Source organism: Engystomops pustulosus, chromosome 9 (genome assembly GCF_040894005.1).
Source record: "Engystomops pustulosus chromosome 9, aEngPut4.maternal, whole genome shotgun sequence".
Lineage (NCBI taxonomy): Eukaryota > Metazoa > Chordata > Amphibia > Anura > Leptodactylidae > Engystomops > Engystomops pustulosus.
This window is the reverse complement of record NC_092419.1, coordinates 82,372,955-82,517,133: the sequence shown is the minus strand read 5'-3', so window position 1 is coordinate 82,517,133 and position 144,179 is coordinate 82,372,955. Positions and strand designations below refer to the sequence as shown.

The window sequence follows — 144,179 nt, the reverse complement described above, 5'->3', positions numbered from 1 at the left end:
ACCACACGAAACATGTATTGGAGTGAGCAATGAAGAGTTCGAAACGCGTTTTGGTTTTTATGTTTTTATTATATTTTGATTTTTTATATAATAAAAAATACTAACGGAACGGACCGCGCCAAACTTTCTTTGATCGAATTGGGGATATACAATAGAAACCCATATCGGAGAAACTCACTGTTCCCACACTGGACGGGTAAACCCACCGGAACCCCAAGAGGCTGCAGACCGCTCCAATTTTAACAATACCTGCTATATGTGTTGTGCCATTTTGCGCAACTCAACAAGGTGAGTGTACACCTATACAAATTATTGATATCCAGCTATCCTGAGTTAACCTACACATCCAGCGCCCTTTTTTCTTGTCACCTGTCCCCACTTTATCTTCTATATCTGTTTTGAAGTGAGCAATAATGGGGACAAAGAGGAGGCAACTGTCAGTACTTAATCCATCATATCAGGTCAGAATGAGTGATTCAGTTCCACAGGATGTTGAAATACTTATATAAACATCCTCTAAGGTGCTACTCTTGTCTGTAACTTTTCTTTAAGCACGATCCAATTTTTCATCTTGCTTTCAATATTGTTTAGGTCAGAAATACTAGATTTGTAAATGTAACATGCTGGGAACAGAGTCATAGGAGAATGGCAGGAGCTTACAGTGATATTTTCGGACTTATCCTCATTGTGCTAGATGATAACTGTTATCTGTTCTAATACTTCTGTCAGCAAGACTTAGCCAGGTTTAGCCTTGAGTTTCAAAGCTCTTGCTACTGTAGCTGCTCTACTTCCAAGCCACCCGTTTCTTTTTCTCTGGGGGAATACTGTTGCAGTCCTAAAATTTCCATAAGCTGCCTAAGTCCCTACCATAGTCAGAACTTTGTTTGTACGTGTAAAAAATCAATCAGAATAGAACACACACCTTGGGGGTTGGGGATTTATTATGGCTTAGACGCCTTAATAACAGCATACAATCCATGATATAGCTACAATTTCCAGAGCAGAGCCTAACCAAGTGGATAGGATGGCGGTGCATGCTACCAAACTACAATACAGTTCTATGCCAGGTCCAGCCCAGCGCAGCCATCCTCTGGATATATCAGGAGTAGAACAGAACAGACCCAAAGTTCCCAATCGGCTGTGTCTGAACATATTGCCGAATTGGCAGGTGAACATGGCAAATTGACACCCCATGCAAATTATCTTTAGCTGTGAGTGGCCAGGGGGGTAGCTCTGTCATGACGCTAATCCAGAAATATGTCAGGGTTGCATTGGACACACCATTCCAATCATATCTAATCAGGAGGCCTCTTCATAAATTTGGCAGGGTTTACATAGATCACATAAGACTATTGTATGATAACAGCAAACGAGAAAAAAGGGTTTTGTCCAGCTTCCAACGAAAGGCACGAGGAATAAAGTCCACTTTTATTTGGATTTTATTTTAACTTTATTCCTCGTGCCTTTCGTTGCAAGCTGGACAAAAAACTTTTTTCTCGTTTGCTGTTTTCACTTACTGGTTCCCCAACCCAGGTGTCTGTGCAGCCACGCATCGCCACCCCTATTATCTAGGTGAGCTGAACAAAAAAATATTTTTTCTTTAGTTTATGATAAATCTCCCCTTAGACCTGCAACTACTGCCCACATCCATCCACAATGCCTAATGATAGGTCTTTTATAAATATGTTTCTAAACTTTGATGGTAAGTTTGACCTACTGTATTACCTTGTGCTTGCTAAAATGTGTAAGAAAATTAATTGATATTTACTGGAAAATGGAAAATTACCCAAAGAATGCAGAACATTCGGGAATCATTAAAGTGATAAAATACAATTAAATACTAATTTTAAATAAATTGTGGAAAAATATTTTTGTATCAAATTAAAAATGTTTAATAAAACAAAATACGAAATGGAAAGTGTCATAAAATAAGTCATTAAACGAGGCTTTATTGGGCTCAGAATTAACAATTTTTCTCTACCAGAAACCCATATTGTACAGAGATCAGTATTAACCTAAGAGCGGTCACCTCTACCTATAGTAATATACAGTACATATAGTAATATAAGACAATCATCAAAAACTCCATTCCGGGATCACTGCATGGACAGATATTTTGTCTTGTGTAGCCTTTAGAATACATTGGTTTGCAGAATTATTCCTGTTTTTTAAACTTTTATTCATTTTGAAATGTTACAGCCAAAAACCTAAATGTATTTTATATGAAAGAGCAGCAACGTATTATTGCAAAACAGAGAAATTAATTTTTTGGAAAATAAAAAACGGTGGCATGCACATGAATTCTGCCCCTCATAGTCAATACTTTGAAAATATTGTAGATCACAACTGCCATATTGTCAAAAATTATCTTATTTTAGGTCCACATGTGGGATGTGCTCTTGCAATTAAATATATGCAAGATGTACAGGTGGTCCCCTACTTAAGAATACCCAACTTACAGACGACCCCTAGTTACAAACAGACCTCTGGTTGTTGGTAATTTACGATATGTTAGTTCCAGGCTACAATAAACATCTATCTATAGCTCTTATTTAATGTGTCTGTAGTTAAGACTTATTGTTAATCCTGGTTCTTATGACAAACCAACATTTTTAAAATCGAATTGTCACAGAGACCAAAAAAAATTTGGTTGGGGTTACAATTATAAAATACACAGTTCCGACTTACATACAAATTCAACTCAAGAACAAACCTACAGAACCTATCTTGTACGTAACCCAGGGACCGCCTGTACTAGAGAGGAATTAAATGAAATCTACCACTATGCAGGATTATAAACCAAGCACACTTACATGCTGGAGTGTGCCACCTATGGGAGGATCAGAGCTTCTTTTAGCTTTTAATGACCCCGTTTTGACCAAAAAAGCCTTTAAAAATTAAGCAAATGGATGTGAATAGAGTCTATAGTCCTGTGTAAAGCTGATAGCCTCTCCACTAGTATGTAATATAAGTGGAAGAAACACTGAAATTGCACAACATGCTGAACAAACTACTAGGTCAGTGTCATGTACCAAAAACCAATCACTAATAAAGATAAAACATAGAAATATTTATTGGTATACTCTAAAAACACCTAAAAGGCACTCCCAAAATGTGCCATCCTATCTCTGTAAAAATAAGACAGAGTAATCCTCCTCTCTAATGCCTAAATGTCTGGCAAACACATGGACAAAGTGCAGATAGTACAGGTCAATAATACAACAATGGAAGATAAACATACTAGCTGAATGGAAATGTGAATATTATAAATAAATATCACCCAAGTCCATGTGTGTAAGGAGGAGAAAACGTCGCCACGTGTATCGCCGCGCTCCTGCGGCTTCCGCAGGGGTAGCTGGATACCAAATGATCCTTTCTCATATATATGATTCATGTGATCTCGGCGTCTGACGTCACTTCCGGTTTGCTGTCGGCGTCTGACGTCACTTCCGGTTTGCTGTCGGCGTCTGACGTCACTTCCGGTTTGCTGTCGGCGTCTGACGTCACTTCCGGTTTGCTGTCGGCGTCTGACGTCACTTCCGGTCTGCTATGAGACTGGGCCTGTGCGCATGCGCGCCAGCCGCGCGCGCCACGCGCGCGCACGGCATCCCCACTCCTCCACCTCCATGTGGGGACACCGCGCGCGTCACGGGCCACGCCCAGCCGCAAGACTCCACCCCCTTACGGGGGCCGGCCCACACCTCCAGGTAAGTGCGACAGTGTGGTAATGATGCAATCTTGCGGTATTAGTCTCTGGATCCGGTCGATTAGATGTATTATGATGGACATAGTTCTTGGGTAAGTATTTCTGGTTTTCATAATTCTCCCGGGCCCTTCAGGGGGTTCCAAAGAAGGAGGAAAAGTGGAGATCCAGCATCACGGGTAATGTCTGTAATAAGATGATTAAATAACAAAAATATAAATACAAAAATATACATCGGTATCAGATGTAAATGGGATGAAGTGAAAAATAAATGAGCTAAACCTGACTAATATGTCAACATGGTGTGCACCGTGATGGTGAATGTGTGTGAAGTGACAGTGTCATGTGAAATTGTGTCCTATGTCCAATGTGCTATAACTAAGGTGACATAGCGAATGATATGTGTCAATGTTACTGCTAGTGAAGTATGAAGTGCAGATATGTGATGGTATGGGAAAATGTGGATGTAGGGTGGCCATATGTGCCACATGATATATGAGTCTATAGTCCCTCAGGTGTAAGAATCTAAAAGAAAAGTGTAAGAGTAATTGGGGCGCTAATAAAAAATATAAATAAAAAATTACATATACATAGTTTGTCCTCATATTTTTAAACACATCACAACCAAGTCCGAAAGGGTTAAAGTTTTATGAGATAGAAATTGCTATAGTAGATTGGATAAGGAATGATCTAATTAAAAGACTGAACTAGAGGGAAGCCTTCTGGATATATCAGCTGGTAAGCAGCAGCAGGTATAAATATTGACTTTGAAATGAAATATTTTGTGCACAGAGCACAAAACATATAGTTAGTGATTCAGAGTGGTACTGGTTATTTTTGGGGTTTTTTTCACATTATTTCTAATGAAATCAACATTTGGAGAGATTAAGACCTGGACTGCACATCCACATGTTATACAATGATCTTCTGACACTAGGACTACTAGGACTACATTAACAAATCTAACTTAAGGTTATTAGTTACATTTTGATCAATTTGCATAAGCCACTAACCACTTCACACATAAGCCACATAAGCCACTAACCACTTCACAACCACTACGTTATTGGGTGCAGCATCACATGATGTCCACTGTTGCTGCATCGCAGTACTAGCAATGATTAAGACCCAGCAGCCCCCCTAGCACACAGACTGGCAGACTAAGCCCCCATGGCTCCGGGCCCCAGGTTCCTACTAGGACCACACCACAGAAACCCCATATGCCATGCAGCACTACACTGTGTGAATGTACCTTAAATGATCACCATTATGGGAGGTGGCTTATATATACGGAGTCTCCTGACAATCAAAAACACCTGGGCCCAATGGGACCAAGTGTTGGTACCAGGAAAAAACTAAATAAGGGGACAGAATTCAAACTATTCTCTCTCCAACATTTGGAAAGAGAAAGATCTGGACTGCACATCCACACATTATACAATGATCTTTTTTTGACAGGCTACATCAACATAACAAACTCAAGGTTCTTAGTCACATACAGGCAGATAAAAGGTGCATCGTGAAAGCCCTTGTCTGATTTGTCTGCAGTCACCCAAGGGTTAATGCAGACATGTGGTAAGCAGGAGTAGTCAGTTTGTAATGTCCGTACTGGGCCTGCTTATTGTAGGGTGGTAGAGGGCCGCCTCCTCCATCCGGGATTCGGTCCTGGGTTTTCGTATGAGCCTCCCAGGTCACAGGTCTCGTTAGAGCCTGATTTAGACTGCAGGCCAGAAGCAGCAGGTGAGGCTCTACCTGGAGAGCTGAAGGTTGGTCTGAGTGCACACAGCAAAGGTAACTGAGTGCCTCCTGATATTCTGCTGGCCAAAGCATGTGCATGCTTAGGTACATGTATAGTTAGGTGCTGTTGTTGTATTAGGCAGTGCCCAGCCTGGCAGGGTTTATTTTGTATGTGCTTAACCCAAGAATGAATTTGTGTTTTGACATTAAAGTGTGAATAAAACACTTGACTTGGACTTTAAACCTGTGTGTGTCCCTGCTTCCTGCACTACTACCTAATATCTGCCAAAGTGATCCCCCGAGAGCGATCAGAGATAAGTATAAATTACTACTTACCTTGAGCACTCCCTGCAGCTCCTCTTCTCTCTCAGGTCCCGGTGTAGCAGCGTGGGCAGAGATAGGTCCATGCTCTCAGTTCACACATGCTTTGATGTGGTGGTGCAGTCTGTGTACATTACAGTCTATGCGTGGGTGGAGCACATGGATCTGTCTTTACCCTGCTGCTCTTGTCTGAGAGAGAAGAGGAGTTTGGGGGGAGCACAGAAGATAAGTACTGAGTTTATTTTTTTTAAATATGAGGGGCCATCTGTGAGAGGCTGCTGTGTTGCTGCTGACTAGCTATTATTGGGGAGAGGCTGTTGTGGGGCATTGAATGAGTAGAGGAAGACTACTTGGCATTTCATTACTGGAGGAAGCTGTAACCAATGTATTTTCCACCTAAGGCTTATGCTTGAGTCAATAAGTTTTCCAAGTTGTTTGTAGTAAAATTAGGTGCCTCAGCTTATATTCGGGTAGTCTTATACTCAAGTATATTTAGTAATAAACAGCAATGAACAATTCTTTCTGAGGATCAGATTTTGTTTTTAGCTTCAAAATATGAAAAATATTGTTCAGAATACTGATGTTTGAAACTGGTCACAGTACAGTGCTGCCACAGTAGACCAAAGCAACATTGCTGTGAAATTATTCAATGTTTAGCATAATGTTTTTACTGTACGGGATAAAATATTTGCAACACATTATTTATATGTTTCCTGCTGTCCTCATATACACTGGACATCAACATTTACAGAACAATCTATGATCACTTGATTTTTTTCAGAAATAATGTAATCTACATTGGTCAACATGTAATAGATAATTTTGTAAAGGGTACACCATGCCATCTTCTCCAATACAAAGAAAATGTAAACAACAATTGTGCCATTGGATGTGACTTATAATCCACATTTGTAAATGCTAAAACAACCTCAAGAAAACTCCACCACATACTCCAAAACGGTGACCGCCTAAATACAATGTTCCCAGACCATCCATTACTGTGCTACAGACAACCACCAAATGAGGAATCTTGTGATCAGGATTTTGCTACCATCAAACATACTTTCCCCTGTAATGTCAAAAGCTGCAAAACCTGTCCTCTGATTTTGACCACAAACAGGATACAGATTTCCAACACACAACAGGAGTATGACATCTAGTCTACCTGATTGTGGTGTGCACAAAATGTCCTGTGGGCAGCCTTTATGTTGGAAAGACTGGACAAACACCGCCACACAATAAAACATGAGCAGAAACATCTACCTGTGGCCAAACTTCTGTACCATGGATATAAAGGTTCTCATATTAAAGGGCTATCTCCGGTCACAAAAAGAGAGATAAAGTTGGGAATATAAATTTATAACCGTCTTTGACACACTCCACACAAGACTCAACTTATCAAAGGGATTCATGACTCACTATAAAATGTTATCCTGAGATAGTGGGGTCATCAGAGACGCCAGAGTCATTAACTTTGAGGAAATAAAACATTCACACTGCCCAAGTAATCTGACTAACTCCTCCTCCACTGAAAAAATATATCTGCAGTGAGTGACCTCTTTTGACATTGCTGCAGTTTTCTTCTGCTTCTGCGCGCATTGTAAAATCATGCCTAAAGAAGGGATCATAGCAATCCTGAAAGCTTGCTTGTAACATCTTGTATTTCAGAGAGCGATTAAAAGGTATCACAATCTCAAAAAGGTTACTTAATTTGACCTATCAAAATCAACTCGAATTTCCAGCAACGGTGGTGGGCTTCTTGGCCATAACTTTGTCACTAAAGATTCTCTAGAGACTTTCAATTGGTTTAGATCAGGACTCTCGGCCAGCATTCTTTAATTTCATTCTTTAAATTTTTTCTGTTTCAAGGAACTGTTTTGCCCATTTACGAGGTGTTTGACAGGGGGCATTGTCTTGCAGGAAAATTGCTGGCTCAGTGAGTGATGAATGCAAGGAAAGAATTATGTGTTTTTGGAGAAGGTTGAATTCACTACATGTAACTGTATAAGAGGTCCAACTCTTGGTGCAGAAACATTCCCCAAATCAAGACACTTCATCCACCACCTTGGGCTTTCAGTGCAAATGCTCTTAAACATCCTGACACTATTCCAGCTGAAGTGTTGAAATGACTACCCATGGAGATTTTGTGCATTATCCTGTCCTATTTATTTTTTTAAATATGAGGGGCCATCTTGTTGGGCATTGAATGAGTGGAGGAAGACTACTTGGCATTTCATTACTGGAGGGGGCTGTAACCATTGTATTTTCCACCTAAGGCTTATACCTGAGTCATTAAGTTTCCAAGTTAGGTGCCTCAGCTTATATTCGAGTTGGCTTATACTCAAGTTTATTTAGTAATAAACAGCAATGAACAATTCTTTCTGAGGATCATATTTTGTTTTTAGCTTCCAAATCTGCAAAATATTGTAATGTGAAACTGTCCTAAAGGAGCTAAACTAAGTAGTGCCACGTTAGACCAAAGCAACATTGCTGTGCAATTATTCAATGTTTGGTAACTTTGTCACCAAAAATTCTCTAGAGACTTTCAATTGGGTTTAGATCATCCTGACACTATTCCAGCTGAAGTGTTGATTTGACTGCCCATGGAGATTTTCTGCATTATCCTGTCTTCTCTTGACTTTTTATTATGAGGGTAATCAGCATTCTAGTGGGACGTGAATGAGTTTGTGATGTTTTAAAGATGCAGTATTCTAGAAATCACAGACTTGGAACGTCTATCTTCTTTGCTATGGCTGATAGGGTCACCTCTTTGGCTTTCATCTGGACAACTTGTTGACGGAGGGTTTCAGTCACTTAAGAACAGCACACTTTTGCAAAGTCAGTGGAAACTGGAATGTTAGGCTACCAGTTAAATAAGGTTTGTCAAGGTTTGCCTGGCCAAGTGCCAGATTAACATCAATAACTTGCAGGTATCTGAAAGTGTTCTCTAATTTTGAAGTGTTCTTTTTAATTTATCTCATTTACATTTTTTACTTTGTGATTCAGAATATTTATTAAGCTTATTCAGTTATTAATCAGGCTTAAAATACTGCTATGTTTTAATAATAATTAATCTTTATTTATATAGCACCATCATATTCCATAGCCCTTCACAAATCATTGGCGACATGTACAAATAAAATACTACATTACAGTACAAACAGTCATATGGAACAAGATGAATATGGGGTCTTCTCACTACAAGAACTTACAAGATGAAGGTGATGGCACAAGAGGTATAAGAGCTTGTAAAATGGTCCAGCCATTTTTTATAATTTATACTGCAATTAATGTTGCAGCTTGAACCAGCCATCAGCTGCCATTTTATATACAAAGTTCTTGGTGAATGTGACTGCAGAGAAGCCTGTAGCTTGGTATTTGGTGTTTGCTAGATAACAGACAGGAGGAGTTCACAGGGTGTGATAGTAAAGAGAGAGTTGAAAAATCATGCAGTTAGCGAGTGTGATAGGTCTGCCTAGAGATATGGCTTTATAAAGCATGTTTGACACTTTGTAGATTGGGTATTAGTCGATAGACTGGGGAAGGGCATTCCAGAGAATTGGTGCACCCCGGGAGAAGTTCTGGGGATGTGCAAGAGAGATTAAGGTAGTGATTAACCCCTTAACGACTTGGCCTTTTTTAGTTTTTTCACTTCCATTTTTCACTCACCACCTTCAAAAATCTATAACTTTTTTATTTTTCCACATGAAGAGCTGTGTGATGGCTTATTTTCTGCGTAACAAATTGCACTTCATAGTGACGGTATTTAATATTCTTCATATGTTAATAATGTTAGAGACAGTAGAGAGACAATCACTGGTGTTGTGAAGTAAGGCAGACGTGACATTACATGCAGAAGTATGTAGTTGGGTATCATCAGCATAGAGATGTTATCAGAAACCAACTCTAATGGTTTATTCGATGAGGACAGTATAGAGGGAAAAGAAAAAGGACCTATGACTGAGTCCTGATTAACCACCACAGTCAGATGAAGATGAGAAGAGAGAGATCCAGAAAAGGAGACACTGAAAGTGCGTTCAGAGAGATAGGAACAAAACCAAGGGAGTACAATGTCCTTCAGGCCAATAAAGCTTAGCATCCTGAGGAGGAGATGGTTGACCACAGTATGAAACACAGCCGAGAGGTACAAAAGAATGAGGAGAGAATAGTTACTTTTGGATTTGTGTTTGGATTTGAAGTAATTGTGTTGTTAACTAATTTTGATCTCCAGTGTACAGACCACTGGTAAGAGAGTTTTGGTGATAACAGCTCTTAAAGAGGACCTGTCATGTTGATTTGGGTCCCTAAACCAACTACGGATCCTGTGGCTTAGGGTCCCTAGTCAACCTGCAAAAACATTTGCGGGTGGTTTAGTGTCCCAAATCTCCATGACAGAATTACCTAAGTTGCAAATTGAGAAATGTAATTTCTGCATTGATCTGTCCCAGTCAAAAAATATATTTTGGACAGACCACAATAGGAACTTAGAAAGTGGGTCCAACAACATTTATCTACTGTAAATAATGAACAAATACACTTTGGACAGTGCAAGACCCTATCTACTGTAGCTTCCCATTCTCTTTCAGTAACATGTCCACATATAACCTAAAACACACAAAAATGTAGGTGGTAACTACCCCCTATGTATAAAAAAATTAATAATCAATTACCACAAAGTATCACCAGTAGTACATGAGTCAATCAGATACTGTACATCATCAGAGTCCAAAAACAAGAACAAGACCACATGTACCACCAAAAGTCAAACAATACACCACTCGAGCGGGGGAGAACCTGTGTAAGAGGTAGAGGGGTCAATGCCATCATATGTACCTAATCTTAATATATCCTAGAGGGGCTGCTTTCCCTCAATCCCTCACCGTTGTGGTACATGTGTAAGGACTGCCAATAGAGATGAGTGAGAACTAAAATGCTCGGGTGCTTGTTGCTTGTTATTGGATACAAACTTTTCCCGATGCTCGAGTGCTCGTATCGTATAACAAAGCCCAAAGACCCGAGCATTTTTTCACTAAAAGAACACATTAAAAGAACAGTGTTTACAGATGTTTTCCTTGTAAGAACACATTGAAAGAACACTATTCTTCACTTTGCAGGTGTTCGAGCGTGTCTCCCGCTAAGTTAGGAGATGTGCACGAACATCTGGAATGTGAAGAATAGTGTTCTTTCAATGTGTTCTGCACTTAAAGGGTCCTGTGTTCACTGTTTTTAATGTTTTTATTCTATTCTTCACATTGCAGGAGATGTGCGCACATCTGCAAAGTGAAGAATAAAATGAAAACAGTGAAAACAGTGAACACAGGATCATTTAAGTGCAGAACACATTGAAAGAACACTATTCTTCACATTCCAGATGTTCGTGCACATCTCCTAACTTAGCGGAAGACACGCGCGAACACCTGCAAAGTGAAGAATAGAGTCCTTTCAATGTGTTCTTACAAGGAAAACATCTGTAGACATGTGTAATGTGTTATTCTTCACTGTAAACACTGTTCTTCACTGTCTTTAATTTAACCCCTTAATGACCGCCCTATCGAGAATCTACGTCGGTCATTAAAGGGGTATTCTCGTCTGGGCATTCACATTCAGTTTGATTAATCTGCCATTAATAAACATTTCTTCAATTAGATGTTATTAAAAAAAAATGTTCCTGTGTGAAGATAATTTTCCATAAATGTAGTGATATGGTCCCTTAGAAACGAGATGGCTTCCTCAGATACGGCCACCTCTGCTGAAGGGATTGCACAAATAAACAAAAAGTTTTTGTATATGAAATATCTGAGAATTACTACATGTCCCACAGCCGTCCTGTAGTGATGATCGCTGCATCCAGGTGGTCAGGCAGGGCTCAATAGCGCATGTCTGGCCACTGCTGCCTAAATGTGACGTGGTCGTAACCGAGGAAGCCATGTCGTTTCTAAGGGACAATATGGCTATGTTTATGGGAAATTATCTTCACACAGAAACATTTTTTTTAATAACATCCAATTGAAGAAATGTTTATATATGGAAGATTAATGAAACTGAATGTGAATGCCGAGACGAGAATACCCCTTTAAGGGTACTTCTTCTGACGCGACGCCTTTCTACAGCGCCGTGTCAGAGAAGATTTCGGGACATCGGGTCATATAGTGCCGGTGTCGGGCTATGATATCACAGCCCAGACCCGACACTAACACCCGGGATCGGAAAAACTCTGATCCCGGGTGTTTAACCCCTTACACGCCGCGGTCAAGTATGACCGCGGCGTGCAAGTGTGTCCCACGTGGATCGGTCCCCCCCGGTGTGCTTACCGGGGGATCCGATCCCTCCTGCCGCTGCCCCGGGTCCGGCGAGTGACCCGGGGCTTCCTGCTCCTCTTCTCGCCGGGTTCTGCCTTCCTGGCAGGACCCGGCTGTATGTAACTGAGCATGCACAGCATGCTCAGTTACTTACACTATACACTGCAATACAAGTGTATTGCAGTGTAGAGGCTTGAATAAGTGATCGGATGATCGCTTGTTCAAGCCAAAAGGTGGAAAATATGTGAAAGTAAAAAAAAAAAGATTAAATCATTTTATAATAATAATTAAATAAATAAAATAAAGTCCCATAATCTCCCCAGTTACACATATAATGCAAATACAGTATATAAAACACAAAAACACACGAAAAATGTACATATTTGGTATCACCGCATCCGTATTAATCTGTACAATAAATCTAAATCAATATTGAACCCGCTCGGTGAACAATGAAAAAAAAAACTACGAAAAACTTTCCGTAATATACAATTTTTCATCAAACACCATCACAAAAAATGTTCTAAAAAGTGATCAAAAAAAGCTACATTCCCTAATATAATACAACTGAAAAGAACAACTCTTTTCGCAAAAACTAAGTGCTCAACCAGGTCTGACAACAGAAAAATACAGAAGTTATGGCCCTAAAACTTTGTCAGTAGTAAAAACAATGCGATATTCTCCAATATTGGTTTTGCTCAGGAAAATTGAGCAAAGATAAGAAAAACTATATAAATGAGGTATCACCGCAATCGTAGTGACCCAGAGAATAAAGATAAAATATTATTTTTATGTTATGGTGAGCGGGGGGGAAAAAATGCTAAAAATCCAAAATAAAAATTGATGTTTTTGTTTGTGTTCCCCTTGAAATAGTTAATAAAATCTCATGAATCATGTCAGCGGGCATCAAGGAGAGCAGGGAGAGTGCTCACAAGGCTAATGTGGGTGTTAAGTTGTTAAATCGGGAGGGAGGAGCATGTGAGCTGACGTGTTTCCGGCCGCCCCCGCCCGTCGGAGCCCCGTCCACATGGGAAGCGCAAACCTGTGAACGCTACCCTATGCCGATGCTTGGACCGGGGTATGTCGAGAATATGTTCCAGCAGAGAGGCTGAAGTGTGGAGTCAAAACCGGAGGTTCGGTCGTGCCCCGCTGTGGAGGATCAGTCTGCGGTCGCGTAGAGGAGGTGTGTTCGTCTTTGGTTCTGGCGTGGCGACTCGGGAATCCGTGCTACCGTGAGGATGGCGTGGAGATCGGAGTGAGACCAGTGTGAGGACCGGACGTCGCGCTGCTGGATCTGCGAGGCAAGGCGACGACTCTCCCAGAGGGATGCAACTGTGCCGGACATTAAGGTGACCTTGTTCAAATCTCTGCTCTGCTCTCAGCTGGAAGTGGCGCTTGAATTGGGCAAGATTCCCGTATCTCTAATAAGGAGGTGGATTTTGCTCCCGTGTCACCCCCGTTTTTAGCTGTGCTTTTTTGTCTGCCCCTACCTCTAACAACTCGGCACTAACACCAGTGGCTACTCAGCTCCACTCTTTTTGTCCGTACGTCTAACATTGATCCTCTATTAACAAAATTATTCTGCAATATCATTGGACACTGTTAAAGCCTTCATTAATCGACCAAGGAACTATGATAATAATCAATAATGTCAATCTTCCCACACTAACTGGTATTTGTTTAGGATTTCAATATTGAATGTGACTGTCACGGTTTTTTTTTCTTTGATCAATTCTAGAGCATCATAGTCCATGGCAATTATCTGTTATTCCCAACAATTGCAGTGGGTCTGGTAGTACCCCCTTGTTGATGTGCGGGTTCTGTGATTCGGGCAAAGTCTAAACGAGGGGGGAGGGCGGAGAATTACAGACGGTAGAAGAAGTAAAAGGGAAAAAGATAAAACTATGCCCAGTAATAGTAACAAGAAACTGACAAGGGGGGCGGGGACTGGGAACATTTCCACCACCCCAAAAGAACCAAAGAAAGCAGAAAAAAGTAGGGAAAATGCAAAAGCTAAACTACACAAGTTTGCTCTTACCCCTAAAAAGGGGGAAGAAGTTACAGGTCTGGGCCCGGGTAGGGCTGAGCAGTCACAAACTCAGGCAGAGGATTCTGCAGGGGATATATCTCCCGATGCCTCACTATCTAATGTCTCTGCCTCAAGTAGGATCGAGACTTTTGGAGGGTCCGAGGGGAATGAGCAAAATATAATGGGAGACAGTCGAGAGATTACTGATGAAAATAAGTCCCCAACACTAAGTCAAATTCTGGAAGCCGTGCTGCAATGTAGGGGTGACATTAAGGACCTGTCCATGGAAGTCAGTCAGGTCAAGGAAGAACTGTTTCAGTTTCGGACAGACATGGCTGGCTTCGGGGACCGGTTAGACACTGCGGAAGGCCGTATTTCAGATATAGAAGACAAGATGTCTATAATGTCTGCTGAGTTAAATACTCTCAAAGCAGAATCTGTGGAACAAAAACTAAAAATCACTGATCTAGAGAACCGATCACGTCGTGCCAATTTATGTTGTATAGGCTTCCCTGAGAAATCAGAGGGACAGGACGCAGTGGTCTTTATGCAGGAGTGGCTGCGAACAACACTGGGTCCAGACATAGCTGCCTTTCAGCATTTTATCGAACGTGCTCATCGAGTCCCCAGCCGCGCCCCGGTTCCAGGTGGACTATCTCGTCCCATTTTGATTAAATTATTTTCATCTAGAGACAGAGACTTAATTCTGAAAAAAGCAAGGGAAAAAGGCAAAATTGAATTTAATGGTCAAATGATCAAATTATTTCCTGACTTTGCAATCGAAACTAGAAAAAAGCGTAAAGGCTTCTATGAGGTAAAGCAAAAAATGCGCCAAGCCGGAATACAATATTCAATGTTATTTCCGGCCAAACTGCGTGTTATTTGGCAAGAAAAAACCCTCTTCTTTGACAACCCAGAGGATGCACTGGAATGGTTTAGAAGGAAATAGAAGGGGCAAATGGTACAGGGGTCAAGTATGTGAATTAAAAGTTAAAATCCAAGGTAACCATTTTTTCAAACAAAGAGTTAAAACTTAGAATATAAGCAGGCTGCGTTTCCATGGGTGCGGGCAACGGAGGGTGGGGGGGTGATGCAGAGTTTAGAGGTTAGAGGTAGTCACCGACCTGCACGGTCGATGTTCTTCTCTCTACCAGCAGGTTTTCGGGGTAGTAGGGTATGGGGTGGGTCGATTGGGGTATCCCCCTTCTCTCCCTTTTTTTTTTTTTTTTTTTTTTTTTTCTCTCTCTTCCTCTTCTCCCTCTGCCCCCTGGCTCGTTCTCCTCTCCTGCCTCTCCTCTTGGATCTTAGTACGTGAGGATTCTTCATGAGGGTATTGTCCTGGAACGTTAGGGGTCTGAGCACCCCAAACAAGAGGGTCGCGGTTTTCGACTTAATAAACAAACATAGCCCAGATATTATTGCCTTGCAAGAAACCCACCTGACGTCTGAAACTTACGTTAAAATTCAGAAAAAGTGGTGTGGATGGAGTTATCACTCCGGCCACTCGCAATACTCACGTGGGGTAACCATTATGGTTAATAGGAACTTGGATTACCAAGAAAAACTGGTGAAACTAGACTTAGAGGGGAGATATGTCTTTGTACACTGTGTGATTGAAGGGAAACCCTGGGTCGTGGGTAATATTTATATTCCTCCACCGTTTCATGCGCACATTTTAATAGAATTTTTTGCTTTTTTCACTAAAGTGGGAGGTGCTCACATGTTACTAGTGGGAGATTTTAATAATATTTTGAATTCACAGTTGGACGTCCTCCAATTGGGTAAGGTTAAAGGAACACATCATAGGTCAAAGGTATTACTAAACATAATTGACACATTTGGGTGGTTCGAGATATGGCGAGAAATAAACAAAGATAAGAGGATTTTTTCATATTTTTCAAAGACGCACAAAACATTTTCACGTTTGGACATGGCATTTACCAATGCTAATACACTTAATTTGTGCTATAACTGTGTGTATGGGGTAAGGGGGGTCTCAGACCACGCACCATTAATTTGCAGTATTAAAAGTGGTAATAACGGTCATCTTGGGTGGTTTAGGATTGGGCCCTCATGGGTCGAAACATTGGGGAAAAGTGAGTGGGTATTAAGTCAAATCAAAGAATTCTTTGAGTTAAATAAGGGATGTGCTCCCCCTCACATAGTCTGGGATACCGCTAAGTCATATATAAGAGGTTTATATAAGGCCCAAATCTGCAGGCACCGGCTAGAATCTAATAAGGACCCTACGGATCAAAATAGGTTGGGTTGGGAGGAAGAGCAAGCCAGATACTCTGATTTAAATTATATACAAGCTAATAGAAAAATCGCTGCACAAGCAAGACGAGGCTATCTTGAATCCAATATGCCAGGGAAAGTGCTAGCGAGCCTCATTAAAGAAGGAAAAAAACGTACCATAATTAGAACCATAGAGGTATCTGGAAGGGGCACTATACATCGTCAGGAGGAAATACAGGAAGCCTTTGTTCAATATTATGAAGACCTATTTAATTCTCAACAGACACTCCCCCCAAAAGATATCGCTGCATACATTTTAGAATCTCAACTTCCCCGTTTGTCAGATCAGGAGAGATTAGCATTAGATTCTCCGATAAGAGCCGAGGAAGTTTATAAGACGTTATCTCTCACTGCCAGGGGTCGTTCTCCGGGGTTAGATGGGATTCCTTTTGAAATATATGAGTTATATAAAGAAGAATTAGTGGGGCAACTCCTTGAGGTTTGGAACCACTCTCTGGAGAAAGGGGAACTTCCCCCATCCATGCGTGAGTCCCTCATCACATTGATTTTAAAAAATGGGAAGGATAGTCTGAAAATGGATTCATTCCGCCCCATTTCTTTGATCAATACGGATAACAAGCTCCTGGCCAAACTACTTGCAGATCGCCTCAAAAGATGTATCAGGAGTGTTGTACATAGGGACCAGTGCGGCTTTATGCCCGGCTGTTCCACGATGGATAACCTCAGGAGATTGTTTCTCAATTTACAGCTTGTGCCCGATAACCCCGGGGAGCGCACTATAATGATGTTAGACGCCTCAAAAGCATTCGATACAATCGAATGGGACTTCCTGTGGCCCACTTTGGAAACTATGGGGTTTGGCAATAGATTTATATCCTGGATCAAACTCCTATATACATCCCCTTCCGCTAGACTTTCAATTAACGGCAAAATCTCCCGGCCCTTTACTTTGAGTAGAGGAACAAAACAGGGGTGCCCCCTCTCCCCTTTATTGTTTGCCATAGCACTCGAACCTCTGGCATGTAGGATTCGCCGGTCGCCTGACATTGTTGGCTTTAAACAGGGAAACGTACACGAAAAGATTTCGTTATATGCTGACGATATCCTTTTGTTTATGGGCTCCCACGAATCTATATCGAAGGTATTCTCAACTTTTAGTGAATACGGGGATAGGTCTGGGTTATGGATCAATTGGCAAAAGTCTGCTTGCCTTCCAGTTGACCCATTAAAATCTTTCACCCCAAAGGACATCAAGATCATTGAACCTGATAGTTACGTAGATTACCTGGGGATTAAGGTATCGGCCAATATTTTGGGCTACATCAAGAATAATATTACCCCCGTGGTAGGTTACATCAGAAGTAAAATAAAAACCTGGAAAAAACTACCCCTTAACACGATAGGTCGAATTGCGCTGATCAAAATGCAATTACTCCCCAAGATATTATACGTGTTGTCTGCCTCCCCGACCTGGATACCGGGGAAGATTTTCAAGATCCTTGAGTCTCTTTTTCGTGACCTGGTCTGGAGGGGAAGACAGCCCCGTATGAAGCTGGAGGTATTGAGGCTCCCTTACGACAAGGGGGGTCTCGACCTTCCAGACTTGTATGTCTATTTTCTTATTGAACAGATAAAGCATATACTGATATGGGACTGCTCCCCCTTGGCGGATTCTCCCATAAGGATATTAGGAGGGGGGGATATAGTGAAACTCAATATTTTGGAAGTTTTAGAAACTGGCCTTTGGAGTGGGCAAATATTTAAACGACAGTATCCTACTCTTTCAATGTTGCATCAAGTATGGAGGGAGACTAAAAACCTATGGCATCTTACAGATATACTCCCATTTACTCCTTTATGGAGAAATCAGACTATATCTACACCAAAAATAAACACGGAACCATGGATTGGGAAAGGGATAAATTATGTATATCAGTTGATGGAGAATGGTAGTATGAAGTCATTCTCTAAATTACAGGAGGAATTTCAGATCTCGCAATCATGTTTTTTTTCTTATTTACAACTCGCCCACTGGTGGAGTTGTCTCGATAAAGCTATACTGGGATGGGACAAAACTCCCCTGATCTTCAACCTTATGTGGGCCTCTCTTAAAAAAAAAGTGAAAAGTAAAAAATTCTATCACTTACTGGTTATCCAAAGAAATAGTAGCTATTTAAATAGAGTACCTGAGAAATGGGTGAAGGAGGTGGGGATACTAGATGCACAAGGGTGGATATCCGCATATAAAGACATCTATAAGATATTAAAGATCCCTGCTCACCGGTGGGCACAAGTTTCCATCCTACACAGAATATATTACACTCCCAAGAGGATAATGAAATTCTCAAGGGAGGTGGTTCGATGTAAGAAATGTGGTCGAGAGAATGTCGATGATATGCATCTTCTTTGGTTTTGTCCGGATATTGTAAAATATTGGGCAGATATTATCAAGGAACTTGGGAAGTGCTGTGACATGCAGATCCCACCGAATTTTTTGACCTGTGTTTTGGGTATCTGGGAGGGGTATGAGGGAGAGGGGAGGGGGAGTTATGTGGTCAGGAAATTATTATTTTTAGCAAGGTTCTGCATTATTAAAAAATGGACCTCCCCAGACCCTCCCTCGGTTTCGTTATGGAAACGTATTACCAACAAAACAATTATTTCTGAAGGTTTAGTGAAAAAGAGGCACAGCTTAACGGGGAGACAGAAATATAAACAACAGTGGCATGGGTGGATAGAGCTGTTCTTCTCCCCGGAGGAGAAAATGATCTTGGGTTAGACTGCCGCATCAACTCCCATGGTCTTTGTATCCTAGATATGCTATTTCCAAATCGATTTCACCTAGGTTCATCAAGGTGGTTGGGCGGGGGGGGGGGGGGGGGAGAGGGGAGCCAAGAGAGAGAAAAATTTTTTTTTTTTCTTTTTTTTTTTTTTTCTTTCTTCTTTTTTTTCTTCTTCTATTTTTATTTCTTCTTATGAAGAGACGGATTAAGTACATGTACACAATCATCAGGGGGGGGGAGGGCTCTACAAGCAGGGGTGGGATGAGGGAGGGGGGAGGGAAGGTGAGCTAAAGGAAATTGTTTTAGATTTAAGATATAAGATGTACACTAAAACCTGTTTAAAAATTATAAAAAAAAAAAATAATAAAATCTCATGAATAAGCTATAGACCCCCTAAATGAATTATCTATACATTGCATCTCATCCCGTAAAAAATAAGCCCTCATATGTTTGCATTACCAAAAAAAATAAAAATGTATAGGTAGTACAATGTGACAATACAAATCTGCTGTGAATGGCGCCTCCATTCATTCTATACTTGGCCGTGCGCCCGTACAGCAGTTACCACCACATATGGGGTATCAGTACACTCGGGAGGAATTGGGCATCAAACGTTGCAGTGCGTTTCATCATTTAATTTATTCTGAAACTGTCAGTTTGGCCTAAATTAATGTATTTTCCAAAAAAATTCCAGTGGCGTAATTTATGGGGTTTTACTATTATTTAGGCCTTACAAAGTCACTTGGAAGCTGAGTTTTCCCTCAAAATGTGAGTTTTGACAATTTTCATGAAAATGAGAAAAATCGCACCTAAAGTTCTGCACCTCATAACATACTAGAAAAGTGAGAGGATGCATAAAATATCATCCCAACATAAAGCAGACATTCCGTAAATGTAATTTATCAAGCTTTTTGGGTAGTTTTACTTCCTGTCTGGAAAGCAAAACATTTCAAACTTGGAAAATGAAGAATTTTTACAAACTTTTGCCAAATTTTCACTTTTTTTCAGAACGAATCGCAAAACGTATCACTTAAATTTTCTAACTAACATGAAGTACAATGTATCACGAGAAAACATTCTCAAAATCACCCGGATATGTTAAAGCGTTCCGAAGTTATAACCAATTATTGTGGGACATGTCAGATTTGAAAAATCGAGTCTGGTCATTGAGCTGAAAACTAGTGTCGGTGATAAGGGGTTAATGCTCGATCTTGAGCCCTCGAAATACTCGTCCGAGCAACGAGCCGGTCCGAGTATGCTAATAGTATACTTGGACGAGTATACTCGCTCATCTCTAACTGCCAATCAATCAGGCAAGATGCCGGAAGAAGAACATGACGCAGGAAGTAGTTGCACCCCACTCAGTTACTGTGATACATCGTTATTACATATAATGTGCATGTGGGATCAATGGAGTACAATGTGCACACGTGGTTCATAAAGTATAGTGTGCATGCGCAAACATCACTGGCAACATGGAACTTGTGATCAACAAGCCCCCAAAAGAGTAACAAGGTAAGTCTTTTAAGACTATACTTACCCGATAACAATTCACACTTACTGTCGATTCCGTTTTTCTTTAGAAAGATGGTAATGACAAATATATATTCAATGCAGTATTATGTTTTGCATTGTGCATATATAAAATCAGTTGTCAGAAACAGAGTTACCAATATTAAGTTATGACACCCATATTAACCCTTACAGCCTTTTTTGTGTTTGTTTTTTACTTCCCTCATTCCAAGTACGATAACTTTTTAATTTTTATGTTTACAGAGATGTGAGAGGGCTTGTTATCCGCAGGACAAACTGTACTTTTTTGTGGTGTTATTTAATAATCCATGTGATGTACCGAAAAGCTGGAAAAAAATTCCAAGTACAGTAAAATTGACAAAAAAAACCCACATTTGCAGCATTCTCTTGTGGTATCTGTTTACGGCTTTCATTATGGGCTCCAATTGACACTCCCTATATATAATTTGTGTCGATACGATCGCAGGGATACCAAATTTATGTCAGGATTCAGGGGTAGTGGACCCACTGAACCACCGTGGATGATAAAGTTAGCCAACACCTGGGAGTGGAGTCTAAGTAGTTACCGGTTTTCACCAGAGCCCTCTGCAAAGTGGGTTGGACTTGCTGCAGTGTGGTGCCACCAGGTCACTCCACAGACACGACTTTGTCTGCGGTGGTGGTCAAGGCGAAGTGCAGAATCGTGAGGCAGAGACGGAGTCAGGGCAGGCAGGAGGTCTGGACAGGCAGCACATGATCAGCATCAGGGACATAGAGGATGGTCAGGACAGCCGGCACGGAAGCGAAGTTAAGAATGGAATCAAAGTCACAACTTAAATCTCTATAAACAGGGCATAGAAAGAAGCTTTTTCAAAGGCACGAGTCTCAAAGATCCGTCAGGGGATCAGGGAAGGTGGCCTGCCAGCTGCAATTATCAGCGTGCTGGGCACACAGGGACCTAGTAGACCGCCGCTGGAGCCAGGGATGGTGAGTGAGGCTGCAGACTGGCTCCAGGGAGGTACATGGGTGCGCCTGTGACCCGGGATATGGGTCACAGGAGCACCCGTGACAATTTCTATTTATTTTTATTAGGTTTTTATGTGGCATAAAAAGGTAAGCCAGATGGAGGGGGTGGGGGGTAAGCAACCTACAAAGAGGGGAAATTATTAAAATTACAAAGTACCAACAGTAGACTAGTGTCAGTCAGATAATTTACTTGATAGTACGCTCAAAATGAATCCTTATGTTCAGGCCAGCTCATTAAATTAAATGTTAGTCCAGCAAAAATGTCCAATATCAGGATGAAAACAGGTGTAAATGGCGTGTTCTTCTTCATTCTGCATGTCACAGTATCATCAAGGATCCATTCCAATAGAGACAACATAAGGTCAGGATAAAGTTAATCAACATATTCCTGGTTATGTGCAAACTTGTAATTCCATTCACAAAACTTCAGTCGATGTCGATGTGTCTTATGTATTGCTCGTTCATGGTGGTGATTCAGAATAACATATTAGAAATGAGGAATTTAAAGACGAATTACAAGATAAATGTGAAGTATAAAATGAATGTGACCCCCCAAAACATAAATAAAATCCTATGTGAATAGTGATAAAAATAATAATAAAACAGTTTATTGTAAAACAAAAAAATTTGTCCTTATAGAACCAAAGTTCCCATAGACAATAAGAAAATAGACAATATAAAACCAAAATAAGAGAAAACTTTAAGGGGACTGTAAGACCCATAAAAATGATTGGTAAATAATAAGATGTTCAAGATGTTGCCTTATATCATGGTGGATATCAGTCTATTAATCAATGTAGAAACCTGAAACTAGAGGTCCTCATTAATTCCTATAGGCAGGGCTGGCCTTACGTGGGCAAGTGCCAGAGCCCAGAGCTGCTTGGGGGCCCACATAAGGTTGTACATAAGGAATACATGGGGTTGAGAGCTGCTTTATCGAATGAATCCCTAGGGCAGTGGTGGTGAACCTTGGGCACGGGTGCCACAGGTGGCACTCAGAGCCATTTCTGTGGGCACTCAGGTTATCACCCCAGGACAGAGTTCACCAGGCAACTTTAGAGATGCAGCTCTAAGCGCTATTTTTAAGCGACACTTCATTGGCTGTTTGGAACTGTGAGAAGGTGGGACAGGGCTGCGGTTTCTTTTTGGGGTCCCCCTGCTGGACCCTTCATTCTTCCTCTACAGAGAGCGACCCTGGAGAGAAGCTACAGAGAGAGTCTGAATTTGCACTCTTTCTTTCAACTGAATTGGTGTCTTCAGGGGGCCGATACGATTGAAAGATGTTGAAGAACAGGTAGCAAACAGGTAGCTTGGGCACTCGGTCTCTAAAAGGTTCGCCATCACTGCCTTAGGGTATGAAAGGGGTTTTATATAAAATATCCATGAGGGGGCTGTATATAAAATAACCATGATGGGTGTCACGGGTGACCCAGCGATCCATGTCTCGGATCGTGGGTGCACCCATGTTCCACTGTGCCGCGCAGCTCCCGTGGCCCGGACCTATATCATGGGTGCCCCGGCAATCCATGTCATGGGTTTCTTGTGTTTCCTATATTCCTGTGGCGATCCTATATTCCTGTGGTGGTCCAGTGTTCCTGTGGCAGTCCTGTATTCCTGTTGTTTTCCTGCATTCCTGTGGTGGTCCTGCATCTCAGTGGTTGTTCCAAGGTCCTGCCATCCTGAGGTCCTGCCTTCCTGAGGTCCTGCCTTCCCGAGGTCCTGCCTTTCTGGGGTCCTGCCTTCCTGGTGGCCATTACTGTGTCGGGCTCCTGTGGTCCGTCCGTGTGGTTCCTACTCCAGTGATCCATCCCAGCCTTCCTGTGCCATCCTGTGTACCAACGTTGCACTCCTTCTGCCTTCCTGAGGTCCTGCCTTCCCGAGATCCTGCCTTCCTGGGGTCCTGCCTTCCCGAGGTCCTGCCTTCCCGAGGTCCTTCCGCCTTCCCGAGGTTCTGCCTTCCCGAGGTCATGCCTTCCCGGGGTCCTGGCTTACCGGGGTCCTGATTGCCCGTGGCCATTCCTGTGTCCAGCTCCTGTGGTTCCTACTCCGGTGATCCGTCCCAGTGTTCCTGTGCAATCCTGTGTACCAACGTTGCACTCCTGCTGTCATCCCAGGCTCAGACGGTTCCTGCTTGCTACCTTGGCTGCCACCGTGAGCATACTACCAACCTGTGCGGTAGAACTGTTAAAGAGACTCTTTAACAGTTCGCCCCTACAAAATGTGACAATGGGGCTATTTGGGATGTCGGCCCGCCCCCCAATTTTTGTCGCGTGAAAGATCGATCCCTGAAAGCGTCTCAAAACATGATAGAAATGCAGCCGCGGGACCTTAGTAAATAAGCCCCATTGTATTCTGAATGCTGAAAAATAAGGCTTTTTAAAGGTGCCAGTTTGTAATGAACTATGAAGTCCTACAGAGGCTTTTAGGTTCCCATTCAACTTTCAGCCATTTATAATAACTGGTTTATTCTGTTGAATGCTTGTTAAATTTAGCTCTAAAACGTTTCACAAATCTGTGTAGACCTAATAGTGATGCCATTTGGTTTGTTCTACATCATGTCATGCAATACAAAACAATACAATACAACTTTATTGATCTCCTGGAGGGGAAATTATTTTGTACATTATGTGGATACTACACTAGGGGTGCTGTTGCGCTGCTGACCGTGTTGTGTTGAACAACTGGTGCACTGCTGATGGTATTGGTTTGGCAGAAGACACACTGTCCGTAGCTCCACTGTTGCCAGGTACCGGAGCTTAAGCTGCCTGGTTGTGGCTGCTGCTGGAGCCATGGTGCAGCATCCTCCTGACTTGCTGTAAGGCTGCTACTGATGCTCTTGACTGCCAGGATCCATTACTGGCGCTCTGATGCAACCAGTTGTGCGAAATGGAGTCCCTCCTGCTGATGATCCGCTTGTTGGGGAGTGATAAAGAGGCCAAGTTAATGCCGCAAGGCTGGGTCAGAGGGGGGGGATCAATAGCTGGAGCACAGGCAGTCACCTAAAGCGGCACCATCTTCACAGTGGATCTTTTCTAAGTGTCACCACAAGTAAACAAAATTTGGAGTGGGAAGGCGATGGAGGAAAGATTATTTTGTTTTCCGGATAACATTTGAAAGAAAGAATTAAGCATTTCTTACAGATAATGTCTCTTTGTTCTCTTCTGATTCAATTCTGGAATAATTCTGAACACTTTAAATAGTTACACTTAGAAAAGTTGCACTGTCAGGTGTGACCTGTAGTCTCCAATTTATACACCAGGACAAATTAGTAACAACTATCAGATGTTAATGAAGAGGGTGGGGAGACACAGAAAGGAGTCAGGAAGTCTCCAGGTAGAACAGGGAAACCAATTTGCACAAACCAATAACATGAAAGGTGCAGAGAAAGACAAGAGGTGCTAGGACTCCTGGTGCCAAATTAAGCAGACATACCTGTGGATGAGAGAAATGAGTGATGGTGAGACCAGGTGAAAGTGATATTGAAGATGATGATGATGGAATGTAAGGCCATATTCTATAATGCTACATTCTGGAATACACGTAGTCCCCGGGTTACATACAAGATAGGTTCTGTAGCTTTGTTCTTAAGTTGATTTTGTATGTAAGTCGGAATTGTATATTTTATAATTGTAACCACAGACAAAAATTTTTTGGTCTCTGTGACAATTGGATTTTAAAAATGTTGGATTATCATGAGAACCAGGATTAACAATAAAGCTTCATTGCAGACACCATTGATAACTGTTATAGCTGTTTATTTTAGCCTAAGGCTAAAATACAGTAATTTACCAACATCCAGAGGTCTGTTTGTAACTAGGGGTGGTCTGTAAGTCGGGTGTTCTTAAGTAGGGGATAGTCTGTAATTCTGAACACTTAAATAGTTACACTTATAAAAGTTGCACTGGGTAAGCACCATCCATCCATCCATGTAGCTAATAAACAAACTATTGCTACCTGCAGACACTGTATGCTCTACTTGGAAATTTTAGGACATGGAATTTCTCCAGTTTGGTAGATGTCATACTTTAATGCTAATATATGTTTTAGGAAAAGTGAGCAACCATCAATCTACATAAATACATTATACCCCGATACAAACCTTTTATACATATTTTGTAAAACTTCTTCTTATGCAACATACAGTCAATGCATAACTTCATCATCTCATATCCACAAGTTGGATCACACTCTTTGAAGCCACCCTGGGTTCCTGACCTCAATGTTACAAGTGTTGACAGAAATGTATGCATCCCAATGGTCTAAAGAAAGAAGATACAGTGAGTAGCAAACATAATCTAGACCATGTGGGAATCCAATACTGCACAACACAGGGCTCTCAGCATTCCCCCTTCCTTACAGCGTATGCTTGTGGTATTAAGTCAACTTATTTGGCACACTTTTAGGACACTGGATCTTGATTGAAGTTGTTCCTTTGGAAAACAAAAATACAGTAGCTCCAAAATGAAATTGATCTTTGCTGTGAAATATAAGTGCATGGCCTGATATTTTGACCTTTTTTTGTACAGGTATAATATCATTGTAATTTCAATTTGGGATTCAACCTAAAGACAGAACTAAATAGTCCTTTACCAGTTATACATTCGAGTACCATTACTTACAGGGCATGGTATGTGTGTCACAGTACAAGCATATCTAGTTTTTATTTCTAACAGTGGAAGGCAAGTCTCTAAACAGATGCTTGACTTTCTTAAATGACCAAATTAATTTTCAGATGGGTCTCGCTTTCCTGGGCACAAAGAGCAGCGGATGTTGTACTATACAACATTAAGGGTTAACAGAGAAGAGGGTCCAAGGTAAGTTATGCACCAACCTACTTGGTGGATCCAGGCTACGCATATAACCATATACAATGGCTTCCTCATGGGTCCTACAGGTATATAGGGATGTATCACCAGCCTGGACCACCAATGTAGGTTTGTGTACTTCTTATCTTAGGCCCTTTGCTCTGTAAACCCTTGCAGTTGTTTAGTATGTATTTTGATAAAAAACATTCACATATTTCTTCAGCAGGGTTAACTTTGGATCATTTGTATGCATTTCATTGTTCTGTGTATGTGATCATAAGATACACCTTGCTATTATTAACCCCTGCTGATTTATAGTATGGACTTTGATATAGTTATATGCAGTTTCCTTTAGGAAACATTTATATGCATTGATCCTTTTTGCACTGGTTATTTGATTATAACAAATAGCGTGTAGTTGTATAAACTTCCGCATGCATCTCGGAAACGTCTCTAGAATCTGCTTACCGTATATACTCGAGTATAAGCCGACCCGAGTATAAGCCGAGACCCCTAAAGTTTCAAACGTGCTCTTAAAAACCACCTCTTTAGGAGAGCTTATAACACTCGATAACTGCATGAGATTTTAACTCTCTGTTAACTAACCCATCCTGTGTCTTCCTCTCTTCTGTTATCCAGCAAACACCAGATGCCAAGCTTCAGGTTTCTCTGCAGTCCCACTGACTTTGAACTTTATATATAAGATGGAGGCTGATGGCTGGTTGGAGCAGCAGCATTTTTATTTATTAAATTATTGTATTCAGTTTACAAGCTCTTATACCTCTTACCTCACCCCCTCATTCTCATAGACTATAAGCTCTTATGTCACCCCCTCATCCTCATAGACTGTAAGCTCTTGTGTCACCCCCTCATTCTCATAGACTGTAAGCTCTTATGTCACCCCCTCATCCTCATAGACTGTAAGCTCTTGTGTCACCCCCTCATTCTCATAGACCGTAAGCTCCTATGTCACCTCCTCATTTTCATAGACTGTAAGCTCTTGTGAGCAGGACCCTCACTCCTATTGTTCCATAGGCCTGTTTGTACTCTGTAATGTTTTATTTTATTTGTATATGTCCCCTATGATTTTAGCGCTGTGGAATATGATAGTGCTATGTAAATAAAGATTATTATGCAAACTTTTATGATGCTTCTTGGTCCAAGTGAGATACACACACCATCTTTTTTCAGTGGGTGGGCTGAAGCCATATAGGTTCGCTCCATTGCGTCATTTGCTTGTCTTAAAGAGAAAAGCTTGTCTCTTCAAACCCCTGCTCTGCCTCCTTGTACTTAGGGACCATCTGCTAATATTTAACTACAGACATATAAAGCTCTATGTACAGATGGTAAATATTGTGTCAATTTTTTACACAATGCCTTGTGTTACATTCATGATATGTGACCAGTGACACGACGGCAGGTCCTTTAGCATTCAATGAATAGCATTTTGTACACCATGTATGTGATTACATGAAATAACAGCAGCCTCTATGTAGGAGGGAGAGGAGTAGAAGTCCATGTAGGCAGTTGTGACATCATGGGGTCAGATACATGCATGGGGTACAGTTTGCTATTATTAAGAGGCTGAAGTATCTGAGATCATGTCACTCTGGTCACATGACATAAACTGTGACCATTAAGGAGTCATAGCGCATGGGGAGGATTAGATGGGAGGGGCCACCTTCATCCTGGTGGTAGATGCCCTTTAAGATATTTAATTGTTTGCTATTGTTTCCCTTGTTCAATAAATTTCTACTCCACCCCATATTGTCTCTATTCCCAGAGTACATCTTTTAGATTATAATTTTCTTTCACCTCTTCTCTGTAAGCCAATAACAGCATTCCAGTTGGATTAATTGTAACAGTGCCTGCCATCTAGTGACTCTCTATAAGTAAGTAGACATGAGTAGCAACTGGTAGGTCTTCTTATCCCACATCCAGGGTTAGCACCAGCACTGGGCATACCTGGGCAAGTGCTCTATGACATCACGGGGAGCGACAATCATCATCAAGAGGAACATCTTTTTGAGGCAATGTCACCACACGCGATCAGTGCTAGCAATATGCAGCAAACACCTTCATGGGCTCAGCCCGTGCCAGTCCAGGTGTAATGTAGTGTAACGTCACACGTCATTAAGGGGTTACGTTTTGTTTTCTTTATCTTTATTCTTTTTATTTTACCAATCTGTTATTTATTTGCATTGTATGTTTATGTCTGTTTAATTTGTCAACCTTTTTGTATGATAACCCATTTTAATTGTAACCACTATCCTTTATATAATAAATTTCCATTTAATAAGAGCCTTCTTGTGTTCTAACTATTCCATAACTCTGTGGAGACGTTACTCTCAGGCTCCCTTCCTGAACCTAAGTCAGCTCCAATCAACATGCAGCAAGGTTCCTGACAGTGGTCATTAAGGACATATCCTTCTGCTGCTAGGGATGGGATGTTCAGCACTAACATGGAATAGTAAAAGCTCTGGGTGTATAACCTCTTAGACACAGCAGGTAAACATAGACAATAGGGCAGATTTACTTACCCAGTCCGTTCGCGATCCAGCAGCGCGTTCTCTACGGTGGATTCGGGTCCGGCCGGGATTCATCAAGGTAGTTCCTCCGACGTCCACCAGGTGGCGCTGCTGCGCTGAAAGGCATCTGAACGCACTCAAGTTCACCGGGCCGGACCAAGTGAAGGTAAGCACTTCCCAAATCGGCGCAAATCGGAAATATTCGGGTAACACGTCGGGAAAACGCGAATCGGACCCCCAATATTGTTTAAGCGGGTGCAGAGAGCCTCCCTCTCTGCTGCAATGTTCCATTGATGTCACAGGCAGCCCAGGGGTCCCCCGAGGGACCCTCTGGGCTGTCAGAAACTGACAGTATAATGCACGGCACAATGAAATTGGAGATCAAGTAAACTCCTTTCAGGGTCCCTATGTGGGACAAAAGTAATTAAAAAATGTAAAAAGAATTTAAAAGCCACCAACACATACAAATTGCCCACCCTTTAAAACAAAAAAGTAAAATAACACACATTTAATAGAGCAGGCTAATGCAGGCTTAATGCAGACAACAGCCATAGCAAGAAGGTAATAACTAGAGATGAGCGAGCACTAAAATGCTCGGGTACTCGTTATTCGAGACGAACTTTTCCCGATGCTCGAGTGCTCGTTTCGAGTAACGAGCCCCATTGAAGTCAATGGGAGACTCGAGCATTTTTCAAGGGGACCAAGGCTCTGCACAGGGAAGCTTGGCCAAACACCTGGGAACCTCAGAAAAGGATGGAAACACCACGGAAATGGACAGGAAACAGCAGGGGCAGCATGCATGGATGCCTCTGAGGCTGCTTAATCGCACCATTATGCCAAAATTATGGGCAACAGCATGGCCATGACAGAGTGACAGAATGAAGCTAGATAGCATCTAAAACATCCAATAATTGACCCTGACACTATAGGGGACAGCATGCAGAGGCAGCGGCAGCAGCGGAAGGCTAGAGAGTGGCATGGCGACATACCCTAAATGGACTCAGGCTTCAAACCAATGGGTAGCAGAGAGGAACCAAAGAAGGTGAGCAAGAAGCGCTCAAATAATATTGGTACATGATAAAAGTTTGCCAGTATATTTTGTGGATTACACAGCAGGGTGGCGACAAAGTTAACATGGAAGCCATGAAAACAATCCAAAATTCTGCCTGACACAGCTCGTTTGATAAGGGGACGATGTATGGAGGCAGTGAACTAGTAGTAGATTAAAGGTACTGCAGTTAAAACTATGTTAGTTGGTTCTTGGCATGGAGCTGGCGCTCCGCTGCCAGGCGAGCTTTCGCCAATCCAAGCCCCTGTCTCTAGGCTACTCCCCAAACAGCACTTCTAAGAACCTTTCGGATAAGATCAAGTGTAGTAGCGTTCTTATAAGTTTGGGATATGGCGGGTGAGGGGAATGTAAACATCTGCGCAAGAAGCGCTGAAATAATATCCGTAAATGAAAAAAGTTTTCCAGTATATTTTGTGGCTTACACAGCAGGGTGGCGACAAAGTTAACAAGTTTGATGTGGAATGCCCTGCAATAGCTCTTGGGCGGTGTGCCTTTTATCACCTAGGCTCAGCAGTTTAAGCACCGCCTGCTGTCGCTTAGCAACGGCACTGCTGCTGTGCCTAGAGCTACCGACTGATGGCGCCATGCCCACGGATGGTAATTCGGAGGAGGAGGAGGTGGAGGAGGGGTGGGAGGATTTGGAGGTATAGTAGGCCTTTGAGACCTGGACCGAGGTAGGCCCCGCAATCCTCTGCGTCGGCAGTATATGACCAGCCCCAGGGTCAGACTCGGTCCCAGCCTGCACCAAGTTAAGTGTAGTAGCGTTCTTATAAGTTTGGGATATGGCGGGTGAGGGGAATGTAAACAGATGCGCAAGAAGCGCATGATGCGCATGGAGCTGGCGCTCCGCTGCTAGGCGAGCTTTCGCCAATCCAAGCCCCTGTCTCTAGGCTACTCCCCAAACAGCACTTCTAAGAACCTTTTGTATAAGATCAAGTGTAGTAGCGTTCTTATAAGTTTAGGATATGGCGGGTGAGGGGAATGTAAACAGATGCGCAAGAAGCGCATGATGCGCATGGAGCTGGCGCTCCGCTGCTAGGCGAGCTTTCGCCAATCCAAGCCCCTGTCTCTAGGCTACTCCCCAAACAGCACTTCTAAGAACCTTTTGTATAAGATCAAGTGTAGTAGCGTTCTTATAAGTTTAGGATATGGCGGGTGAGGGGAATGTAAACAGATGCGCAAGAAGCGCTGAAATAATATCCGTAAATGGTAAAAGTTTGCCAGTGTATTTTGTGGATAACACAGCAGGGTGGCGACAAAGTTAACAACTTTGATGTGGAATCCATGAAAACAACCCAAATTTCGGCCTGACAAACCTCGTTTGATAAAGGGACGATGTATGGAGGCAGCTATATGGACGACTTTTGGAGGTAGCAATGGAGACAACGTGTGGAGGCTGCTATGGAGACAATTCAATTTGGATAGTGCCTGTATGTGGCAGTCCAAAAAATTTTTCAAACCAGAGGAGCAGGTAGGTGGCCCTCCAGAAAAATGGAATAGATTGAGTGCCTGTATGTGGCAGTCCAAAAAATTTTTCAAACCAGAGGAGCAGGTAGGTGGCCCTCCAGAAAAATGGAATAGATTGAGTGCCTGTATGTGGCAGTCCAAAAAAGTTTTTAAACCAGAGGAGCAGGTAGGTGGCCCTCCAGAAAAATGGAATAGATTGAGTGCCTGTATGTGGCAGTCCCAAAAAATTGTTTAAAACAGAGGACCGGAAAGGTGGCCCTCCAGAAAAATTGAATAGATTGAGTGCCTGTATGTGGCACTCCCAAAAATTGTTTAAAACAGAGGACCGTGTCGGTGGCCCTCCAGAAAAATTAAATGCATAAAGTACTATACCTAGAGCCAGTGGGCCCTGTCAAAAAACAGCCAGTTTCCTCTGCTTTACTGTAGAAAGAGGAGGAGAAGGAGGAAAATGAGGAGGAGGAGGAGTGGATAAATTATTCAGGTTGAGCTTCCTTCACCTGCTGGAGATTTGAAATTAGGAGAAATCCATGCTTTATTCATCTTGATAAGCGTCAGCCTGTCAGCGCTGTCAGTCGACAGGCGTGTACGCTTATCGGTGATGATGCCACCAGCTGCACTGAAAACCCGCTCTGACAAGACGCTAGCGGCAGGGCAGGCAAGAACCTCCAAGGCGTAGAGCGCCAGTTCGTGCCACATGTCCAGCTTTGAAACCCAGTAGTTGTAGGGAGCTGTGTGATCATTTAGGACGATGGTATGGTCAGCTACGTACTCCCTCACCATCTTTCTGTAAAGATCAGCCCTACTCTGCCGAGACTGGGGACAGGTGACAGTGTCTTGCTGGGGTGACATAAAGCTGGCAAAAGCCTTGTAAAGCGTACCCTTGCCAGTGCTGGACAAGCTGCCTGCTCGCCTACTCTCCCTCGCTACTTGTCCCGCAGAACTACGCACTCTGCCGCTAGCGCTGTCAGAAGGGAAATACTGTTTCAGCTTGTGCACCAGGGCCTGCTGGTATTCATGCATTCTCACACTCCTTTCCTCTCCAGGGATGAGAGTGGAAAGATTTTGCTTGTACCGTGGGTCCAGGAGAGTGAACACCCAGTAATCGGTGCTGGAATAAATTCTTTGAACGCGAGGGTCACGGGATAGGCAGCCTAGCATGAAATCTGCCATATGCGCCAGAGTACCAACGCGTAAGAATTCACTCCCCTCACTGGCCTGACTGTCCATTTCCTCCTCCTCCAACTCCTCCAACTCCTCTTCTTCTGCCCATACACGCTCAACAGTGTAGGACTCAACAATGGTCCCCTCTTGTGTCTCGCCAACATTCTCCTCCTCTTCCTCCTCATCCTCCTCCACCTCCACCTCCTCCGATATGCGCTGAGAAACAGACCTAAGGGTGCTTTGGCTATCAACAAGGGAATCTTCTTCCCCTGTCTCTTGTGAGGAGCGCAAAGCTTCCGACTTCATGCTGACCAGAGAGTTTTTCAACAGGCCAAGCAGCGGGATGGTGAGGCTGATGATGGCGGCATCGCCACTGACCATCTGTGTTGACTCCTCAAAGTTACTCAGCACCTGACAGATATCAGACATCCACGTCCACTCCTCATTGTAGACTTGAGGAAGCTGACTGACCTGACTACCAGTTCTGGTGGAAGTTGACATCTGGCAGTCTACAATCGCTCGGCGCTGCTGGTAAACTCTGGATAACATGGTTAATGTTGAATTCCACCTCGTGGGCACGTCGCACAACAGTCGGTGAGCGGGCAGTTGGAGGCGGCGCTGCGCTGCCCTGAGAGTGGCAGCATCTGTGCTGGACTTCCTGAAATGCGCACAGATGCGGCGCACCTTCGTGAGCAAATCAGACAGATTGGGGTATGTCTTGAGGAAACGCTGAACTATCAGATTTAACACATGGGCCAGGCATGGCACATGTGTCAGTCTGCCGAGTTGCAGAGCCGCCACCAGGTTACGGCCGTTGTCACACACAACCATGCCTGGCTTCAGGTTCAGCGGTGCCAGCCACAGATCAGTCTGCGCCGTGATGCCCTGTAATAGTTCTTGGGCGGTGTGCCTTTTATCGCCTAGGCTCAGCAGTTTGAGCACCGCCTGCTGTCGCTTAGCGACGGCACTGCTGCTGTGCCTAGAGCTACCGACTGATGGCGCCATGCCCACGGATGGTCGTTCGGAGGAGGAGGTGGAGGAGGGGTGGGAGGAGGAGGAGGCATAGTAGGCCTCAAACACCTGGACCGAGGTAGGCCCCGCAATCCTCGGCGTCGGCAGTATATGACCAGCCGCAGGGTCACACTCGGTCCCAGCCTCCACCAAGTTAACCCAATGTGCCGTCAGAGATATATAGTGGCCCTGCCCGGCAGCACTCGTCCACGTGTCCGTGGTCAGGTGGACCTTGTCAGAAACGGCGTTGGTCAGGGCACGGATTATGTTGTCTGACACGTGCTGGTGCAGGGCTGGGACGGCACATCGGGAAAAGTAGTGGCGGCTGGGGACCGAATACCGAGGGGCGGCCGCCGCCATGAGGCTGCGAAAGGCCTCGGTCTCTACTAGCCTATAGGGCAGCATCTCCAGGCTTAGCAATCTGGAGATGTGCACATTAAGGGCTTGGGCGTGCGGGTGGGTTGCACTATATTTGCGTTTCCGCTCCAGCGTCTGGGGTATGGAGAGCTGAACGCTGGTGGATGCTGTGGAGGATCGTGGAGGTGACGATGGGGTTTTTGTGGCAGGGTCCTGGGCAGGGGGCTGACTATCAGCTGACACAGGGGAAGGAGCAGTGGTGTGCACGGCCGGAGGTGAACGCGCTTGTTGCCACTGAGTGGGGTGTTTAGCATTCATATGCCTGCGCATACTGGTGGTAGTTAAGCTAGTAGTGGTGGAACCCCTGCTGATCCTGGTTTGGCAAATGTGGCACACCACAGTCCGTCGGTCATCCGGTGTTTCCTTAAAGAACCTCCAGACTTCTGAAAATCTAGCCCTCGCCGCAGGAGCCCTCGCCACGGGAGCTTCACTAGTTGACACATTTGGCGCTGATGCACCAGCTCTGGCCCTGCCTCTCCGTCTGGCCCCACCACTGCCTCTTCCAACCTGTTCTGGTCGAGGACTCTCCTCCGTCTCAGAAGCACTGTGTTCACCCGGCCTCTCAACCCAGCTTGGGTCTGTCACCTCATCATCCTCCGATCCCTCAGTCTGCTCCCCCCTCGGACTTCCTGCCCTGACAACAACTTCCCCACTGTCTGACAACCGTGTCTCCTCATCGTCGGACACCTCTTTACACACTTCTTCCACTACGTCAACAAGGTCATCATCACCCACAGACTGCGACTGGTGGAAAACCTGGGCATCGGAAAATTGCTCATCAGCAACCGGACAAGTGGTTTGTGACTGTGGGAAGGGTCCAGAAAACAGTTCCTCAGAGTATGCCGGTTCAAATGGCAAATTTTGCTGGGAGGGGGCAGACTGGGGGGGAGGAGGCTGAGGTGCAGGAGCTGGAGGAGTGCCGATTTCGGTGACATGGGTGGACTGCGTGGAAGACTGACTGGTGGACAAATTGCTCGAAGCATTGTCGGCAATCTACGACATCACCTGTTCGCACTGTTCTGGCCTCAACAGTGCTCTACCACGATTCCCAGTAACTTCAGACATGAACCTAGGGAGTGTAGCTCTGCGGCGTTCCCCTGCTCCCTCATAAGCAGGTGGTGTCTCACCCCGCCCAGGACCACGGCCTCTGACCCCTGCAGTAGTTGGACGCCCACGTCCCCGCCCTCGTCCTCTACCCCTAGCCCTCGGGTTAAACATTTTGAAAATGAGAGTTATAACTTGTATTTTTTTTTTAACTTTTTTTTTTTGTTTTGTTTTTTTTTTGTGTTTTTTAGTTTTTAAAACCAAACGATGCTATCCTATTGCTATGGCTATTTTCTAGCCAAGTATTACAGCACACTACTATGCCAGATGAGATGACGCTGAGTTATGAAAAAAATAAACGTAAAATAAAAAAGGAAATGGCAGACTGTGCCTAATTGAAATACAACCCCGGGCCCTAATAAATTTTCCCACTTCGGTCTTTGCGATGGATATGTGCGTCACTAAAACACAGTGGTCGCAAGTCTGACTCCAAATTGCTCCCAATTTGATAGTAGATGCACTGCAGCAAGTACAGCCACCAGCAGATCAACCAGAAATCAAATATATATAACGCTACTGTAGGCGTAATTAAGACGTTTGTATTCTCCTATGGCTATTTTCTAGCCAATTATTACAGCACACTACTATGCCAGATGAGATGACGCTGAGTTATGAAAAAAATAAACGTAAAATAAAAAGAAACTGGCAGACTGTGCCTAATTGAAATACAACCCCGGGCCCTAATAAATTTTCCCACTTCGGTCTTTGCGATGGATATGTGCGTCACTAAAACACAGTGGTCGCAAGTCTGACTCCAAATTGCTCCCAATTTGATAGTAGATGCACTGCAGCAAGTACAGCCACCAGCAGATCAACCAGAAATCAAATATATATAACGCTACTGTAGGCGTAATTAAGACGTTTGTATTCTCCTATGGCTATTTTCTAGCCAAGTATTACAGCACACTACTATGCCAGATGAGATGACGCTGAGTTATGAAAAAAATAAACGTAAAATAAAAAGAAACTGGCAGACTGTGCCTAATTGAAATACAACCCCGGGCCCTAATAAATTTTCCCACTTCGGTCTTTGCGATGGATATGTGCGTCACTAAAACACAGTGGTCGCAAGTCTGACTCCAAATTGCTCCCAATTTGATAGTAGATGCACTGCAGCAAGTACAGCCACCAGCAGATCAACCAGAAATCAAATATATATAACGCTACTGTAGGCGTAATTAAGACGTTTGTATTCTCCTATGGCTATTTTCTAGCCAAGTATTACAGCACACTACTATGCCAGATGAGATGACGCTGAGTTATGAAAAAAATAAACGTAAAATAAAAAGAAACTGGCAGACTGTGCCTAATTGAAATACAACCCCGGGCCCTAATAAATTTTCCCACTTCGGTCTTTGCGATGGATATGTGCGTCACTAAAACACAGTGGTCGCAAGTCTGACTCCAAATTGCTCCCAATTTGATAGTAGATGCACTGCAGCAAGTACAGCCACCAGCAGATCAACCAGAAATCAAATATATATAACGCTACTGTAGGCGTAATTAAGACGTTTGTATTCTCCTATGGCTATTTTCTAGCCAAGTATTACAGCACACTACTATGCCAGATGAGATGACGCTGAGTTATGAAAAAAATAAACGTAAAATAAAAAGAAACTGGCAGACTGTGCCTAATTGAAATACAACCCCGGGCCCTAATAAATTTTCCCACTTCGGTCTTTGCGATGGATATGTGCGTCACTAAAACACAGTGGTCGCAAGTCTGACTCCAAATTGCTCCCAATTTGATAGTAGATGCACTGCAGCAAGTACAGCCACCAGCAGATCAACCAGAAATCAAATATATATAACGCTACTGTAGGCGTAATTAAGACGTTTGTATTCTCCTATGGCTATTTTCTAGCCAAGTATTAAAGCACACTACTATGCCAGATGAGATGACGCTGAGTTATGAAAAAAATAAACGTAAAATAAAAAGAAACTGGCAGACTGTGCCTAATTGAAATACAACCCCGGGCCCTAATAAATTTTCCCACTTCGGTCTTTGCGATGGATATGTGCGTCACTAAAACACAGTGGTCGCAAGTCTGACTCCAAATTGCTCCCAATTTGATAGTAGATGCACTGCAGCAAGTACAGCCACCAGCAGATCAACCAGAAATCAAATATATATAACGCTACTGTAGGCGTAATTAAGACGTTTGTATTCTCCTATGGCTATTTTCTAGCCAAGTATTACAGCACACTACTATGCCAGATGAGATGACGCTGAGTTATGAAAAAAATAAACGTAAAATAAAAAGAAACTGGCAGACTGTGCCTAATTGAAATACAACCCCGGGCCCTAATAAATTTTCCCACTTCGGTCTTTGCGATGGATATGTGCGTCACTAAAACACAGTGGTCGCAAGTCTGACTCCAAATTGCTCCCAATTTGATAGTAGATGCACTGCAGCAAGTACAGCCACCAGCAGATCAACCAGAAATCAAATATATATAACGCTACTGTAGGCGTAATTAAGACGTTTGTATTCTCCTATGGCTATTTTCTAGCCAAGTATTACAGCACACTACTATGCCAGATGAGATGACGCTGAGTTATGAAAAAAATAAACGTAAAATAAAAAGAAACTGGCAGACTGTGCCTAATTGAAATACAACCCCGGGCCCTAATAAATTTTCCCACTTCGGTCTTTGCGATGGATTCGTGCGTCACTAAAACACAGTGGTCGCAAGTCTGACTCCAAATTGCTCCCAATTTGATAGTAGATGCACTGCAGCAAGTACAGCCACCAGCAGATCAACCAGAAATCAAATATATATAACGCTACTGTAGGCGTAATTAAGACGTTTGTATTCTCCTATGGCTATTTTCTAGCCAAGTATTAAAGCACACTACTATGCCAGATGAGATGACGCTGAGTTATGAAAAAAATAAACGTAAAATAAAAAGAAACTGGCAGACTGTGCCTAATTGAAATACAACCCCGGGCCCTAATAAATTTTCCCACTTCGGTCTTTGCGATGGATATGTGCGTCACTAAAACACAGTGGTCGCAAGTCTGACTCCAAATTGCTCCCAATTTGATAGTAGATGCACTGCAGCAAGTACAGCCACCAGCAGATCAACCAGAAATCAAATATATATAACGCTACTGTAGGCGTAATTAAGACGTTTGTATTCTCCTATGGCTATTTTCTAGCCAAGTATTACAGCACACTACTATGCCAGATGAGATGACGCTGAGTTATGAAAAAAATAAACGTAAAATAAAAAGAAACTGGCAGACTGTGCCTAATTGAAATACAACCCCGGGCCCTAATAAATTTTCCCACTTCGGTCTTTGCGATGGATATGTGCGTCACTAAAACACAGTGGTCGCAAGTCTGACTCCAAATTGCTCCCAATTTGATAGTAGATGCACTGCAGCAAGTACAGCCACCAGCAGATCAACCAGAAATCAAATATATATAACGCTACTGTAGGCGTAATTAAGACGTTTGTATTCTCCTATGGCTATTTTCTAGCCAAGTATTACAGCACACTACTATGCCAGATGAGATGACGCTGAGTTATGAAAAAAATAAACGTAAAATAAAAAGAAACTGGCAGACTGTGCCTAATTGAAATACAACCCCGGGCCCTAATAAATTTTCCCACTTCGGTCTTTGCGATGGATTCGTGCGTCACTAAAACACAGTGGTCGCAAGTCTGACTCCAAATTGCTCCCAATTTGATAGTAGATGCACTGCAGCAAGTACAGCCACCAGCAGATCAACCAGAAATCAAATATATATAACGCTACTGTAGGCGTAATTAAGACGTTTGTATTCTCCTATGGCTATTTTCTAGCCAAGTATTACAGCACACTACTATGCCAGATGAGATGACGCTGAGTTATGAAAAAAATAAACGTAAAATAAAAAGAAACTGGCAGACTGTGCCTAATTGAAATACAACCCCGGGCCCTAATAAATTTTCCCACTTCGGTCTTTGCGATGGATATGTGCGTCACTAAAACACAGTGGTCGCAAGTCTGACTCCAAATTGCTCCCAATTTGATAGTAGATGCACTGCAGCAAGTACAGCCACCAGCAGATCAACCAGAAATCAAATATATATAACGCTACTGTAGGCGTAAGTAAGCCGTTTGTATTCTCCTATGGCTATTTTCTAGCCAAGTATTACAGCACACTACTATGCCAGATGAGATGACGCTGAGTTATGAAAAAAATAAACGTAAAATAAAAAGAAACTGGCAGACTGTGCCTAATTCTACTCAAACCCCTAATAAATTTTCCCACTTTGGTGTTTGAGGTGGATATGTGTGTCACTAAGAGCTAAACACAACGGTAGCAAGTCCCCCTGCTAATTCCTCACAATATGGTACTAGCTGCAAATAAAAAAAAAAAAAATATATAACGTTATTGTAGCCCTAAGAAGGGCTGTTGGGTTCTTTTAGAATCACTCCTGCCTAACAGTAAGCTAATAGAACACCCTAACGCTTTCCCTGAGCAGCAGCAGCTCTCTCCCTAGCGGCATCCAGACAGAGAATGATCCGAGCAGCGCGGGCAGCGGCTAGTCTATCCCAGGGTCACCTGATCTGGCCAGCCAACCACTGCTATCTACGTGTAAGGGTACCACGTCATGCTGGGTGGAGTGCAGAGTCTCCTGGCTTGTGATTGGCTCCGTTTCTGGCCGCCAAAAAGCAAAACGGCGGGAGCTGCCATTTTCTCGAGCGGGCGAAATACTCGTCCGAGCAACGAGCAGTTACGAGTACGCTAATGCTCGATCGAGCATCAAGCTCGGACGAGTATGTTCGCTCATCTCTAGTAATAACCTTTATACTATTCACTATAGAAAGAGATGTTCTTTATCTGATGCATTGTTCAAAAATGTAATACTAGCTTGCTACAGATGAGCTGCTAAAGTCTCCCCTATTATCTTGGGATCATTTTTAGTTTTTGTATAAATTAATGTCTGTATTAGTTTTAATATATATGAAATAAAAATTTTGAATGTTTTTAAACATATTATTCTCTAATTCCCCTTATTGTAGGGTATTTGATTAGAGTTTAGGGGGGAATTCATCCTAACTAAACTGAAGGGTTTTAAAAGTATAATAGTATTCATTCTGTATGACAAAATACTTTAAAAAATAAAAGAATAACACTGGCCAAATTATATCAAAAATCTTTAAGAACCACAGCAGTGAACAAATAAATACTATAAGGTTTTACCCATAATCGCCTGTTTTGGGAGGAAAAGGTTGATGGAAAGGGTTTTTTATTTCTATGCAAAAAAAAGTTATAGCTAGGTGCAGAGATAAGGGGTTAAATGGTGCCACTAGGTACAGTTTGTTCCACAGAAAACAAGTCCTGCAAAACCTTGTAAATGTAAAAATAAAAAAGTTCTGGCTTTTGGAATGTAAGGAGTAAAAACTGCCAAATTCAATTTCAAAGAGAAAATACATCAGAAATTATCATAGAGCAACAATTGTTTCTGACCATTAATCTGTGAAGGGTTATAAGGCCATATCCAAACAAGATTATCCATCACTCTAGAGTGGGAAAAAGTATCTACAAGTGAAAAAACATTCAAGAACGTTGGCAGTCTTCCTAAGAGTGGGGTTTCCTTAGAACAGATGATAATAGGTATATATTAAAATATACATATACACTCACCGGCCACTTTATTAGGTACACCTGTCCAACTGCTCGTTAACGCTTAATTTCTAATCAGCCAATCACATGGCGGCAACTCAGTGCATTTAGGCATGTAGACATGGTCAAGACAATCTCCTGCATTTCAAACCGAGCATCAGTATGGTGAAGAAAGGTGATTTGAGTGCCTTTCAACGTGGCATGGTTGTTGGTGCCAGAAGGGCTGGTCTGAGTATTTCAGAAACTGCTGATCTACTGGGATTCTCACGCACAAACATCTCTAGGGTTTACAGAGAATGGTCCGAAAAAGAAAAAACATCCAGTGAGCGGCAGTTCTGTGGGCGGGAATGCCTTGTTGATGCCAGAGGTCAGAGGAGAATGGGCAGACTGGTTCGAGCTGATAGAAAGGCAACAGTGACTCAAATCACCACCCGTTACAACCAAGGTAGGAAGAAGAGCATCTCTGAACGCACAGTACATCGAACTTTGAGGCAGATGGGCTACAGCAGCAGAAGACCACACCGGGTGCCACTCCTTTCAGCTAAGAACAGGAAACTGAGGCTACAATTTGCACAAGCTCATCGAAATTGGACAGTAGAAGATTGGAAAAACGTTGCCTGGTCTGATGAGTCTCGATTTCTGCTGCGGCATTTGGATGGTAGGGTCAGAATTTGGCGTCAACAACATGAAAGCATGGATCCATCCTGCCTTGTATCAACGGTTCAGGCTGGTGGTGGTGGTGGTGTCATGGTGTGGGGAATATTTTCTTAGCACTCTTTGGGCCCCCTGGTACCAATTAAGCATCGTTGCAACGCCACAGCCTACCTGAGTATTGTTGTTGACCATGTCCATGCCTTTATGAGCACAATGTACCCTGTAACATCTGATGGCTACTTTCAGCAGGATAATGCGCCATGTCATAAAGCTGGAGTCATCTCAGACTGGTTTCTTGAACATGACAATGAGTTCACTGTACTCAAATGGCCTCCACAGTCACCAGATCTCAATCCAATAGAGCATCTTTGGGATGTGGTGGAACGGGAGATTCGTATCATGGATGTGCAGCCAACAAATCTGCGGCAACTGTGTGATGCCATCATGTCAATATGGACCAAAATCTCTGAGGAATGCTTCCAGCACCTTGTTGAATCTATGCCACGAAGAATTGAGGCAGTTCTGAAGGCAAAAGGGGGTCCAACCCGTTACTAGCATGGTGTACCTAATAAAGTGGCCGGTAAGTGTACACTAAAAGTGAAAGTAACCTCTTAAAGAAATTAAACCATCAAAATCCATCATGTTACTCCAGGGACACTTACTCATAGATCAAGACACTGTGACTGTGGTAATCTTCTTATATTTGTTATACATGGCTTCCCTCCTTCTAAAATCAAATTATGCTAATGAACCTGAGGTGCTCTGGTGGGTCTATGGGGCATTAACTGGCATCTACAGGGGACGGTGTTGCGGATCATTGCTATGGTAGCCCTGCGGTCCAAAGAAGGTTAGATCGTGCTTTCAGCAGAGGCCTCCCTTTACTCTATCAGCAGCTTCCCTTCACAAATAAAATGCATGCAGATTGCATAGGCTGACCAAGTAATATGCTGCAATACATTAGTATTGCAGTATATTACACTGAACAAGTAATCAAATGATCACTTTTCTTGTCCCACATTGGGACAAAATTAAACTAAAATAAAAATGTTTTTTAAAAAAGTACCAAAAAAATCCCAATTAAATATCAAATATATAAAAAAAAGTGAAAGTCACCAAAAAATATTACATATTGGTTAGCATCACGTCCATAACAATAAATGGAAATGTCACTGAATGCAGTAAAAAAAGGAAAAAAAAAATTTTGATCACAGAATAAAAAGTGATCAAAAAGTAACATTTTCCGCAACATAATACCAATGAAAAGTACAGCTTGTCCCGCAAAAAATAAGCTGAAATACAGCTCTGTAAACAAAGAAATAAAACTTAAGTGCATGATACATGGTGATGCAAAGATCCAAATTTTTCACAAAATGAATGCTCTATTATTCAAAACAAGTCAACCATGAAAAATCTATATAAAAGGGTATCGCTGTAATAAGGGTGACCCATACAATAAAGATAACATATTATTTTTAGGATACAGTGAACGGCTGGAAAAAGAAGACCAAAAACCGTAAACCAGAATTAATAATTTTTTTAACCACCACAAAAAAGAGTTAATAAAATTCCACCAATTAGCAATTGAATCCCCCTAAATGATGTACCTGAAAAGTGGATCACTTCCCACAAAAAATAAACCCCCATATGTCCATTACATACCTCCATATTACAAAAAAATAAACATTTTATATCCTGTAAAATATGACAAAGCAAATCTGCTCTGAATTGTGATTCTTTCATTCTATGCCCTGTTGTGTGCCCATACACCAAAACATATAGGGTATGGACAAACTTGACAAACATGAACAGGTGATTCTTTTAAATAAACCGCAATTGCGGTCATGTGATCACGTTAAAGAAACATAACATAATCAAAAAATCATATACAGGCAGTCCCCGGGTTACATACAGGATAGGTTCTGTAGATTTGTTCTTTAGTTGAATTTTTATGTAAGTCGGAACTGTATATTTTAGAACTGGAGCTCCAGGCAAAATTTTTTTGGTCTCGGTGACAATTGAATTTTAAAAATGTTGGATTGTCATAAGAACCAGGATTAACAATAAAGCTTCATAGTAGCCACATGTGATAACTGTTATAGCTGTTTATTGTAGCCTATGGCTAAAGTACAGAAAATTACCAACATCTAGAGGGCCGTTTGTAACTAAGGGTCGTCTGTAAGTCGGGTGTTCTTAAGTAGGGGTCCGCCTGTATGGACATATGTGTACACATGACCGCAAGTCCAAATATGATGCAAGTTTTTAATTATGTTATGTTTCTTTAACATGATCACATGGCCGCAATAGTGGGTTATTTAAAAAAATCACCTGTTCATGTCTCACGCTATGCCATGATGAAGGATTTTTCCAAAACGCATAGGCAATAATGCTGTGTATGTCTGTCTGTGTTCTCCACGTGTTCATCAATTTCTATGAACTTTTAAAAGAATGAAATAAACTTCTACGTCTTATTCACCCTGGATTGTTGTGTGAAGCTGGACTGAATACATATACTTCAAAATGAATGTATTGTTATAAAAAATTATAGCTTGTACAGTACATTAAACCTCCATTTTGTTTTCAAACAAACTTCTTAAAGTTTATTTTTCATACATTGAGGGGTGTAATTTTTAAAATACCATAATTTACAGGGTTTTACTGTTTTTAGGCCTTTAAAAAAAGTCACTTGAAGCTGAGCAGCTGCATCTAAATCTAGGTTTTGACGGTTTTCATAAAATCTGAAATATTGCACCCAAAATTCTGAACCCCCTAACAACCTAGAAAAAAGAAAGTATTCAAACAAAGCCAATCCGATATAAAGGACACATCTCAGAAGTGTTAGTTATGAAGTTGTTTGGGTTCTATGACTATCTGCCTATAAAGCAGAAAATTTAGAACTGGGAAAAAGATTTTTTTTCGAATTTGTGAAAAATTTAAGTTTTTTTTATAATATAATATTTTATCTCAAAACAAAAGATATCCAAATTTGTCAACTACTACTAAGTACAATGGGGCACATGTATTATCGCATCTGCACCAAAAAAATGCTGGGATTATAATGTTTTATTTTGGCGCAGAACTGTTGCGGATCATTTATAATGAGTTTGCGCCAGAAAGAACAGATGTTTCTGACTATCCCGACTCCTCCGTCTTGACGCAAGTGGGCGTGGCCTAAAGTTTCCACATTATTCTCCACATTTATGTGTATTTTATTCGGCATTTTTAGGTGCAATTTTTGGCGCACGATAGACCAGTAAAAAATTGGTCGCATAGCTAAGTTAAGGCACAGTCCATGTAAGATTTTAGCGCACAACTCATTGATGTCGGCATTTTTATGGCCCCCGACTCATCAGTTCCGTCTACCCATTAATTACTAACAGCCTTGCCCCACTTAAATATATCGGGCTGTGCTTTGCGGAGACTGATCTCCGATGTCGACAGAGGTGCTTGCGCCACAATTAGTAAATCCCCCCCAATGTGTGACATTGGATACGTTAAATACCCTGGATATGTTAAAGTGTTACAAAGTTATGACCTCTTATAATGACATAGGGCAGATTTTAAAAAAACAGTCATGGTCCTAAAGCCCTAAAATGGCTAATGCAGACCTCACAGTGTAATGGGGCAATGGGGCTTATTTACTAAGGGTCCCACGGCCATATTTTCATCGGGTTTCCCGACTTTTAAGGCATCGCCCCAGGGATTGTGTTGCGCGCGATCGGATTGGGTCAAAATCGCCTGGGCTGCAGGGGGCGGGGCTACAGGCAAAAGACACAGAAATCTCATCTGCACAATCTCATCCAAGATGGCGGCACGACCCGAAGTCTGAAGTTACAGGGTCTGATCTTCACGTCAGGGTGATGATGCTGATAAACCTGGTTGTCTGGGAGACACAGGAAATGATGCATTTAGATGATGAACTGTCACAGGAGAAGGACAACAATGAGGTCTTGAAACCTAGGCATTTGAGACAGGAGCAGGAGGAGATATAGGAAGACAAGGCGATGGAGTATATTGTGGAACTGGAGGAAGGGAGTCCCTCTGACTTCCTGATGGAAATGGCCAAGCACACGTTGGCTTATTTGTGTAGTGATAGCTGCATTACTACAATTCTGCAGAGGGATAATTACTCTCTCCCCATTGGCAACCTTGAGACAGGAGGAGGGGAAACTAATTTCTTTTCAAGACATCCTTTACTTACTTTTACTTATATACTTATTTTACTTACATACTATTACTTACTTTTACTTACTTTACTTATTTACTTACTATCAAGCCTATGTTCGCCATCTCCCATTCACACATAGGTCAACCAATGGGGACCATGTGAGCTCATGCTCATTGCCACGACCTGCTTATGGGGGGATTTCAGGACGGCGTTACGGCAGAAGCAGTGTTAGCTCACTCACCAGCTGCAGCAACTTGAGCCTATAGTCATTAATGAGCAATTTCCGGCTAGCTGCAGCATGACATACATGGAGCAGAACCTGAAGCAGCAGGCATAGGTCTACTTAGAGTGTATAATTTTGCCTCATATCTAATATCACATCCTAAACTTCAAGGAACCAGACTTGAATAGTGGCTCCAACTGGTCTGTCGCCACAGTCCCTATCCGGTCTGCCGGTCTGATGTAGTTTAGCTTCACTAGCTTCCGAGAGTACATATAAGTACTAGTGTACAGAGCCTAATAAGCCCCCCAGTCTTCACCAGAGCCTGCTGCGAGGCAGGATGGATATGGCTGCCAGGACTCGCAGGTGAGTTGGTGGTGTAGAAGCGGGACATGTAGTGCCAAGATCGGGAACTCTAGCAGACAGTGGAGCAGTGTACAAAATAGAAGTCAGAGTCACAAACAAGCTTTCTAAGGCTGGGTTCACACCTTGTTTTTATGCATACGATGTAAGGACATATCAGGAGGACTCCCTAAATGTGAGGGGAGAAGTGTACATGGCTACAGCTGGCAAATTGCTGCTGCCAATGAATGTGGTGTTCCCCCAGTGATGTCACTGTTCTAATATGGACACTGACATCACCGCATCCTCCCTCCTGCCGAGCGACGTATGCAGTCTGTGAGGGTGTTAGGAGGGATGTAATACACTGCATCCGCTCTCCATAGCAACCATTGCCTCCGCTGATGTATACCCTTAGCATATACAAATAACCTGCTGTGAACCCAGCCTAAGTCAAGTCTGATGCTAGGGACACACAGGATCTATTCAACAAAACAACAAAAATGTGTCTCGGACACTTCTTAAATATACGTGCAAGCATTTTGCACATGAAAGAATGTGCAAAGTCTGACAGAAAACTGGCGCAGGGGATTTAGTAAGTCTGGGCCACTGTGTAATCCTGACCTTAGTGCCAAAATTGGCCTGGCACTAAATGGTTAAATACAATAAATATCCTTATCTGAACCTGCTCATAGGAGCATTTATTTTTCTGGCACATATCTCCAAATCCCCTGCTATGAAACATGAGGAGCTCCAGCCGCTATAAAAATATTTTACACAGAACATTTTTTATATTTTTTATAAAATGTAATTGAAATTTATGGACATAATAACCTTATTGGGCTCAATCTGAAAACAATACAGCCAGGTTCCTGCCACAGATCTCCCTGCTGGGCAGTTTAACCTCTTAACTGCCACAATTGTGGCAGCTCATGGGAGAGACAAAGGGAACAGGGTTCCCTCTGACACTCCCCCAGCCTCCCACAACGCGACTGCAGAGAGCCAAGGGGTTGCCATGTCAGCCGAAGGTCTAAAGAAGACATCCGTGTCTGCCATGTACAGTGTCCTATTAGGCTCAGTCCAAGACTGGGTCCAATATGCAAACTGTCAGTAAAACAATGGGGATCATTTACTAAGGGCGATTCGCGTTTTCCCGATGTGTTACCCGAATATTTCCGATTTGCGCTGATTTCCCCTGTATTGCCCCGGGATTTTGGCGCACGCGATCGCGATTGGAAATCGGGGGTGTAATAAAATATCGTATTGAATATAAAATCTTTCCCGTGTCCTTTAATACGTTCTTCTAAAAATAGAAGGACTAAGAGTAATTATTATAAAAAGTTACGTTTATTGTCGTCGTCCAGGTTGCAGAATACAGAATACTTGTGCAGATTATTAGTCGTGTGTTACAGTCAGTCAGTCCATGAAATTATGTTCTGGTGAAGGTTTCATCATCTTGTGTTGGTCTTTCTTCCTCCATTCTTCATCTCCATCTTGTGTCCTTAAATCTCCTCCATATGTCAGCGTGTGAGAGCGAGCTCGGTGTGTGTGATATGCTCAATGTCCATCCCCCTTGGACAGAGTCACTTATAAAGAGTACAGTCCTATAGAGTGACATTATGAGCCAAACTCATCCATTGGCCTTGTTCATAGCCATATATGCTAACATTGCTTTATGACCAGCTAACACAGAGACCATTATATGGTAAAGGATAACTAATGCCATGTGATAGGATGTGGTTGGGGGAAGGTTGCTTCCTTCCATAGGTTTTTTAGATATATGTCAAGAATGTACATACAACTCCAATGCTGCCCATGTATGGTCCTGATCTTTCACTCATGATTATTACACACTTACTCTCCATTTGTATTTTAATCCTCACATTTGTATCTCATTGACCATATTGTGTTTGATCAACTCTTGAGTATATTTTCACACCCAAATTAGAATATTGTAAATCTGTAATATTTAACAGGGGGCGTGACCGAACGAAAACCCGACGGATTCGGAAAAACCGCCGCATTTTAAAGAAAAAATCTGTCACGGAGCTTGCACTTACCTTCACTCAGCCCGGCACGGTGAACTCCAGTGCGTTCCGATGCTTTTCAGCGCAGCAGCGCCACCTGGTGGACGGCGGAGGAACTACCTTAATGAATCCCGGCCGGACCCGAATCCAGCACAGAGAACGCGTCGCTGGATCGCGAATGGGCCGGGTAAGTAAATCTGCCCCAATATGTTGCAGTACAGAAGTACTGCAATGTATTGTATAAGGGAACAAGCTATCCACAGTGTAGGTGCAAAATAAAATATTAAAACCCAACACTAAAAATTGGTATTTTTCGCTTCTGTCAAGACCTTGGCCAAACAGATTTTACATTACTTTAGCCGTAATATGTAATAGAAAGTGATTAAAAAGTCATATGTACCCTATAATAGTACCAATGTATCCATTATCTTTTCCTGAAATAAACAAGCCCAAATAATCTCCTTTTGATTGAGAAATAAAATCATTATAGCTTTCAGAATATGGCGACACATGCAAATGCACTTTCCTTAAAAAGTTATTTTATTTACTAAAGTTTTAAAACATAAGAAAATCTGTACATGTTTGGTGTCTCCTTAAGTGAACTAACCTACAGAAAAATGTGTTATGTTTATTATGCTGTACAGTGAACTGCATAAAAGTTCTAATTAAAAAAAGGGACAAAACAGCTGTTTTATTCTGTTCCGCTGTAGGAAAGAGTTAATAATTTTAAAGCATTTTGATATTTTTACGATAAATAATAATCCATTGATAAATACAGATCTTAACACGAAAAACAAGACCTCATATGCCCATGTTGGCTAAAAAAAAATAAAAAGTTATCTCTTTTGGAATTTTTACAGTGAAAAACAGAAAAAAGTGCTGTGTCCTGAAAGCCACCTTGTGTTTAAAGGGATATTCCCATTTTAGCAAATGAATGTTAACGTTTTTATGACAAAAAGTTATACAATTTTCCATGTTTTCTAGATCTCTGCATGCTGTCATTCTATAGAAGGTTTCTATGTTTACTACCAGGGGACTGAAATCTGACCATTGTCACACAGGTGCACAGCTCATTAGTATCATAGATCAGAGTAATCAGAGCTGTGGGTTATAACGAGTTGTGCACCTGTGTGACCATGGACAGATTTCTCTCCACTGGTAGTAAACATAGAAGCTTTCTATAGAAAGACAGAAAGCAGAGATCTTGAAAACCGTTAGGAATTGATACAGAAGGTACATTGAAAAATTGTTTAACTTTTTATCATAAACACATTTACATGGGAACATCCCTTTAAGGTGTTCAAAAATGTACTATACCAATGCCCAAGTACTACTTTTCAGGATAGCATTGTACTGTCACATTTTTTCTAGATCATCAATTCATCTTTAGCTGCAAGACAGAAAATGAACCAGGGCCACAAGATTGATTTATATGTGTTAAACAATATAATTATGTCCATTACACAAACATAATTAAATCTGTCTGCACTGCATTAAAGGATTTCTAAGTCCTTCAATGCAAGCGGTAGAGAACATCAAGCTCCTCCGCGGAATTTATGTATTACATTTAATTGGTTGAAACCACATTGCTCCAAAGCTGTTAAGTTGTACCTATCAGTCAGAGAGCTAAGGCTTAATATTTGTAATATTTTACTCTAGATGTACAAGGTAGAATGTTGTCCTTATAAAAAGAAAACATTTCTCATCAGCAGATTGAATATTTGTAACAAGAATAGCAGCATCACTATGAATGGCGAATGTCTTCAGTAGAGGAGGTAAGATGGAATAGATACTGTCTGATTATCCGGATTTTGTTAGGGAAATAGTACAATGCATCAAACTCCAAAGTGGAAGATTTTTGAATACACATCCAAATAAATCAATAGGTGGAATGTAAAAATCCTAAATAGTTTGTTGCGAAAATCTTTTCAATTTTGAGTCTTGAATATGACACCAGGAAAACAAGTACAGGTGGTCCCCAACTTAAGACTGGACTTACAGATGACTCCTAGTTACAAACTGACTTCTCTAGACACTGTGACCACTTATGCTGTTTATAATGAGTTGGTTTTATATAAGTTATTGTTTCTTCTTATGTTAATAATAAAATTCTATGCAGGTTGAGGAAAAAAGTAAGGGGTAGACGCGCTACATCCAGAGTTAGATATGTTTTAGAGTTTTGATTAATGAATGTTAATTGATGATTGTTATTTGTTATTGTTATTTGACGCATATAAAAACTCTAAATAATAAAAACAATAAAAACTCTAAAACATATCTAACTCTGGATGTAGCGCGTCACTCATCTCTACCCCATACTTTTTTCCTCAACCTGCATACTCTTTCTGGACTACGATCCAGCCCCGGGGGCTGACTCTGCAACTCCACCTAACCTGACCATCACCCAGTTTTTTCCCCTATTGTGCACACACTTCTAGGCGCCTGGCTCAAACAAATCCCTCAATATTTTTCATTCTAACCCCCCCCCCCAATTCTATTTCATAAATTGATGTGTCTATGTGAAAATTAATTTATATATGAACTTAATTTTCAATTTATGAATTTATCTTTACATGTAATTACTTACAATTCACATTGGTTCTCCATTCATTTGTTTTGTTTGAAGTCTGTATACACAGAAGAAGCTGTGGGAGGGTTTCCCTGGTTGACACACACACAGGTGATTGATTGATTGATTGATTGATTGGGTTCCAAGTGAGACTTCTGTACCTCAGTTGGTGCCCTGCTAAGGATCTTTCCGTGGGAAGCTATCCCATGTGTCCCTTACTTGGCAAAGCTGAAACATATCAGGTTGAAAGGACAGTTCTATGCAAGCCCTGCGCTGCCAGGATAGAGAAGAAGAAATACCAGGATATTATAGATCCATTCCATTTCAAATAATGAATGAAATTATCAATCTCTCCTCAATATCTCCCCTGTTTATAATAGAATCAGCTGCCCTATATATTGAATGTTTGATTAAAGAAGAGAGACTTAATTTTAGGTTAAATTTCCGAGTGTTTGAAAGCTTTGAAGGGGTACTCCTAATAAGACTTGAATTCTGAACCATAGTCTGTATTATCCTAGATTCTAGCCCAATGTTTCTGTATGCATGTAGAGACCAGCAGAAGAGAAGGTATTAATGTAGGGATTCACTGGCAGAGTTACCGGAAGGAACTTCCCCGTTCAAGGACCTTTTCTGTCTCAGATTATACTGTGGGTCTTGCAGAATGCTCTCTTGGTTTCTGTCAAGAGGCCCCTGGGGTTCACACAGATCTAATATCTTGAAACCTTCTCTGCCAAATGATCTTTGCACCATGACAAGAAGTTAGCCGCATTAATAGACAGACTAGCACACAACATGCTGCAAGGCCTCTGGAAAGACACTTAGAACAACAATTATGCTTTAACTTTCTGAATCTTTTTTCTGTCTTCCGAAATGTGGTAAGGAGATGTCATCTCTAAAAAATAATTCCCTTTAGAAAAGGCATGAAATACATACAGACAGTATCTTTCGGCAGAAATAGTTCATGCAGCTGTAGTTAACCTACAAGATTTCTGAAAAGAATTGAGGTTCAGCATCTATGCAATAGGGCATTCAGGGAATATTTTGGGTGTTATTTACCATACGCTGGCACATGGTTTAGAGAAGGCAATAGCTAGTGCACAGACAAGGGGGCTGGAATGCCCATTTCGGCCCACTCCGCTACTGGCCCCCTTCACCTCCTACTTGGTTTAGAGGTGGTGTGAAGGGGGAAATAATCGCGTTGCGCCAGGAAATTGTGATGATTTTAGGGCTTGTATGTCCTGGCAAATATCCCCCTTTAACTTTATATATTAGGCTGCAAATACATTCCTCCATTTTTGATGTTGAAATACAGTACTCTTGTGGCCTGTATGTAATATGTCAGTTTATCCAAAACTGCAACTTTCCATTTAGTTATTAGACCATTGCGTTACTGACTGAAGGATGCAGTATGCTTTTTTTAATTGATCCAGGTAGAGAAGACATCAGGTGGTAAATATGCACATCCATATACTGCACAAGACCTCTTTGTCATTCTACTGATGCGCAGTAACTATTAGTTCCTAGGGGCCTCCCCAACTACTAGTTACAGGGGGCTATGTGACTAGTAGCTACTGGGGAAAGCAGGGTGGTTGGTAGCAGCCACAGGGGCCAGTCTCATTGAGCAGTTGTATCCTGGTGACCTATCCTGCAGTTGTGGGGGATTCCTTAGTTGATGCTGAATGCATCGCTTTACTCATCCTAACACAGACGGCGTGATTTGCTGTATGTTTACGAGCCCTCTAATACCACTGGTGATTGTCAGACAGCACCACCTCTGAGAGGGGCGGTAGATGGTCTGGCTGCAACATATTTCGCAACCCAGGGCGTTAGTATAAGGCAGTCTTCTGACACTTCTGGGCGAGCCTCTGAACAAAGACTCTCCCACCTTTTCTCATTGGTTCATGAGTCGGGGTGGGGCTTACTTTTTATTGGTCACATGTGCACATGCCGTATGCACAACCTTAATTGTGCAGATATACCTAAGTCACACTCTGAACATGATATGATATGGTGAATCTGATTTTGCCGTATGTCATTTATGCCTCTGATGACACACTGGGGCAGATTTATCAAGCTGTCGGAAAGTCAGAACATGCCTGGTGTAGAAACAGCCATAAAAGACTAATGGCATTAAAAGTACTTACTCGCCAGTCAACAGAGGATCCTACATCATTACATCATCGACATGTAGAATTTGTGACTGGAAGGTGAGGCGTGCAAAGGGTTTTAACTATGGCACCACAGCTGTAACATCATCAAATGAGTTGGGAAAACCATAGCAAAAATGTAATTGTATAGCCCTAGTGCTGCACCTACCAGCAGCTAGCATCCGTTCTCCAACAGTCAAGTCTCCTCTGCCTCACCAAACAAAAGTCATGCTTAATAATTCCTTTATTTATATAGCGCACACAGATTACGCATTACTTCACAGAGTTTGCCAGATTAGTCCCTGTTCCTTTGGGGCTCACAATCTAATCAACGTAGCAGTATGTTTTGCAGTGTGGGAGGAAAACCACGCAGACACAGAGAGAACATATAAAATCTTTGAACCCATGTCCCCAGTGCTGCATGGCTGTAATGCTAACCACTAAGCCACCGCGCCACCCTATGCTTCTGTCTCATTTACTAGTCCTGATCTTCTTTCTCCTGCTTCTCCTCATTTACACAGTGGCTACATTGATTTCTATTCACAGTACCAAAAATTACTGTTTGTTGGTGGTGACCTATTACTTGCCTATAAAGATATGAATTCATTTTTTACTCTAGTATGAGCAATACTTCCGAGACTGCAGCCAATACTTTGGGGACATAGTTTACATGCTCGTAAATGTATTTGATCTTTAGTTCCTTAAGCTTGTGTGTATTCCAAATTTTTATTGAAAGTACACCCGACTGCTTGAGGTCTCTGATGGGAAATCCTTGTGCTAAAGTGTATAGATATTCTATTGTATAAAATGTATTTTTATTTTAAGAAACATGTTTCATTTGGACTGTTCCTGTGTCATTTTTATACTTGGCACCCTGTACAATCTGTTGAATTTCTAATTAATTTGTTTGGACAACAAATATTTTTAAGGAATTCCAACCAACAGCTCGGGGCCTTTGTTGGAAAGTCCATGTGTGCTTACATGTGACTATTTAAAAAAAAAAAAAAAAAGATATTCTAAGATGCACCAGTGTGTGCTGACCTAATTAACAGCGCAAATAAGCAGCATGTAAACCAGACCAAGGTTTTTTTCCTGCAATTCCTCTCCTTCCTTGTGATAGACTCTGCAGTGTGGTTGGGGAGCAGATACACCAGCAAGTGGGTCCAGTGACACCATTGCAACATCGACATTCACACAATATGCTTGCGGCGCCAATATCATTATCTACCTCCTCCATGGATACCGTTCTGAGTGGTCCTCATGCAGTCCAGCAATGTGCAGCCTGGCAGTGTCACCTTCACCAAATGCATAATACGCCAAGAGTTTTTTTTTTACGTTTTATTACTTTTAAATGTTTTATAGAATAAATAATTAATAACATATATTCTAAGAACACCACAAATAAGAATATGGCATAAATAATCTTTTGGTAAGAAACCTCCTGAATATATTATTCCACTAACTGTCCTAAAATAGTCTTTTGGAGTTCCCCTGGCAGCTATGTGATATGTAAAGTATATATGATCCTTACATTACATGATGCTGAACAACATAGATAAGTATAACGTGGAAAAGTATATAGTATATATGACCAAACATCAGCCAAGCAAATAGGGAAGATCCAAAAAAGAGGTAGAGAGTGGTGGTGTAGTTATATACTGAACTTAGGTAGCTTCATTTATGTTCTGGGCTTCTGTCTCTATGAAAATAACTTGTTTCTGGTGCTATAGTTATGATATTTGCTAGGTTCCGTTGCTGTATTTATGTATACAATTTGATTCTTTTGCTGTGTTTTAACTTCTGGATCTTTGCAGTTCACCTAATATTTATTTATGGGCTGTTAAAGGGGTTGTATATGTCTATAATAAGGGTATATAGATCTATAACTATGCAGGTAGCACATTGTGAACAATGTTATTCACAGTTATCAAAATTTGTATTTGTAGACTAGAATGCTAAAAATGTTAAAAAACGTAAGTGAAATCACTTTAGGGTACATAAAGATTGATTTAAATATTATGTTAATATATATAAGTGCACCTTAAATATTGTAATTGTTTATTATAGTAGTTATAATTTCTATTTGCTCTATGCTACATGTTGGGCTTTTCGCACGCATATTAGGGAACCTTTTTATTTTAATCCCACCCCTTATATTGCCTTCAAGAACTTTTTTGTGAAAGATCAAACACTTTTAGATGAAGGGGCTGACTGTACTGTAATACTAATGTGTGAAACATCTAAGCCTGAGAAGCAATGGGACAGCTTATAAAACGTATGCCATGTTGACAGCTGGCAGCATGCTGACCTAGGCTTTGCGGCCAATGTGACATAAGTCAGGAGGATAGATATTTTAAGAAAGTCAGCAGAGAACAGCCTGCTGCATTCATGAAAGAGGCAGTCAGCGTTGTCTGGGTACTACAATTAGTTATACGATGCGCTGTATCTTGACAGAGCAAAAATCCCAATTACCTGTGTCACGTGTAACTTTATTTCTTGGTAGAAAAAGTGTAGCTGTTTACCTATTTTGACCCTTTACAGATGGATTATGGCAGTGATTATAAGACCCCTTAAATGTCATGGTCAGTACTAACCACAAAATAATCAAATTTCATAAATAAATCAAAATGTAATACTGTATAGATTACATAATTATAAAGTTGATGAAAATGTAAGTCAAATGTAAGCTAAGTGAAATGGTGGTTGTTTGTTTAATGCAGTTAATTAGGATAAACCATTTAGCTCATTACAACTGTGGCCTTGGCTAAGATCCCAGATTGAAGTCTTTACCTTGATACTTTTACATATCATAGTTGGTGGCTGATACTCGGGTTACACAGTTCTGTGTTTGGCAGGTGTTCTAATGTAAAAATGACCATTTAGAAGGTCATTACTAGATGATATATTCCTGCTTGAAGGGATTTACACACATAGGTTCTGATGTTATCTACAAAGACATCAGTGAAACAACAGTAGAAGTTCAGCCTTCATTTTTGTACAAAACAATTATGGTTTCTCGTAATTGAATTTAAGTGGACATGAATTTTTAATCCTAACACTGACACAAGATACAGATCATATAACTTGGGATAATAAAAACACTGGTGGTTCAGCAAAGGATAAGGTTTTGAAAGGTTGCTATAAGGACAAGATAGAGGTGCAAGCCCTTCATTTTCCCAGAACCTCTGACCCTGCCTACTTGGCCACACTGCACTAAACCCACAGGTGAAAATTGGACAGCAGTCCCTAATCTGGGTATGTTCACCGAGGCCAGGCTTATAGGGTCAGAACCAAAATGGTAGCAGGGTACAGAATCGTGAGGCAAATAGAATAGTGAGGTCCAAGGTCCAAGAAAGGTTCAGAAAACTGCAAAAAGTACAATAGAGGATGTAGAACAACAAGTACAACAAAACACAACAATGACATTAGAACAGCATTTCTACTACTGCTGTATAAAATATAATAACAGTGTCAGAGGCATTTCTCCGTATCTCAGCTTCTAGATCAACACATAATTACTACTGTTGATTTACCATTGCTACAGTTCACATGGTTTCTTTAGAGTCCAATTATAAGGTTACTTTGCTTCACAAATTATTGGTGTGTTTTCAAATATAAAAGTGTTGGCAAAGGTGCTAGAGCAATACCATCTCTGGCCGCCGCCAAAGTGTTTCATAGCGTTGAGTGGGGCTTTGGTTGGGTATTTATTCAATGGGTACAGTTGCTGTACAGGGCCTAGGTGGCTTGAATTTGGGTTAATGGCACAGTGTCAGACTCATTTCTTTTAGAAAAGGGCACAAGGCAGGAGTGCTTCCTGTCGCCTCTCTTGCTCGCTTTAGCAAATGAGCCCTGGGTCTATTTGGGGCGTCAACATACTGAGCTGACTCTTTACACTGACAACCTGATGCTCTTTGAGACGGTGGTTGAGCGTATGCTCCCTATTGTTATGGACGTGCTTCCTGGTTTTTGGCAGTAATCTGGTCAACTTATTAATTGGACTAAGTCAGCCTTCTGTTGTTGGATCAGACTGAATTGAATTGAATTAAAATCTTTATTCAAAGTCCCTCTTGTTGACTGTTAGTGATAAAATTACTGTGTGGAATAAGTCAGCCTTGGGGGGACAAATTTGATAAAAATTACCTTGAAGGATATCTACCATCAGGATGAAGGATTATAAACCAAGCACACTGACATACTGGTGTGTGTCCTCTCTGCCTGGATTTGCTCTTCTTTTAGCTTCTTATAGCCTTGTTTTGACAAGAAATGGATTTAATAATTATGAAAATTAGCCCAAAGGGCTCTGAACTCCATGAGCCCTGAAGTCCCTCTGGCTCATTTGCATAATTTTTAGAGCCTTTTTTCATAAAAACAAGGGCATAAGAAGCTAAAAGAACAGCAGATCCTGCCAGAGGGGGCACATACCAGCATGTAAGTGTGCTTAGTTTACAATCATGAATCCTGGTGGTAGACAGATGTCTCAGTTGCTTTATGTGCCTCATAATGCCCCAATGAGAATTCTGTAATACTGGTTCCGTAGATTTCATAATTTGTTTGGTGTGGAAGAATGCGGTGAATTAAAGTGGAGAGACAGCACGAAAGTGTCAAGTAGAACTGGCAATACCAAAAACTTAGGTGTTTGTTTTGGCAGCGCAATGTGGGCATTTAGGGTGATAGTCGAGAGAGGAGTGTGTGGGTAGCTGTCTGAAAGCGTTGTGGGATGTGTCCCGGGGTGGGGGTGGGGCTTGCCCATTTACCTGCATTGGAAGCATGTAAATTCCATTTTCCTTTTGTTGCAAAAAGTGTGTACTGAATCCATTTCAACATTTGAGGCAAGATTTTTGGTTTGCCAAATTGTAATTTTTTCCATTAGCTGCGGTTTAGGCGCACGCTACAGACACAAGCTCGCTCCATGTTGCTGGGGATAGGGTCTATGGGAGTGTTGTAGTTTGTGGTGAGATTGCAGGGGTGTTGGGGGCTCATTTTATTGCTGCTATGTTGTCCAGAGTTCTGGGGGATCCTTTGCTGGAGACAAAAAAGCAGCGGGAGGTGGAAGTTGAAGTTTGTAAGTTTATATTACATTATAATGGAAACAATTATAATACTAATGTCTGTTGTCAAATTTGTTTATTCATGCAGAAGAAAGTTGTTTTGATTAATAAAAAATAAATTATTGGCACTTTAGTTTCTTGCTAACCTCTAGTGTATAAACAACTGGATGCCCTCCTGTCAATGACTAGATCCGAGCAGACCATGGACTCAGAGGTCCTCCTTTAACATATTTCAATTACAACTACTGTTGCTTTTGTTGAGCATCAGTTACAATTAACTTCCTTGTACAGGAGTCTCCTTAGGGGAAACCACAGATATGACAGCAAACTCAGACCCTGGGTCCAACTACTTGTCTTTATTATTGCTTTGACATATCACAACTATCTAAAGTAAGCTTTACTTAAGTCCTTTCCCCATGGTCACATTCCTTGACCTTATTACGCTACACTATTTGATGACTGGCCCTGTGTTTTGCAAAGAAGCAACACTTCACCACACTTCCACAAGCTTGTGAGAACAGATGGAGCTAAATAATTAAGCTCCTTTAACCCCTTAACAACATGTGTACGTCACATGGTGGTTAAGGATTATGGAGTGGGGCTCACAGGCTGAGCCTGCAACATACATGGTGCCCCACATTTGTGCCTGTTTTCTGGCGGACAATTGACATTCTTCTATGTGCAAACTTCTTGCACATGTATTTAAGAAGTGTCTGCGCTACATTTGTGTCGCAACCGCTTTGTGGGCCGGCTTCACTATTCTTCATGCAACGCAAATTTTGTCAGTGAAATGGGTGTTCCGGTGCACAGTCGCAGCGTGAGCCACATTTTTCATGCAAATTCCAACAGAAGTGTGTTGCATGCCCCACGTCAAAGGTACACCAAAAAAGTTGCTGAATGCCAACAGAGTGATACCTCCAACGTCAGCTCCAAATCCGCTACTCCACGAAAAACGTGTACACATAGCAATGGAGTAAACAAATCCGGCACCTCATTTCTTGCGAAATTAATTTCTTTATTGGAGCCATAAAATCCATATGCAAGTTACAGAAAAAAGACTGACGCGTTTCGAGCTAACCGCTCTTAATCATAGTCTTAACAAAATGGATTAAAACACTAACTTTTAGAATACAATGAGAAGAACATTAACCAATAAACAGAGGAGTCTTGATAACATCACTTCCTTACAAATAATGGGAGGAATACAGAAGAAAAGAAGACAGAACAAAGTAGCTTACAGCGTATATACAGATACAAACATACAGATCGTGATTCATATTGTATAAGAAGTGGCAACTAAATATTGACATCAGTTTGATAAAATTATATATAACAGATATAAGCATGCAGATCGTAATTTATATTGTATAATAAATAGCAACTGCATATTAGCATCAATATAATAGAATTATGACCAATCTCATACTTAGCTAAATAAATGGATGCAATTCATTTGATGTAATGTAAGGCAATTCATGTTAACAAAAATATATATAAAATGAATTTGTGTAATATAACATCAGGTTCACAATATACATAGATAATGGATTCATGAAAGATCTTGTACCTATGTAAATGCAGTCAGTACAATCGGTGCACTCTGTCGGGCAGTGCATGGAGCGGCAAATTCATGCAGCAGGGGCCACAAATCATGAATCTGGCAGGAAAACTGCACATAATACAGACTGCACAGTTATTAGTAACTGTGCCCCAGTGGGTGTTAGCTGCATTATGCATCAGTGTTGGTATTAATCATAGATGTTAACCCCTTAAGTGGCGCCATCAAACATGATGGCAGCACTTAAAGGAAATCTACCATTTTTTTAAAAAAAACCTCTACATATACTCACCAGTGCTCCTCTTCATTTTGATCCCGGCGCTTGTCTTCTGTAAACTTGACAAGCCAAGATCTCCAGCATTCTGGGCTCCTAATTATGCATGCCCCTTTCATGACATCACCTCCCTCTCCCATGTTGAGTCAGTGACAGAGACAGTCAGAGACAGATAGACAAAGACAGAGACAGTTGGAGACCGTCAATCAAAGACAAAGAGACACAGAGACATTCAGAGAGAGAGAGAGAGAGAGACAATCAGAGAGAGAGATAAGGGACTTGTAGTTGTAGATGGGGGCCATCTTGAAAATAACTCAAAAAAGAAAACTATTTGACCACTTAATGACACGTGTCATAGTAGAATGTCACACGTCGGTTGTGGGTGAAAGGAGTGGGCTCATGGGTTGAGCCCTCTCCATAGCTGGTAATTGCAGCATATTGCAGCAAACACTTACCAGTAACAGCCGCGATCAGTGCTACCACAGATCACAGCTGTTACCTGTCCATCGCCGCTGGCAGAGCTGCCGGCAGCTTCAAAAAGATGGCAGCGCATGGGCCACCATCTTGTTGTAGATCATCACTCCCTATGCGATTTGCACATTGTAATGAAGAGGAGGAAATATGGCAGTAAGATCAAGCAGATAACCTAGGGTTAAAATACCATAGGGCAGTGGTGGCAAACCTATGGCACGTGTGCCAGAGGTGGCACTCAGAGCCCTTTCAAAGGGCACTCACGCCATCACTAGAGATGACTCCAGGTATCTTCCTGCAGTCCCAGACAGCCCAGGACTTGCTGTGCACAAAGCTATTTTAAAGTGACAGGGCTACCTGGGATCACTGGAGGAGTGGGAAGGTGTGGACAGATCTGGATTATCATTGTAGCTGTGACAGAGCAGGGAGTGTAATTACATTTCTGTGTTGGCACTTTGCAATAAACAAGTGATTCTTGGTTGTAGTTTGGGCACTCGGTCTCTAAAAGGTTCGCCATCACTGCCATAGGGGGTCTGAAAAATAGTAAAAAATGTAAAATAAAAAAAAAGGTTAAAAAAATTATATTGAAAAAATTATATAGCTTCTCTTTAGACTATACATATCTCACAGTGCAGTCAAGCGTAGTATGCCTTAGCAAGATCAAAACAGAACACTTCAGCTTGAACAAAAATAATGTCTTTGACATTCCTGTAACATTTTGGCCAAAAAAGTAGCACATCTGGTCAAATGGGCCCCCGATGATTTCGAAGTGCATTCTAAGAGATAAAGCCACTCTGGAAAACGGGAACCTGTTATTGTATCCTAGCCTACAAGAGCATTGTACACAGGATAGCATGAACAAATGTTATCTGGGAGATTTATTTTCAACTGCTCTAAACTGGAGGCCATGAATATTATGAGGTGCTCTGCCCAATGTTTACACTAGTGTTTGATTCCTACAGTTTTAGAAAGAGGAGGAAACATTGGGAAATTGACCACATTTTCAGTATTTATTAAGCAAGTTGTAGTTTTATTACTCTGTGGTTGCTTCAAACCTGATTTTTTTTTCCCATTTGTATGTATATTCTTACCATGGATTCATGTGCTCTTAAGTATTTAACCCCTTAAGGACGCAGCCATTTTACAGCTTAAGGCTCAGTCCCATTTTTTAGATTCTGACCTGCGTCTCTTTATATGGTTATAACTTTTGAACACTGTTACTTATCAAAGCGATTCTGAGATTGTTTTTTCCCCACATGTTGTACTTCATTTTAGTGGTAAATTTTGGCTGATAAGTTTTGCGTTTATTTACAAAAAAAAGAAAAAATTATGAATTTTTAGAAAAATTAGCCATTTTCGAAATTCAAAATCACCGCGTTTTCAGGCAGATCGATTTACCACCTAAATAACTTGCAGAATAACATTTCCCATTTGTCTACTTTACATTTTAATAATTTTTGAAATGTTTGGATAATTTATTTTGACGTCACGCGGCCTACAAATCGAATAGCGGTTTTCCGTATTTTCAGAATTGACTATTTTGGGGATAAATACTGTTTGAAATCAAATTTTAGATATTTATCAACAAAAACCCCCTATATAACCAACCCATTTTCAAATCTGCACCCCTCAAACTATCAGAAACAGCATTTACAAAGATTGTTAACCCCTTGAGATCTTCATAGTAATTGAATCAAAATGGCGGTGAAATTTAGAATGGTCAAATTTTGTCGGTTATACGTTCATTTAGCCCTAAAATTTACACATTTCCAAAAGATAAAAAGAGAAAACTCACCATAAAATTTGTTCTACAATTTCTCCTGAGTGCAGCGACCCCCCACATGTGGACATTACTTGTGTTATGGGGGCACAGTGAGGCGCAGAAGGGAAGGAGCACCCTGCAGCTGCCAGGATTTTAGTTTTCTCATTGCCCCCTTTTGAAGGCTATAAAATTTTCGCTTTTCCGTTATTTGGGCCATGTGATGGCATTTTTTTTGCGGGATGAGATGCTTTTTCCAGTGTTACCATTTTGGGGTTGGTATCACCTATTGTTGAAAATTTAGGAACTTTTTTTGAGGTCATGAGTAGAAAAGCATCAATTCTGTACTGGATTTTTTACTTTTTTTTTTTTTTTCGTGTTCACCGTATAGCCTAATAATCATGTTATCTTTATTCTATGGGTCGATACGATTACGGGGATACCAGACATGAATATTTTTTCTTATGTTTTACTAAATTTGCCAAATAAAACCCTAATGTGGGTAAAAATCTATGATTTTTGCATCCCTGTCTTCCAAGTGGCATAACATTGTTACGTACTGGAGTACATATGTTTTGTTGATCACTTTTTATTGCATTTTTAGTGGGATATAATAGGTAAAAATCATAATTTTTGGCGGGTTTTTAACGTTTTTTTTTACGGCGTTCATCATATGGGTTAAATAGTTATTTAGTTTTATTCTATGGATTGTTACGGACGCGGTGATACTATATATGTGGGGTTTGTGTTATGATTTAGACTTTTTTGAGCGTTATATGTCTCTTTATATGTTTTGGGGCTTATGGGCATTTTTTGTGATTTATAAAGTAATTTTTTATTGAAAAACATTTTTTTTTACATTTTTTTACATGATCCACCATGGGATTGCTTGTTCTTGATAATACTCTGCAATACTAATGTATTGCAGGGTATTAGCAGTGCCAGCCTATGCAGATGCATAGGCTGACACTTTGCCTTTAAGATGACGTCACAGACGCCATCTTAAAGGCAATCCCTCCAGACTTCTCTGGGGTCCCGATCGGACCCCAGAGGTGCCAAAACAGTGGGGTAAAGACCCCCAGAAGGCATGTTAAATGCCGCGGTCGCGGTTAAACACCCGCGATCGGAGCCCACTCCGACCGCGGGTGTTAGCCGGGGATGTCAGCGGTAGATTACCGCTGACATCCCGCGGCTAACGATGCCGGTTCGGCTGCTGTGCAGCGCTGAACCGGCATCGTCTCTGCGCCGTAGCTGTACTGCGCTGAGCGCTAATCGTCGGAAGCTGGGCAGCACAGCTACGGCGCGGAGCGCTATGGGGTTAACAATGTTTTGTTCTAGATATCTCCTTCATTGAGACACCTTTTTGATAATTATCTCTTAAAAACCCATTATCACAAAGGTTGGCTTTATCTTTCTGTCCTCAAGATGTTACCTGTATGTGTGCCATAAAAGAAACAGTTGTGTGTTATAACGGTGTGTTATAAGTTAATTAGAGTATAGTGTATATTATTGTGACTTATTGCACAGTTGGCTAGTTTCACACCAAAAGAAAGCAAACAATTCCATTGACTATATTGGCCTTCTGTTAAGGTGTTTCTTATTTTACCAGGTATAAAAAAGCAAAGCAGAATCTGTGACGCAGGCTCCTAATGAAAATAACAAATAAAAATCAGACTACATTTTATCAATGTAGAAATCCAGGTAATAATAAATAATTTACTTAAAGTACTTCTTCTTGCTACTATACTGTAACACTGATTTAAGAGTTTTTTTTTTAGGTAGATCCACACAGGGCTAGATTACGGTAGGTGGAGGCCCCTGGGCGCAAAATCTGCTGGGAGCCCCAAGTCAATGTAGCACAGACAGCTGAGTGTATGTATGAATGTGTGTGTATGTATGTCCGCTGAAGGAATCTGCAGTTGCGTTTACAATCACCAAATTTTACACAGCCACTCTCTGTGACTCAGGGAATGTCAAAGACTAGGTTTTGAGCCAAAATTTTCACTGAAAGAGATGGTCAGAGACAGTCACTGAAAGAGACTGTCAGGGACAGAGAAGGTCCAAGACAGAGATGGTCAGTGACAATCACTGAAAGAAACGGTCAGACACAGTCACTGAAAGAGGCGGTCAGAAACACTCACTGAAAGAGGTGGTCAGAGACAAAAAAGGTTCAGAGTCAGAAGCGGTCAGAAACAGTCACTGAAAGAGACGTTCAAAGATAGAGAAGGTCAGAGAAAGTCACTAAAAGAGGCAGTCAGAGACAGTGAGAGACAGAAGACATAGATAAAGACAGAGAGAGACGGTCAGAGAGAGAGAGAGATAGATACATATGAAATATATTTTGTTAACCCATTTTATTTTGTTATAGCTATAGCTATTTACTGCTAGTTATTAATATTTAAAACTTTTTCCTACTTACATGTTAGCCTAGCTGATGGCCTACCTGGCATTTGTACTGAGTACTGCTGGCAACCAGTTTAGCCAACCACGGAATATTCGATTCATCACAAATCCAAAGTTTCCGCTGATTTGTGGGAACAAAGTTTTTTTCCCTCTTTTTTTAGCTAAATGGGCATGAGCACAACGTGTTACATGGGGCAGAGAACTCTGGGAAGGAGAAAGGAACACCCTCGATGACATCTGCAGACCTGTAAGCCAATCAGCGACCGGCAGGTTTATGTGATGTCACACAGCCCTAGAAAAACTGTCATTTGCCATTTGTCAGCCATCTCGGCATTTCATACTGCATGGCAGGTGGAGCAAGCAGAGGTCACAGCACAGTAAGGGGACGTCGCAGCAGGTTTGACTCTGTGAGGCCAGAACTGCCATTGTCATCTAGCCGAAGCGTGTTGATCAACAACCCAAAGGTTGCTGATTGATTAACTAGGTCACCCAATTCCTCAAATATCTGACAACCCCAGCCAAAAGTCCCTGGGTTCATCAAATACAAAAATTAGTTTGCATGGCCCAGGAGCAGGTCAGCGGCCCTCTCCGGTCCTCAACGAGCCTCGGCCCTGTTTATTTCCCTCAGCCAGAGAGCTACTAGGTGGTCTGGGCTCAGCGCCACTATACAGGGAGGACAAAGTGTTTGAGGACAGTCAGCAGCTGCTTGGCAGTGAAGAGGTGGGGCAGACATCCGCTGCTTCGTGCAGTAGGTAGGCTGTGTAAACTAACACCGCTGAGGAGAATAGTAGTGACAGGGAAACTCACATTGACGATGATGTAGCCAATCGCACTTGGGAGCCGTGTGTAGCAAGGGATTCATCATCGTCAGCCGAATAGAGTGTCAGCTTGCGTGTCAGGCAGCAAGTCGTTACTGTGGCTGTGAGTCAGCAGGGTGGCAGCAGTGCGAGGAGGGGAGCCAAATAGGGTACATTCCCCGCTTCGGAGGTTCAAGTAAGCAGTGGTACAGGGGGTCAGCGAGGCAATGGTGTTAGTAGTCACTCAGTGTGGGATGTGTTGGCAGTTTCAAGATTCAATTTTTTTCCATAAAGGCACTGCCAGCCCTCACAAATATGTAGAACAGAAAGTGGGCCAACCCTTGAGCTAATTGGTTTCTTCCAAGGTGCACGGCAGCACAGGCGTGTGGAGCTGTAACTACTGTCAGGGCCAGTAAATGACCTATACGGCCCACTGGGTGAATGTGCTTCCCGCCCAGCCACACCAACAACTTGAACAAGAGATGCCGCTTTCTGCTACACATTGTCAAACTGCTGCTCCTGGTTTGCCTGGGCGAGCGAAGTCACACAGGGGAGGAACTTTTCTGCATCATGCAACAAGAAATCAATCTGTGGCTTTCTCCGCGACAACTGAAAATCGGAACCATAGTGACAGACTATAGGAGGAACATGGTGTCTGCCCTGCACCAAGGAGGGATGGCCCATGCGCCCTGCATGGCGCACGTGTTCAATCTGGTTGTCAACAGGTTCCTCAAGGCTTCCACCCATCTGAAAGACATTCTAAAAATGGTCTTGGAAACTGTGCATGCACTTCAGCCATTCATACAAAGCAGCCTCCCAAAACATAGACTGAGATGCGATGTTTGCACCCATATGTTAGACCACCTGTATGAACAGAGGAAAGCCATTAATGATTTTTGATGATGCAAGCGGAACGGAGTACTACCCTGTGTAACTTTGATGTCAGCCACTGACAGCTCATGCGTGTCACCTGCCGTTTGCTCAGGCCCTTTGAAGAGGCCACGTTATTTGTCAGTCGCCAGGATTGCGGCATGAATAATGTCATTCCACTGCTTCATGTCCTGGAACTCATGCTACAAAATCTGTCTGGTCAGGGCACTGGAGAAGTGGAGACTACATCTCATGGCCACATGAGTCTGGTTGGGGCTGAACTGGAGGTGGAGGAGGACATTGGAGCACTAGCAGAGTCTGGTGAAATCAGTGGTTTTTCACTCAGGTGACAAGAGAGAAGGAGCAGGAGCATCCGGAGGAGGTAGGAGACTCAGAATCACCGTGGCAGTATACAGTGTAGATGGAGGCCAGGAGTCCCTCAGAGTCACTTGCGCAGATGGCCTGCAGCATGCTACTTTGTCTAACTAGTGACAGCTGAATAGTCAACATCCGGCATAGGGATGAGTTTTGGCTCCCCACCCTCTTGGACCCTCGCTACCGGTCAAAAATGGGTGCCTTTTTTCCAGCTGCCGAGAGGGAGAAACAACTGGCGTACTATAGAGAAATACTAAAAAGACAGTTGGCCACTGCCTTTGTACGCCATTGTCCATCCTATATCCGGTCGGACCAAGGGATTCCTGGCAGTGATCGCTCATGTACTACTGCCTCGGCTGCTGTGGGAAGATGGGGGGATAGGAGCAGTAGCAGCTCCATCAGCAGCAGCTTAAGTCTGGAGTCCTTAATGAGCAACTTCCTTCAACGGTCTTGTGAGGAGGGTAGCCGCCACCAGCAGCAGCAGGACATGGAGCGGACCCTGCACCAGCAGGTGGTGGCCTACTTGGACAACACTTTACCACCCCAGGTAGAGGATCCCCTGGAATTCTGGGCAGTGAAACTTGATGCGTGGCCGCAACTTGCGGAGCTTGCAGTAGAGAAGCTGTCCTGCCCGGCCAGTAGCATCAGAGCGGGTGTTCAGTGCGGCTGGGGCCTTCGTTACCCCAAGGGGAACCCGCTTGTCCACCGTAATGTGAAGAGACTGACCTTTGTCAAGATGAATCAGGCGTGGATCGGCCTGGATTTCAACTCACCAAGGCCTTATGCATCAGATTGGATCAGCCATGACGCCTCCCCCAAACGTTAAGAAATGAGTCTGGATTCTAACTATCTCCCTCAGCCACTATTCTGATGCTGCCACACATGTGCTGCCATCTGCCTCCTACCATCTTTACCAGGGACTGGAATTGTCCGCCACCTACACAATCTGTCATTGTACCACTCTGTGGCTTTCCATGTTGCTTCCGCCTCCACATTCTGTCATTGTGCCACTCTGTGGGCTTCTGCTGCTGCTGCTGATGCCACCTCCACGCTCTATCATTGTGCCACTCTGTGAATTACCAGGTTGCTGCCACCTCCACACTTTATCATTGTGCCACTCTGTGGCCTACCATGTTGCCTCCACCTCTACTCAAGTCCACCTCCATGCAAAAGTCCTTTGAAGGTGTTCACTTGAACTTGGTCCTGTCTTCTGTGAATTGTTTAATTGTAGTATGTCATCTGCTGTGGTTCCTACGTTATGGAAGACGTCATGTATTATACCGATGCAAAAGGTTAAGGCTCCAAGAGAACCAAACGACTACCGCCCGATAGCGTTAACACCCATAATTATGAAGGTGTTTGAACGTTTCATTCTGAGACATCTAGCTGGAATAGTTAGACCGTATCTAGACCCTCTACAACCTCGTCTGGGTGTGGAGGATGCGATTCTTTACCTGCTTCACAGGGTATACCTGCACCTGGACGAGCCGGGGTCTGAGATTAGGATAATGTTTTTCGACTTTGGCAGTGCCTTTAACAGGATAATCCCGGAACATCTATGTCAGAAATTAGGCAAAATGGGCGTTGGCACTGGCCTAATCCAGTGGATCTCTAATTATCTGACGTTAAGACCAGAGAAGGTGCAAATTGGAAACACTAGGGCTCATTTAATAAGGGTTCAAAAGCCGCACTTTCGTCGGGCTTCCCGAATATTTCTGATTTGCGCCTAATTGGGCCGGGATTTTGGCGCACGTGATCGTATTGTGTTGCATAGGCGCCAGAGATCGGGGGACGTGGCCATTCGGACTACCCGACAGATTCAGAAAAAACGCGGAATTTTTAAAAAATTTGTGTCAAAAGATCAGCACTTACATACACCGGGAAGAAACAGTTGAACTCCAGCGGACCTTGGCGCAGCAGCGACACCTGCTGGATATCGGGTGCACGGGCCTTAGTGAATCCCAGCAGACCCGAATCAGCTTCGGACAATGCACCGCGGGATCGCGACTGGACCGGGAAAGTAAATGTGCCCCACTGTGTCAGATGTGGCTGTGAGTAACATTGGAGGACCGCAGGGGACTGTCCTTGCCCCATTTTTATTTACCATCTACACTGCTGACTTACAAAAAAATTGAAGTCAGTGTTTCTTGCAGAAATATTCGGATGACACTGCAATAATAGGGTGCATAAAAGAGGGAGACTTGTCAGAGTATTGGTCGACCATTGACTTGTTGTCGGAGTGGTGTGACACCAACGGATTGGAATTGAATCTATCGAAGACCAAGGAAATGGTAATTGGTTTCTGAAAGGAATACTGATTGTGGAACGTGTCACAAGTTTTAAGTATTTGGGCATCTATCTGGATGATAAGCTGTTGTGGCATATAAATTCTGAAAAACTGTATAAGAAGGCATTCGGAAGACTTTACTTCTTAAAATCCCTTAGGTCTTTCGATGTGTACCGTAGGATGTTGATGTCCTTTTACCAGTCTGTAATTGGGAGTGTCCTATTTTATGCGGTAGTGTGCTGGGGAAATAATGCACGTGCGACTGACATAAACAAATTCAAAAAATTTGTTAGGAAGGTGATCTCAATTATTGGCTCTAAGACGGAGGACTGGGAGTTAGTCTTGTGTGTACGTATGCTCTCCAAATTCAAGTCCATTGTAAGTAATGAGAAAAATCCATTGCATAACATACTAATTGGTCAACGCAGTACATTTAGTGAATGGTTTCTGCATATTAAATATAGAACGAATTGTTTTAAAAACTCTTTCATACCTAGGGTAATTGCACTAGTTAACTTGGGCAAGTGACTGATGTTATTTTAACCAAGGTGTTTTCTTTTTACTTTTTAAACTTTTAATCACTTGTAGATGTATTTATTTGTACGTATTAAATGTATGTTATTATCCCTATTGTTCGTATATGTATAACTGTGATAATGAATGGAGGTGTTGTAGCTGCTGTTGTGACAAAATCAATTTCCCCTATGGGGACAATAAAGTATTCTATTCTATGCTACCATGTTGCCGCCATCTCAACACTGTCATTGTGCCATTTTGGGCCTTTCAGGTTGCTGCCACCTCATTGTCTTTGTGCCACTTTGTCGCCTCCTGCTGCTGCTGCTACTGCCGCCGCCACCTCCACGCTCTTTCATTGTGCCACTCTGTGGCCTACCATGTTTCCGCCTCCTCCATAATTTGTCATTGTGCCAATCTGCCTACTCATGCTGCTGCCAACTGACCGCTGTCTCCCTGGAACACCCTGTGATTTCCATAATGCATTCACCCTCCACTGCTCTATGACGTTGCCACTATGTTTAGTTTTCCCATTCATTTCATCTGTCAGAAGGAATGAAAAGCCTGAGGATTGATAGCCAAAAGACAAAGAGGTCATGCAAATATCCCATTTACTGGTCATCTCTGTTTTGGATCCACTCCTGTTTATTTTTGGCTTTAGCACTACTGATGATGGATTATTGACCGATTCAAAGCGGACACTGATGGATGAAATGAAGGGCAAAATGATCAGTGACGTCAATGCAAAATTACTGCAGACACCCTCTGCTCTCTTTTGAGGGGTTTCTACATACCATGTGCAATGTCTTGCAAGACGGGTCAACACTAAATTCAGCACTTTTAAGTGCATATCACCTTTACGCTGTAATTTCCATCTGAAGTTTTATCTGGTCTACAGCTATCCAATTATGATCCTTTGTTGCCAACTTCTACCCGAAAAAAGTGCTTCCATTGGTATTACATAATCTCTGCCACTAAGGAGTCAATGTGCTATCTATTTATGTTATGTTTGAGGTAGTCAAGGCTGTGATTGGTTGGAAGGCTCAGAATATTACAGAGCTGTCTAGATAGCAATGTTGTCTGTCAGTCTCACTCTTGAGATTCCTCCAGAAAGATGCGTCCATGCACCTAGCTATCTGTAGAAGCAGCAGACCCAACCTGGCTCCTATTTCCAACCTAGTGACCCCTGGATCAAGGCGAAAGAGCTATTAACACCTATTGTACTCAGCCCTTTTTCATTTTTGCTTTTATCCTCTGCTCTTTTTGGTGTATGCACCTATGCAAGGTATCGTTTTTGCAGCATGTGCTAGCGTTTTAATTTACATTTACATTTTGGACCTATATCACTGTTTGCTCATTTGGCAATTCAGACATTTGGGCGCTATTTTCTGTTACTGTGTTCCCGGCTGGGAATAATTATTTTTATATTTTGGAACATGGTGATACCTAACATGTTTATGATTTTTACTGTTTATTTTATATGTGTTCTAGGTAAAGGGGGTGATTTAACTTTTACTTTTTTTATTTTTTTAAATATTTTTTTTTTAAATCTCATGATGTCACATGAGATGTCCAATATGGTGGTGCCCATAGGTACATCTTTTTAGTGCCAAGGATGGGTTCACCCGAGGCTGTTAACCTGTTTAGTGCCGGCACCAACCGCACCATTAACATGCGTGTGTCAGCTGTATTATTATAATCTAGAGAGAGCTCAGCTCAGCTCCATATACCCCCCAGCAGCACCAGGACGTGATAATACATCCTGGTTCATGAAGGGGTTAAATTCCTTCTCCACAACAAAATCATCGCCGCAGTCACCATAATAGTATCCACTTCTTATTTCTAGTGATTTGAGAAGTGGATTTTTATACATTGCTAAAAGAAGGAGGAATTCAAAGGTTGTTATCACTACAATATCTTCTTGGCTGCTTCTGTAAATTACAGGGGATGAGTGACCTGTAACTCCACAGTGACTGATGTGTGGACATACCCTATATCTGCTGCAGATGACTAACAACCCATTTTTAGTAAGTTTTAATACCCTTCTGTTTCATCTTCAGCTGTATAAACCTTGAAAATGCTTTTACCATAACACCGTAATTTCTAGGAAGCGTTCCATATAAAATCCAGGTTTATTCATTTCATCAGTATAGGTCAGATGTGTGACACTATGTAGATTCCCTTGCAAGTGGTAACCTCACGGGAGACATAACCAGTAACATGATCATGTGTCAGTACTGCTCCTGTTCTTCACCCCTGCAAAGGTGTCTAGTCATTGATTGGGTCACATTTCCCCTAAGTGGATGATCCGTATCACTGAAACTTGGCTGTTCGTAACTATTATATTCGGAATCAAAAGACTTTTGAAAATCATAACCAAAAACTAATATATCACACACCCGTATATACAGTCCTCAAGGAACATTTCCAGTTTCTTCTTCCAGTGCAATAAAGCAGTGATGTGAAAATCTCCTTGGTGTGGATTTTAAATGCTGATATGTGCTTAAAATAGAATATATTAATTTTAACTGAAACCCCTATTTATAGACTGTATATTTTATTCAAAGAATGGAAGTGTGTTCTTTAAATCCACATTTCTCACTTAAAGTGGTGGAAGTGAAATCCAGCAGGATAAGAATGTTTTTGAATGTATCAGTTTTTCACTCTCTAGATCATTTTTGCTTGATATGGAAGCAGTGGACTCTAGTAATAACATCTCTATCAGCAGCCGGAGCAGTGGAGAGGGTTTTATTACTCTATAGAGCATCAAATGAATCAGTGTATCAGTCAATAACGCTTCACTAACCATTAGGGAATTCACTTGGGGAATTAATACATTTATTTTAATCTCTCGGTTCTCGAGCCTGACAATATATGTGCTGAGTTTCATGGAACAGTTTTCCACATAGACTCCTCATAATGCGTTTCCCTGCTCACATACAGTCATTGGAATGTTCTCCAAAGATACTGTATATAATATCTTGTATAACACTGAGAGAACTGAAGGGCTAAAGTGCCTATATCTCTGGCAGGTAAATTAACACTCCTAGTGCCAGAGTGGAGAATGGATACGTTTTGGTAGTTCTGACTTTCACAGCATTTGACTAATTGTATTAAACGGACTTCCAATTTACAATAATAAAACATATAATCTAAACAAGATAAGAACAATCATCATAGCTGGAAAAAGTATTACATCTTTCCCACTGCTATTTGAGGACTTTCCATGTAACACTCCATTCTGAGCTCTAGTACTAACTCATGTTAGTATATGGAAAATAAGGTACACAGTATAAGGCTGCATTTACACTTACGTATGCTCACCCAGCCATAGCCGAGATACGGGAGGAGCACTGGAGAGGAGGGGGCGCATCCCGCCCCACTCCATTGGAAATAGTGCTGCACGGTCGTTCTTAGGGCCAAAGATAGACAGCGCTGCCTAAATCTCATTTCATCTTGTCAATTCATTGTAGGTATCTGGTTTATCTAGATGTAGAGGTGGTTCTTGAAGGGAATTAAAATCCTATAGGCTATATTAACATAACTATGCTCTGTTTTAACCCTTGTGAGGTGATTTTTATTTTCGTCAAAAACCCATTCACTTTCAGTTAAAATGGGTTCAAATTTCCAATCCATGAAAAAATAGGGCACTTTTATTCTTTCACTGCTCCCAGTTGTTACATGGTCGACATTATCAGTTGTATGTATAAAACCTACCAATATTTAATTAGAAAACATGTCTAATAATGCCTTCCTGCTGTTAATCAATATAATGACTAAAACTATACATACAAACTTTTAGGCTGCCAAAGCTGGCATCTCAGCAGGTCTCATATGCGGCGTCAGGATGTCCTCCACTACTAGTTTTAGCACTACTAGACGTGACTCGCTAGTGTACGCAATGGATTGTTGTCTATATTAAATTGAATTTAAGTGTATTTGAAAACTACTGATATATTGTTTGATTTGTCAATTTGATTGATGTGTGCTTGTACAAAGTTCGTAAGAGTCAAAATGAAACAAAAATGGTATTATCTATGTTGTGCTGCTTCAAGAATTTTGCCATTAGTAACATCATTTATCAAAGTCCCTAACTTGTAGAATACTTAGATATATAATTTATCACAATAGTGCCTGGTCATAGAACGATTTCCACTCATGTGACAATACTGCAAACAATGTCATTAGATATGATGTTCATTAAACCATTTTCAGGCGGAAAAGATAAATTAACACAATTCTGTTTGGATGCATTTTATTATTGATAATGCTCTTTACTAAGTTTAATACTAAGTTTAATACTAAGCTTTTCTTTTTTTTCTTTAATACTAAGTTTTTCTTACTAACTTGGCTGTATAGTCCTGTAGGTTCTAGATATGGGAAGATATGGGAATTTAGTAGTGGATTATAATATAGGTAATTTGGGTGGTAGCCCTGGGTCTAAGCCTTTTAGGGGACCCATGGCCAATCGAACCACCCACCAAATTTTATACTAAGAACCTTCACCCAAGAACACAAACTAAAAACAAACAAGTCTGAGACAGGGAAAGTGGAGTCACACCAGGAGATTTACAACACTGAGAGACAGACAACAGATGCAAACAGACAAGTGGATTCAGATAGAACCAGGTGAAAACCAAGATGGCCGCAAAGGAACAGAATTGAAAGGCAATAATAAGAAGTCGGATACACAGTAGAGCAAAGATAACAGTATAAACAGAGGCAAGAAGAAGGACTGCAATAACTAGCATCCTCAGAGGGAACTGGGCCAAATATAAAGGGAGTAATGGACGCTGCCCACAGCACTGGCTGATTCAGCCTTCCATCATTCAAGCCACAGCTGCACACAAAACAAGTTTAACTCCAGTTTTGCCACATTCCAATGTACATGTATATCTTCGCAATCACCCAGGCTCAGAAACAGAGCCCATGCGGCAGTAGACCGACTATGTGTGACATCAGGGCTCCCATATTTACACTATCCCTGCTGTTTACTCCTATAGATTCTGTGTTCATGGTGACCGTGGCATCTATAGGGCAATACTAGGTACTTATCAGGCCAGTGCCGGACAATGACCACAGTGTGCTAGACAGGGAGGTGCCAACTGCTCCCATGGCAGCCCTGGGGTCCCATGGCCAAGCATGGGGGCATCATCCAGATTATCAACTTTGAAGTGAGATGTAATTTGGTTGTATAACGTCACAGAGGTTAGCAATGAAGTCAAACTCTGCTGTGAATGACATCACTCACTCACATGTTGGGAGGGTCAGTTATGATGTCTCTGGATACAGGACTGTCAATTACAGCGAAGGGGACATTCAGAGGCGAGAAGAGCTTGACTTCAGTTCTAATATCTCTGTCTCCTTGACTTTATACAACTAATACACATCTCACTTCAAAGTTGTTTATTTTACATAATTTTACTTCATGCAACTACAGTACTACAATAAGGATGCGGATTTAGGAAGATGATGATTAATTCAAGACCTACAGGTAAAAGGTATAAATTTTACTTATTGGTGAAATATATTTACCATGATTACTATAACAGTGATAAAATCACACAAAGTACCAAATTACTTTTAATATATTCTTATTTTCCCAATAGTACAAGTAGTGTCAAGTGCGGCTCATTATTTTACATCAGATGACCATGGTATTGTGATGTGAGGTTTATGCCTGCACTTGTTAACAATATCTAAAACAATAAGCTGTGGGCACAACAGATTCTGCTGTTTCTTTTTCTGCTAGGTTAGAATGGGGGTTATGTGCTTTTCAACATTACTACAGTTATGTTTAAATAAAGCCTCATTATATAAAGGGTATAGTACATAACCACAAAAAAATGACCTCTGATTCATTGTCTGTTCAAGTTTGCCTCTAAACAGGGCCCTAAAACAGTACCATATTTATGTATAAAATTCCAGATGATTGTGCTGCCTGTTATAAACTCGCCCTTGGCTCACGTGTATTTCGTAAGATTCAAAGTAAAGAACAAATAGTTAGGTTGTCATAATAATCTGATTTTTATTGACTTTTTGTATATTCTTATCACAAGTCTTCATCTTGCTCCTAGCAGAAGAATAGAAATGTATTGTTTACTTAGTAAAAAAAATATATGCTATAATAAGAAACTTACAGAATGAGCCAAGGGATATTACTGAGGTTAACAATGTCATCTTAATTCAATGTTTAGTAGATATGAAAATGGTTATTTGGTCCCGGTGAGAGTCATCTCATTTCAAATATTAATATTAAATAAATCATTACCGCAAGTTGCTAATAGGACAATGTCAGCATCTATCTTCTTTTATTCTATTAGGATTACGGGGTTGTCAGTTATCAGTCAATATGCCTGGAAAAAAATCAGGGTTAGGCCACAACACTCACAAAAAGGAGGTGAAGGATTCTCACAGCAATATTTTCCAAAGGAAATGCAGAGCACCAGAGATGGCGCCTAGAGGAACAGACATGCGGGCAGCACAGTGCCACTCATACAGGAAGAGACTGCGTTCCACCTCCCAGACTACAGAAACCAAATAAGTCTCCCTGGGGCTTTCAGGTACATGGGCTCCAAACTGTCGATGAGTGCAATGGTATTCTCTCCAGCTCAGTCAGAGGAAGAGCTCAGCATGCCACCAGATCAAGACCCCTCACTTCGTCAAAGAAGAACGAATCCAAGATGGACCCTGAGAAGGTGTACTTGAGTTGCACAACACCATGAAGTTGGTATAAGTAGATGGTAAGACTGGCATTGGGATATCCTCTCTCCCATATTTCCACAAAGTTTGAAACCCCATACCGAGTACTAATTGTGGACTTTCACTGGTATTGTTACTTCTACAAGTGTTATTCCATACAGTTATCACTGTTACAGTTGATGCTTTCTTATTTTCTTTGTTTATGAGGCTAGATATCTAATTGGTTCTATTCTTGTGTATCCACACAGCATAATTTCATATGCTATATAGACACTCAAGTAGTACACAATGTCTGAAAGTCAGAATACTCTTAGTTGCCCTGTGATTGTGTGGTAAATATGCACAAGGCAGATATTATATGTACCCAACAGAGGCATATTAGGAACAGGAAATCCCCCCCCCCCCATAAATTTTCTGACCCAGCATTCCCAAACATAATTTCTTCGTATAATAAGAAAAAAAGAGGTGTTCCAATGGCCTTTAAGCCAACCTTGGCGGTGTCTATATCATATCAGGAACTAGACTCACAGAGTAGATTCATCATAAAAGTCTGCACAATCAACAACCTACAGTACACGCTGGTCACGCTGTATGCCCCCTCCCCCCCCCCAAAAAAAAAGCAAAGAGGTTTCATTTTGAAGCTCCTGAAAAAAGTAGAAAAAATCGTAAAAGGAAGAACTGCTAAACTGTGGGCATTTTAACACTATCAATCACCCCAATATGTATCAATTCCCTAGCATGCTCTATAGCATTTACACTTAACTCAAGACTATGGGAGTGGTATCTATATGACATGAGTTCGTCATTCATCCGAAAAGGACTTTACATTCCACTCAGCTACGTTTAGTACCCACTCTAGAATGAATATGACATTGGTAAATAGGTTTCTTTTGGAAAAGGTAGTCTCTCCAGAGATATGATTTTATAAAGGGGTCAGACCACACACTAATAACAATTACTTTATCACCAAGCTTCTCATCCCAGGGGGACTTTAGTTGGAGAGCAAACCTTTCCCTTTTATCTCAAGAGGCCCAAGTTATGCAATTTGGATTAGCCATAAGATGTTTATTAGAGATAAGTTTATGAGGTTGGGAAGTCGCATTAAGAAAGAGAGGAAGAAAAAAGAGGAAAAAAGAAATAGTGAAAAAATGAGCAACATGCAGAAATCAAAAATAAATCTCGACCTGCATACACTTTACAGCAAGAGTAGAAAGAGAGAGCCTGCCCAACTTACTATTACATAAGTTTGCTTGCTCGTTGCAAAAGTCAGAGATGAGATTCTACGCTTGAGATCAAAGGGCAGGTTCTGTTTTAGCCAACATGCTTAAAATTAAGCTTCAAAAATCTAAAATTCCACATATTATCCAACCATAACGGAATACTGTCCCAAGAGTTTAACTTCACTAATGGAATAAGGCAAGGCTGTCGCCTTTCAGCATCCACCATTCAGTACTTTGGGGTACAAGTGAAACACCCTAGTGGATATACATATAATAAGCATTTTATAATAATAATTTTTTACCATTTTAACCTCAATAGAGAAAGAGTTTAAAGATTACTTGTCTCACCTTATTCATGGTTCGGACGTATTTCCAAATTTAAAATGATGGTGCTACCAAAATTTATTTAGAACCCTCCCAATAACTATACCTAACTCATTTTTACAAGAAATCCACAGTAAATTGGGTACACAAAATATTTAGACTGCTTTAAATTTTTCACTCTTTGTTTTATTGCAACCAATTAGTAAGATCAAAAAAGTTTTTTTCCTGCTCATTAACACTCAGCACTCCATCTTGACAGAAAAAAACTGAAATGTAGATAATTTTTCTAATTTATTAAACAAGAAATACAAACAAGAAATACTTTACATTCATTAACGCACCAGCTGTTCTACTCCTGCATTGGAGTTCAGTTGTGTTTAATTAAACTGATTTAATTAATCAGATTAAACTGAAAGGCACACACCTGTCTATATAAGACTTCACAGTTTATGTCAAAGAACATGAGAATCATGAGAGCTAAGGGCCTGCCCAAGGAGCTTAGACAGAATTGTGGCAAGGCACAAATCTGGGCAAAGTTACAAAAGAATTTCTGCAGGAATCAAGATTCCTAAGAGCACATTGGCCTCCATAATCCTTATGTGGAAGAAGTTTGGAAGGACTATAACTCTTCCTCGACCTGGCTGTTCCAACCAAACTAAGCATTCATGGGAGAAGAGCCGTGGTGAGAAGAACCTCAAGATCATTGTGGCTGAGCTCCAGAGATGTAGTAGGGAGATGGGAGAAAGTTCCATAAAGTCAACTATTACGGCAGCCCTCCACCAGTTGGGACTTTATGGCAGTGTCTGCAAACGGAAGCATCTGCTAATTGCAAGATGTATGGACGTCCACATACTGTTTTCAAAAAGACACATAATGGACTTCCAGACTATGAGAAATAAAATCCTCTGGTCTGAGATGAAGATTTAACTTTTTGGTTCTAATTCTAAGTGATATGAGTGGAGAAAACCAGGTACTGTTCATTACCCGCCAAATACAATCCCAACAGTGACACATAGTGGTGACAGCATCATGCTATGGGGGTGTTTATCAGCTGCAGGGACAGCATGACTGTTTTCAATTGAAGGAAAGATGAATGCAGCCAAGTACAGAGATAACCTGTATGAAAACCTCTGGACATCAGACTGAGCTGAAGGTTCACTTTCCACCAAGACAATGACCCTAAATACACAGCTAAAATAAAACAAAGCAGTGGTCTTAGAACAACTCTGTGTCCATTCTTGACTGGCCCAGCCATAACCCTGACCTAAATCCAACTGAGCATCTTTGGATAGAGTTGAAAATGGCTGTTCACCTACGTTCACCAGCCAACCTGAAAGAAAGAATGGTAGAGGATGCCCAAATCAAGGTGTGAAAAATTTGTTGTATTATTCCCAAGAAGACTCATTGCTGTACTAGCTCAAAATGTTTTTCTACTTTATACTGAGCAAAGGGTCTAAATACTTATGACCAAGTGATATTTCAGTTTTTCTTGTTTAATTAATTTGCAAAAATATCTACATTTCAGTTTTTTTCTGTCAAGATGGGATGCAGAGTGTACATCGATGAGCAAAAACAATACATGTTTTGATCTTAACAACTGGCTCCAATGAAACAAAGATTGCAAAATTTAAAGGGGTCTGAATACTTTCCGTACCCACTGTATATTAAGTAAATTTAATTGGACAGATATAAAACCTCGTACAGCTATGGAAATATTACTCAAGCAGGGAAGTATAGGTGACTTGGGTCTCCCATACTTGAAGTATTTTTACATTGCAGCTAACTTAGATAGGTTGCTACATTGGTGGAATCCCCCAAATGATAAAACATGGCGTACTGTCGAAAAGCATATGAACTTTTTTGCCCTTTTTATCAAACCCCTTGCAGCTGAGAGTAGGCGAGACAATAGTATAAGGGGCTTTGGATGTGGGGGTGTGGGGGACAAAATCTTATTATTTGTGAATGATATTTTACTTTTTCTCTCTGAATTAAACATTTCTGTTCCCGCTGTTATGGGAATTGTAGCTAAATTTTGCAAGATTTCTGGGTTGAAAATTAACTGTCAAAGTACACTCTGCTCCTTCTTGAGGATTTTGAGTTTCAATTGGAATAATTCAATAGGAATAAAAATTCTGATTCCTCAGGTTTGGGGGGGGGGATATTAAAAGTTTTGGTGAATTGAATTTTAACCCTCTTTTAAGACATGTAAAGGAAAAAAATGAACACATGGGCAAAAATCCCTCTTACCACTTCAAATAGAATACTGTAGCAGTTAATAAGATGACTCTGCTTCTGCAAATTCTGTATATTTTAAATCCATGTCCATTACGGATCAATATGAAATTCTTCGAAGCTATTGGTGCACTTATTAATCGGCTGATTTGGGGCAGGAAACGTGTAAAAATAAATTTGATACATCTCTGTACACTATCTAAGGTAGGGGGATTTTCGCTTCCAATTTTTTTTTTACATTTTTTGGCTGCACAATTTACATTTTTTTGCCATTTAGAGATTCTGAAATTTTCCTGGTATGATCACCCAACAAAAATTTTTGTTTTGTTTAGCAGTTTCTTTAAGGAATGTTGGCACCATTTAAAAAAGTGTTTTGGGATTACTAGTTTCACGAGTAATCCAACACAATGGGATAGCTGTAATTTAAATGAATTTTATTATTTTGAAGGATTTATTATCAACTAAATATGGTTTGGGGGGAAATATGTTTACTTTAAGAAACTATTGAAACTATTAAAATGGGAAGTGGAAATTGGAGGAGTGAGTGCAACCTGCTAGAAAGATATATTTAAAAATATTAATACTGTTTCTTTGAACAAGTCTCAAAGATTTGTGCAGTTTAATATCTTTAGTCTTTACTACTACCCTCTTTTGTTTAACAGGTTCTACAAAGATGCAGAGGTTAACTACAATAGAAATGGAGAAAGGGAAGCAGGATTTATTTACATATAATGGAACTGTCCTATTTTGATTGTTTTTTGTAGAAAGGTTTTTCATGAAATCAACACTCAAACTAGGATGGAACTCTCTTTCTTGATAGAAAACGCAATCTTGGGAGGGACAGTGGGCATCTCTCGGTCCACATTGTAGATTAATTTAATTAGGAAAGGTTAATTTTTGGCCAGGTTGCTCATTGTTCGAAACTAGAAGGTATTTGAGCCACCTTCATTTTTTGAAGTTGAGTGGAATTAAATCTTTTGAAAGGTTATGGTTTGTTCAGAACACCTCTTTAAGGAAAAGGGGGGAGTTGTGGGAATATTTATAGGCGTTGATTTTGAGGTTTTTTTATTTAGTTTTTTTCTCTCCTCTTGGCCAGGGTTGTGGGTAGGCGGGTTTTTAGGGAGAAATTGTAAGGATTATGGTTAAGCTATCGGTATGATGTAATTTTAATACCTGTAATATATTGGATATTGATTGTAATATATGTACAATAAAAGTATTGTCTATGTGTATGTTTTTACATATGTAAAAACTATAAAATACCATCCCAATTTACATCATTAAATACAACCAACATTGCATGGTCCCATCTTTAGACCTACTAATGCTGTGTTAACTGAAAAAATAAGCCAACGTGAAAACACCCATTGAGAACAATGGCTTTGTGAGGCATCCGTGGAAATATCTGAAGCATGGGTGAAAAACAACGCCAATTTGAAATAGCCCTGAGAACTCATTCCCCTTGACTTCTTGGAAATGGTGATGCTGGGAGCATGGAAAACTAAAGGGGTGACATTTTGTCAGGGGAGGATAGATCCTCTTATACGACACTGCAATCTGCATATAAGATTAAGCCTAATGATTTCTTTAAATACGTTCAGATTACAAGCTGAGACAATAAATCACCCATTCCTATGCTTGGGGATATGTAACAGTTAATAAAAGAGGATTTAGAGTAATGCTATTCAGAAAAGCAGTCGAAAAACGCTGTTTTGACTCATATATTGTTAAGATGTATTTCTCAACTAGGAAATAATTGCGTCCAGACTGAGATGGTATTTTACCCCATTAAGACTGCACCTTCTTTACCCCAATTCAGCTCCTTGATGGTGGCGCATTTACTGCAATAAAGGAACCTTGCTATTATCGTTATTTTCAGTGATTAAAGGGGTCGTCCGGCTGTCTGGCTGCCTGGGGGAGTTTTGAAAAAACAAAACTGTTTTCACCTCTGTCACTCCATATACCCCGCGCCGTTGTCTCGCAAGGCCTTGCCCCTGTTTGTTTACAGCGGCACAGAAGCTGTGTGAGTTCAGCTTCTGGATGACCGAGGTGACCGGTCATGCCCACCCGTCCCTATTTCCAGTGCTGTATCAGGCGCAGAGATATAGGGAAGGGTGGTCATGGCTGGCCACCTCAGCCATCCGGAAGCTGTGCTGAGTTCAGGGGCGCGGCGTTAAGGCAGTGCGGGATACCGGGTGTGACGGAGGAGGTGCGTACAGCTTCATTTTTAAAAAATCTGTCCCCAGCCAGTCCCCAATATAGTTGGTAAATGGTTAGCATTTCTTGATAGAGTGTGCAACAGTTCCAGGATCCAACCCCTCATACTTGTGTGAAAATAAAGGCTGTGAACAACACATGTTGTCATATTTGTTGACAATTTGGAGTTTATACACATTGAGAGCGTGTTATAGCACAATACAAACCGTGTCCATTACCTTTTTCCTGTCGTGTTTGATAAAGGTCCAGAGGGCCGAAACGTCATTGAACACTATTACAATAAACTCCAAATTGCACGTTGTGCACAGCCTTTATTTCCACTAAAGAATTTTATAAACAGTCGGACAACCACTTAAACCCACTTTGACAAGCAACTAACTGTATTATCTCAAAGCTTATAGGAGAGCAATTTGCATTGAAAGCAGCTATCATTCTATACCTGCTAGAGGTAACCACCATTCCAAATAAATTTAGAACCAAAGTCACTCACCTATTGATGGCCACTTAATTAGTCATCACTCAGGCACCTCACCGAAATGAGGTTTTGGCACAAGTTAATACAAATTGCACATATGAAAGAGCTTCCCTTAATTCTCAGCCCAATAGAATAGCTGGATCACCAGTCAATATTACCAGAAGTACACTTAAGGTGATCAGCTTAATGTCATCATTTTGTATCTCTTTATTTTTTTATGTGTATAGTATGTCCGTTAGTATGTCCGAGAAGTTATATGGCAACAACTGACATTGTGTGTGCACCTTAAACTGGGCTGAGAAGGACAGTTTAGTTTAGAAAAATAACTTTGTGTTGACTTTAAGTACTCCTACAGACTACCTAATTTTTAATGTTTGCCTTTTATAAATCTTGAAGATGTAACCTAAGGGGGTTATGTACTGCATGTGTGGACATGCTCCATGTGCATTTCGTGATGCCTGGTATCCTGTTATTTTCTTTAAAAAATTTTTTTTTTTTTTTTTTAAAGTAGCACAGTGTTAAAAGAAAACAGACCTTTTTCTAATCCTGGATTTGCAAAACCCAACAGAAACCCAAAGAAATATTAATTCAGCATGCTGAAATCTTTTTGGACCTTTAATACATAGCATTATATTACCTTTTCTCATGATCTACTGGTTTCCAGAATTCTGCGGTATATTCCGGCCTAAATCTGAAGAACATTGCATATTTTTGGAGTCTCTATTACAGGATCTGATACAAACTGAGGCAGGCCGATTACATATTAATAGGGTCAATCCAAAGACAGAGCTCTTAACATTGTATGGTCATATTATAAAAAGTGTCCAAATTAGCATATAATAAGAAAAATATGTTCGAGGCCAGGTAATATACTGCTATAAAGTCTACATTTCTTCTAGGCTTACAATGGTGTCCTTTTCTTTTCTCTATAATTTCTCCACATAATGTATTCTCATTTTATTTATTTAAACTGGCTTCTGAATCCAGCGCCTTAAAGGCAGAGGACCAGCAGCCTGTTTGCCAGATGGGATTTTACAACATCTCATCACCTGCTAGTCTAGACAGCATTATTATAAGAACATGTTTCTATATAATGATTGACATCACTGCTGTAATTCTTTCTGAATCTAGGCAGTTTTAGCAAAATAAAAAATCACATCCTTTAGTTCCAGTCTGCATAATCTTAAAGTTTATACTGGTAAAGCATTTGGCATTCCTCCTCACTCTTAACATCCTATAGAAATGTGAAGGACCCATGTGCCTCCGTCTGCCTCTCTGCCTCACTTACCTCTCCGTGTTCCAGCAGCATCTCCTGCGGCTTGGCGGGCATGTCCCCATCTCCTAGGGTGCGCACGCACCGCCTCTGTAAAATTTAAAGGGCCAGTGCGTTGCTAATTGGTGCTGGCCGGCTGCCAATTCTGTTAAATATCCTGCCCCTTTATGTGTCCCCTGCTAGATCTTTGTGCTCCTATGCCTGAGAGAAAGCTGTGTTCTATGCCCTTTGTGATTATTTCCCGTTGTGAACTCCCGTTTCTGGCTTCACTCCTGTGCTGCCTGTCCTGACCTACAGCTGCATCCCCGACTCTGATCCTGTGCTGCCTGTCTCGATCTCCTGCCTGTCCCCAACCACGCTTTTGCATTACAACTCTGCACTATGCCTTGGCCCAACCAGGGGCGTAACTAGGAGAGGCTGGGCCCCATAGCAGATTTCTGCATGGGGCCCCCCTTCCCCTTAAAATATATATATATGGCAGGCACACGTCGGGCGCGCTGGAGAGGAGGAGAGGTGAGTGCAGCTCACCCCTCCCCTCTCCATAGAGAATAGAGCCGCATGGTCGTTCTTACGGCCATAGATTGAGCACGCTCTATCTCTTTTGCTCAAAACAGTGAGTACTCGTTGTGCTCACCGTACCGAGCCCAGGCGTATAGAAACTTATGGGGGAAGTATATCCGGCAGCAAATCTGCGGCCAGATATACGTCCCCCATATGTTCTTGGGAAGGTACCCCTATACAGACATGTTTATACAATTACACACTGATATATACACACCTTTATATACACACATAAAGTTCTACTCTCGTATACTCACACCCTTATACATACAAGCATTCACTTATACACACATTTATGCACTCCTATACATTTATACACTAATACACAGAGTATATACAAACTCATACAGTATACACATTATATACATATAATACATTTACAATACACACACACACATATATATATATAAATATATATATACATATATACACAAATACAGTATACACTGACCATATATACACATACATGCAGGATAAAAACACCATATACACACATGCTGAATATACATACAGAATATACACATACATTCAGTATATACAGCATACATACAAAAACACACATCATATATGTATATATATGCTAATATAAAAACATGCATGTAAAAATACAGTATTTGCTTCAATGCATTTATACACAGTATATACATGTATACATAGTAGATGCATATATACACATATACATAGGATTTACTTATATATATATACGAAATATGCATAAACAGTATATATATATATATATTTATGTATACACAGTATATGTACAATATATACACATATACACAGTATATACACACATATACACACTATATATACAATATATACACATATACACACATATACACAGTATATATACACATATACACACATATACACAGTATATATACACATATACACACATATACACAGTATATATACACACATATACACAGTATATATACACATATACACACATATACACACATATACACAGTATATACACACATATACACACATATACACAGTATATATACACATATACACACATATACACAGTATATATACACATATACACACATATACACACATATACACAGTATATACACACATATACACACATATACACACATATACACACATATACACAGTATATATACACATATACACACATATACACAGTATATATACACATATACACATTATATACACACATATTCACAGTATATATGCAATATATACACATATACACACATATACACAGTATATATACAATATATACACATATACACAGTATATATATAATATATACACATATACACAGTATATATACAATATACACACATATACACAGTATATATACAATATACACACATATACACAGTATATATACAATATATACACATATACACAGTATATACACACATATACACAGTATATATACAAATACACAGTATATATACAAATACACAGTATATACACACATATACACAGTATATATACAATATATACACATATACACAGTATATATACAATATATACACATATACACAGTATATATACAATATATACACATATACACAGTATATACACACATATACACAGTATATATACAATATATACACACATATACACAGTATATACACAATATATACACATATACACAGTATATACACATATACACTGTATATACACTGTATATACACATACACTGTATATACATATGTACACAGTATATGCATATAAATACATATATACATACAGATAAATACATATATACATACAGATAAATACATCTGTATATACTTACCTTTTAGGAAGTTTGGGAGCTGTATGGGTGTTCAGGCAGGTGTTCAGGTGGGTGTCCAGATGCATTCAGACGGCGGGGGGGGGGGGCGAGCGGGGGAAGGGGGGGCGCGAGCGGGGGGGGGGGGCGAGCGGGGGAAGGGGGGGGCAGAGAATCAACTGTGCCGCCCTGCAGGCTGATGAGCGGGCAGGTCAGGGAGATGAGGGGGGCGGGTCAGAGAGGTGGCTGGGGACCGGGTCAAGGATATGAGCAGGCAGGGATCCCGGAAAGAGGTGGATGGGTGGGCGGCCGGGCTCAGGAGACGTGTAGATGCACAGAGAGGGAGGGGCCCGGGGGCACGATCCGGCACTGCAGCCCCGGACCACTTACCCCAGGCCGTGGCAAAGCACTGCAGGGAGCGTGCATCCCCGGGCCCCTGAACCTCACGGGCCCCGTATCAACCGCTACGGCTGCTACGGCGGTAGTTACGCCACTGGGCCCAACCACGGACAAAGTTGCGCCAATGGAGCGACCTGTTGGTACAACGCTGCAGCAAATCAAAGCCACTTTACAGCGGGCTCTGGTGAAAACTGGGAAAAACTTAGACTCTGCACCCAGGTTTTGGCTTACGTCATCATCCGGGGTGGTCCAGTGGGTCCACTACCCCTGGTGCCTTAAATTTACGAAAGCAATGAAAGTCTCAATTGCACAGGAATTAACAAATGCATAAACTCTCTTTTCTTACACAATCCCAAATACACAACTCAACATTACATGAAGCTATAGATACAGGATCACACAAATTTTGTTGTTGAGCAAACCAAATTTTCAATTTAATAGTTCTCAAGAATAGGGCCAATTCAGCCTCAAATTTTTCAGCCTCAAATTGGACAAAACAAATGTCTAACATTTGACATTAGTAATTCTGATTGTGACTGAGACAATGAATATAAAGATATATTTACCGTTAGGGTAGCTTGTGGGGTATTCATTTTTTCTCTTGAGACACTCAATGGTTTGCCACTCCATGTTTTCAGACTGTTTTCCACATCGCCTCCCGCCACGCCGGGTTTTTCTCCTCCTCCTCGACTCTTACTTTTTATCAGTCTTGTCATTCCTCGATTGCAGTTGTTGTTTTGTCATTTCTTTGGATTCCTCTGGGGACATTGCTAGATGTATCACATAATTTAGGTGTTAATATTCAATATTACACACTTTCAGAAAGACAGGACAAATAGGAGATGAGGTGGTGTATGTCTGTATGTCAGAAGAGACTTAAAAGCAATTGTGAATAAGAGTCAATGAAGAGTGTGAGGGGGCTGAAGCTTTGTGGGTTGAAATTCAAAGTCAGGAGAGCTTGGAGAAAATTATTTTTGGTGTAATTTATAGACTCCCCCCCCCCCCATCAATGTCTCTGAGGAAAAAGAGGGTCACTTATATAAACAGATGGAGCGGGCTGCACAGGAAGTACAGTAGTGATTATGGGAGACTTTAACTTTCCATATATTAATTGGGGTTAGGGTTCTCCAACTGTAAAAGGGAGACAGTTTATAAACTTTACGCAGGATAGTTTTAAGGTACAGCTTGTAGAAGATCCCACAAGAGGTGAATTGGTAATTTCGAACAATGCGGAATCAGTCCAGGAATCCCTTTCTGGGGAACAGTGATCATAACATAAATATTTTCCTCTTAAACTGCGAAAAAACATGCGAGAAAATCAAAAACATTGAATTTTAAGAAGGCTAATTTCCAGAAATTCCCATGTGCACTACAGCTTATAGAGTGGGATCAGATACTGTCACAGGATGATACTGATGTTAAATGGGAGATATTCAAATCTGTACTGGGTCATTTACTTCTAAATTTATTCCTATAGACAACAAGTATAGACAGGCTAGATTACAACCCGCGTGGCTTACAGCTTCAGTTAGAAGGGCAATTAATGATAAAAAGAGGGCATTCAAAAAATATACATCTCATGGGTCAACTGGACTGGATGTAGACATGATCCAATTTAAGCTCAATGAAACCAATGTATACAAGGCTCCTGGAGCAGATGAACTTAAAGAACTCAGTTCTGTTATTGCCTTGCCTTTCCCTAATGACTTCTATAGTGCCAAGTGACTGGCACAAAGCAAACTTGGTGCCAATATTTAAAAAGGCTCTAGAACTTCACTAGGCAATTACAGGCCTGTAAGCTTAACTTCCATTGTGGGGAAAAAATCGGAAGGGTTACTAAAAGACTATATACTGGAGTATGTGACATCAAATAGTATAATAGGTGACAACCAGCATGGGTTTACTAAGGATAGAGGTTGTCAGAGTAATAATAATTCCTTTATTTATATAGTTATAAGTGGTGTACCCAAGTTTTCTGTGCTTGGCCCACTACTATTTAATTTAATTAGTAATGATATAGAGGTTGAAATTAATAGCACTGTGTAGGGTTGCACTGATGCCAGAATTTTGAGTGCAATACGATACCAAGAAAAGTATTGCGATACTCGATACTGATACAATACTTTCAAGAAAGAAAAAAAGTAATCTGAATGTTTAGGGTGCGGTCACATGGGGCATTTACATTGTGTTTAAAATTGCAATTCAAACGTCTGGGGGTGGGCTCAGTCTGATCGAATTTGCATTTCCTTTGAAACACATGCGATCAGTAATGGTCAACCAGTGATTTGCCAGGAGAAGCTTTAGTGCTTTATGACAGTGTAGTAAATCCATTGTAAAGGCTGTCCTGGGAATGTTGATATAAAATACTATACTAAAGAGTATAATTTAGGGCTCATGTAATCACTCATTTTTGATGTCTGGGTGCTATCCTTTTTTTGCAGATGGCAAACGGACCCACTGTTTCCTATGGGTCTATTCTCTCACACATACCAGAGCAGTGTGAGAGATCAGTGATGTCCTGTGGGTGATGATTATTTACTTCTTTCCTACGTGCCAGGCAATGTAACTTGTGCTAAGTTATTTGTTAGTTTGGTATTAAACATATGTACAAATTTTATGTTATCCTACATTACTAATAAGTATGGTATTCTTGTATACACAGTCATACACATTTTTATTTCTGAATATAAAAAGATAGCAGGCACCAAGCAATAGATAAAAATGTTAAACCATCTACTTAATTTAATTTTTTTCCTTTTAACTATCGTATATACTTGAGTATAAGCCAACCTAAGTATAAGCCGAGGCCCCTAATTTTACCACACAATCCTGGGAAAACCTATTTACTCAAATATAAGCCGAGGGTGGGAAATGCATTGGTCACAGCCTCCCCAGTATATAGCCTGCCAGACCCTGCCTCAAAGTATATAGCCAGCACCTGCCCCCCTGTATATAGCCAGCCCCCTGCCGCACTATATAGCCAGCCCCATGCTCCAGTATATAGCCAGCAGCAGGGGAAGCCAGAAAGGTGAGTTTGGGTATAAGCCGAGTTTGGGTTTTCAGCACATTTTTTTGTGCTGAAAAACTAGGCTTATACTCGAGTATATATGGTAAATAAAAACATTAGCTTCTCTGTACTTGGAGGACTGGAACCTATCTTTTGATATTCATCTCGTAAAAATTTTGCTAAGGAAAGTAAGAGTAATTCCAAATCTCAATCACAAATTATTTTTCAAATATATAAATAATGATAAAATAAAAAACTGAAAGTGTGGGCTCTCTGAAAAATAACCTGGGTGTCAAGGTGGAGGTAGATTAGAATTCTGCATTAAATGTTGGCTGTTTTTACGCTGTAGATTCAGTGTTTCATAGAGTAGAGACGAGATGAGTAGATGAGTAAGAACTAGAGATGAGCGAACACAAAAATGCTCGGGTACTCGTTATTCGAGACGAACTTTTCCCGATGCTCGAGTGCTCGTCTCGAATAACGAACCCCATTGAAGTCAATGGGAGACTCGAGCATTTTTCAAGGGGACCAAGGCTCTGCACAGGGAAGCTTGGCCAAACACCTGGGAACCTCAGAAAAGGATGGAAACACCACGGAAATGGACAGGAAACAGCAGGGGCAGCATGCATGGATGCCTCTGAGGCTGCCTAATCGCACCATTATGCCAAAATTATGGGCAACAGCATGGCCATGACAGAGTGACAGAATGAAGCTAGATAGCATCTAAAACATCCAATAATTGACCCTGACACTATAGGGGACGGCATGCAGAGGCAGCGGCAGCAGGCTAGAGAGTGGCATGGCGACATACCCTAATTGGACTCAGGCTTCAAACCAATGGGTGTCAGAGAGGAACCAAAGGAGGTGAGCAAGAAGCGCTCAAATAATATCGGTACATGATAAAAGTTTGCCAGTATATTTTGTGGATTACACAGCAGGGTGGCGACAAAGTTAACATGGAAGCCATGAAAACAACCCAAAATTCTGCCTGACACAGCTCGTTTGATAAGGGGACCATGTATGCTTACAGTTCATGCCAGTAGCTGCACTGGCTGCCAGTCTCCTTTCGAATACAGTTTAAAATAATAACCCTCATCCATAAAGCTCTGTATAATGCTGCACCCCCCTACCTCTCCTCTCTTATCTCAGTCTATCGCCCAACCCGTGCTCTTAGATCCGCCAGTGATCTTAGATTAACCTCTACCCTAGTGCGGACCTCCCACTCGCGTCTCCAAGACTTCTCTAGAGCTGCACCAATTCTATGGAATGCTCTGCCCCGGACTATCAGACTAATACCTAACCTCCAAAGTTTCAAACGTGCTCTTAAAACCCATTTCTTTAGGCAAGCCTATAACACTCATTAACTGCATGAAGTTTTAACTCTTCTACTAACCCGTCCTGTGTCGTCCTCCCATCTGTTATCCAGCAACCAACAGGCACCAGACTTCTCTGCAGTCCCATTCACCCTGGACCTGGTATATAAGATGACGGCTGAGTGGTTCAAGCGACAGCAATTCCATTTATTATATTTTTTTCTATTCCCTAAGAAGAATGGCTTGACCATTAAATATTCTTTTACCTCGTGTTACCCCATCATCTTCATAAACCGTAAGCTCTGGCGAGCAGGGACCTCACTCCTGTTGTTCCATACAAATGTTGTGCTCTGTTACATTACATTTGTATTTGTTTCCTATGATTTGTAAAGCGCTACAGAATATGATGACGCTATATAAATAAAGATTATTATTATTATTATTATGGAGGCAGTGAACTAGTAGTAGATTAAAGGTGCTGCAACTATGTTAGTTGGATCTTGGGATGGAGCTGGCGCTCTGCAGCCAGGCGAGCTTTCGCCAATCCAAGCCCCTGTCTCTAGGCTACTCCCCAAACAGCACTTCTAAGAACCTTTTGTATAAGATCAAGTGTAGTAGCGTTCTTATAAGTTTAGGATATGGCGGGTGAGGGGAATGTAAACAGATGCGCAAGAAGCGCTGAAATAATATCCCTAAATGGTAAAAGTTTGCAAGTATATTTTGTGGATTACACAGCAGGGTGGCGACAAAGTTAACAACTTTGATGTGGAATCCATGAAAACAACCCAAATTTCTGCCTGACACACCTCGTTTGATAAAGGGACGATGTATGGAGGCAGCTATATGGACGACTTTTGGAGGTAGCAATGGAGACAACGTGTGGAGGCTGCTATGGAGACAATTTAATTTGGATAGTGCCTGTATGTGGCAGTCCCAAACATTTTTCAAACCAGAGGAGCAGGTAGGTGGCCCTCCAGTAAAATGGAATAGATTGAGTGCCTGTATGTGGCAGTCCCAAACATTTTTCAAACCAGAGGAGCAGGTAGGTGGCCCTCCAGTAAAATGGAATAGATTGAGTGCCTGTATGTGGCAGTCCCAAACATTTTTCAAACCAGAGGAGCAGGTAGGTGGCCCTCCAGTAAAATGGAATAGATTGAGTGCCTGTATGTGGCAGTCCCAAAAATTTTTTAAAACAGAGGACCGGGTAGGTGGCCCTCCAGAAAAATGGAATAGATTGAGTGCCTGTATGTGGCACTCACAAAAATTGTTTCAAACAGAGGACCGGGTAGGTGGCCCTCCAGAAAAATTAAATGCATGAAGTACTATAGCAAGAGCCAGTGGGCCCTGTCAAAAAATAGCCATTTTCCTCTGCTTTACTGTACAAAGAGGAGGAGAAGGAGGAAAATGAGGAGGAGGAGGAGTGGATCAATTATTCAGGTTGAGCTTCCTTCACCTGGTGGAGATTGGAAATTCTGAGAAATCCAGCCTTTATTCATTTTAATAAGCGTCAGCCTGTCAGCGCTGTCAGTCGACAGGCGTGTACGCTTATCGGTGATGATGCCACCAGCTGCACTGAAAACCCGCTCGGACAAGACGCTAGCGGCAGGGCAGGCAAGAACCTCCAAGGCGTACAGCGCCAGTTCGTGCCACATGTCCAGCTTTGAAACCCAGTAGTTGTAGGGAGCTGTGTGATCATTTAGGACGATGGTATGGTCAGCTACGTACTCCCTCACCATCTTTCTGTAAAGATCAGCCCTACTCTGCCGAGACTGGGGACAGGTGACAGTGTCTTGCTGGGGTGACATAAAGCTGGCAAAAGCCTTGTAAAGCGTACCCTTGCCAGTGCTGGACAAGCTGCCTGCTCGCCTACTCTCCCTCGCTACTTGTCCCGCAGAACTACGCACTCTGCCGCTAGCGCTGTCAGAAGGGAAATACTGTTTCAGCTTGTGCACCAGGGCCTGCTGGTATTCATGCATTCTCACACTCCTTTCCTCTGCAGGGATGAGAGTGGGAAGATTTTGCTTGTACCGTGGGTCCAGGAGAGTGAACACCCAGTAATCGGTGCTGGAATAAATTCTTTGAACGCGAGGGTCACGGGATAGGCAGCCTAGCATGAAATCTGCCATATGCGCCAGAGTACCAACGCGTAAGAATTCACTCCCCTCACTGGCCTGACTGTCCATTTCCTCCTCCTCCAACTCCTCCAACTCCTCTTCTTCTGCCCATACACGCTGAACAGTGAAGGACTCAACAATGGTCCCCTCTTGTGTCTCGCCAACATTCTCCTCCGCTTCCTCCTCATCCTCCTCCACCTCCACCTCCTCCGATATGCGCTGAGAAACAGACCTGAGGGTGCTTTGGCTATCAACAAGGGAATATTCTTCCCCTGTCTCTTGTGACGAGCGCAAAGCTTCCGACTTCATGCTGACCAGAGAGTTTTTCAACAGGCCAAGCAGCGGGATGGTGAGGCTGATGATGGCAGCATCGCCACTGACCATCTGTGTTGACTCCTCAAAGTTACTCAGCACCTGACAGATATCAGACATCCACGTCCACTCCTCATTGTAGACTTGAGGAAGCTGACTGACCTGACTACCAGTTCTGGTGGAAGTTGACATCTGGCAGTCTACAATCGCTCTGCGCTGCTGGTAAACTCTGGATAACATGGTCAGTGTTGAATTCCACCTCGTGGGCACGTCGCACAACAGTCGGTGAGCGGGCAGTTGGAGGCGGCGCTGCGCTGCCCTGAGAGTGGCAGCATCTGGGCTGGACTTCCTGAAATGCGCACAGATGCGGTGCACCTTCGTGAGCAAATCAGACAGATTGGGGTATGTCTTGAGGAAACGCTGAACTATCAGATTTAACACGTGGGCCAGGCATGGCACATGTGTCAGTCTGCCGAGTTGCAGAGCCGCCACCAGGTTACGGCCGTTGTCACACACAACCATTCCCGGCTTGAATGGTTCAGCGGTGCCAGCCACAGATCAGTCTGCGCCGTGATGCCCTGTAATAGCTCTTGGGCGGTGTGCCTTTTGTCGCCTAGGCTCAGCAGTTTGAGCACCGCCTGCTGTCGCTTAGCGACGGCACTGCTGCTGTGCCTAGAGCTACCGACTGATGGCGCCGTGCCCACGGATGGTAGTTCGGAGGAGGAGGTGGAGGAGGGGTGGGAGGAGGAGGAGGCATAGTAGGCCTGAAACACCTGGACCGAGGTAGGCCCCGCAATCCTCGGCGTCGGCAGTATATGAGCAGCCCCAGGGTCAGACTCGGTCCCAGCCTCCACCAAGTTAACCCAATGTGCCGTCAGCGATATATAGTGGCCCTGCCCGGCAGCACTCGTCCACGTGTCCGTGGTCAGGTGGACCTTGTCAGAAACGGCGTTGGTCAGGGCACGGATGATGTTGTCTGACACGTGCTGGTGCAGGGCTGGGACGGCACATCGGGAAAAGTAGTGGCGGCTGGGGACCGAATACCGAGGGGCGGCCGCCGCCATGAGGTTGCGAAAGGCCTCGGTCTCTACTAGCCTATAGGGCAGCATCTCCAGGCTAAGCAATCTGGAGATGTGCACATTAAGGGCTTGGGCGTGCGGGTGGGTTGCACTATATTTGCGTTTCCGCTCCAGCGTCTGGGGTATTTAGAGCTGAACGCTGGTGGATGCTGTGGAGGATCGTGGAGGCGACGATGGGGTTTTTGTGGCAGGGTCCTGGGCAGGGGGCTGACTAGCAGCTGACACAGGGGAAGGAGCAGTGGTGTGCACGGCCGGAGGTGAACGGGCTTGTTGCCACTGAGTGGGGTGTTTAGCATTCATATGCCTGCGCATACTGGTGGTAGTTAAGCTAGTAGTGGTGGAACCCCTGCTGAGCCTGGTTTGGCAAATGTTGCACACCACAGTCCGTCGGTCATCCGGTGTTTCCTTAAAGAACCTCCAGACTTCTGAAGATCTAGCCCTCGCCGCAAGAGCCCTCGCCACGGGAGCTTCACTAGTTGACACATTTGGCGCTGATGCACCAGCTCTGGCCCTGCCTCTCCGTCTGGCCCCACCACTGCCTCTTCCAACCTGTTCTGGTCGAGGACTCTCCTCCGTCTCAGAAGCACTGTGTTCACCCGGCCTCTCAACCCAGCTTGGGTCTGTCACCTCATCATCCTCCGAGCCCTCAGTCTGCTCCCCCCTCGGACTTCCTGCCCTGACAACAACTTCCCCACTGTCTGACAACCGTGTCTCCTCATCGTCGGACACCTCTTTACACACTTCCACTACGTCAAGAAGGTCATCATCACCCACAGACTGTGACTGGTGGAAAACCTGGGCATCGGAAAATTGCTCAGCAGCAACCGGACAAGTGGTTTGTGACTGTGGGAAGGGTCCAGAAAACAGTTCCTCAGAGTATGCCGGTTCAAATGCCAAATTTTCCTGGGAGGGGGCAGACTGGGGGGGAGGAGGCTGAGGTGCAGGAGCTGGAGGAGTGGCGATTTCGGTGACATGGGTGGACTGCGTGGAAGACTGACTGGTGGTGGACAAATTGCTCGAAGCATTGTCAGCAATCCACGACATCACCTGTTCGCACTGTTCTGGCCTCAACAGTGCTCTACCACGAGTCCCAGTAACTTCAGACATGAACCTAGGGAGTGTAGCTCTGCGGCGTTCCCCTGCTCCCTCATCAGCAGGTGGTGTCTCACCCCGCCCAGGACCACGGCCTCTGACCCCTGCAGTAGTTGGACGCCCACGTCCCCGCCCTCGTCTTCTACCCCTAGCCCTCGGGTTAAACATTTTTAAAATGAGAGTTATAACTTTTTTTTTTTTTAACTTTTTTTGGGGTTTTTTTTGTGTTTTTTGTTTTTTTTTGTGTTTTTTGTTTTTTTTTGTGTTTTTTGTTTTTTTTTGAGTTTTTAAAACCAAACAATGCTATCCTATTGCTATGGCTATTTTCTAGCCAAGTATCAAAGCACACTACTATACCAGATGAGATGACACTGAGTTAGTGCCTAATTGAAATCCAACCCCTACTAAATTTTCCCACTTCGGTCTTTGCTATGGATATGTGCGTCACTAAGCGCAGAACACAGCAGTCGCAAGTCTCACTACAAATTGCTCAGAATTGGCTAGTACATGCACTGCAGAAAGTACAGCCACCAGCAGATCAACCAGAAATCAAATATATAGAACGCTACTGTAGGCGTAAGTAAGCTCTTTGTATTCTCCTATGGCTATTTTCTAGCCAAGTATCAAAGCACACTACTATGCCAGATGAGATGACACTGAGTTAGTGCCTAATTGAAATCCAACCCCTACTAAATTTTCCCACTTCGGTCTTTGCTATGGATATGTGCGTCACTAAGCGCAGAACACAGCGGTCGCAAGTCTCACTACAAATTGCTCAGAATTGGCTAGTACATGCACTGCAGAAAGTACAGCCACCAGCAGATCAACCAGAAATCAAATATATAGAACGCTACTGTAGGCGTAAGTAAGCTCTTTGTATTCTCCTATGGCTATTTTCTAGCCAAGTATCAAAGCACACTACTATGCCAGATGAGATGACACTGAGTTAGTGCCTAATTGAAATCCAACCCCTACTAAATTTTCCCACTTCGGTCTTTGCTATGGATATGTGCGTCACTAAGCGCAGAACACAGCGGTCGCAAGTCTCACTACAAATTGCTCAGAATTGGCTAGTACATGCACTGCAGAAAGTACAGCCACCAGCAGATCAACCAGAAATCAAATATATAGAACGCTACTGTAGGCGTAAGTAAGCTCTTTGTATTCTCCTATGGCTATTTTCTAGCCAAGTATCAAAGCACACTACTATGCCAGATGAGATGACACTGAGTTAGTGCCTAATTGAAATCCAACCCCTACTAAATTTTCCCACTTCGGTCTTTGCTATGGATATGTGCGTCACTAAGCGCAGAACACAGCGGTCGCAAGTCTCACTACAAATTGCTCAGAATTGGCTAGTACATGCACTGCAGAAAGTACAGCCACCAGCAGATCAACCAGAAATCAAATATATAGAACGCTACTGTAGGCGTAAGTAAGCTCTTTGTATTCTCCTATGGCTATTTTCTAGCCAAGTATCAAAGCACACTACTATGCCAGATGAGATGACACTGAGTTAGTGCCTAATTGAAATCCAACCCCTACTAAATTTTCCCACTTCGGTCTTTGCTATGGATATGTGTGCCACTAAGAGCTAAACACAACGGTAGCAAGTCCCCCTGCTAATTCCTCACAAAATGGTACTAGATGCAAATTAAAATAAAAAAAGTAGAACGTTATTGTAGCCCTAAGAAGGGCTGTTGGGTTCTTTGAGAATCACTCCTGCCTAACAGTAAGCTAATAGAACACCCTAACGCTTTCCCTGACCAGCAGCAGCTCTCTCCCTAGCGGCATCCAGACACAGAATGATCCGAGCAGCGCGGGCAGCGGCTAGTCTATCCCAGGGTCACCTGATCTGGCCAGCCAACCACTGCTATCGACGTGTAAGGGTACCACGTCATGCTGGGTGGAGTGCAGAGTCTCCTGGCTTGTGATTGGCTCTGTTTCTGGCCGCCAAAAAGCAAAACGGCGGGAGCTGCCATTTTCTCGAGCGGGCGAAGTATTCGTCCGAGCAACGAGCAGTTTCGAGTACCCTAATGCTCGACCGAGCATCAAGCTCGGACGAGCATGTTCGCTCATCTCTAGTAAGAACGATTTCCTGTTTCTTTTTTTTTTTTTTAATACAAGTAGCTAGAACTTTTCATTCTAGCATCAAACAATCATAATTGCATTATAGTTTACTGTCCCCTTTCATCTTCAAGTGAATGATCCAGAATAATTATAAATCTGAACGCTACGTTAAATACTCATACAATATCATAGCAGGGTCTCATAGAGTTCACTAAATGTGTTCATTATTCACATGGAAACCATAGCCTGCATTTAGCTACATGTTGTCACAAAGAGAGAAAATGTAAGCAGCCGCAGGATTGTCAGGCCCGCATTAGCCAGTACATTGGGCTAACATTCCTGCACTTGGGACTGATGCCATTGGTCCATTAATGTTCAGCAACATGACTGGAATGTAGATCCATTCCTCTGAAAGACTCTCTGGGCTAAACTAAGCATTAAAAGTTTATGTGTGTGATTCTGACATTCGGGTGTGAAGGAGGTACAGTAAATAAGGGTTATGATCGGTGTACAACTGATGTAAATGTGGGCAGAGAATATATTTAGCTCATGAACACTTGTGCACTTTGAAAAGCAATTCGGCCCCCAATGAAATCTAATGCTTGTGCACATTATATTACCTCTTATTGGATTAACTGGATATACAGTATATTAGCGAGTCGGTTATTACATAGGTGACCTAAGGCCATAAAAGTTTATGTGAAATATCCAGGGAAGTAGTTTACAAGTATTCTATGCGGACACAAGATGTGAGCTTTTACAATGTGTAGGGATTAGTATTCAAAGTGTGAATAACAGAGCTGGAAAGGACATCTGTTATGTTTTTAGTGAAGAAAGTAAGTAGACTTCAATTTAATTAATGCAAAATATGGAAGCATATGAGCAGTGCCAACAGTCTCGCTGAACATAATCATTAAAAAAGAGGCTGCTGCCAAATACTGTAACAAGTTTCAAATAAAGAAAATCCATTCTTTTTCAAAGAGTTTGGCTGTTTTTCAAGTCATTTTGACAAATGCCCTACACAAAGTTATCCCACTCCAAGCCTCCCCATGTTCATGGTGGCCATGTAAACAAATTGCACCATCTAATAGGATCCAAGATGGCAGCATCGCCTCCTTTCTTATCTATTGCTAACTTTTGCATCTGCTCTCTTTATGGCTGGCAAACATCCATTTACAGATCTCACCTACTACCAGAAAAGCAATAGATACACTCAAAAAAAGTTATGTTTTTGGATAGTCAGAATACCTTGTTGTAGTTACTAAAGCCCTGGAGCAGAAAAAATTATAAATTAAATTATATGGAATTATATGGAATAATTAAATAAATTAAATTATATGGAAAAGGGGTCACAAGGCGGCTCCCCAATCAATCCCACCGGAGTGAATATCCTTGGTGTCAACTGAACCACATGGAATCACCATGACATCATTGTTCTAAGAATAGATGGTCTTCTCTCATTCCTCATGAAGTGTCAGAGGTATCTGGGACACACCATTTGGGAGCAATGCTTAAGGGAGTAATATCACTGTTTTATCCCTAGAGACCCTTTTTAAATATATTTCTTACTAGCTGTAGCCCCCAGCATTGCCCGGGATAGTAAATAGCTGCTTTTAGCTATAACAAAATAGAATGGGTTAACAAAAATGTTTTATTGCTACCTATTGCTATGTCTATCTCTCTGTCTATCTGTCTGTCTGTCTATCGCTCCTTGGCTTTCTTTCTCTCTCTCTCTATCCCTCTCTCTGTCTCTCCCTTTCTGTCTATCCTGCCTGTCTCTTTCTGTCTTTCTCTGTCTCTATGGGGGACATGTAACTTTTTTTTTTTGCTGGGTTTTTTGCAAGCCTTTTTGTTGTTTTGCAGATTTTTAACTGAGACTTTTGCTGTCTTTTCTCAAGTACACCTTTGTCTGCACCTTGTGCAGTGTGCCTTATGTATCTTTGTTTTTCAGATGTTCTGCGCTACATTTGCCTTATGTATAACTTTTTTATCTTTTTTTTGAGACTTTTCAGGCGCAAATCTGCACCTGTTCCAGGGCAGGTGTAGAGGAAGCATTGTGTCCACTATTAAAGTACACCCAGGGCCGGTTCTAGACAAATTGGGGCCCTGGGCAAAACTAAAAGTGGGGCCCCAAAATAAAACAATTTTATGACAAGTCAGTAAGTTGCTCCCTTTAGTATGGTAAAACAAACTGTAATATGGAAGGTGATAAACAGATGATAGGGAGATGATAGGCAGCACAGTGGTTCCGTGGTTAGCACTACAGCCTTGCAGCGCTGGTCATCATTGGCAAAGAGTTTGTACGTTTGTGTGGTTTTCCTCTGGGTCCTCCGGTTTCCTCTCACACTCCAAAAAATTACTGGTTGGTTGAATAGATTGTGAGCCCCATGGGGACAGGGACTGATTTGGCAAGTGCTGTGTAATCTGTGTGCGCTATATAAAGAATTATTAATTATTATGATAAATATGAAAGATGATAGAGATTTCTAGATGCAGAACTATAAAGTAGATAATATATACAGTAGATGGATATGAGAGATAAATACACTAGAACAGAAATAGAAGATTGATTGATAAATAGAGAAAAAGCGAGATATATAAATGTACAGATTATAGGAGATAGATATATAGACAGGAGAGAGATGATAAGCATCTTCAACCGGGAATTCAACAGTCAGGTATTTCTGGATATTTTGTTGCGTTATTGACCAGAGCAATTTTTACAATTTTGGCGTTTAAAATTAAAATTGAAATAACAGCAAAAAAAATTAAAGTAACCCAACAACCCACATATTTTCTGAGAGCAGACACTTGCCCCATTTTCAAAATTGCATTAAAGAGTTTATAGACATAGGTGCCTTCATGCAATTTTGATTCACACTCAAACTCAAACATTTTATCAAAACAAAATAGTTAAAATTTGATTTTGATGGCAAAAAAATGTTCTCCAAAAAGAAAATATTTACCTTCACATCTCCTAAATGTAATAGAGTTCACAATATCAACAAAACTGTAATAACTAGATATCTGCTTTTCAACTAGAAATTCCATTATCTGTGAGGAGCAGCAGCTCCCATGTGCAGCAAATTCTCCCTGCAGCCTGATGGCTAAGAATCTGGAGGGGGGTGGGGGGGCCTTGGGGGGGCTGCATCTTTGGCTTTGTGACACAGAACATCACTTCTTTTTTCCTATGAAAGAAGACAGTCTCCTCTTTTATATGAATCCAAATTTGTGTTTCTAAGTGTAAGGAAAACGGAGATATTAACTGTTAATCTGCCGTTTGGAGTGATTTTTTTATATAAAAATGGCACCTGATATTCTCACTTTAAACCTGAATATCTCTGGATCCCTGGCACCTAGAAACAAAATTCAAGATTCATTTGAAAGAAGAGATTCTCCACTTTCAGGGGGCCCTGGGCAATTGCCCACTTTGCCAACCCATAGCGCCGGCCCTGAGTACACCTGCTGAGATACTTGCCACATAGGGCCATTATACTGCTTTTGGCAGGATATGACAAATTAGTTTCTTCCTTGGACCCTGATTTAACATGTAAATTGTAATTAGTTCACATATTTTAAATGATTAAAATTTTGCACATGAACCACTTGGGCTTTTTTTTTTAATGTATACACTTTTTTGCATTCACAGATTTCTAAATTCAGCTTGTATTAATCATTTGTTTTGTGGCCCAGTTACATGTGTTTATTTAATTTCCAGGTTTAGTAAATTTCAGGATGTGGTCATACGTGGTGTTTGCTTTTATGCATTGCAGAAACACATGCGTTTTACATGTTACCATGCGCTTGGCTGGAAAATTTTAACAAATATGTTTACACTTCCAACAATGAAGAGAAACAAAACGCAATGTAAAACACATGACTTTCTGTTATGCGTTTAAAAAAGCATCACGAACCTCATATTTGACTGCACTCTTATATGTTGTCAACTCCCTCAGGTGTGACTAGAGTGCTTAAATATGCAGGCCATGGCCGCACATAACCCCCTCACATGGATGTTCATGTGGATTTGAGACATTTGCAACAAAAAGACTAAAAAAAGCCAAAGGTTGCACCTGCCAGGAAAGTAAAAACGAAACATCACAAGAAAAAAAGACATGATCACATATAGGGGCTCATTTACTAAGGGTGGCGGATCACACTTTTGTCGGAGTGTTTGTCGTTTTCGGGGATTGCACAGCTGTGACAGGTATTTAACAGGTTTCTGTGCTGAGATTGTGACGCACGCAATCGGTTTTTGTCTCAGCTGCACTGGCTTTCATGCGACACAAATTGGAGGGGGGCCATCTGTCGGACCATTCGACTGGTTCGGACTGAGCGCAGGATTTAACTTTCAAATTGTGTCGCAAGCCCAAACACTTTAATGTACCACTAAAAAGAAGGTGAACTCTGTCGACCTGAGCGGGGAAGCAGCACATTCAGGATATCGGGCGCGTGATCTTAGTCAATCGTGGCACAGTGCATTATCGTCGGACAATGCACTTTAGGTGAACTCCAGTGGGCAGGTAAGTAAATGTGCCCCATAATGTGCAAAACAGACCTTCTAAAAGTTTCAATTATACACAAAAACACATCTCCCCCTATGTCTCTCTATCTCTATCCATATTACCTCAAACATAATCTGTCTTATACTCATTGCCTATGAGTCAGACAACGGCTCCTGTATATGATGGTTAAAATGTGTGAACATTTTGACTCACAACTGAGTTTTTGACGTTCCCTGAGTCACAGAGAGCGGCTGTGCAAAATATGGTGATTGTAAACGTGATGGTGCAGATTCCTTTAGCAGACATAGGAACATCTTGAAACAGAATTTATGTAATCGACTTCCAGTGCTTGAATGGCAGCTCTATTTGTCATCGTTATTGTCATTTTACTTTTAATCGGGACATACTATCGACCATCAGATCGTCTTCTGATTGTAGATTCCTCATGGTAGGTTTCCTTTAATAATGGATGAATAGGGGTGTTAAAGAGTTAGGTGGGAGGCCACAGAGTAGAATGTTGTAGTCTCTTTAACACAAAAATGTGGTTGTAAGTCATACCTGGCACAGAATGTACATAAACTTGGTTTATATTGAGACTTCAAATTTATCTGAAAAAAGCAGTATGATTTACGTGTGGCAATTGCACCACAAGTTTAGCAGTCAATTCCGTTCCAAAGTAAGGCAACTAAAAGATGGAGTAAATTCTAACTAAACAGTTGAGTCCCTGAGATAAACAGACTGCATGTCCACATTTACACTGCCTAACTCTACTTACAAGTGTCAGGATTTAAAGTAAACAACATATTTGACAAAAGGGTTCCGCACACAGTGGGAGGGGGGAAATGCCACTGAATAGTGTAACAGCCTGTGAAGCTTCATCAAGGAGGAGCTCTGGCATTGCCCCCCAGAGCCCTTCTGGCTCATAATCAAAATGTTAAAGGTTTATATGAGAAAGAATGAGGCCATGGATAACAAATATAAGAAGATTAACAAAGTAAAAGTTTCTGGATCTATGAGTAAGTGCCCCTGGTTAACTATGCTTGATTTTGAGGGTAGATTTCCTTTATATCATAAAGATTGACCTCTATTCTATTCTTCTTTGAATGTTAAGATAGAGTTCACAAAGTCAGCTCCCACAATATTTTTGTTTTACTAAATACTTGTATTTTACATGAAATAACAAGTCTGGAAAAAATGTTTTTTTACCCAAGTTACACTTTACTAGTTTAATGTTATATATGATTTTAGATCGTAGTCCATTCTGTCTTATCCGATTTTGCATTTACATATATATTCTTTCAATTAGCCCCCTCTACTATAGTCTGTTAGAAAGCAGAGGGAATGTAGCAATATATTTCCCTGTATCCAGGGTCTGTGGTAGTATATAACCATGGTAACAATAGGGTATGTAAGTATGCTGTATACAAAAAACCATGGAATACTTAAAAAGAAGACCATTTGTGAAGTTGCGTAACTTGTTTTAATTAATTTCTAGATGCGATGAACCAATAAAACTAAATTGGTTGTTAAATTGCACAGAGCCGTTAAAACTAAATACATTAATAAGGCCATTTACGTTAGCATTGTTAAAATTTTGGAATAACTCGTGATTAAAACATCTGCAATGCATACTGGGTCTGTTTGCAAATAATTAAACAAAATTTGTAAAAAAAATATTGGGCAATATTAAAAGAAAATTAAATGTTCTATTGGCTGGTTCAATGATTTTACCATTAACTCCTAGATGATATCCAGGTTTAAATACTTTTACAAACGAATATGATGGTCCCACAGGAAACAAATCAGTTGGTGTGGTCTCTGTGTAGAGTCTGTGGAGTAAATTGAACCTTTTGCTACAGACATTTTAATGTTTTGTTTTTTTTTTTTAATTTTCCTTTTTTTCGGTATTTTGTTTCTCATTTATTTGTAATTTTGTCTTGCAAGTTATTCGGTATATTCACAGTTTAATGTTGGAACATAAGTAGCGATTTCTATGCTTGATATAGATCATTTACTTGTGGAAATATCAATAAAACATTTTCCAAAATAATCATTTACTATGCTATACCTAAATATGGTATTAATTATTTATGGCTAAAAAAATAATCTACCAAATCTTGTCTTGGTTACTTTAATGCCATATAAGCAATCCAAGTCTAAAACCGAAATATCTTTACAGTATTATTATCGTAGTGTTATAAAAGGATGCATTTCTTAAAAATCTAGCATGAAACCGATCCTTGTTATGCTTATTTAATTCATCCAGGGAATCAGTTATGCTCAATAATATAGTCAAAAAAGGTTAAATATGCAAAAGAACCAAAGGATTTACGTAAAACTGCTCCTTGCAGCCGTGATTATAATGTGTAATTGTCAGTTGTTTCATAATGCTTCAGTAAAGAAAAATTAATGAATTCTGAATTCAGTTTTTGTAGACGTGTAGTATAACTCACACAAAGACATAAAACTAAATCTAAACTTAAAATTAAGTTAAATGTAAAGATTTAAAGTGTAACTGTCAATTGAGATAATTTTTGATATTGTGTGTTGGAGGATGTGGTGAACATTTTTCTGATATACTTCAATAACAAATTCTGCTTAATTTGTAAAATGAAATCAAGCTACTCCCTCCCATAGAGATGCACATTCCAGCCTTGGCAAACTAAAGCCAAGGAGATAGCAGACCTGTGTCGAATCGTGTAGACAGAATTGCAATAGCAACGTGGAATGTGTTTCATAGCAAACTAAAGAAAATTCACAACACCTCCCCCCCCAAGGGGCGGATTAAGGTTGTTGGGGGTCCCTGGGTGCAAAATCCCCGCTGAATGTGGCATACATGCACGTCCTTCTGCTCACTATCTAATATCCCATCAGTAATATATTTACATACAGCCACCAACCCCCCAGTAATACAGCTATATACAGCCGCCAACGCCCAGTAATACATCTATATACAGCCACCTACCCCCAGTAATACATCTACATACAGCCGCCAACCTCCCCAGTAATACATCTACATACAGCCTCCTCACTCCCACTAATACATCTAAATACAGCCACCAACCCCACCAATAACATCTATATACAGCTGTCAATTCGCCCAGTAATACATCTATATACAGCTGCCTCACCCTTACTAATACATCTATATACAGCTGCCAACCCCCCAGTAATACATCTATGTACAGCCACAAACCCCCCAATAATACATTTATATACAACCACCAACCCCATTAATACATCTATATACAGCCACCAACCCCCCAGCATTAACATCACCCCCCTTGCCCAGCAATACATTTATAAACAGCAATAATAAAAATAATAAAATTGTAATCACTATCCCACTTTCCTTTGAGTGGCAACCTCCTCCTCTACTCCTGCGGTGTAACGTCGATGCGCCACATGTGTCAGGACGCCGTCGTCTTGCATGCTACCGAGGGCTATGGCAGAGTAGAGGATGTACTGTCTCAGACAAAATTGTACTGGCAGAGAGCCAGGTATAGAGTAGGCGAATCACGCACCCGGGGTGCTGCTCCCCCCCCCCACCCCCACCCCTCCAAACAATATTAAAAATCATTTGAAATAACTTTAAAGTTACTGTTTAAAGATTGAAAGGAAATCTACCATCAAATCAAGCATGGTAAACCAAGGACACTTACTCATAGATCCAGACACAAGTGACTGTGGTAATCTTTTATAGTTATGCTAATGAGCCTGAAGGGCTTTGGGGGATGTTTCCCAAACCACTCAGTGGTTGTGTAGCTTCACAGACTGTTACAAAACGCAAATCAGATCTCCGCTCCACTTCTTGTTGCTGCTGGATTAAGCATGCAGAGGGAGGAGAGAGAGAGAGAGCAGGGGTTTTGGTAAGACATGTTCGCTCATGTACAGCCTGTGATTCTGTATAACTGAGGGATTCTGGTAGAAGATTACAACAGTCATGAAGCCTGGATCTATGATTAAGTGCCCCTGGTTTATCATGCTTCCTTTTGGTAATTTTTTTTGGACTGGCTAAGTAAAATGTAGTCTCCTTATTCACCTTAGTAACCCTAGTTTACATGCAATGAAGACACATGCTTGTCTCGTTTAGCTAGTCCCTACTCAAATCTAGGGATTACAAATAAACTTTTTTTTGGCTGAAAGCCATATGGCAGTAGTTAGAGACCTTCAAGAAATGCTGACACAAGTGTAAGAAGCTACTACTACTCTACTTGAATCTCCAAAGCAAACAATATATAAGTAGTCAAATACTCTTTTTTTGTCAACGTATTTTATTAATTTTTCAGGAAAGAAAAAGATAACATTATATTAATTGTACATAGTCTTGAGTACAAAGGATGTAAAAGAATTACAGGCAGTCCCCTACTTAAGAATACCCGACTTACAGATGACCCCTAGTTACAAAGTGACCTCTGGTAATTGGTAATTTACTGTACTTTAGCCTTAGGCTACACTAAACAGCTATACCAGTTATCAAACGTGTCTGCATTGAAGATTTATTGTTAATCCTGGTTCTGATGACAATCCAACATTTTTAAAATCCAATTGTCACAGAGAAAAAATTTGTCTGGAGCTACAATTATATAATATACAGTTCTGACTTACATACAAATTCAACTGAAGAACAAACCTACAGAACCTATCTTGTACGTAACCTAAGGACTACCTTTACAGCCATAAAACAACCGCCCCCCCCCACCCAAAAAAATTACGCTTCCACCCCCTGACATATACTGACATTTCGAGCTCATCAGGTTATCTTGGGTTTGACTAGTCAACCAATTATGTCATTTTGCAGATACTAAACCGTGGAGGTTTCTGAAATAACCCTTTATAATACCTTTTATATGGATATACCTATTTGCTAAAGCAAATAAAATTATGGGATGTATCAAGAGAGGAATAGATTCTCATGATAAGGACATAGTTTTGCCCTCATACAAATCACTGGTCAGGCCACACATGGAATATTGTGTACAGTTTTGGGCACCAGTGTATAAAAAGGATATAGTAGAACTGGAACGGGTGCAGAGGAGAGCAACTAAGATTATTGGGGGAATGGGGGGGACTAGAATAAATCATAGATTACAAAGTTTGGGATTGTTCCGTTTAGAAAAAAATCGGCTGAGGGGAGACCTCATTACAATGTACAAATACCTGAACGGACAGTACAAGGATCTCTCCAAAGATCTTTTTATACCTAGGCCTGTGAACAGGTCAATAGGACATCATCTACGCCTAGATGAGAGGCGATTCTACCATCAACATAGACAAAGGTTCTTTACTGTAAGAGCAGTGAGACTGTGGAACTCTCTGTCACAGGAGGTTGTTATGGCGGACTCTATGTACATGTTCAAGAGAGGCCTGGATGCCTTTCTGGAGAGAAAAAATATCACGGGTTATGGGGATAAAACATTTATTTAATTCTTAAAGGTTGGACTTGATGGACTTGCGTCTTTTTCCGGCCTTATATACTATGATACCTCCTGATGAGCTTGACTTTCAGGCTCTATATTGTATCTCACCATCCACTACAGCTTTGAAATTGAGACTACCATCATTTTATAGAGATGATCTTGGCTATCTCATACAAAAATTTGACTTCAAATTTAGTTATGCATATTCCTTGTCATGTAACTGTATTTGTTACCCATTGGGTCTGAATACAGTTTTTTCTTAAACTCTTCCCATAGTGTTCATAGTGTTCCATAGGGTTGATGTCTGGGGAATGTGGGGTCAATCAGAAATTAAACTTCATTGTTACTAAACATCTTTTTGCCAAATATCAGCTTGTGTGTATGAAGTAACTCATCCTCTAGAACAGTGGATCTCAACCTGTGGGTCGTGACCCCAGCGGGGATCGAACGACCAAAACACAGGGGTCGCCTAAAGCCATTGAAGCCACGATTTTATTGCGTTTTTGCAGAGAATCACATGATTTGGGGGTCACCACAACATGCAGAACTGTATTGCGGGGTCACAGTATTACAAAGGTTGTGAACCACTGTTCTCGAAGGTTGTCAAATGCAACAAAATAGAGCTTCCACTGAGGAATCATCCCTCAATGTAAAACATTCAAAATTGGAACATCTGCACCCAGTTTCAAATTAGGATTTGGCATTTCAACAAAATATGCATCAAATATCCCATTGCACTACACTCTCACACACTTGACAGTCAACATTCAATACTACAGGTGTTTTATACCATATTAAAATGGGTTATAGAAAATTATTTCAGCTTTTAGTTATAGATGTGTAATTATTTTTCCCAACTTCTAAATTGGTGTGATCTTTTGAAATGCATGTTTGGCTACATTACCTCATGACATTCTACTGAATTAAGATCTTGTGAAGTACTACATATTTGAGATAAGACATCCTCAACTGAGCTCCTACCATCTACCATGCAGAATGTTGCCACATACTAGAATACATCTAGGGTAATCTTTTTAAGGTCAACAATGTGTCTCCAACTATTTTTAACTAAGGTCTCAATGCTGCGCTACATATGAGTATCCTACAGGATGAGTTACTCATACACTTAATTCAATATTGACTTTAAAAAAATGCTTCGATGACAGAGTTGCTGGAGTAGAGTAAAGTTGAGTTGCTGGATTGGCAAGAGTCCCCAGATCTCAACCCAATTGTACACTTGTGGTTACAGTTGAAGTAAAAATTGAGGGGACCAGTATGCACCAACATTTGTAATGTGCAGAAGAGACCTGTGATCAGATTTCAGATGAGACATGGTTGAACCTAATCGAGAACACGTCCAGTAGGATTTAGGCAATGTTGAAAAAAGGTGAATTTACAATGTACTGCTAGGAGCAAAACAGTAACATTGTGGTTACCTGACAATAATCTGCATAAGGCTAAATTCACACTAACGTGTGCCCGCAGTACCATAGCATGGCGGGCACACATCAGCGCTGTGGAGAGGAGGAGGAGATGAGCGTTGCTCACTGCCGCCCCTCTCCATAGAGAAACATGGGCATGTCCTATCTTTCTCTCGGCTACAGAACCGTACAGTGCCACACGTCAGCGGCAACATACTTCTCCTTAGGGCGCCATGCACCCATTGCCGGCCTATTGGGGATGTTTATCCAACGTAAATACATGAGCCGTATATACGTCCCCCAATGGCCGTGTGAATGAGGGCTAACTAAGCATTTTATTACTGTTATCCAGACATACTGATTGCATGTACTGATTGACAAACTCAAACTTAGATGATTTTTGATATTGTGTGAGTGGGGAGTGTTATGAACATATTTCTAATATACTTCATTATAAAATTCTTCCTAGTAAAAAAACAGGCTGCAATGTGCCCCTTGGTTACAATGTTACTTGTATGTTGCTATGGAAAATCTGTCTACAGGCAGATCCGTCTGAAGGTGATTCTCTCTCTACTCTCCTGTTTATTACACAGCTACGAGCAGTGGCGTAACTTGAAGTGGACAGGCCCCAGTGCAAAGTCTGTACCAGACTATAAACTATAAACCATGGTTTATAATACTAGTCTCCTCATAATGGAAATTGACACCTTATGGGCCCCCTAAGTCTCTTGGGCCCAGTTGCGACCGCACCCTCTGCACCCCCTCAAGTTACGCCCCTGGCTACGAGTGTTAACCCTTTCTGTTCTCTCTCTCTGACTGTTGCATATTATGAGCACTATATTCAAAGATCAGTCTACAAGTGAAGGGGTTAATCCTCCCATCTCAGAGCTGTTTAAACACACACAAGGAGATTACATGTGAGCTCATACATCCTCCATAGACACATACTGGACAGGCAGGAGTATGCATCTCTACGGGAGGGAGTAGCTTGATTTTCTTTTATAAGCTAAGCAGAATTGGTAAATGAAGTATATTAGAAAAATGTTCACCACATCCGCCTGCACACAATATAAAAAGTTGTCTGAAATGACTGTTATGCCAAAAAAATGAATAAGGGGTTACTTGCCAAGATGAAATATGGGCTCTTTTTATGTCATATTTCCTGGGGCTGGGGCTACATGGGACAAAAATGCTTGCTGTCAGGAATATTTAGCAGTATGTTTCTCTTTGTAGCTAAAGCTACCTGAAATAATGTGTTTGCTGTGGATCACCTGCAGGAATCTATAGGTATCCTGCAGCTTTCAACTTCTGCACTGCAATCATTTTTACACTGTTGGTATAAACCCTACTGCACTGGTCAGCTGGTGCTGAAGGTTTTAGTTGCAGCATGTGAATGATATTTGCAGAGAACTTATCCACAATTCTGCTTCTGTGCATCACAGCATGTTAGACACTGTCATGGTTAGGGACAGCTAATCCACCAAAATTGCTCTCTATGTGACCCCAGGTCTTAGCATCTTTTAAAAAGGTAGCTGTTAAACACACACTAAAGTACAAGGCTAGAGATTTTTCTAATACTTAGCTTATGGCCCAGCTGAAGAGCGTGAAAAATACATGCATTCAATAGATTAGAGATCATTAAATGTCACAAGTCATGATAAAGATTTGGTGTCTAATATAAGATCACATTTAAAGGGGGGTTCTATTTTCATTTTTATGAAAAACAGAGAAAATGAACATATATTTACCTTTCTAAAGGACTTTGTCAATTACTATGATGGCTCCTTGACTTATGGTGCATCTGGTTCCGCTGGACCATAAAAAATGTTGACTTGCATTTTAGAATAGGGTCAGATGTCATGTGTACAATGTAGAGATGGTGGAGATCTAGTTGTTCACTTGAAGGAAACCTACCACCACGGGTCTACCTATTAAGGTAGATCGGTTGGTAGGTGCTTCTACCTGTATTTTTTTCTAACTTTTATTGCCCTAATATGCTCATTTTTTAAAGAGGCTACTTGGACGTGGAGTAGCCTAGTCTGAGGCTACTCCACGCCCAGTAACCTCTTTGATCCTGCTACCGGCATATGTTCGGCACGCAGATACGAGGAGATGCGCACCCGCATCAGCAGAGCCAGCGTTCTGCGCATGCACGGCTGCATGGTCACTGCTCCGAAGCTGGAGCTATTGCGCATGCGCAGAACTCCGGCTTCGCAGACCAGAACGCGCAGCTCCTCGTAGCTGCACGCCAAAGATATGCCGGTAGGAGGATCAAAGAGGCTACTGCGGCGTGGAGTAGCCACGCCGTGTAGCCTCAGCTCTGGCTACTCCACATTCCACTAGTCTCTTTAAAAAATAAGCATATTAGGGCAATAAAAGTTATAAAAAGATACAGGGGACGTGAGGATTAGCCCTTAAAAGGGTTATCCTCCCGTACAATCGAGGCACCTACCACCCGATCTACCTTAGTAGGTAGATCCGTGGTGGTAGGTTTCCTTTAATAAAAGCTAAGAGAATTGTACCTTCTTCATTACAAAGTCTCCATTTTTAGAGCTAGCTGTTGAACAATTCTAAATAAGATTTACATGTTTGGTGAATACATATAAGTCTCAAATTATATTCTTCGCTGGACCTATGAAACGCTAAAAAGACAGATTGTTGAATGGTTTGTACACTGAGTATAGAAAGATATATTTAATGTGTCTAATAATGGAGATTTCCTAACTAATTCACTATTCACAGTTGTGGCTTAGTATTGAAAAGCTTTAGTATATAGTAGTATAATTCATTTGTCTGAAAAGTGGTTTAACATTCATACACATCTTTAAACATATCGTTGTACAATTAAACATTTTTAAAGTGAACCCGTCACCAGGAATGTCATTTTTAGCTGGTGATAGGTTCCAAATGCTCTTGTCAGCATTCTGAATTATTTCAGTAGTTTATCATAGGTTACCTGGCTCCCTGCCAGCAGTGTGTGGTGAGCCCCGGCTGCAGCCTGTGTGTACTTCCTAATGTATTCTTACTCTTCTTCACACCATCCCCCTCCCTCCCCACTCAATGCACATGACAGGAAGTGGGGAGGGGTGAGGGAGCTGACTGACAGGCACACACAGGCTGCAGCTACCTGCTCCCCCAGGACTCACAACACCCTGCTGACAGCGAGACAGGTATTCTAAATTAAACTATTATAAACTACTGAAATGATTCAAAATGCTAACAAAGGCATTTTTAAAATCAGCATAGCATAGGCCTAACATATACTTAAAATCACATTCCTGGTGACAGGTTCCTTTTCAGCATTAGTGTACGTAAACTCAGGCTTTGTTTACACAGAGTTGTTCATTAGCGTATGACATAAAAAACGACTATGTTACAGATAGAAAGTTTCCATTTTCTAATAATCAACTTAAACCCCTTCACGCACCAGGACGTACTATTGTGTCCTGTTGCTCAAGCGATGTTAATACAGTTGACGCCCACCTGTTACTGTCGCGCTCGGTTAACATGGCATTTACATAGCTGCCGATGGGCGCGCCCATCTTGGATAGTAGATCGCCACCCTCCGATGGAACAAGGGATGGCAATCGGAAGCTATGTAAATGCCGTGGTCTAGTTAGACCGCGGCACTTAACATGTTAACCGACCACAAAATCTCTTTGACATTTGTAGGCTTAGCATGCATAATGATCTCCAATGGCCTCCAACTGACAGGCTATTAGAAATCATCAGTAAAAGTTCTATATACAGTAGTATTGCAGTATATAGTATGAGCGATCCGACCCTGCATCGTTAAAGTACCCTAGAGGGACTGAAATAATAATAAAAACATATTTTTTTCTCTAGAACACATATAAAAATAATTAAACAATAAAAATAATAAATTTGTTAGGTATCGGTACATCCCAAAATGCTCAGAACACTGATGGAAAATGCAGAATGAAAACAGAGCCCACAAGTGAACACAGCAAATGTGTTGTTTTTGTAAATTTCACTGCACTTAACATTTTTTCCAGCTTTCCAGTACATTGCATAGGGTATAAAGTGGCTCCACTAAAGAATACAATTTGTCCTACAGACAACAAGGCCTCATACATCTATGTAAACGCACAAATAAAAAAGTTATCGCTTTTGGAATGAGGGGAGTAAAAAACGAAAACACAAAAACGAAAAAGGGCTCAGTCATGTAAGGGTTAATTGATTGTTACATTATTTTTACTATAACAAAAAAGAAACCTAACAGATGGGACCCGTTCATAACTTTTTATCAATTAAGTCAATTAAAATGGATGAAAAAGAAAGAAAATAAACATCACCGGGCAATGAGCATCCGCTGTTTGCTAGCCGTCATCTAATATCTTATTATTCATGCAGTCGATTTTCAGGATTTGATGGCTAATGGTTACCTAACACAAACTAAAACACTGTGTAATAGCTGCATTAGTGGGTTTTCTGGATGAAGGAAAAGAATAACCATGTTATTTTGAAGTGGTGACCGTGGTAATGGGATATGAGGGCATTCCACTCACAGAAAGATCTCCCCTAATACTATAACTTTAACCCCTTAGCGACCTGGCCCTTTTTTGTTTTTTCATTTTCATTTTTCACTTCCCACCTTCAAAAATCTAACTTTTTTATTTTTACTCATAAAGAGCTCTGTGGTGGCACTGTGGTGGCTGTGGTAAGCAGGAAAATTGTTTAAAAACGCATTTGCGCCGTTTTTTTGTGGGCTTAGATTTTACAGCTTTCACTGTGCGCCCCAAATGACATGTCTATTTTATTCGTTGGGTCGGGTTCTGACACTAATAACTTTTTTATACTTCGGTGTACGGAGCTCTGGGTGTTGTCATTTTGTGGGACCTTTGATGACGTTTTCAATGCTATCATTTTTAGGACTGTACGACCTTTTGTTCACTTTTAATTGAATTTTTTAGATTTTTCAAAATGGCAAAAAAGGGTTAAACGCAATGAAAAACCATTATAATATTTTGATTGATCGGGCATTTTCAGATGTGGCAATACCTAATGTGTTTTTGATTTTTACTGTTTACATTTATTTATATCAGTTCTAGTGAAAGGGGGTGATTTGAATCTTTAGTTTTTTTAATTATAATTTTAACTTTTTTTTTATTTTTACTTTCACTATTTTCCAGACCCCCTAGGGTACTTTAACCCTAGTTTGTCTGATCAATCCTACTATAATACATATAATACAGTATGGCAGTATATGGGGATTTTCCACCTCATTCATTTACATGTGCAAATCGTTTATTGTAATGAATGGATTAAAACGAGACAGCCTCGGGTCTTTGGAAGAGCCAAGGCTTTCATGGAGACCGATTGCCGCTCCCCGGTTCCACCCTTGCGCCGCCATCTTTTTTAAGCCGCCGCCAATCAACGGGACTTGTTACCATTAAGTCTTTGCTGCAATATGCGCAAAGCCCGTGAGCCCTCTCCATGCAACGGGACCCGATGTGCGCCGTACTATTACGGTACACGTCATTAAGGGGTTAAGGAACCCACCCATAAAGAATTCTATATTTCCTGAAGTGATCTTATAAGGAATATATGGAGTGATCACGTTGCATTGAAATAACAGGTTATCTCCCCTTTTATACAACCCAAAATCTTGTTGGCTTCTGCTGCTTGACTTTGAGTACTGCTCTTCAGCTTATTTTACCCAAATACCATGATAAGTTTTTGTTCTTTTATCCTACAATGAGTTCTATTCAGTTGAGTGTATATGCAGTAATAGGATTACTGTGGCCTAGGTGCATTCCTTTACATTTATCAACGTTAAAATATATCTGTCATGTTCATGCTGCCAACTTTATAGTCAAGCTGAGTTTTAAGTAACCTTGCAAAATTTGTATTATCAGCAAAAGTTAGAACTTTATATTTCCATTCACAAGGACAAAAATAAGGAGATTAAAATGAATTGAGTCATAGATCCATATGATACCCCAGTGCTGACTTTATCACATTTGCAGTATGTTGTATTTTCAGTCAGACCCACTTAAGTCACACAGTTTAAATACTCAGCATAAAATATCAGAAGAAGAAATGTGCATCTGTCATCTAAAAGTTGGCACTTGGTGTAAACTCCCTATATTACCATAGTTATTGGAAGAGCCAACCTTACTAAAATGGTAATCCACAATTGCTGTATATTCGTTCTGGGTATCGATACATACTTTTAAATGTATTCAGTGGTTGTTCCATTTTTTGATATGGGAGGGTGCAAGGATTAGGTTCCAAATTATGCAAAGAGACAAAGATCAAGGGTGCTTTGTGGTCCCAAACCCATGGTTCCCAACTGGGTACCCAGAATGGCCCTACTGTAGAAAGTTTGGCATTTAACAAAGTCTATGCTAGGGGTTGATGGTTATAATTGGTTCATCCCTTTATGGCATAATCCAACTTTACAACAATACAGATCCTGACAGACTTCAGTAGGTGGTAGCTGATCCTTAATTAACTGGTAACCTCTGTGGACACTAAAGGTTTTGTTTCATTGGTGTATAAAAGGCTCTTAGCTTTTACAAATAATGGAAATTTTTCATGATAAAAGCTTAAGTGGGACAGAGGATGTTTGCCCATTAACTGACGAGCACTGTCGACCCTGTTGGATGGGACTCTTATGTTATTGCTATGTGATGCTCATAGGCTATACCAGTTATTCCTGATCCACAGGGTATACAGGACTCTCAATTGGCTACACAAAGTGGGCTTTAGGGACAACGACAACTGCCCTAGTTGCGGGGTGTGACATAGGTTCGGCACCACTGGACTAGGGTGTCATTAATTTGTTCAATTGAATCCAGTGTGGGTGGTCAATACTAAATAAAAGTGTGAATAATGCCCTGACTGTATGTGCAGGAATGTTTGTAGTATCATAAACATTTTATTTATAAGTTTTCAGCAACTTTTTTGCCTTTTTTTACTTTTTGATTTTGGTTAAAGGCCAAAGTATGGCGTTTAACTTATTTATTAAAAGTTCAATTTTAGTTTTGTTTTTTCGCAGACAAGTGTTTAAGATTTCGTAACAAAACATATACTACCCCTCCCCTTGTTTCTAAAGTGTCTCGTCAATCCAATAGCCGCATTCCATGTGGTGCCTAAAATGCATACAAAACATTTTTCTTACAGCCATTCATCCAATAATAACAGTAATGAATCCCTCAATGAAAATGTAAGTGAATGGGAGGGCATCTTTTTATTGTTACTTACCTATAGAATTCCTGGCTATCTCAAAGATAAGACCTTTGCAAAATCTATTAGTATGTCTAGTTTTTGCACCAACTCTCTAGCCAGATATACTCCCGACTATATTTCTAGATACACTGGGACACATTTACTTACCCAGTCCTGTCGCGATCCCTGATCCAGACGGAAGATGAAGTCTGGCACGATTCACCAACATCGTGCGCCCGATATCCTGCATGTGTGGCTTCCCTGCTGTGGTCCGCCGGAGTTCACCTTCTTCTTCCTGGTGTATGTGAGTGCATGCGACACAATTTGCAATTTTAAATCCCGCGCGTTGTCCAAATCGTCCAACGGCCCGCCCCCGATTTGTGTCACATGAAAGCCGGCGACGAAATCTGATCGCATGCACAAACACTCTTGTTAAATGCGGTGCAACATGGAAATCATTGGTCAGTTCACGAATTGTCTTGTTACAATTTAATCTGACTATTGTTTGCATGCTGTACCTTATACATATAGGTGGTTATTTATAATTGGTTTTGCTGGCCTTTTTTTGTGTAAAAAAGTCTCTAAAAGTTGCATTGTTTTTTTTTTTTTGCGACTTTTTCCTATTTCCATCACTTAATTATTCTGTCGTAAACATAGAACCACTGATTGTGCTCCGCGATGCGAAGCCAGATTCATGACTTGGGACTTTTTAAAAAAGTTGCGTAGTCAATCCGTTTTCATGATGGCGTATGTGCTGGGACTTTTTATGAATTTTGCACCTTTTTGAAAAAAAAATCACAGACAGTAAGTACAGCAAAAGAAAATGTATTAAAGGACCAAAGCCACTTTAATGAATCTGATGGGAAGCTGAGCTGCAAAGACAGATGTAACACTGTCCCGAGGAGTCTGCCTAATAATAAATGAACCCCACAATGTGAATTCCTGTTATTAGTTTTAGTGTAATATGTTTCACCTTCAATAGCTATGCTATCTCTTCTACCACCATGTGGACAGAACATCTTGCCTTATTTTTGTGCTCTCATTTTTCATTTTTGCTGTGACTCATTAGTTTTTATTTCTTTTGATTGCAACTACTGTATCTCTCTTCACCCTGACTACATTCCATAATACAAGTGTTGTACTACTACCCTGCCTTCCGAAGAATTTGTGTACACTGAGCATATGTAATTATTCTTTGCATAAACTGTGTTGTGTCTCTTTATTTTTTAGGTTCTGGTAATTTTATACTCTGCCTGCAGGGATCACATACATGGGTAGTTAGCTTTGCATCCCCTCATTTGTGGACAAGCATAGCCTTGGAACCCTCTGAATACAAGGAATCACAGAGACAGTCACTGTAACTACAGTTTGTCTCCAGTTTCTTTTGTTGTTGATATAGAGTTGGCTGTTCCTGGTACTTGGCAGACACATAAGAAACAGCTATGTGCTCATCTCTCAACTGTGGGTTTTGGGAAATCCTACTTCAAGTATCATTTACTATTCCAGGAAGTTGTTACACCCAATTTAATTATTTTAATTACGTAAAATCATGTTTTACTTTTTTAATGTAGAATTATACATAACTAGAGTATACAAGAAATAATACACATTTGTAGTTGTTATATTTACAAATCATCATTATCAAAAAAGTCTAAATAAAATCTTTATAACTATTTGTTTTATAACACCAAATGAGTTGCAGTTAAAGAAATACATAGACTTAATGGGGGCCATTTATCGTGGCTTCTATGGCTGAAAACTGGTGTAGAAGCCCTGAAATAATAACAATTGCTAGAGAAGCGCCAGCCAATGTGATTATTTGCCACTATCAGTACATCAAACAAGATGGATTGGAGGGGCATGAAGAGGGTGCAGCCAGTGCGGGGTGGGTCTCTTACGTTGCCTGCACACTACAATCTACAATCATAACTCGCTAATGCACAATTCTGCTGGGGGGTGGGAACTTTGTAATACGCCAGCACAGTAACACTGGTGTAGGATAAATGTCCCCCAATTTGTCTTGACCAGTAGTGGAGCCGATTGTGGTATTCGAGATAGTTATTAACGTTCCGGTAAACCATTTGTTTTCTAATTTACTTCCATTTAAGACTGGAATATTTGTAACCTTTGAAAGATAACTATACGGAAATGTTTAATTTATTAAGATATTTTTTAAATGAAAGAATTGAATCTTTTAGACCTTTTACGCTTTTGATTGCGAATTATAATTGCCAAAATAACTTGTATGTGTCATTTTGAGTTTGGAGATAATCAATTATGTTTTATGCCTCCTTTTCATATACCTCGTCCCTTTTGTCATAATAGTAGTAGCAGTGCATGCAAACTGTCTAAAACCCTTGATAAATGTAGCATAAGAAGTTTTTCACAACATAAATCTGTCATAGACAGGTCAATCTACCCCATGGTTTTTTAACTACAGCGTCATTTCATCTTCCAAGCTATCTAGCTTTCCTGTAGTGATGCAGGATTCCCCAAAGCAAGCATGGTGTGATCACCAAATACACATAGGGAAAGGGTGAGTTGTGCTGATATTTTTACCATGTATAGAAAATTGCATAGGAGAGGTTAAAGGAAATCAACCACTCGAAAAACTAGACATGTCTGCTCCTCTCCATTTTGATCCCGCCCCTGTCCTCTGCTAGTGTTGACACGCCGGAATCACCTAGAAAAGAAAGTTATCATTCGCAGCACAGAGCATGGGGTTAAGATGTCTGGCCCTCCGGGCTGCTAATTATGCACCCGACAAGAACCTTTCTGGGAACATGGGAGAGCGAAGTGACGTTATGCAAGAGGCGTGAATTTATGCCTCTTGCATGACGTCATCTCCCTGTCCCAGAATAGAAGAGGGAGGTGGTGACGGTGTGCATAATTAGCAGCTTGGAGTTGCGGACATCTTGTCCCCTCTCTCCGTGCTGCTAATTGTAACTTTTTTTTCTAGGTGATCCGGGTGTTTGAAGACTAGCGATGGACAGCGCCGGGATCAAGATAAGGAGGAGCGGAGGTGAGTATTTCTAGGGTTTTTTGTTTTTTGAGTGGTTAATTTCCTTTAGGCTGTCATACATAAACAAAACACTCAAAAGTGATGACATCTATAGAGCTGATATTACACATAATCATAAATATATACTGTATAAATCTAAGTAGGTTCTACTTGTATCACAAGATTAAAATTAACATTTTCTTCTATTCCATCTATTATCTGATGATGTTTCTGGATCTTTAGTTGATGATGTATTCATCAGTGAGTAGTCACACAGATACATAATAGGAGATCCACTGCTTGTGAATAAAGGTAGGCAATGTCCTATCACATGTGAATTTGTAGGACCGGCTGATAATCATGGGAGCTTCATAGTACAGTTGGAAAGGGAAACAGCTGAAGTTATTATTTATTTATAGCTGCGGATCATCTGACTCTCATTTACCGAGATGTAATATATTCCACTGAAAAAGTTTTGAGGTAGATTTTTAACAAAAAATACTTGTATTACATAAATAACTGTCATAAATAGTTAAAGACAAAAAAGAACCAACATTTGTTTTGACTATAAAAGCCTTGTGAAAAATCACCAAACTCTGCAAGATGTAGAAGCAGGTCCTTACATAGGTAAATATTTTATCATCATGTCTAAGGCTGCATTCACACGGACATGTATTTCTCCAGTCCTGTATCTACAGGCTGTATTTCTGTATAAATACGTGACGTTTTTCATCCGTATGCAGCACGTATTTAACCCGTATTTTATACATGCCCATAGACTTTTAGGGCATACAGAACTGAAATACGGGAGAAAATAGGACATGCTCTATATTTTTATACGGCCAGTATACGGTCCGTACACTCCAGTGTCAAAAACGGCAATATAAATGGTTGGACGTATTGTCCATTGAAATGAATGTGGCCGTATGTAACCCGTAAAAAAACGGTACGTATACGGCCGTTTTTATACGTCCGTGTGAATGTAGCCTAAGGCTATATTCACACTGCCGTTGCCCGCCCGTACCGTACCGTAGCGGGCAACGGCAGTGTACGGGGAGAGGAGGAGGAGGTGAGCGCAGCTCACCCCCGCCCCTCTCCATAGCAACCTATGGCGCACGGCCCCGTATTACGGGAAAAGATAGGACAGGTCCTATCTTTTTCCCGGGTACGGAACGGTAGGGTGCCGCACGTGTGCGGCACCGTACCGCTCCCGTAGGGTGCCGTGCGCCCATAGGAGTGTATGGGGGACGTATATCGGCCGTATATACGTCGGCCGTATATACGTCCCCCATACGTTCGTGTGAATATAGCCTAAGACTGTATTTTATGTTTATAACAACATCATCTCCTGGTTCATGTCTGGCAGTTTATGTAATAAACATATCTATATATGTATAACAGGTGGTCCCCTACTTAAGAACACCCGACTTACAGATGACCCCTAGTTAAGGATGGACTCCTCTGCCCCCTGTGACCTCTGATGAAGCTCTCTAGATGTTACTATAGTCCCAGACTGCAATGATCAGCTGTAAGGTGTCTGTAATGAAGCTTTATTTATAATCCTTGGTCTAATTACAACAAAACAATCTGAAACTCCAATGGTCACTGGGGCAAAAAACAAAATTGTCTGAATCTACAATTATGAAATATACAATTTTGACTTACATACAAATTCAACTTAAGAACAAATGTATGGAAGAACCTATCCTGTACGTAACACAAGCACTGCCTGTAGCTCTATACAGTTCTACTAAATCAACCCATCATTCTGCTCAGTTTTCTACAGTTTTACTTCATTATCATCTTTTTTACTGTATATGGAGTATTATTTCAGAATCTCCTCATGCCTGTCAGTTTATATTAAGTATTATTGCCCTACCTTATCATCATACCTGTCAGTATGTGTATATATATATATATATATATATATATATATATATATATATACAGTATTACAAAAACATTTTTTATTGTATCTAGAGCCCACAGTCTTTGCTATTTCTTAACAGTTAACTTAAAGGGGTATTCCCATTAAATGTGTAAAAATAATTTCCTATAAATATAACCATATGGTCCCTTAAAAACAAGATTGTTGTCCTTGGATATGACCACCACATTTGTAGGAAATTATCTTCAGGCATGTATACCGTATATACTCGTGTATAAGCCGAGTTTTTCAGCACAAAAAATGTGCTGAAAAACGTCCCCTCGGCTTATACACGAGTAAATACTTAATATATATACTTAAAAAATATTTAAAAAATAATAAACTTACATACTCACCCTCCAGTGGCCCCGACGTGCAGCGCGCTCCCCCGATGTCCGCGCGGGTCCTCTTCTGGCTTCCGCGGCCGTCTTCTTGCTTCTCTAACTTCGTGCCGGGCGCTGCCATTGTTTTTCTTCCAGGCTGCGCCTAGTATGACGTCAGCAGCGGCGCGTCATACTAGGCGCCGTCCGCGGGAGAGCAATGGCGGCGTCCGGCACAAAGTTAGAGAAGCAAGAAGACGGCCGCGGAAGCCAGAAGAGGACCCGTGCAGACATCGGGGGAGCAGCGCTGCATGTCGGGGCCACCGGAGGGTGAGTATATAAGTTTTTTTTTTTTTTTTAACGCTGGGCAAGCTGTATACTACTGGGGGCAGACTGGGCAGTGCTGTATACTACTGCGGGCTGTGCTGTATACTACTGGGGGCAGTGCTGTATACTACTGGGGGCTGTGCTGTGTACTATTGGGGGCTGTGCTGTATACTACTGGGGGCTGTGCTGTATACTACTGGGGGCAGGCTGTATACTACTGGGGGCAGGCTGTATACTACTGGGGGCTGTGCTGTATACTACTGGGGGCTGTGCTGTATACTACTGGGGGCAGTGCTGTATACTACTGGGGGCTGTGCTGTATACTACTGGGGGCAGGCTGTATACTACTGGGGAATTATGATTCTTATCTAATAAAGACATACAAGTTCCTCTTGGGACGGCGTGTCCATCACGTACCTGTTAATTTGTTATATAATCACTTACCTATAATAAAGATACGTGAATATAAGTATGCTGTAAAGTAGTATGATCATAGTCATAGCAATGAGGTAATAACTATCATAAATGTAACCAAACAGATAAAAAAAACTACATTGTTCTTAAAGGGATATTCTCACAAAGACAAAATTTTTTAAATATACTAAGAATAACACAATAACACATTCTCTAAATCAGTGTTAACAAAATACAGCATTTCACAGATATAATTTCAACCTGTCTCCATCAGTCCTTGTGTTTATATTTGGGTTGTCCCTGGATATGGACATAATTTCCTATGGATAGGTAAATTTCTTTGGCATGAATTGCTTCTTTTGAACTGTATTGAGAGCAGAAGTGCGCAGAGGAGACCTGCTCTACAAACAAGATAAGATCTTCATCTGAGGGTTGGGGGAGGCATAGCAGTTCTGACTGTGTGTTTTATTGATAAGGTGAGTATGTCTTTGTGTCTTACATCCATATCATGACTCTGATCTGTCTCAATACTCTTTTTCTATGTGTGACATATTAGTAGAATGTTCAGAAGTTAAATGAAAGTGTTGCTAAACCCTGTACCCTGATAATCTAAGCACATTGTCACCACACAGTATCTCATAGCACAGAAGAATCATGAAGTGTCTGCTCAGCTAGTTCCCACCCACAATGCAGAATTTTACAATGACCATCACCAAAAACAGCAATAAAACTGAGTAAAATAGGTTCAAAATCTTTATTGTGTAAACCGCAGTAGGAGAATAAAACTGTAGAACTTTCTTTCATAGGCAAACTGGTTTAACTTTAATAGTGGCTAGCAGGCCAGTTCAAATTTTAAACATTTGTTCGGGTCTGGGTTTGGAATCAGAACTCCGGCAAGTAACACGCACAATTAATGCTGGCACCAATCAAAAGTGTTAACTGTTTAAATGCAGGCAGCAAAGTCGCTGACAGGATTTAAATCAAAGTGGTATGCTAACAAGCCAGTGGGACTGAATGCTGCCATTTTGGGGTGGGTCGTTGCTTCCAACAACGTCATTGAGGAGCGATGATCCTCCCTAAAATGGTGCCGCCCTGTGTCACCTCTATGTTAGTTATGGCATGCACACACTCCATTTTTTTAAATGCTGCTGTTTCACCCATCATTTGATGTTAGTTTACTGGTTAACCTCTTAAAGGCAAGTGCCGTACATGTTAAGTGCATGGGCAGTTCTCTCGTCATTGTACCCCCACCCCAAATAATTTAAGGAGTTATTTAACATCTTTCCAACATTTTATGTAATTGTATCATGCAGTACTATTACGTTAAGCTTCTTGCACTGACTCACAAGCAGAGGTGGTGCCAGGAGCTGTGATTGTCCACTGTATGTTACACCTGAAACCCTCCTCTAATACCCACACCTGGAGATAACTCCAACCACGGGTGATTCTACCTTCTTGCCCCCTCTTTGGACCCCCCATGATGCTTAAACGGGTATTGGTTGATCCAATCCTTCCCATGCCACCCCTGTAGTACACTCTGGGGCTACCTGACGCCCCTGGATATCGGATCGTATGCTAAGCAGAACTAGCTGTAACTGACTGAGGATGGGTCAGCATACTTTACTCTACTATTATACTCTACTCATACTATTGTATTGCAGTGTAATGTAAATGACAGAGTATGAGCTTAAATAAGTGATCAGAGGATTTCTTGTTAAAGTCCAATTGTGTAAAAAAAAAATAAAAAAAAATACATATAGAAAAAGTCCCCAACACCACTTTTACATATACAAATTTGACAAAACACATGTGCGTAACAATCTGTACAAAAAATACAAAGCATTATTGGACCCACAAGGTGAACGGTGTACAAACAAAAAACTGAATCGCAACTCCATTTTGTTTGAACCCCTGTAAAACATTTAAAGCATTAACAAACTTCCTAAAAGTTGTTTTACATACATTGAGGGGTGTTTCTATAATGGGTTAATTTATCATTAACTATTTTAACTGTTTTACTATTATCTAGGAATCTCAAATTCACTTGTAAGCTGAGCTGATCCCTGGAAAATCCAACAAAAATGAGCAGACACATAAAAAAAATCATGCCAACATAAAGCAGACATTAAGGAAATGTTAGCTATCAAGTTATTTTGGCGGTATGATTATCTGTATGAAAATTAGAAAATTTGGAAAATGGAGAATTTTTCATAAGAAAACAACATCAAAAACACCAGGATATGTTAATGCATTCCAAATTTTTTACCATTTACAGTGACACATATCAGATTCAAAAAATAGTCCTCCATCCGGAAGGTGAAAAGTGTCTTTGGTGCCAAGGGCAAGTGACAATTGGTCTGTGTTAGAGAGATTAATTTAAAAAATGTTATCAAAAACTTTATTCCTTAGATTTAAAACAAGCAGAGTTGAGTTATCTAGACAAAATACCCATTCCAGAGACAACAGAGGAGATTTCAGTTGGGGGTAAAATTTCATAGAGAATATAAAACATTTTTATCTTCAGAGAAGGAAAGAAAGTTCTGTGCACTCACCATAAAATTCAACGCTTTATTCGGGCCATGCAGAGAGCAAGCAGCATGCCAAACACATTTAAGTGACAAACTGTTTCGCATGACTTGTGCTTCCTCAGACTCACTATAGCCATTCTGCTCGCTCCCTGCATGGCCTGAATAAAGCTTTGAATTTTATGGTAAGTGCACAGAACTTAGGAATTTGTATCATAATCCATGGCACCACCATGTAATCTTTTGTCCTAAGACAAAATCCTTCAAACCAAACATACTGTTCAACTGAAATATACTGGGGGATAGTGCCAGGCCTTTCTTCCTTTGATAAATGATAACTATTTAATAATGAATAATAATTCCTTTATTTAATCACACTCTGGGTTGCTACTTGTCCGTGATGAAATCCATTGCCACCTAAGACCACTGGAGACTGGGTATCGATAACGGCAGTAGTAGACCAGCTGATTTAAGGCAAGAGCACAGGAAGTGCATTAACCCACAAAATCCTGTACATTTTTGACCAGATCAGGCCAGCAATAGAAACGGGAAATAAGGGCTACAGAGTGTTGCACTCCAGGGTACCCAGACACACGAGAGCAATGTCCCCATGTCAATATCCTCTGTCGAAGTGCTGGTCGGACATAAGTCTTGCCAGTAGGAAGATCCACTGCAGCAGCAACAAACAGTTGCTCAGGAGAAATAATATGCAGTGGAGCCGGTTCTTCCCCAATTACATCAGAGGCAGAGAGAGGGCATCAGCCTTGACATTTTTCTCAGCAGGCACTTTTCAAGTTTGACATAGAGGCGGTTGGCTCTTAGATGCTTGAGGACTTGATGCAAGTGGAACCGAGGTAGCACAGAAAGACTTTCTCTCTTTATGTAGAGCCCCAACTTGCAGTACCAAAGGCTCAGTGCAGTACCGGACCTGATCGTAGAGGATTTGGCCGCTGACAGAGGAGTTGGCCAGAGGCTTCTCAAGGCGGACCACAGGGAAGTGATGCCGGAAGACAAGAGAGGCATCCACGAAGTTTCCTGCAGAGCCGGAATCCAGGAAGGCAGAAATCAGGAACTGAGCACCTGTTCCTAAACTGAGCAAAACAGGAAGGTACAGACATGGAGAAGCTTTGTTCTCACCTAAGGACACTTCTCCCAAGTGCAATCCTTTCCCAGATGCTGATGACGGAGTGGACAGGCCTGAAGGCAGTGTTCTGGGCTGGCACTGTAGAGGCAGAGGCTCTCCTGATGTCACCTGGAACCTTCTTGAGAAGACAGCCAAGCTCTGTCTACCTGCATCGGTTCCTCTGTAGCTGTCACGGCAGGTGACTGAAGGCAGGTGCCAAGCGAGTTAAACGTCAGACCGGGGTCCCCATCATTCTTTGAGGGCATGGAAAGTCTCAGCCTAGGTTCAGCGGCAGGCAGGCAAACTGTAGTAGCAGGAGAGGCCGCAGGAAGCAACACTGTTGCTGGTCTGCAGCATGGCGGTGACTTGTACAAGCTGTTCACCTTGCTTGGCAATCTACTGGGACTGCTGGACCACAACGGTGGTAAGATCAGCCAGTTTAGGTAGCGGAACCTTGGTAGGGTCCATGGCCTTATCTTACTATCATGCTCCCGGGGTAATGGACTCACTGGACCACCGCGAACAATGATGTAAGCCAACACCTGGGACCGGAATCTAAGTGGCACCCAGTTTTCACCAGAGCCTGTCAAAAAGCGGGTTGGACTTGCTGCGGCGTGTTACCACCAGGTCGTTCCACAGGTGCGACTTTGTCCACGATGGCAGCCAAGGCAAGGTACACAGAAGTCTGGCAGAATCGTAGTCTGGGACAGGCAAGAGGTACGTAGCAACAGGTCAGGGCAGGCGAAGAAGGATCAAAGTCAAACACTTATCTCAGGTAAAGGGGTGGGTTAAAATGTGGTTTAGGGGAATATAATGCTGTGGTTTTGCAATAAAAAAGAGGTCTGTGTTCAAGACAATTGTATAACTAGTTCCTTTCAAATTTTCATGCAAGACCTTCTCCTACATTTTCTTTGGGATTTTGAGGATGACTCGTTGGGATGGCCATATGTTTATACCACATATTACTGTATCTCTGTATTGAGAAATGCAAAATGTTGCATTTTGCAGCCAGAGACAATAAAGAAATGGGGGATGGTTAATTGATCCTATTACTTTTTACAGATATTTCTCAGGCTAGGTCCTAGTTCTGCACTTAGAGGTGCAGAACTAAAAGCACTTTCCTGGTGTATATGGATATAAATATAGCTATGAAAATGTATTATGAAACAAGTGCGTAAACAACATAAGCAATAAGTAAGCAGTTGCTTCCTAGAGTAATAGGTCACAAATTATACATTTCACACACTGGCCAAAACACGCTCGTCAGATATCCTAGCTTGAAGGGCTTGTAATCTTGTTGATATTGCTGATCCTCTTCCTCGGATGTCAGATGTTCTTGTTCTGTCCTCTTGTTTTTGAGGTGTGCTGATGGAACTACTGTACGTGAGATGATTTTTCATAGTGAGAGATGGATGCCAGCTATAGAGTACTCTTACTTACTACACACACTTCAGATGTGGTTATCTCATGATCATTCACTAGTCTTAGTAAGACAGCAACTACCCTTAAGCTTCAGTTCTACAAGACTACTTGACTGCTAAGCAGTAGACCTGAATAGAGCTGCTTTATCCCTTCAACCAATCCACACATGATAGGAACAACCAAGGGAGAGACCACATTCCCAAACTGCATATTGCCGGAAAAGTGGAACTGGCCCTTTCAAAGAGGATGTGGCTTATATTATTCAATGTCCTGATAAAAAATATCAGACCTTACAATTTTATTATGGGTTAAATTTTTTTCAAAAAAGCAGTTTGGACGTTTTGATTTATGTGATCACTATAAATATTGTGTGTGTTACATTGTATAGATCGCATAAATATAGATAAGGGGTTTTTAAATATCTATGGTACCCACTTGCTTGGCCTCTTCTTATTTATCATGTGAAAGAATAGGCAGGATTCAGTGGACTAGGTTGATGATTATGATTTGTTTTTATCCACCCAGGACTTGTCAAAACATTTTTTTAATTAAATTTTTCATTTTACAATGCAAAACATGTTGATCCTAATTAGTGCACAGATCATATCCAAGGACAAACTCGATTGCCCTGATGATCCTGTGGCTATTCCCAGTGCAGCAGGAGACCAACTGTAACAGATAACATGGCTCCTACCTCATCTCCTACACCCGACTTACCTACGTCCTCTTTTCCCACTGTGGCCTCTGGTGAAGCTCTTTGGATGCTTTACTTTAGTACCAGGCTCCAATCAGTTGTAAGGTGTCTGTAATAAAGTTTTTTTGATACTCCTTGTCCCCATGACAACAGAAAATTTTGAAAGTCTAATTGTCACTGGGTATGGAGTTACAATTATAAAATATACCTGATCCGATTTACAAATTCAACTTAAAAACAAACCTAAACAAACTAACTTAACCCAGAGACTGCCTGTATTATATACAGTAGGCAGTTATGGTTTTCGAATATGTAAGTTCCATATTAATGTTACAAAACAATAAAGTTTAAATCAATGCATTTGTAACAATCCATAAATAAGTAATATGCAATTATTTTTCCATCACAAAATATAGCGTAAAAAGTTAAAAAATTTTGTGTGCTCTGTGTCACAAAAACTCCAAATAAAATGTGACCAAAAGTCAGATGTAACAAAACATGCTACCTCAAAAAATCTAAATCTCTTCCTTCCACAATATGAGGATGTATGGTGCCCACAAGATAAGGGGGTATGAGAGACCACAATATAATAGGGTATGAGAGGCCATGATATGAAGGAGAAATGAGAGGGGCCACAAGATGAGGGGGTATGAGGGCCCACAATATAAGGAGGTTTGAGGGCTCACAAAAGGGGCATGAGGGGCCATAAGATGAGAGCCTACAATATAAGGGATTGTGAGGGGCCAGAATATGAGTAGATGAGAGGGGCCACAAGAGGTAGGGGTATGAGGGTCCACAAGATGAAGGACCACAATATAAGGGGGTATGAGGGGCCACAATATGGGGAGGAGATGAGAGGCCACAATATGAGGGTAAGATGTTAGGGACCACAATATGCGGGAGAGATGAAATGGGGAAACAATGGAGGAAAACAAGGAGGAGATGCAGGTGGGAAGATGAAGGGAGATGAGAGGCCCAGATTGCTTTTAATAAAAGTTCCTACCTAATTCTGGACCTCAGGTCCATGAGTTCATGATGGAAATGTGTTTTAAAATGTATTTAAAGTGCATCTGGAGCTTCTTCTCCGTGAACACAAATGTCTAAATTCCTGCATCTGTTAAGTAGCAACAAGTGTTTTTTTTAATATGGCAAAACATGTTACTACTTACCGAACACAAGCATTTAGATCTAAACCCATCTGCTTTCGGAGAGAAGTTACTCCAGATGCGTTTGAAATGCATTTTGAAACGCAACTCAGTAGCATTTTATGAACGTGGCTATAGGCTGTGCTCACGCCATGTGTTTACACCTCAAAATACATCTGCATTTTTTTTTTACCATCATTAAGAGTGACATGATTTGTATTGCATTTTTGCCTGATCCATTTGCTGTGAGATTTCTTGCATTCCTGGAACATGCACTGGGACCACAAGAAACATCTCAAGGATTTATAATACTTTGGTTAAAAGAGGAAGAGAAAAAAAAGTGATCTTACAGCATTAATGATATCTTTTACATTACCAATTTTTTTTTAAACCGCATAATTTTTCAATGAACCAAGGAATAAAAAAGTTTCATGATAAATAAAAAATTTGTTGCTAATTTACAAGCTAATTTATTACGATGTTGCACAGCATGTTTATTTTCTGTTACTGTATCAAATATGTAGCTGTACACAACAGATAAGGCTGCTGTCACTCCCAATGACTGGGGGCTAGTGATAAATCTGGTATCTCATCCACATACTTGCACATAAAACATTTTCCAAAACTGGTATCAAAGTGAATGATGTGAAATATAACTGTACAAATACACGATATCAAATCAAGCAGTAATTTATTATTGTAAATCATTGAGGAGCTAGTGGGTATAAAAGGAAGAGTGTGTGCACATCACATTTTTAGCGATTTTTCGTACATATTGGTTGAGGGGCAATAACTTCTTTTGCGTGCTAATTTAAACATTAAACATCAAAATAGTAAAAATTTAAAAAGTAAAAAAAAACAAAAATTAGGACTGAAATATAATAATATTTATAATAATATTTTAATATATATATATATATATATATATATATATATATATATATATATATATATAATATAAATATAAATCAACAGTAATAATCATAAAGATATTAGGTTTCTCCGCTTCCGAAAATACCCGATCTATCAAAATATAATATAGCGATTTTTCACTGCATTTAACCCCATAACAGAAAATAGCGCCCAAAGTAAAAAATGAGACATTTTTTGCCATTTTAAAAAATATTAAAAATTCAATAAAAAGTGATCAAAGTCCTTGTCACGGGTGCTCCCGCGATCCCTGTCTCGGATCGCGGGCGCATCCGTGCACCCCCGTTTGCCCCCGCTGCAGGCCGGTCGCTGAACTCACCTCTCCCGGCTCCTGCTCTTCCCCGGACTGCCGTGCGCGCGCGTCCCCGCCTCCTAGGGCGCGCGGCTCCTGCCGAAAATTTAAAGGGCCAGCGCACCGCTAATTGGTGCACTGGCTGAACCTCACCTTTAAGAATCCTGCCTCTTCCTGTGTCCCCTGCCGGATCTTTGTGCCTCATAGCCTTAGAGAAAGCTTCCTAGCGATTATTCCTGCGTTCCTGTGTATTCCTGCGTTCCCGCTCCTGTATCCTGTGTTACCCGAGTTCCTCCGTGTTGCTGTGTTCCCGTTCCCACCTGCCTGGACCTCCTGTTGCTGACCCCGGATTTGGACCTGACGTTGCACCTCTGCCGCCTGCCCTGACCCTGTGCCTGGACCTGTCTACGAGATTGTCATCCGATAAGGTACCTCGACCTCGGCTGCCACCGTGGGCTAGTCACACCTGGGAACGACCTAGTGGTATCCTGCCGCAGCAAGTCCAACCCGCTTTGCGGCGGGCTCTGGTGAATACCAGGTGCCGCTAGGCTCCGGTTCCGGGTGTTGGCTAGTTACATCTCCCGCGGTGGTCCAGAGGATCCACTGATCCTAACAGTCCTAAAAATGGCAGCATTGAAAACATCATCAAAACTCGCAAAAAATCCATGGTTGCCAGTAAGCAAGAAGAAGTTATTGACCTGGGGGGGACAGGGTAAAACCTCTGCTAGCAGCAAAATGCCTGCAGCTAGCCTATTAGATTAAATTAGAGAACCACTTATTTTTTGGTTAGTGCAAAGTACTATGTAGGCATGTGGAGACTTACAGCCATTGACGCTACACCAGGGGATTGTGTGAAAATATGAAAATACGTTTTCCAGAATGGGATAAGGAAAATCATGGCTCTTTTAGCTACAGTCTCTGTAAGGAGAATTTTTACTTCCTGACCCTAGTCAAACCAGTTCCCTACACTGTACTGAAGAGACCCAACCACGTTGAAACAGTGCTGTCTACAGTTGGTAATCTGTTCCTTCTGGAATAGATATACTGGTTTGGTTTCAATCCCCCATCAGGTCATTAGGATCCTGAAGGTCAAGTTTGATGTCAAGTGAGCTGCCTTAGAAGGTAGCTGAGCCCATCCTGGAAAACTTATTTGCATATTTTCCCACAAAATGAAATTTCTGATCATAAATAATGCTCACTTAAATTGCTAGCACGTTGGTACAAAACACCTGAAACTTTACACAGATGGGGGTTACACGACACAGGCCTCTGCTGGAGATGCAATAAAGAACTAGGCTCATTCCAACTCCATCCCTCCCCCCTCCCCCAAACCCCTCTTGTCCACTGCCCTTCCCACTCCCCGAAGGTCCCTATCCGCTGTTACCTGAAATGTATTCAAGATACCTACAATACATAAGCTAAAACCGATTGTAACACAAAGATTGACAATGTCATGTATACTTGAATATTGTAGACTTCTGTATCGTACAATTTGCATTGTAATATTATTGAAAATAATAAAAACAGAATTGTTAAAAAAAATAAATATTTCTCACTTATCATGACTAGGGCAAAGATTGTCTCTCCATTCCGTCTCACTGAGTGGTATAACACGGATAGCTGGGAGCCCTACAGCTATGAAAACAAACCAACACTACGGAAAAAGGGGGGATTCCAAGGAGTTATGTCCTTTTAACAAGCAGTGGGTTTTGAACATGAGCTTAGTGGTCGTCTCTCCCCAGGGCATTCTCATATTCTATGTACTTGTTTTTTGTATATTATCTCTGAAACTGCATGGTGATTTGTAACAAACAAATCTTGATCCATAACTAGCAAAAATATGTATGTTGTTTTTTCTTTTGCTTGCTGAAAATCAAATAAAATGTTAAAAAAAAAAAAAAGTTTAATTATGCTATTGAGTCAGAATGGATCTGGGTTGTGTTACCAGAGTGCCCCGGGCTTTGTCTTCACAGATTGTTACACTATGCAGAAGCATGTCTCCACCTTCTCCCTTGTCCTCCTGCACAGTGTAGCAGCCTGTCAAGCTACAGCATGAAGGGGCTCAGATAATGCCCCCAAATCCCTTCTAGCTCATTAGCATAATTTTAAAGTTAATTTTAGAAGGAAGGAGGACATGGACCAGTCTCGGTGCCTGGATCTATTAGTAAGTGCCTTTGGTTAAGGAGGTGGTCCGGGGTGGTTCCTTTATGTCAGCTACTTTAAGCATAGTGGAGTGGTCACTTTTTAACTGCATGTATGAATGGAATGCTCAGTGACAAAGTAGAGTTATTGGATTGGCCTCCACAGCCCCAGACCTCAACCCAGTTTAGTTGAAGTAAAAACTGAAGAACTGACATTGGAAATATATAGAAGAGACTTGGGATCAGATTTTGGATGAGACATTGAACCTAATTGAGGGCATGATCAGAAGGTTGCAGTCAATGTTGAAAGCCAAAGGTGGATTTACAAAATACTAACAAAATAATTAAAATGTAAATATTTATGAGTACAATGTAGATACATGACAATAATCTGCAAAACTAAACATGTGCTCAATATTTTCAAATTAAATGTATGCATGAGATAGTGAAGATGATTGTCTATTCACACATTCTACGCTGTAGTGGAAGGTGACATATAGAGCTTGAAAGTCAATAGTGCAAAACTTGTTACCCTTGTGCTCACATTATTTTCCAAATTTTGTTTTGAAAAGCTATTAGTCATAGGAGGGCATACCGCTTAAGAAATTTGAGAAGATGTGGGAACCATGGCTTGATACTTGGGCCTACTATCTCTGTCATTAATAATAGAAAAAATGTTTGGTAGAATCTCTAGTTGATTATCTGATGTGCAATAACGAGACGACGTAGTAATACTCTGCATTCTATATTTTAACTGCACTATGTAAGTCTGTAGTTAGCAATGTGTCAGGCTCCTCGTTCTGAGCTTCTGTAAAGGTTTTGCTCAGATATTTGATCAGGAGATATGCAATTTGATAGCTTTATCCATTACAAACTTGGTAGTCGCTTGTGGAATAAGAAGGGTTGAATTATTTTGTATTCTGTTTTGCCTTTTATATGAAAAACTTTAATAAAAGTATATCTGATCAAAAAAATAAAGTGATGCTCCGCCTTGAGCCTATGAGCCTGAATCATCTCTGGCAAACAATGACAGCTTTTTTGCTCATTTTCCCATGACTTTGTTTAATAGGAGACCAGTAGTTTAATAGGAGCTAGTAGGTAAAATCTGATGACAGGTTCCCTTTAAGGTGAGCACACCTTTATCTGCACCATTAAAAAAATTAACGTCAAAAACAATATGAACCTATGAGTGTCATCTCACCTGTTTTCCATTAGGTTCATAAACAAAGTATTTTTATGTTTATATTAAAAAGTGTTTTCTATGATGGAGGGCAAGATGAACTATCAAGGTATACTGGCATGATTTTACTTCATGTGTTCACCTGTTTTTCATGAAATAGAATGCATGAATAAAAGTGTCTATTTTACCATAAAACTGAATGGTCAGCTCTATGTTATGTCCCGTCTTCTTTACTGACATAGTTCTGGCAACATATTCCATTTGAACAATTTAAAATATGAGATGCTGAAAGTGGGTCAAGTTATATGAGAGGGGTCTGTGGAAGGAACGTCGATTAAGTGTTCCCTTTGATGTCTGAATTTACCCTCTGTGCTTGTAATACGTGTGGTGAGTGACTCCTGAAAAAATGAATTACAACTACAGTAACTCTAGACATACAGGCAGTCCCCGGGTTACGTACAAGATCTGTAGGTTCTATAGGTGTGTACTCTAGTGTAACTCCAGGCAAATTTTGGGATTGTCATGGGAACACGCAAAAATAGTGTTAGTTAGCACAGCTAGAGAGACACTTTAATAACAATTCCAACAATACCTGTATCATGTGGTTGGCTTATTCCTAGCCTGAGGTATATCTGGTATATTTAACATTAGATTCAGATGCAGCTATTCCTAATGTGGGTGGGAACTTTCAGGTTGTGACATCAGCTCAGGGCAATGAAGCCAGAACAGGACAGCATGTCACATGCTTGTGTCATCACTGAAGGTCAATCAGACTAAGTAATTTCAAATGATGTAGGCCAGCTTGTTTGTAAATGGCTGACCTGAAGCATCTGATTTAGTCACATGCTTGTGACATCACAACAGGTCCTACAGCCCCTCTCAACAAGCATCCTGTGGTCTCTAGCTGAACTATACGGTTTTTCATGACATCCAGAAAGCATAGCAAATGGAGTAAAACCTCTGCTAGTTGCTAAACAGCTGCATATAGCAAAGTATAGTAAATTGGAGAATTGCTTATTTTTGCTTATTGCAGAGTTAGGCAAAAGTTTTTATACTTTACAGTTGTTCTTCAAGTTGGGGTCTGCCTGTATTTAACCAATAGTGTAAATAGTTTCTGGCTTATATTAAAAAATAGAGGCCAAATTTGATGTTTTTTCCCATTTGCCATGAAGAAAACAGATAAAACAACAATTCCCAGCCCCCCTTTGTTCCTGCCCCCTCCAATACTGTCCCCTCTGTTATAGGCTTACCGTGGTCCACCCACTGTACAATCCGCATGGCCATGGTCACTTAACTTACAGAACCCGACCTGATGTCACAGCTGTCTCAATGACGGGTCGTGCCGCATCAGTCAAATGACCAGAGGCGCACTACAAAGCCTGGAGGAGCTAGAGGAGCTGAGCCGCCATTTTGGAGAGAAGAAAAAGTGAAGACACAGAAAAGACCCCCATCTCCACTTCAACACTGGAGGGTGAGTCTGGGGCATTTTATTTATAAAGGGATGCTGCTGCTTGGGCATTTTATTAGTACAGAGAGGAGGCTGCTGGGCATTTTATTAGTAACAGGAGGCCGTTGCTGGCCATTTTATTAGTGAGGGGAGGCCGCTGGACATGTTATTAGTGAAGGGAGGACGCTGCTGGGACATTGTATTAGTGAAGGGAGGCTGCTCCTGGACATTTTATTAATGAGGGGAGGCTGCTGCGGCACATTTAATTAGTTAGAGGAAACCAGGGCTGGACATGTAATTAATGAAGAAAGGCCACCGCTGGACATTTTATTAGTGAAGGCTTATAGCTGAGTTCTACGTCAGGCAGGATAAGGGGTAGAATTGCTCTGGGCACACAACAATACACCCCTGAGTGCTGCAGTGTTACAGCCTGCTGTTGCTAGATTACACAGGTAGAGGGAGAAGGGACAGAGTAGGGCGTTGTTTGGAAATGTTCTCTACATTGTAACAGCCTGTGAAGCTATAGCATGCCCCCAAAGACCTTCAGACCTTTTTTAGCATAATTGTAGCATAAAATTGATTTTAGAAGGAATGAGACAATGGATAACAAATATGAGAACCATATTCATAGTGCCTGGATTTATATGTAAGTGTCCCTGGTGTATCATGATGAATTTTAGATATACTCTGATAGGAGATCAAAATTCTTTTTTCTGTAGCAGATGACTAAAAAATAATCAGCTTTTTTTAATGTAAATTTTGCAATATTGCAATATGGTACTCCTATTATAAACAGTGTAATTATGGCCATAATGGAAATATGCAATATGTTTAGCTAACTCTGTACAAAATGTTTTTTTTTTTTTTTCGTAAATGCCTATTTTCAAAAAGGACTAAATAAAAATACATTTTTGTAAAAAAACAAATAATTGTGTTTTCTGAGAGATTTTGTGATTGTGCACGTTTATTTTTTCTAGAAGGTGCTGTACCATTCCAGTTTATAAACAATTGCTTTTGCAATTTTTTTTCTATTTGTTTTATATCTCTTTCTAACTTTATTTTTAAATTTGTAATATTTTCATTTTTTTTAGCCTTACTATTTTCATCACTGTAATAATACAAAGGGGAATTCAGCAAGATTAGGCACATAGTATTCCCGTCTTGATCTTCTCCCTGCTGGCGGCGTACAATGCACTCTACTAAGAGACTCCTAAAAGAAATTGTGTGGGGCATTTATTAATCCTTTTCCACCAGTTTTTTTTTTCTTTTTCTGCGCCTTCTGCGCCATATCTATGATGTGTCTCTGCCACAACATTGCTGCTTTTCCAACACACGCACCCTTTTTAGGTGGCTCTATTTTAGTGGAGCTTTGGAATTCCAACCTTTTTCCCGCATTTCTAGGTTCCTGCTACTTTTTTTGGCGCAATTTGTGGCGTAAAATTAGACAAACTAAAAGCTGGTGTACCAAGTTCATATTAATGAATGTGAAGTTAGTTCAGAACCTTTTTGATTGTGCGCCAATACATTAAGTCCTTGCGCCAAAATCTAAAACCCTACTCCAACTCACAGCGCAATTAGTGCACCAAAAACTGGATCCTGAGCCACGATTGATGGATTGCCCACTGTGACTTTTTTATGCCTTGTATATCAGAAAACTTACAATGTATAATAAATGTCCCCACAGACTCTAAAGATAAAGGGTAATGCCATTTAGAGAAAATTCTTACATTTGAATCCCCTAGTGATGTTTACACAATAAAGCTAATTTTTAACCCCTTACTTTACAATTTTACTGAGTTTTATTGGTGTTTTAGCTCCTATCACTCAGTGATGGTCAGTGTGGGACTTTCTAAGCAGATACTTCATGATTCCTCTGTGCTGTGAGGTGCTGTGTGCTCACAATGTGCTCAGATTATCAGGGGACAGGTTTACCTACACTTTTATTTAGCTTCTGAACATTGTACTAGTTTCTGACACAGAGAAAAAGAGAGTTGAGAAAGATCAGAGATGAGAGATCCATGAGACTCATTAGATGTATATAACACACAATGATACATTTCAGCTCTGCTACACCTGAGCTATAACGCACACAGAGTTCTTATTTCCCCCTGGATAAAGATATTGGGGCTTATTTACTAAAGGTCCACGGGACCGGGATTCCGTCGGGCTTCACAAATATTTCCGATGTTGGCCGAATTGCCCCGGGTTTTTGGCACACGCGATCAAATTGTGGCGCATTGGCGGCGGCATGCATGCGACAGAAATCAGGGGCCATGGCCGTCGGACAAAGCAATGGATTCGGACAAACCGCGGAATTTAAGAATTGTGTCGCAAGATCAAGCACTCACATACACCAGGAAGAAGCAGGTGATCTCCACGCGGACCTCGGCACAGAAGCGACGGATGCAGGAACTCGGGCGCACGGGCTTAGTGAATCGCAGCAGACCCGAATCCACGTCACACAACGCACCGCCGGATCGCAATGGGACCGGGTAAGTAAATCTGCCCCATTATCTGTGACTTGTAGAGTAAGTCTCTGCACTATGCTGCTTGCCGGCAGGAAAGGTCAGTGTGTGATCTTGTCTTGTAATGGAGAGACAGGAAGCAGTGGGGAGAAGCAGATAGGAAAAGCTATTGATGAGAAGAATCTGCCCTGCCTGACCATAATCAGAAGATACCTGGGCAACCAAAATTGTATGCACCAGGACTGATATAGACAGTAATTATATCTGTGAAATTGTTAATAACAGTGAATTATAGAATGGGGCTTATTTACTAAGGGTCGTGGATCGTACTTTCATTGGACTCTTTGCCGTTTTTGGGATTTGACAGATATTTAACAGGGGTTTGCGCTGGGATTCTGTCGCACGCGATCGGATTCTGGCGCAGCTGCACTTGTTTTCATTCGAAAGAAATTTGTGAGGGGCGTGCTGTTGGACAATCCGACTGAGCACGGGGCTTAACTTTCATTGTCAGAAGACAATGCACTTAAATACACCAGGAAGAAGAAGGTTAATTATGTCGGACCTGAGCGGGGAAGTGCCACATGCTGGATCTTAGTGAATCGCGGGACAGTGCATCATCGTCGGACAATGCACTTTCGGTGAACTCAGTCGGACAAATAAGTAAATGTGCCCCAATGTGTTCTTTTGTTATCTTGTATAAATTTAAGAATTTTGTATTCATTGAAATACCCCTTTAAGGTCAGCTTTTCACACCACTATTTTGGAGGGGTTTTTTGCATCGGTATTTGGCATCCAAATTCAAAAATAATTTCTAAATTGATTACGATTATACATTTTCGGAGTTTGGTTTACAAATGCTGCAAAAATACTAACCAGAAGGTTGACATGGAATTTATATTTCTTAATTCTAACTGTACATAATTCAGGTGCTGCTGCACCAAATCCAGTCAAAAATCTGCACTAAAGATAGATGTATTATATGTACCGTATATACTCGTGTATAAGCCGAGTTTTTCAGCACAAAAAATGTGCTGAAAAACGTCCCCTCGGCTTATACACGAGTCATACAGTCATAAAAAATCTTTAAAAAATAATAAACTTATATACTCACCCTCCGGTGGCCCCGACCTGCAGCGCTGCTCCCCCGATGTCCGCGCGGGTCCTCTTCTGGCTTCGGCTCCCGTCTTCTGTCTTCACTAACTTTGTGCCGGCCGCCGCCATGTTTTTCCTCCAGGTGGCGCCTAATATGATGTCAGCAACGGCGCGTCATACTAGGCCCCGTCCAGGGGAGAAGAAAGGCGGCGCCTGGCATGAAGTTAGTGAAGACAGAAGAAGGGCGCCGAAGCCAGAAGAGGACCCGCGCAGACATCGGGGGAGCAGCGCTGCAGGTCGGGGCCACCGGAGGGTGAGTACATAAGTTTATTATTTTCTTTTAATGCTGGGCTGGCTGTATATTACTGGGGGCATTGCTGTATACTACTGGGGGCAGGCTGTATACTACTGGGGCAGGCTGTATACATACTGGGGGGTCTGTGACTAATGCATTTCCCACCCTCGGCTTATACTCGAGTCAATAGGTTTTCCCAGTTTTTGATGGTAAAATTAGGGTCGGGTCGGCTTATACTCGAGTATATACGGTAAATTCACCATAGGTTGGCTTGAAGCTTTGTACTTAAATCTTAGCAAAGAATCTCTCCTCTTAAACTGACAGAAAAAAAATTGACATTCAGCACTTCCATCGTGACACATTCAATACTGTGTGGGTGAAATTTCAAGAATCTCATTCAGAGATAAAACCCACAAACTAAGTCCCCTTTGATTTTAACATGCCACCTTAGTGCATAAGGTCCATTTCCCCCAGTAATTGTATGTACATTTTATAATATGCATTACAGTTCAGTTGCTGTAGATTTTTCAGACCTGCGTTAATGAGTCTTAGTACTTTGATATGCTGCAGCTACTAAGAACATAATTCCACGACAGATCCACAATGATACAGCAGATCAACAATGTTTGAAAATACCCTATCTTTCAAAGGCTGTTACAAGCACTTTGGAGAATTTGCAACCTTGTTTCTCTGCAGACTGAATCACACTGTCTCTACAGGTAATCCCAGACAGCCTTGATGATGCAGAGACCAGTGTTTAGTAGAGACCATGCCATCTGCTGTAGAACTCAGTGTTCTTCTTTCCTATGGAGATAATTCTTTACGGCCTTGGCAATGCGCATGTGGTCATTGTCTTGATACATATTAAAGTAGGGTCAATACTCCTATATTGAAAGTATTGGATGTTCACATCATTTACATCCACAGTGTAAAAAAAAAATTGTTAAGACAAACTTTTTTCCTAGTTGCATTTAATTTGCGCAATGCAAAGTCTTTTGGTTTGGGCTTACCATGACTTTGAGGTCATTATTGACATCTGTATACTTTACAGTATAAGATTTAATCTCACTTTCTGTCTTTAAGACAACTAAAAGACACAAGACATATAACCCTAGGGAAAGAGAAAATTGTCAAAGGTTATCAAATTTTTTTAAATCCAGTTGACAAAGGGACACTGTGGCGTCTGTGGGAATAGCTATACTTACTAAGTAGCTTGTTTCTTTGATTGTGGTGAAAGATTCTGTGAAGTTTGTCTTTTTTCACTCACCACTTTCCTGTCTGTTCCCCTTTGTCTGTGTTTATTTTCTAAGTGCGTGTATTTGGACCTTCTCTGTTACCCACTACTTCTGTCCGCTCTATTGCCCTCCTTCCTGCATTCAGTCTCAGTTGTGCGTTTGTGCTTGCAGAAATTGTTTAGTTAGGGAGCCCAAATATACACCAGACCCTAGTATCCTTTAGTCTTTTTCCCAACTATGTGGAAAGATCTCCGTCTTCAAAGAGATAGACGTTGTCAGGTCCAGAGCTAGCCCTAGCATCCTGGAGCTAGCTCCAGAAAAGCTTTATCTTGAAAACAACAAAAATTGTATTCAATCATCTTAAAATGAATAACAAACCACTGATACACAACTCAAGACAGGAGGAGAAAATTTTGCTGGCATCTATTTTTTTTACATCCTAAAAAGAGATGATTGTTTCCAACAGTAGGGCCACCGCTGCCCTATAGCATATGAACCAATTTTACCAGGCAAACCCCAAAAATAAAGGACCGACACCCTAACCAAAAAATTCTGACAATTAACAACACCCTCAGGTGGTGCTCCTTCTGCTAAATGCGGGGGCGGCACCGTACCCCCGCCCGCCAGCACCCATCTCCCGCTCTCTGGCCGGCAATGAGCTCCCGCCCCCTGGGACGGTGCTCACACCGCCAGACAGCCAGCATCAAGCTCCCGCCCCCATCGGCCAACAACAATCTCTGTCTCTCCAGCATACATCGAGCTCCCGCCCACCGGCCGGCACAGCGTTTCAGCCCTCTGTTCCGGCACCGTACACCCGCCCTCTGGCTGAATCCACTTTCCTGCCCACGCCAGCAGGCTGACAACAATCTCCCGCCTGCTCCTGGCTCACCACCCCGATACTCCCGCTCTCGACTACCTTGACCCCCCTCCCGGCTCCCCCCCTCTGCTTCCGTCTCACCCCCTCTGCTCCAGGCATTGCATGGCAGAAGGATAGTCGAAATATAGGCAGAAGGTCAGAATACCAAAATATAGACTACAAGAATAACAATATATTAGGATCATACTTAAAACTGTGAATATAGCAGACAGAGAGTACTGACCAGGAATAAAATCATGGTCCATGACCGGAAGGTGACTGTAGAGCAGTTCTATAAATCACTGCAGGTTAACTACCCCAAAAAAAAAAAAAAAAGCTGCAGGAGACTCACGGGTGTGGTGCAAAATCAATCAAGGCAACCAGTAAGCATAAACCAATATTCACACTAGAAATGTCAGAATGAAACACAATGACCCTATCAGGAAAAAATGTATTTAAAAAATACACTTGCGCTGGTCTTCTTAGGTCTCTTGGATGTGTATTAGCATACAAAGAGCCAATTAATAATATTATAATGTTATTCCATTCTTTAAAAAATGGCATTTTAAATAGCGGTGGGAAGCTTTTTGATACAAAGACCTCTAGGGATAATTTTTTTAAGCAATAAAGTTTTGGATCCCACTAAAACTGAAGTTAAATTTCTTCTAATATTTCAAGACCATGGAACAACGCATTAAAGTGAACCTGTCACCAGAAATGTAACTTAACTGGTGTCAGTTTCAAACAGCCTGTGCTGATTATATAAAATCTGCATTATTCCAATACTTTGTATAACTTTTATTTACACTACCTTGCTCCCTGCCAGCAGCGTGTGGTGAGTCCCAGGGAGGAGGGACATCTGCAGCCTGTGTGTGCCTGTATCTCCTCCATGCATTCTTCCTCTACTCCACACCATCCCCCTGTCTGCTCAATGCACATGACAGGAAGTGGTGACGTAGCTGCTGAGTGTGGATCAGAGGAGAATGAGACAGACACACAGATAATATAATAACGGAACCAGGGACACATGAAGGAGGCATACTTTGGGGGACAGAGGCCAGGGGTCCTGTGTCTTCTAGTCCCTGTTCTGCTAATTTCCATGCCAGGCTAGCCTCAGTCTACTCCAACAAAAGCATCTTCCCCGGAGACAGTGCAGCAGGTAATAATTGGCTGGCTGGATTCAAGGGGCTCTAATAATAGAGACAAGAAGTGTACCCTCCCTGCAGCCAGACAGTTATTCATTACTTATTATGTGCTGCACAGTCACAGGCTCTCCACACTGCTGTCAACTCTGGCACCTGCGGCAAGGTGTGGGCCGCAACTGAATGTTTTGCAAGCTGCATGCCTGCAAGAGGAGCAGCAAACAAGCACAAGGAAGATACAGTGGAATAAACATTATCAAAACAACCAAGAAGGCATCTGTAACGCACAGCATTGTTTCAACATAATTGTGCCAAAATATATATCTTTAAAATCCAGAAGAAGCTAAATTTGTGTGCAATAAGCAGTCCCCAGCAGGTACAGGCAGTCCCCGGGTTACATACAAGATAGGTTCTTTGGGTTTGTTCTTAAGTTGAGTTTGTATGTAGGTCAGAACCATATACTTTATTATTGTAACCCCAGTAAAAAATTTTTGGTCTCTTTGACAATTGGATTTTAAAAATGTTGGATTGTCATAAGAACCAGGATAAACAATAAATCTTAATTACAGACACCTTTGATAACTGTTATAGCTGATTATTGTAGCCTCGGTCTAAAGTACAGAAAATTACCAAAATCCAAAGGTCCGTTTGTAATTAGGGGTCGTATGTAAGTCAGGTGTTCTTAAGTAGGGGACCGCCTGTATAGGCAAAAGTTTACAAGGGGTTGCAGAAGAAGTCAAAAAACCTGATATATCACCCTCTAAGATAAAAGAAAACCAAGAAAAAACAAAAAAGACACACAAAAATGACCTGATTAAAGAGAAAAAATAGAGACAGCAAGATTTCTCTTTGAACTCCATAAAGACTAATGACAGAAATATCCAACATGTGCAAAGGGCAGAAATTGCTCAACGACAGATATATCCATCTTGAGGATCACAGAGGGCCTGCCTACTACCTGCACAATAAGCAGAGGGAAGACAGCTGTTACATATGCTGCACCTGCCCAATGCTACATAATCTTCATCATGGCAATGAATGAAAAGTAACTTCAGAATCTAAAGAAGTTAGATAGAGGTCAGAGGATCCCCTTCTCATGCCTTGAATTAAGGGAGCAAAGGGCAAGGGTTGCTGTAACAGCTGGAGGCATTAATATGGTACTGTAGCATATTAGAAAAGCAATTAAGTAAAGTACAAGTTCCCCTAATGGCACACAAAAATAACATGGAATGGAGTTTTCTTAAATAATGCTAAATATAAAAAAAAAGGTTTAGCTCATGTCACCTTCTACCAAAAATTAGATTAAAAGAGGTTTAAACCTTAAAGTATCCCAAAATGGTACCAAAGGTATCATCTAAAGTCTGAAACAGCTTTTTAGATGGGGAAAAAAGGGTTCCAGCTCTCAGTATATGGTGGTAGGAAAGTAGACACACAGTCAACAGTATATGGTGTTATGTACTGTACTGTTATCATTGACAGTGGTACATAGAACTATGGGCTGGATATGATGATTTCTGTCATCAGAACCAGCCTTTCCCATTTTCCAAAACGTGGCTGCTCTTTCACACTTGCATTGTTTTTCACATCCATGCGTCAGGGATTATCCACAGATGCTGATAACTGAGCCATTGTTTTAAATGGGTTTCACTTTTTTTTTTTCTGATCCATGGAAATCCTATTGAAACCTGTCCTATTTTGTCACAGATGCGTTTCACAAAGGGCAATAAAAGTCTATGGGACACATTTACTTGTAGGGTCACCAGAGTTCACTGAAATAGCTATTTTTGTGTATAATGCAGCGTGCAGCTATTTACTAAGAAATCATGAATCCGTCGCTTCCCCGCTCAGGTCCGAGTCCACCATCTTTTTTGTGGTGCATTTTAAACATAGGGCTTAAAACACAATTTAAAAATTAAATTCCGTGCTCAGTCCAAATCAGTTGGGCTGACCGACAGCACGCCCCCAAATTTGTGTCAAATGGAAGCCACCATGGCTGCGCCACAAAAGGGTCGCGTTTGCGCCACAATCCCAGCGCACACAATTCTTAAATGCTTGTGCAAGCCGTTTTAGCCTGGAAAAAGTTGCACAGTCTGACAAAAGTGCACCAGTCTGTTTTTTTTTTTTTCCAATGATGAGGCTGGGGAAACAGGTTTTCTAACCATAGTTGAACCTTCAGTTTTCTTTT

The 144,179-nt window shown here is 41.3% G+C and overlaps 1 long non-coding RNA gene across 1 annotated transcript; it reads right to left on the bottom strand.

Annotated features, from left to right (window-relative positions):
• Window positions 1-75,626: 75,626 nt before the first annotated feature.
• On the bottom strand, window positions 75,627-134,234 carry LOC140076537 (uncharacterized). Its single transcript, XR_011849613.1, has 3 exons — window positions 134,055-134,234; window positions 87,061-87,264; window positions 75,627-75,688 (listed from the first exon to the last, which is right to left on the bottom strand). It is a non-coding gene; the product is annotated as an uncharacterized lncRNA (long non-coding RNA).
• Between the last annotated feature and the right edge of the window lie 9,945 nt (window positions 134,235-144,179).